This window comes from Dendrobates tinctorius, unplaced genomic scaffold (genome assembly GCF_039654945.1).
Source record: "Dendrobates tinctorius isolate UK_male_01 unplaced genomic scaffold, ASM3965494v1 ptg000020l, whole genome shotgun sequence".
NCBI lineage: Eukaryota > Metazoa > Chordata > Amphibia > Anura > Dendrobatidae > Dendrobates > Dendrobates tinctorius.
In genome coordinates, this window is record NW_027361688.1 from 779,026 (window position 1) to 901,403 (window position 122,378).

Consider the following 122,378-nt stretch of genomic DNA (forward strand, 5'->3'; position numbering starts at 1 on the left):
CAGCTACGTCTGGCTGTAGGACGCTCAGCGTGCGTCAGTGCCTCACACATATTTTTATTTGAGTGCAGCTCATTTTTTCTTCTATTAGTGTGCATCCATCTGTCTCCATCTACGGTGGTTGCAAACACTATATAGGAGTACACAGCGGAGCCTTTCTGCAGCCTGTCAGTGCCAGTGCCCACTTAGCTGCACTGTTGACGGCTGTCTGAGAGGCCTCTGACTGTGTGTGAGTGCAGCTCACGCTGAGTAGAGTGTCCTGCAGCTACGTCTGGTTGTAGGACGCTCAACGTGCGTCACTGCCTCACACATATTTGTCTTTGAGTGCAGCTCATTTTTTCTTCTCCTATTAGTGTGCATCCATCCGTATCCATCAACATTGGTTGGTTGCAAACACTATATAGGAGTAGATAGAGGAGCCTTTTTTTCTGGCTTGTGCCCTGCCGGCGCAGCCAGATTAGTATTACCCAATTTTTTTGGAGCCTCATCTTTTGCATTGTAGGTTACCTGCCTGCATTGTAATAGCTCCAAAAAGTTGGTGATACTATCAGTTTCAATTCTTTGTTCACATACTTTGAGTTTGTTTCCAACAAATAAACCACAAAAAAAGTTCACCAAACACTACATTTTGAACTTGTGTAGGCCACATCAGCTCCTATTAAAGTCTAGTCCACACACACACACTTCATAAAATTAGTGTTTCTTGTACCTGTAACCAGCTGTTCAGGAATAAGCACACTAAGGCCCCCCTTTGTACTTTTTTGCCTATCTTAAGCAGTCTTGCAAGATGAAGAAGGCAGGGAGTAAGGCGCGTGGGCGTGGGCGTGGAGTTTCAGCAGGGAGAGGACGTGGGGATTCTGCAGGGAGAGGACGTGGGGATTCTACAGGTAGAGGACGTGGGGATTCTGGGCCTGCTGCGGGCACCAGTGGATCAGCATCCCCCAGTTTTAGCAGGCAACAGTCCTTTATGCGCAGCTTTGTAGGACCTCAACGTACCCCACTGCTGCGGGAGGAACAAATTGAAGCTGTTGTCGGATGGATGGCAGCTAACGCATCGACTTCAATTACTTCCGCATCCTCTCAGGGTCAGAGCACCGAAGAGCAACCATCTGTCTCTTCACCACCTGCCAAAGTGCCCAGGCAGTCAGAGAGACATGGACAGGAGCCATCACAGTCTCTACTTCTGTTCTCGGAATCTGTTGGCTTGGAAAGAGGGGGCCAGCCAAGCAGCATTCCTGAATGTGAAGAAGAGGGAGTATGCAGTGATGCGCAACTTCTTTGTCCCTCTGAATCTGAAGAGGCGAGTGGGCCAGTGCCTATGGTCAGCACACCTCAGTACGCATCAGATGATGACGAGACTCAGTTGCCACTTTCTGGTGCGTACGGTGCTGGCGAGACAACCCCGGAGAAGCAGCTGTTTGAAGAGGGGAGGGAAGATGATGAGGTCCTTGACCCATCATGGCGTGAGCAACAGGAAGGTGGTGGGAGCAGCTCGGAGGAAGAGATTCCCCTACCGGCCAAAACAGGAGGCAGAGGGAGGGGGAAGACTTGGCTGCCTGTACCCTAAACTTCGGCACCCGTTAGGAGCATTCCTCCTTCCAAAGGCAAACCGGGCGCTCACAAGAGTTGCAGTGCGTGGTCCTTTTTTGACACAGTTGCAGATGACATTTGCTTTGTCAAATGCAAGCTGTGTCATCAGAGAGTCAAAAGAGGGAGAAATGTCAGCAACCTCAATACCACAAATATGTGGAAACATGTGCGCACCAAGCACGAGTTGGAGTTGCAGAGACACCCTGAAGACGTAGGCCAACGTACAGCACCACCTACCACCTCTTCAGTTCGTGTTGGGCCCTCTTCCTCCAGCTCACACACTGCTGGTTCGGCTTCCTCACAGGATCGCCAAGGAAGAACCTCTGCCACTGTTGTCCGGAGAGCCTGTCAGATTACACCCATAGCAGCACGTTCCCATCCATCACAGCCATCGGTAGCACAGGCATGGGATAAAAGGCGCCCTTACTCGGCAAACCATCCCCGAGCACAGTCTCTGAATGCTGGCATTGCCAAACTTCTGGCAGTTGAAATGCTGTCATTCAGGCTGGTGGACACTGACCCCTTCCGGGACTTAATGGCATTGGCAGTCCCCCAATACAACGTGCCCAGCCGCTTTTATTTCAGCAGGCGAGCCGTCCCTGCCCTGCAGAAACATGTTGAGGGCAAAATAAAACATGCGCTACTAAACGCCGTTAGTAGCAAGGTCCACCTGACCACCGATGCGTGGACCAGTAACCATGGACAGGGACGATACCTTTCCCTCACTGCCCACTGGGTCAATGTTGTGGAGCCGGGTACGGATCTGGAGAGTGGCGCTGTACGTGTTCTTCCAATGCCACGGATTGCAGGACTCCAGTCTGTACACATAGACTCCTCCTCCTACTCAAGTTCCTCAGAAACAGCAGAGCAGGAGCCTGTTACGACCGATATGAGCACAGCCGTGGCCAAACGTCAACAGGCTGTACTCAAATTAATTTCTTTGGGGAATCGAAGCCACACAGCGCAGGAGCTCTGGAATGCTATCAAGCTGGAGAGCGATGTGTGGTTTGGGCCAGCGAATCTCCAGCCGCGCTTGGTAGTGTGTGACAATGGCCGAAATCTGGTGGCAGCTCTTGGCCTAGGCAACCTCACACACATCCCATGTCTGGCACATGTTCTTAACTTGGTCGTGCAGAGCTTTCTGAGGGATTATCCGGATCTTGCTGCACTGTTGCACAAGGTCCGCATAGAGTGCGCTCACTTGCGACGTTCCAGCACGGCAAGATCGCGCCTCGCTGCTCTGCAGCGACGATTTGGCCTTCCGGAACATCGCATCATATGTGACCTACCCACCCGGTGGAATTCAACGTTACATATGTTGGAGCGGTTGTGTGAGCAGCAGGCAGCAGTCATGGAGTACCAGCTGCATCAGGCGCAAACAAGTCGCACTGTGCGCCGTTCACACTTCAGCACCATTGAGTGGGCCTCTATGAAGGACATCTGCCTCGTTTTGCGTGCCTTCGATGAATCCACGGGGATGGCGAGTGCAGATGATGCACTAGTCAGCATGACTGTCCCCCTTATCTGCCTGCTTCAACAAACACTGCAAGCACTAAGGGATGAGGTTTCAGAAGAGGTGGAGGATGAGGAGTCCCAAATGCCATCTGCTTCTGGACAGTCTGCGCTACGTGTTTCCTCACAAAGGCCTAGGCAGGGGACACTTTGTGAGGAGGATGAGGAGGAGTCGATGGAGGAGGAAGACATCTCTCCAGAGGAGGGAGGTACACAAACCTCTACTCAGTATGTACAGCGAGGGTGGGGTGATGCAGAGCAGGCCGAGGTCACGCCTCAAACAGGGGACAGCGGTTCTTTGGCAGTTGGGAGTCTGCAGCACATGGTTGATTTCATGCTGCAGTGCCTGAGAAACGACCGCCGCATCGCCCACATTCTCGTCTCGGCTGATTATTGGATGTACACCCTCCTAGATCCTCGCTACCGGGACAGCGTACAAAGGCTCATACCAACGTTGAACCGGGAGCGTAAAATGCGGGAGTACGAAGAGTCACTGGTGCAGTCCATAATGTTTTCCATTCCACCCGACAGCATTGTTGCTAGTGCTTTACAAAGCAGCTCTGTGCGTCGAGGCAGTGGAGGAAACTCTGCACAAAGAGGGAGCAGAGGCAGCGCCGCAGCACAAGGCAAGACCACTATGGCCCAAATGTGGCAAAGTTTTGTGTGTCCACCACAATTGTCTACACCATCAGCGACGCCTCGAGTCAGCAGGAGGCAACGCTTCCGTCAGATGGTGTCAGACTACATGTCTTGCCCTGTCGCTGTACTCCCAGATGGCTCTTCCCCCTTCAAGTTTTGGGTCTCTAAGCTGGATACATGGCCAGAGCTTAGCCAGTATGCATTGGAGGTGCTGGCTTGCCCTGCTGCCAGTGTATTATCGGAACGTGTCTTTAGTGCCGCAGGTGGTGTACTAACAGACCGTCGCACGTGACTATCTTCCGATAATGTTGACCGGCTGACTTTTCTGAAAATGAACAAGGCCTGGATCTCCAAAGACTTTGCCATTCCTCTTACAGACTAAATTAGTGGTTGGCAACTGTATCCAGGTCTGCTGGTGTGTTCATTTTTCTACCACCTGAACTATAATCCCTTTGCTTCAACACAGCCAGTTGTCGCTCAGATGTGTCGTCTGCACAGAGAAACACACTAGCTCCTGTGTTAGTGGGGTTCAGTAATGCCAGCTGATCCCCTGCTGTGTGGACGGCAAAGTCACCAGCTCCATCAACATTCAAACCACTACTGATTTTTAACCGTGCCCAACTTAGGTCTCTGGCTCCACTGTCTCTACTATTTCCCCTGACCTCCAACCCCGCCATCTACATCTCTGAAGTGGCGTCAGCACAATCTACACTTGTTCCTGTGTTCCTGTGGCTCAGTCCCATCAGTTTATCCCCTGATGTGTGTCCGGCAAGGTCTCCTGCTCTGTCCACATTCCCATAACCAGTAGTGGGAATGAGGACAGAGCTGGCGAACTTGCTGGACAAACATCAGGGGATCAACTGACGGGACTGAGCACCAGTAACACAGGAACAAGTGTAGATTGTGCTGACGCCACTTCAGAGATATAGCTGGCGGGGTTGGAGGACAGGGTAAATAGTAGAGACAGTGGAGCCAGAGGCCTAAGTGGAGCATGGTTAGAATCAGTAGTAGTCCACAACCTCCATAAAAACCGCTGCCCATTGGCCTCTGCATGCGGCATGCGTAATCCTGGGCTCCAACAGCGTCAGTTGGTGTTCAGAAGTGTCGTCTCCACAGAGCCAAACACATTCGTTAGAGTGTTAGTGGGGTTCAGCACTGCCAGCTGTTCCCCTGCTGTGGAGATGGCAAGTCTCCTGCTGCCTTCACCTGCCAAAATCCAGTAGGCCCCAGCCTGCTCCTCGCCTAATCCTGGGCTCCAACAGCGTCAGTTGGTGTTCAGAAGTGTCGTCTCCACAGAGCCAAACACATTCGTTAGAGTGTTAGTGGGGTTCAGCACTGCCAGCTGTTCCCCTGCTGTGGAGATGGCAAGTCTCCTGCTGCCTTCACCTGCCAAAATCCAGTAGGCCACAGCCTGCTCCTCGCCTAATCCTGGGCTCCAACAGCGTCAGTTGGTGTTCAGAAGTGTCGTCTCCACAGAGCCAAACACATTCGTTAGAGTGTTAGTGGGGTTCAGCACTGCCAGCTGTTCCCCTGCTGTGGAGATGGCAAGTCTCCTGCTGCCTTCACCTGCCAAAATCCAGTAGGCCACAGCCTGCTCCTCGCCTAATCCTGGGCTCCAACAGCGTCAGTTGGTGTTCAGAAGTGTCGTCTCCACAGAGCCAAACACATTCGTTAGAGTGTTAGTGGGGTTCAGCACTGCCAGCTGTTCCCCTGCTGTGGAGATGGCAAGTCTCCTGCTGCCTTCACCTGCCAAAATCCAGTAGGCCCCAGCCTGCTCCTCGCCTAATCCTGGGCTCCAACAGCGTCAGTTGGTGTTCAGAAGTGTCGTCTCCACAGAGCCAAACACATTCGTTAGAGTGTTAGTGGGGTTCAGCACTGCCAGCTGTTCCCCTGCTGTGGAGATGGCAAGTCTCCTGCTGCCTTCACCTGCCAAAATCCAGTAGGCCCCAGCCTGCTCCTCGCCTAATCCTGGGCTCCAACAGCGTCAGTTGGTGTTCAGAAGTGTCGTCTCCACAGAGCCAAACACATTCGTTAGAGTGTTAGTGGGGTTCCGCACTGCCAGCTGTTCCCCTGCTGTGGAGATGGCAAGTCTCCTGCTGCCTTCACCTGCCAAAATCCAGTAGGCCACAGCCTGCTCCTCGCCTAATCCTGGGCTCCAACAGCGTCAGTTGGTGTTCAGAAGTGTCGTCTCCACAGAGCCAAACACATTCGTTAGAGTGTTAGTGGGGTTCAGCACTGCCAGCTGTTCCCCTGCTGTGGAGATGGCAAGTCTCCTGCTGCCTTCACCTGCCAAAATCCAGTAGGCCCCAGCCTGCTCCTCGCCTAATCCTGGGCTCCAACAGCGTCAGTTGGTGTTCAGAAGTGTCGTCTCCACAGAGCCAAACACATTCGTTAGAGTGTTAGTGGGATTCAGCACTGCCAGCTGTTCCCCTGCTGTGGAGATGGCAAGTCTCCTGCTGCCTTCACCTGCCAAAATCCAGTAGGCCACAGCCTGCTCCTCGCCTAATCCTGGGCTCCAACAGCGTCAGTTGGTGTTCAGAAGTGTCGTCTCCACAGAGCCAAACACATTCGTTCGAGTGTTAGTGGGGTTCAGCACTGCCAGCTGTTCCCCTGCTGTGGAGATGGCAAGTCTCCTGCTGCCTTCACCTGCCAAAATCCAGTAGGCCCCAGCCTGCTCCTCGCCTAATCCTGGGCTCCAACAGCGTCAGGTTGGTGTTCAGAAGTGTCGTCTCCACAGAGCCAAACACATTCGTTCGAGTGTTAGTGGGGTTCAGCACTGCCAGCTGTTCCCCTGCTGTGGAGATGGCAAGTCTCCTGCTGCCTTCACCTGCCAAAATCCAGTAGGCCACAGCCTGCTCCTCGCCTAATCCTGGGCTCCAACAGCGTCAGTTGGTGTTCAGAAGTGTCGTCTCCACAGAGCCAAACACATTCGTTAGAGTGTTAGTGGGGTTCAGCACTGCTAGCTGTTCCCCTGCTGTGGAGATGGCAAGTCTCCTGCTGCCTTCACCTGCCAAAATCCAGTAGGCCCCAGCCTGCTCCTCGCCTAATCCTGGGCTCCAACAGCGTCAGTTGGTGTTCAGAAGTGTCGTCTCCACAGAGCCAAACACATTCGTTAGAGTGTTAGTGGGGTTCAGCACTGCCAGCTGTTCCCCTGCTGTGGAGATGGCAAGTCTCCTGCTGCCTTCACCTGCCAAAATCCAGTAGGACCCAGCCTGCTCCTCGCCTAATCCTGGGCTCCAACAGCGTCAGTTGGTGTTCAGAAGTGTCGTCTCCACAGAGCCAAACACATTCGTTCGAGTGTTAGTGGGGTTCAGCACTGCCAGCTGTTCCCCTGCTGTGGAGATGGCAAGTCTCCTGCTGCCTTCACCTGCCAAAATCCAGTAGGCCCCAGCCTGCTCCTCGCCTAATCCTGGGCTCCAACAGCGTCAGTTGGTGTTCAGAAGTGTCGTCTCCACAGAGCCAAACACATTCGTTAGAGTGTTAGTGGGGTTCAGCACTGCCAGCTGTTCCCCTGCTGTGGAGATGGCAAGTCTCCTGCTGCCTTCACCTGCCAAAATCCAGTAGGCCCCAGCCTGCTCCTCGCCTAATCCTGGGCTCCAACAGCGTCAGTTGGTGTTCAGAAGTGTCGTCTCCACAGAGCCAAACACATTCGTTCGAGTGTTAGTGGGGTTCAGCACTGCCAGCTGTTCCCCTGCTGTGGAGATGGCAAGTCTCCTGCTGCCTTCACCTGCCAAAATCCAGTAGGCCACAGCCTGCTCCTCGCCTAATCCTGGGCTCCAACAGCGTCAGTTGGTGTTCAGAAGTGTCGTCTCCACAGAGCCAAACACATTCGTTAGAGTGTTAGTGGGGTTCAGCACTGCCAGCTGTTCCCCTGCTGTGGAGATGGCAAGTCTCCTGCTGCCTTCACCTGCCAAAATCCAGTAGGCCCCAGCCTGCTCCTCTCCTAATCCTGGGCTCCAACAGCGTCAGTTGGTGTTCAGAAGTGTCGTCTCCACAGAGCCAAACACATTCGTTCGAGTGTTAGTGGGGTTCAGCACTGCCAGCTGTTCCCCTGCTGTGGAGATGGCAAGTCTCCTGCTGCCTTCACCTGCCAAAATCCAGTAGGCCACAGCCTGCTCCTCGCCTAATCCTGGGCTCCAACAGCGTCAGTTGGTGTTCAGAAGTGTCGTCTCCACAGAGCCAAACACATTCGTTCAAGTGTTAGTGGGGTTCATCATTGCCAGCTGATCCCCTGCTGTGGAGATGGCAGTCTCTCCTGCTGTCTCCGCATTACAAAGACAGTAGGCCTCTGCCTACACCCTCCTATTTCCTGGGCTTCAACACAGCCAGTTGTAGTTCGGAAGTGCCGTCCACACGGAAAGAGATACTTGCTCCCGTGTCTCAGTGGGGTTCAGTAACGTCAGCTGATCCCCTGCTGTGTGGATGGCAGTCTCTCCTGCTGTCACCTCATTCAAAATACAGTAGGCCTCTGCCTACACCCTCCTATTTCCTGGGCTTCAACACAGCCAGTTGTAGTTCGGAAGTGCCGTCCACACGGAAAGAGATACTTGCTCCCGTGTCTCAGTGGGGTTCAGTAACGTCAGCTGATCCCCTGCTGTGTGGATGGCAGTCTCTCCTGCTGTCACCTCATTCAAAATACAGTAGGCCTCTGCCTACACCCTCCTATTTCCTGGGCTTCAACACAGCCAGTTGTAGTTCGGAAGTGCCGTCCACACGGAAAGAGATACTTGCTCCCGTGTCTCAGTGGGGTTCAGTAACGTCAGCTGATCCCCTGCTGTGTGGATGGCAGTCTCTCCTGCTGTCACCTCATTCAAAATACAGTAGGCCTCTGCCTACACCCTCCTATTTCCTGGGCTTCAACACAGCCAGTTGTAGTTCGGAAGTGCCGTCCACACGGAAAGAGATACTTGCTCCCGTGTCTCAGTGGGGTTCAGTAACGTCAGCTGATCCTCTGCTGTGTGGATGGCAGTCTCTCCTGCTGTCACCTCATTCAAAATACAGTAGGCCTCTGCCTACACCCTCCTATTTCCTGGGCTTCAACACAGCCAGTTGTAGTTCGGAAGTGCCGTCCACACGGAAAGAGATACTTGCTCCCGTGTCTCAGTGGGGTTCAGTAATGTCAGCTGATCCCCTGCTGTGTGGATGGCAGTCTCTCCTGCTGTCACCTCATTCAAAATACAGTAGGCCTCTGCCTACTCCCTCCTATTTCCTGGGCTTCAACACAGCCAGTTGTAGTTCGGAAGTGCCGTCCACACGGAAAGAGATACTTGCTCCCGTGTCTCAGTGGGGTTCAGTAACGTCAGCTGATCCCCTGCTGTGTGGATGGCAGTCTCTCCTGCTGTCACCTCATTCAAAATACAGTAGGCCTCTGCCTACACCCTCCTATTTCCTGGGCTTCAACACAGCCAGTTGTAGTTCGGAAGTGCCGTCCACACGGAAAGAGATACTTGCTCCCGTGTCTCAGTGGGGTTCAGTAACGTCAGCTGATCCCCTGCTGTGTGGATGGCAGTCTCTCCTGCTGTAACCTCATTCAAAATACAGTAGGCCTCTGCCTACACCCTCCTATTTCCTGGGCTTCAACACAGCCAGTTGTAGTTCGGAAGTGCCGTCCACACGGAAAGAGATACTTGCTCCCGTGTCTCAGTGGGGTTCAGTAACGTCAGCTGATCCCCTGCTGTGTGGATGGCAGTCTCTCCTGCTGTAACCTCATTCAAAATACAGTAGGCCTCTGCCTACACCCTCCTATTTCCTGGGCTTCAACACAGCCAGTTGTAGTTCGGAAGTGCCGTCCACACGGAAAGAGATACTTGCTCCCGTGTCTCAGTGGGGTTCAGTAATGTCAGCTGATCCCCTGCTGTGTGGATGGCAAAGTCTCCTGCTGCCTACACAGTCGTACCACTACTGATTTTTAACCGTGCTCCAATTAGGCCTGTGGCTCCACTGTCTCTCGTATTTCCCCTGTCCTCCAACCCTGCCAGTTACAGCTCCGAAGTGGCGTCTGCATAATCCAAACTTGTTCCGGTGTTACAGGTGTTCAGTCCGGTCAGTTAATCCCCTGATGTGTGTCCGGCAATGTCGCCTGCTCTGTCCACATTCCCATTTGCCGGACACACATCAGGGGATTAACTGACCGGACTGAACACCTGTAACACAGGAACAAGTGTGGATTGTGCAGACGCCACTTCGGAGCTGTAACTGGCGGGGTTGGAGGACAGGGGAAATACGAAAATCAGTGAAGCCACAGGCCTAAGTGGAGCTTGGTTCAAATTAGTAGTCTACAACCGATCTTAAAATTTCTTCAATGCAGCCTCAGCCTGCTCCGTGCTTGTCCCTGGGCTTCAACACAGCCAATTGTTGCTCGGAAGTGCCGTCTTCACAGAGTAAAACACTAGCTCCTGTGTTTGTGGGGTTCAGTAACGTCAGCTGTTCCCCTGCTGTTTTGATGGCAATCTGTCCTGCTGCCTCCCAATTGACAGCACATCAGGCCTCAGCCTGCTAAGTGCTTGTCCTGGGCTCCAACATCGCCAGTTGCTGCTCATAACTGACTTTGGCACGGGTACTCCCTCCTGCCCAGCTTGGTTCCAGCCCTGCCTGCTGTTTCCGGGAAGTGTCAATGTCAGTTTGCCACCCCAAGTTGCCATGTCGTGTTGCGGTTGGGTTAGCCGAGGCTAGGGTGCCAGCAGTTTAGGTGCTTCCTATGTGGACTGCGGGTTCTGGTAAGAAAGGCTTGTTCCATAGTGCCAGTAGGACAAGCACCCCCTGTAGGACTGTGTGATTCGGTAACTGCGGCCAGCTTGCGGCATGCCAACTTTGCTTTTCAGGGGTAACTTCTGATACCCCTCCGGGTTCCAGCACCGTCAGCTGGTTCTCGTCAGAGCCTTTGGCCTAGGTGCCTCCATCTCGGTATCCTAGTTCCGGCAACGTCTGCTGGTCCTTGGTAGTGCTTTGTAGCACAGGTACCTCCTGCTTAGTAACCGGGTTCCAGCACCGTCAGCTGGTCCTCGGTAGTGCCATTGGCTCTTGTTCCTTCTGCTGCCCCTCCGGGAGCCAGTACCGTCAGCTGGTTCAAGAGGACAAAGAACAGGAAGACAACCACCAAGATGCAGAACAACAAGAGAGAGAAGACAAAGAAGCATAAAAAAAACAAAGTAGAAGAACATTAAGCATAAGACTAATACTCTGAGCAAATGATATTATCTTATTTATAAGCAGAAGAAGACTAAGCAGTGTATGGGGGTGAGTCCGTTCCTCCTCGTGGTGCCCCTGGAAAAGGCCTGCTGCTGCAGGCCAAACTGAACGCGGACAAATCTTGTTGTAAATCTTTTGTGACAGGCAGAACGGAAGGTGTAAACTTCTAACTTTTCTAGATAACAACTACAGGAATGCCTGACACAAACAAGAATATGATGAAGAAGAATAGGAAGAAGATGAAGAAGTTGAATATGTAGAATAATAATTGTTGAATAATAATTTGCTGATGACACAAAGCTAGGAGGGATAGCTAATACTAGAGAAGAGAGAGAGAGGATTCAAAAAGATTTAAATAAACTGGAGAAGTGGGCAGTAACTAACAGAATGGTTTTTAACAGGGAGAAATGCAAAGTACTACATCTGGGCAATAAAAATGAAAAAAGCATATATAGAATGGGAGGAATAGGGCTAAGTGACAGCACATGTGAAAAAGACTTGGGTATACTAATAGATCACAGACTGAATATGAGTCAACAGTGTGATGCAGCAGCAAAAAAGGCAAATGCAGTTCTAGGATGTATTAACAGAAGCATACAGTCTAGATCACGTGAAGTCATTATTTCCCTCTACTCCTCTTTGGTCAGACCTCATCTGGAATATTGTGTCCAGTTTTGGGCACCACATTTTAAAAAAGACATCAACAAACTGGAGCAAGTTCAGAAAAGAGCGACCAGAATGGTGACCGGTCTGCAAACCCTGTCTTATGAGGAAAGGTTGCAGGATTTGGGAATGTTTAGTTTGCAAAAGAGAAGACTGAGAGGAGACTTAATTGCTGTCTACAAATATCTAAAGGGCTGTCACATTGTAGAAGGCTCAACTTTATTCTCATTTGCACAAGGAAAGACTAGAAGCAATGGGATGAAACTGAATGGGAGGAGACACAGATTAGATATTAGAAAAAACTTTTTGACAGTTAGAGTGATCAATGAGTGGAACAGGCTGCCACGAGAAGTGGTGAGTTCTCCTTCAATGTAAGTCTTCAAACAGAGGCTGGACAGACATCTGACTGGGATGATTTAGCGAATCCTGCTTTGAGCAGGGGGTTGGACCAGATGGCCCAGGAGGTCCCTTCCAACTCTACGATTCTATGATTCTATGATTCTAAGAAGAATATGAAGAATGTAAGAAAAGGAAGAAGAAGAAGAAGAATGTAAAAAAAGGAAGTAGAAGAATTTAAAAAAGGAAGAAGAAGAAGAATGTAAAAAAAGGAATAAGAAGAAGAATGTAAAAAAAGGAAGAAGAAGAAGAATGTAAAAAAAGGAAGTAGAAGAATGTAAAAAAAGGAAGAAGAAGAAGAAGAATGTAAAAAAAGGAAGAAGAAGAAGAAGGTAAAAAAAGGAAGAAGAATAAGAAAGAAGAAGAAAGAAGAAAGAAGAAGAAGACATACATGTCTGGCAAAATATAAATGAGGCTAACATAGTCAATATCTTTGTAACTCCTAACATCTTTAAAAAAAAAGTTTAATTCCTGCTATTCCATTTGATTGGGCTAAACCTCTATGGCTTTAATGTCTCCTCCACCTCCCACAATACATTCTACATTATTCTTAGTTGTTTTTCTTCATGTAGAATTAACCTACAAGGAAAGAAAGGGGTTTTTTTAATTCCGATATTTTGGCCCCATTGACTTGCATTGGTTCCCGGTATCGGAATCGGCGATACCGATACTTTTTTTTAAGATCGGCCGATCCATTCCGATCCGATATTTTCAAGTATCGGCTGGTATCGCTCAACTCTAGTTACCATCTTTTCAGTTAGCCATTAAAAGGTATCAACTACTGAGGACTCTCAATCCTGAATATTTTTCTATCTACTGGCTAACATGGTACAAAGATATACATCTTCCCTGTATCAACGTTTTTGCAGAACTGTGGTTAGAACAAAACCTGCAACTTTTTGACACCATAAGACTAAAGGAAAAACTCTGATAAATTCTTCCCCATTGTTTGATGGTTATACAACTGAGTGGGATTTTAGATCACCAAAGAAATCAATCTTCATGACACATATCTCCCCTCACATACAGATGCTTACCACAAAATGAAAGTATCATCAAAAAGTGAATTTATTTCAGTTCTTCAATACAAAAAGTGACTCTCCTATCTTCTATAGAGTCATTACACACAGAGTGATCTATTTCACATGTTTATTTCTGGTAATGTTGATGATTATGGCTTACAGCCAATGAAAACACAAAAGTCATTATCTCAGTACATTAGAATAATTAATAATAAACTCCTGTAAAGGCTTCATAAGCGTTTATAAAGGTCTCTTAGTCTGTTTCAGCAGCTCCACAATCATGGGGAAGACTGCTGACCTGACAGATGTCCAGAAGGCAGTCACTGACACACGCCACAAGGAGGGTAAGACACAAAAGGTCATTGGTAAAGAAGCCGGCTGTTCACAGAGTGCTGTATCCAAGAATATTAATGGAAAGTGGAGTGGAAGGAAAAAGTGTGGTAGAAAAAGGTGCACAAGCCACCGGGATAACCGCAGCCATGAAAGGATTGTTAAGAAAAGACCATTCAAAAATGTGGGGGAGAATCACAAGGAGCGGACTGCTGCTGGAGTCATTGCTTCACACCACACACAGACGTATCCAGGACATGGGCTACAAGTGTCACATTCCTTGTGTCAGGCCACTCATGACCAGCAGACAACGCCTCTGTGTGTCCTGCAGTCTGATTGGAGAACACCGGGGACATAAGTTGGAGCCTCTAAGTGAGGCCTCTAAGAAAAAGAAAAATAAACTGAGAAATGTTTTGCAGAAACTGATCTTAAAATGAGAGAAAGCTGAGGAAAGGGCCCAGAGTCTGTGAGAGCACAGGAGGAAAAACTCAAGATATAGCAGCTGGAGAAGCTGAGAAAGTCACTGCCTTGTTTATAGACATCAGGAGATGGGTAGGTGACCTGGAGAAGAGGGTCCAGAGTGACATCTCCAGGCAGGAAGAGAAGATGTCACTGTCTGATGTGATCCTGAAGCTGGAAATAAAGAAGGACGAGCTGTCCAGGAAGATGAGGGACATTGAGGAGCTGTGTAACATGACGGATCCACTGACTGTCCTACAGGAACCAGACATCGGTGACTTGTGTGATCCTGAGGAGGAGGAAGGTGATGAGGACACAGGAGGACATGATGGAGGTGATGAGGACACAGGGGGACATGATGGAGGTGATGAAGATACATTGGGACATGATGGAGGTGATGAGGACACAGGGGGACATGATGGAGGTGATGAGGACACAGGGGGACATGATGGAGGTGATGAAGATACATTGGGACATGATGGAGGTGATGAGGACACAGGAGGACATGATGGAGGTGATGAGGACATAGGAGGACATGATGGAGGTGATCAGGGTGATGAGAAGAAGAGGATTTACATCAGGAGATTAGTGAATTACATTGGTGGAGTGTGGGGATGTGTTACCCCAGTATAGACAGGAGGGGGCATCAGTCACACATTGGAGATAATAACAAGTCCTGTGGATTATACGGGGTGTGTAATTATCAGTGTACAGTGACACATGACAGTAAAGAGATCCCGTTGGCTCACCAGATCTCCAGTGATAGTCAGGATATATCTGGATTATGAGGCCGGACATGTTATGTCCCATGAATGAGACATTTTACAGACTGTCCTGTGCATTTTACATGCTGTATTGCAGTCTCTCATATTGCTTATTGTTGCTATGTGTTCCTGTGTTTTGCATAGCTGAAATCCTCCCTTTCCATGAAGTTTGTCTCTTCTGTCTCCCTGTCTCCCTCTTCTGGGTGTGATGTCACTTCCTTCTTCTTCCTGTGTCTCAGTCTCCTTAGTTACCCTGGAATGCCTCTCTCTAGGTGTTCCTAGTCTCTACTTGTATGACAGACAGCTGTAGCCTGCTTCAGGGACTCCTCTCTGCGTCCCAGCTCTCTATTCAGTTGCTGTTGTGTCCCAAGTCTATGATGGGAGTAAGGCGTTAGTGGCTCACTACTCCTCCGGTGTCTGTTGCCGGACATGAAGATCCAATCAACCTCGGGGACCGGGCCCCGGCCTTTGCGCTCTGGACTGGAAGGGTTCTCTCTCTTTCTCAACCTGCTTCCCACCGTCCTTCTATTCTCCTTCGTTCCGATCTGTTCTATCTCTCTCTTATGGAATCTGTAGTCTCCAGTCTACGTCTCTTTCCTTCTGTTCCTTTCCCGTGCCAGCTGGCTCAGGTCACTGAGGCAGCTGCAGCACTCCTTCCTCCATCCCTCTTCCAGGGATCCCCACTCCTGTCTGAGTGACTTCCTTCTCTGGGACTCACCCCAGACTGATCTGAAATCCTACACTTTCCCTCTCTTTTATATCTAACTCCACCCGCCTCCCCAGCACCTCTCGTGTTACGAAGCAAGGGACCACAAAAGGCACCCTATGACCTTTCCAGCATAAAGCATGGATAGGTCCCTGCTGAACTATCCTGTGTGTGGGGTACAGGTGTTGGAATGTGAAAGGGAGTTCCACCCTACCTGGATGGTGGGGTACCACACCTTAGGAGAAGGTGCAGTACCTCTGTGGCAACTGAAGCCACAGGGGCGCCACATATGCCCACATCATTACTGGGTGAAAGAGAAGATAAGCGACAACAAGTGGAAGAAAGAAACCTCTGACGACACGAACATATTCCTGTCCTGTGATGATGACCTCGGGTCAACAGTGTTCAATTCTACAAGAGAAGACAACCAGCTAGCACCTGCAAGGGAGGACAAAGAATTTATAAAGATTATGGAAAAGGAATTTGCCCAAGACGCTTCAAATAGCTGGGTAGCACCTTTACCTTTTCGTTCTCCAAGAACAAAGCTACCTGATAATCTGCAACAAGCAACGGCAAGGTTTTCATCCCTAAAACGAACCTTAAAGAGGAGGCCAGAGATGGAGAAACATTTTGCCGACTTCATGCAGAATATCTTCGATAGAGGTCACGCGGAACCCGCACCCCCGCTAAAAGAAGGTGGCGAATGCTGGTATCTTCCATCCTTTCGTGTCTACCATCCTCGCAAACCCGAACAAATTAGAGTGGTGCTTGACTTCAGTGCTCAGTACGAAGACATCTCCCTAAATAGCCTGCTCCTCACTGGGCCTAATCTAAGCAACAGCCTTATAGGAGTACTGATTTGCTTCAGACAAGAACCTGTCGCAGTAATGGCCGACATTCAATAAATGTTTCATTGCTTTATCGTGAGAGAAGACAGCAGAAACTACCTCAGATTCCTATGGCACAAAGTCAACGACGTCCGCAACAAGGTCATAGACTACAGGATGAAGGTGCACGTTTTCGGGAACAGCCCCTCGCCTGCAGTCGCCATCTATGGACTAAGACGGACAGCACGGGAAGATGAGAGAGAGTATGGGTCTGATGCTCCTCTATTTGTGGAAAGAAACTTCTACGTAGATGATGGGTTTAAGTCTCTTCCCACAAGTGAAGAGACTATCGATCTGCTCTCTAGGACTCAAGAAATGCTGTCAACAGCAAACCTTAGACTCCACAAAATCATCTCCAACAGTGAAAAGGTAATGAAAGCATTTCAATCGCTGAGGATCACGCTGCTGGTGTAAGGGATCTTGTTCTGGGTTCTGACGTTCCTCCCACGCAACGCAGCCTCGGTCTGCTTTGGGATATTAAGCAACTTTCACACAAGCTTTCCAGTTGTTAGCTTGTGATAAACCTTTCACTAAACAAGGAGTCCTATCTGTTGTGAACAGCATCTATGATCCTCTCGGGTTTATTGCACCCATCACCATTCAAGGCAAGATACTGTTGAGACAGTTGACCGCCGAGAGTACGGATTGTGACACTCCGCTACCATCCCAGAAACAACAAAGGTGGGAGGCATGAAAGAAGTCTCTGAAGGTTTTAGAGCATTTCCAAGTCCCACATTGTTATACCCCAGGCACCCTTTCAGCCACCATCAGACGAGAAGTCCACATTTTCTCCAATGCTTCTACAGAGGCTAAAGCTGCCGTAGCCTACCTGAAGACTTTGGAAGAAGGTAACAAGGTGCATTGTGGATTCATCCTCGGTAAGGCAAAACTAACCCCGAAACCTGCTCACTCTGTTCCAAGATTCGAACTTTGCGCCGCCGTTCTGGCAGTGGAGTTAGCTGAAGTTATAAAAGATGAAATGGACATTGCTATTGATTCATTTACCTTCTACACAGACAGTAAAGTGGTACTTGGTTACATCTATAACCAAACAAAACAATTTTATGTCTACATCAGCAATAGAGTAGAGCGTATCAGAAGCCTTTCTACCCCTGACCAGTGGTACTACGTTCCTACTAACATGAATCCAGCTGACCAAGGGACGAGACTCACTGCCGCGTCTAAACTCAATGACAACACATGGGTGCACCTTCAAGGTTCCTATACATGGATTCCAGCTCAAGGGACTTCAACAACATTTACGAGCAGGTGGAACCAGAGTCTGACAAAGAGATCAGACCAGTCCTTTCTACCCAGTACACTTCTGTGATGCCAAAATTGAAACTGATGTCTCTCCACTTTGAGTGCTTCTCAAGATGGTCAGAAGACATCACATGAAAGTCATTGTTTATGGACACAGCTCACGGCAGGGAGCCTAACGCCATATATTCATCCAGCTGTGTTGGAACATTCTAACATTTGAACTTTCTCCAGCGGATTATTGGGTTGGTGAAAGTGTTTGCATGTTGCGGCTTCCCCAATCTGAAGATGGGTTTACGTTTGGACTCGGACTATTACGCTGTTGAGGACTTCATGCCTCCAACTGAAGATTGGGCCATGCCAATTGGACTACAACTGTTGTTGTTGTTATTACTTGCATGCTTGTTTTCCCTTTGTTTTTCAGGTCTACAGTGACATCTCCAGAGGACATTATAAGAATTATGAAATCTAAAGATTTCAGATGGGGAGTGTTATGCCTCATGAATGAGACATTTTACAGACTGTCCTGTGCATTTTACATGCTGTATTGCATTCTCTCTTTATTGTTTATTGTTGCTATGTGTTCCTGTGTTTTGCATAGCTGAAATCCTCCCTTTCCATGAAGTTGTGAGGAGTCAGCTTTAGCTGAGTCGACTTTTCTTTAGAGTGGACCCCCTGGGTCATGGCACCCACCCACCGAGGGCGAGCTGACCTTGTGAGGAACCACCCCCTATACAGGGAGTGTCAGGGGCAAGACCAAGGGGGTGAGCCACCCCGACTGCTGGAACCAGACGGCCGGCTCAAGGAAGACACAATGTGAGTGACGACCAGGGACGGGCAGGAAACAAGACAAGACGTAAGTTCAAGGTATCTTCATTAAGGAAAACTTCAGAGTAACATCAGGTACAGGACGTGAAAACACAGGGAAAACAGCAAGGTGCGTGCGGGGGCACACCAAGGTCCATGGCATGATACATGCTAGATGGTATGCCTGGGTACAGGCAAAGGCACGATGATGTCGGACTCCAGACAGCAGGCAAGATCGACAGGATCAGGACCCCAGGCCGCGGACATCAGCTCCAGACATCAGGCCGCAGTCATCAGGCTTAGGATCTCTAGCAGCGATCAGCAGGTTCCGGGCATCCAGCAGGCAAACCAAGGTTCAGGCAAGGAGACACGACAAGGTTCAAGACATGATGCGTGTTAAGGAACATGCCAGGGTCCAAGGCAAAGTTCAATGCAGGGTGCGTGTGTAGCGGACACGCCAGGGTTCAAAGCACAAGACAGGGTGTGTGTGTAGGGACACGCCAGTGTTCAAGGTCCAAGGTCCTCGGCGTGATAAGGAAGCCGCCAGGATTCAAGATTCAAGGTCCTGCGCGTGCTAGGGCACGCCAGGGGCACGGTACAAAGAATGGTCCTGGCCGTGCTAGGGGGCACGCCAGGGTACAAGGTTAGCAGCGGGTCCCACACGTGCTAGAGAACACGTTGGGCTTTGAAGGTCAGGACTGGTGTCCTGCGCGTGCAGAGGGGCACGCTAAGGTCAGGGTTCAAGGCAAAGAGCAAAGCACAGAGCAAGGTACTAGCAAGACAAGGATACAAGACAGGTCATAGAACTCAGAACACGACAGAGACAAGGTTCAGGACAGAGCAAGGAAAGCGAAAGACTTGTGCAAGAGTTGCACGAAAATGCACAGTGTGAGAAACAGCGTGAGTACAAGGGAGCACGGAAACCACGACTGGGGCACCGGCAGGCGGTACCGGCTGGAGGCACAGGCAGGCAGGCATGACTAGAGGTGGCACGGCTGAGGCACGGACAGGCGGAAACCACAATAGCACTGAACGGCGAGCACGGCTGAGGCACACAGGCGGGCACGACTAGGGGCGGCACGGCTGAGGCACAACAGGCGGGCACGGAGCGACCAGGCGTATGCAAGAGGGCACGCAGCCACAAGGCAGGGCTAGGCAAAGGTACAGAACAGAGATGCGTGCGAGACAGCACGGCAAAGCCTAGTACGAGAGGTGCAAGAGCGCACGAAAAACGGAGGCAAGACACAGAGTTCAAGACAAGGTCCTGCGCGTGCAGAGGGCACGCCAGGGTCAGGGTTCAGGACAGAGAGCGGAACTAGCAGCGGAGCGTAGGCCGAAGCCCAGAGCCGGGTCAAGGCAGAGCCTTGAGACTAGTCCGGTACAGAGACATAGAACTAGCAGCGGAGCGTAGGCCGAAACCCAGAGCTGGGTCAAGGCGGAGTCTTGAGACTAGTCAGGGAGTGAGCTAGAGAGCACCATAGAACAGAGTCTAGCAGCGGAGCGTAGGCCGGAGCCCAGAGCCGGGTCAAGGCAGAGCCTTGAGACTAGACACGGAACACAGGACAAACAACAAGACAAGGAAGAGCTTAGGTAAGACATAGCGAAACTGGCAAGGCAGAGAACAGAGGAAGTACTACAAGGCAAAGCATAGCAAAAGCAAACACAGCACGAGAGACAACACAAGACATGGTACGAGACAAGAGACAAGTACAAGCACAGGGCGTGTGCAGAGATGCACTACAGGGCAGAGTGCAGGGGCACAGAATACAGGGAGTGACCGAGCAGACCAAGCAGCCATGCAGGGAAGCAACACGATACTCAGGCCCCGACCATAGGAAGGGGCGGTCTGATATAGCACCGTAGCACCTGGTCTTCTGGGTCAGGACCAGGGAAGGACTTCCGTTTCAGAAGTCCTTCCCTGGACTTGCTAGATCAGACTGGCTGGACCATAGAGAAGGTCACATGCTCAGGGGTTCCAGGAATACAGAGGATTGCAGAATCAGACAGTGATGGAACATAGGAAAGGTCACATGATCAGTGACTGCACCAGCAGAATAGTGAGTGCAGCTCTGGGGTATAATACAGGATGTAACTCAGGATCAGTAATGTAATGTATGTACACAGTGACTGCACCAGCAGAATAGTGAGTGCAGCTCTGGGGTATAATAAAGGATGTAATTCAGGATCAGTAATGTAATGTATGTACACAGTGACTGCACCAGCAGAATAGTGAGTGCAGTTCTTGGGTATAATTCAGGATGTAACTCAGGATCAGTAATGTAATGTATGTACACAGTGACTGCACCAGCAGAATAGTGAGTGCAGCTCTGGGGTATAATACAGGATGTAACTCGGGATCAGTAATGTAATGTATGTACACAGTGACTGCACCAGCAGAATAGTGAGTGCAACTCTAGAGTATAATACAGGAGGTAACTCGGGATCAGTAATGTAATGTATGTACACAGTGACTGCACCAGCAGAATAGTGAGCGCAGCTCTGGAGTATAATACAGGATGTAACTCAGGATCAGTAATGTAATGTATGTACACAGTGACTGTGAGTGCAGCTCTGGGGTATAATACAAAATGTACCTCAGGATCAGTACAAGATCAGTAATGTAATGTATGTACACAGTGATTGCACCAGCAGAATAGTGAATGCAGCTCAGGAGGATAATACAGGATGTAACTCAGGATCAGTAATGTAATGTATGTACACAGTGATTGCACCAGCAGAATAATGAGTGCAGCTCTGGAGTATAATGCAGGATCAGTAAAGGATATGTAATGTATGTACAACTTCTTGTGGACATCATTCGCACATATAAATAGTCCAATAGGATACACACAAAAATAAATCAGATTGATGATCAAATACATTTCTAGAATATCACGAAATTGATTTTATTTCCTTACTATAAATGAGAGATTAGAGAAGTTCTGTTACTGAGGTTCAGTACTGGACACAGTATTCCAGATGAGGCCTGACCAAGGAGGAGTAGAGGGAGATAATTATTTTACGTGACCTTGACTCTATGCTTCTCTTAATACATTCTAGAACTGTTTGCCTTATTTGCTGCTCCATCATACTGCTGACTCATGGGCAGTCTGTGATCTATTAGTACACCCAAGTCTTTTTCACACAGGCTGTTGCTTAGTTCTATTCCTCCCATTCTATAGATGTAATTTTCGTTTTTCTTGCCCAGATGTAGAATCTTGCATTTCTCCCTGTTAAATACCATTCTTTTAGTTGCTGCCCTTTGGTCAAGCTTATCTAGATCCTTCTGAATCCTTTCTCTGTTTCCTCTACTGTTAGCTATACCTCCTAGCTTTGCATCGTCTGCAAATTTGATCAGTTTATCTTCAGTTCCCTTATCTAAATCATTTATAAAAATGTTGAACAACACTGGGGCCAGTACAGAGCCTTGTAGTACCCCACTTGGAACACTGGGGCCAGGACAGAGCCTTGTGGTGCTCACTTGGAACACTGGGGCCAGGACAGAGCCTTGTGGTGCTCACTTGGAACACTGAGGCCAGGATAGAGCCTTGTGGTGCTCACTTGGAACACTGGGGCCAGGGCAGAGCCTTGTGGTGCTCACTTGGAACACTGAGGCCAGGATAGAGCCTTGTGGTGCTCACTTGGAACACTGGGGCCAGGACAGAGCCTTGTGGTGCTCACTTGGAACACTGAGGCCAGGATAGAGCCTTGGGGTGCTCACTTGGAACACTGGGGCCAGGACAGAGCCTTGTGGTGCTCACTTGGAACACTGGGGCCAGGACAGAGCCTTGTGGCCCCTACTTGGAACACTGGGGCCAGGAGAGAGCCTTGTGGTACCCCACTTGGAACACTGGGGCCAGGACAGAGCCTTGTGGTACCCCACTTGAATCGCTCTTTCAATTGGGTGTGCAACCAACGGATTGATGGATTGACATGATAGCCAACGTTGCCACAATGTTGGTACTCTGATGAAGGCAATGACAAATCTTTATAGGAGCAGGTAATTTGTCTATTTATTGCTTATAGGGAGCTGGGTCTACATTTTCAGATCGGTAACTGAACTGCATTTTTTGTGAGTTATCGTCTAAATTTAAGTGAATCCAAGTTCATCAAAAATGACATTGATCGGAAAGATTTGGATTTTCCACAACGAGTTGGTTTTATAATCAAATTTGTTCGACCACAACACGAATGACAGCTCCGAAGGTGCGCCGCCGCCGTCTTGTCTCTTTTCTATGTCAAGCCCTTATTACCTTGAGTGTCGTGTACTTTAAGAGGATCGTTGTGCCTCGTGAGCCTGGCTGCCCTTTTCTGACCAATGGAGATTTAACCTAAATTAGGACAATGGAAGTCGATGAACCAGACGGAGCTTAGAGGAACGAACAGAGGAACATTCAGGGGAGGAAAACTAAGAGTTTTCTAGATCTATAGGAATCATCTCCTGACTTGTCTGTATGAAATGAAGAAGTGTTAATGAGGACCTGTCACAAAGTCAGAAGTGGAAAGTTTTTTATCTTATTTAACCCCTTCATGAGCTTGCGATTTTCCATGTACTGTTTTCATATTTTTCCTACCCTTCTTCCCAGAGCCGTAACTTTTTTTTTATTTTTCCCTTTATATGACCGTATGAGGGCTTGATTTTTTTTTTCTTTTGTGGGATGAGTTGTACTTTTGATTGACACCATTGATTTTACCATATAGTGTACTGGAAAGTGGAAAAAAAAATTCCAAGTGCCTTGAAATAGCAAAAAAAAAAGTGGAATTCCACAATTGTTTTTTCGTTTTTATTCTTTCTATTTACCATGTTCAATATTCTATAAAACTGACCCAATTTCATTTTTTATCTTTGGCAGAACCCTACCCGTCATAAAAACCCATCATGTCATGAAGACCTCAGATGTTAGAGGACTAGGATTGGGCAGTTGTATTTCAACATGCCTGATCCCCGTGTTCTGAGAAGTAATAAAGCACTGCCAGCATTGTGCACGTGTATGAGGGTCGCGGAAGAGATCTACTGGCGGAAAGAGCTTTCAGGGGACAGATATCTCATGTTTATGGCTCAAGTACACATTGGAGCGGGAAGTCATGAACGTACCATCAAGTGAAGATGAAACTTTCCGTGAAATGAACCTGAAGTTAAGACTAAATGTCCTTCGCCCGATATTACCGGTAGCAAACTGTGGAGACGTGGGGCAGTTGTCGGAGCTCAGACTGTCCCGTGTTGTCGTTGGATTATCATACATGTAATCGCATTAGCGTCAATCCAGAGCGTCTGAGCAGATTAAATGCTTGCAATCTAATTTGGGTGATGCGCGGCCCTTAATCTGTAATCCCGTATAAACTCGGCCACAAATCGTAGGCTGAGACTAATTTCCTGATGTTTGTTCAGTGATGGGTCAAGTAGCGTCGATGCCAAGGAAGAATGGAGTGGTGGTTTTGGAGCTTCATGCATGGTATAGGTAATTTTTTTTTTCTATCTATATTGCTTAGCTGTAACCACAACCAGACGTCTGTAAAGGGGGAATCTACTCAGACCGGAGAGACATACAGGTGCTTCTCATATAATTAGAATATCCTCAAAAGGTTAATTTATTCAGTTCTTCAATACAAAAAGTGACTCTCAGCTATTCTATAGAGTCATTACACACAGAGTGATCTATTTCACGTGTTTATTTCTGTTAATGTTGATGATTATGGCTTACAGCCAATGAAAACCCAAAAGTCATTATCTTAGTACATTAGAATAGTTAACAATAAACCCCTGTAAAGGCTCCTAAGTGTTTATAAAGGTCCCTTAGTCTGTTTCAGTAGCTCCACAATCATGGGGAAGACTGCTGACCTGACAGATGTCCAGAAGGCAGTCACTGACACACTCCACAAGGAGGGGAAGCCACAAAAGGTCATTGGTAAAGAGTGCTGGATCCAAGCAGACTAATGGAAAGTGGAGTGGAAGGAAAAAGTGTGGTAGAAAAAGGTGCACAAGCAACCGGGATAACTGCAGCCTGGAAAGGATTGTTAAGAAAAGGCCAGTCAAAAATGTGGGGGCGATTCACAAGGAGTGGACTGCTGCTGGAGTCATTGCTTCACACCACACACAGACGTATCCAGGACATGGGCTACAAGTGTCACATTCCTTGTGTCAGCCACTCATGACCAATAGACAACGCCAGAAGCATCTTACCTGGGCCAAGGAGAAGAAGAACCGGACTGTTGTCAGTGGTCCAAGGTGTTGTGTTCAGATGAAAGTAAATTTTGCATTTCATTTGGAAATCGCGGTCCCAGAGTCAGGAAGAAGAGTGGAGAGGCCACAATCCAAGCTGCTGGAGGTCTAATGTGAAGTCTCAACAATCAGTGATGGTTTGGGGAGCCATGTCATCTGCTGGTGTAGGTTGACAGAGTTTTATCAAGACCAAAGTGAGCCTTAACCCCATGGAGAATCTATGGAGTATTGTAAAGAGGAAGATGAGAGACACCAGACCCAATAATGCAGTCGAACTGAAGGCTGTTATCAAAGCAACCTGGGCTTCCATAACCCCTCAGCACTGCCACAGGCTGATCGCCTCCATGCCACGCCGCATTGATGCAGTTATTGATGCAAAGGAGCCCGACCAAGTATTGCGTGCATTTACTGATCATACATTTCTATAGGCCAAAACTTCAGATTTTCCAATCATTTTTCAAGCTGGTGTTATAAAGTATTCTAATTTACTGAGATAATGACTTTTGGGTTTTCATTGGCTGTAAGCAGCAATCAACATTACCAGAAATAAACACGTGAAATAGATCACAGTACCATGCCTCCTGTCCTGTATATATACACTGCATAGTACCACCCCTCCTGTCCTGTATATATACACTGCACAGTACCACTCCTCCTGTCCTGTATATATACACTGCACAGTACCACTCCTCCTGTCCTGTATATATACACTGCATAGTACCACCCCTCCTGTCCTGTATATATACACTGCACAGTACCACTCCTCCTGTCCTGTATATATACACTGCACAGTACCACTCCTCCTGTATATATACACTGCACAGTACCACTCCTCCTGTATATATACACTGCACAGTACCACTCCTCCTGTATATATACACTGCACAGTACCACTCCTCCTGTATATATACACTGCACAGTACCACTCCTCCTGTATATATACACTGCACAGCACCACTCCTCCTGTCCTGTATATATACACTGCACAGTACCACTCCTCCTCTCCTGTATATATACACTGAACAGTACCACTCCTCCTGTATATATACACTGCATAGTACCACTCCTGTATATACACACTGCACAGTACCACTCCTCCTGTATATATACACTGCACAGTACCACTCCTCCTGTATATATACACTGCACAGTACCGCTCCTCCTGTCCTGTATATACACTGCACAGTACCACTCCTCCTGTCCTGTATATATACACTGCACAGTACCACTCCTCCTGTCCTGTATATATACACTGCACAGTACCACTCCTCCTGTCCTGTATATATACACTGCACAGTACAACTCCGCCTGTATATATACACTGCACAGTACCACTCCTCCTGTCCTGTATATATACACTGCACAGTACCACTCCTCCTGTCCTGTATATATACACTGCACAGTACCACTCCTCCTGTCCTGTATATATACACTGCACAGTACAACTCCGCCTGTATATATACACTGCACAGTACCACTCCTCCTGTATATATACACTGCACAGTACCACTCCTCCTGTATATATACACTGCACAGTACCACTCCTCCTGTATATATGCACTGCACAGTACCACTCCTCCCTTATATATACACTGCACAGTACCACTCCTCCTGTATATATACACTGCACAGTACCACTCCTCCTGTCCTGTATATATACACTGCACAGTACCACTCCTCCTGTATATATACACTGCACAGTACCACTCCTCCTGTATATATACACTGCACAGTACCGCTCCTCCTGTATATATACACTGCACAGTACCACTCCTCCTGTATATATACACTGCACAGTACCACTCCTCCTGTATATATACACTGCACAGTACCACTCCTCCTGTATATATACACTGCACAGTACAACTCCGCCTGTATATATACACTGCACAGTACCACTCCTCCTGTCCTGTATATATACACTGCACAGTACCACTCCTCCTGTCCTGTATATATACACTGCACAGTACCACTCCTCCTGTATATATACACTGCACAGTACCACTCCTCCTGTATATATACACTGCACAGTACCGCTCCTCCTGTATATATACACTGCACAGTACCACTCCTCCTGTATATATTCACTGCACAGTACCACTCCTCCTGTATATATACACTGCACAGTACCACTCCTCCTGTATATATACACTGCACAGTACCACTCCTCCCTTATATATACACTGCACAGTACCACTCCTCCTGTATATATACACTGCACAGTACCACTCCTCCTGTATATATACACTGCACAGTACCACTCCTCCCTTATATATACACTGCACAGTACCACTCCTCCCTTATATATACACTGCACAGTACCGCTCCTCCTGTCCTGTATATACACTGCACAGTACCACTCCTCCTGTCCTGTATATATACACTGCACAGTACCACTCCTCCTGTCCTGTATACACTGCACAGTACAACTCCGCCTGTATATATACACTGCACAGTACCACTCCTCCTGTATATATACACTGCACAGTACCACTCCTCCTGTATATATGCACTGCACAGTACCACTCCTCCCTTATATATACACTGCACAGTACCACTCCTCCTGTCCTGTATATATACACTGCACAGTACCACTCCTCCTGTATATATACACTGCACAGTACCACTCCTCCTGTATATATACACTGCACAGTACCGCTCCTCCTGTATATATACACTGCACAGTACCACTCCTCCTGTATATATACACTGCACAGTACCACTCCTCCTGTATATATACACTGCACAGTACCACTCCTCCTGTATATATACACTGCACAGTACAACTCCGCCTGTATATATACACTGCACAGTACCACTCCTCCTGTCCTGTATATATACACTGCACAGTACCACTCCTCCTGTCCTGTATATATACACTGCACAGTACCACTCCTCCTGTCCTGTATATATACACTGCACAGTACAACTCCGCCTGTATATATACACTGCACAGTACCACTCCTCCTGTATATATACACTGCACAGTACCACTCCTCCTGTATATATACACTGCACAGTACCACTCCTCCTGTATATATGCACTGCACAGTACCACTCCTCCCTTATATATACACTGCACAGTACCACTCCTCCTGTATATATACACTGCACAGTACCACTCCTCCTGTCCTGTATATATACACTGCACAGTACCACTCCTCCTGTATATATACACTGCACAGTACCACTCCTCCTGTATATATACACTGCACAGTACCGCTCCTCCTGTATATATACACTGCACAGTACCACTCCTCCTGTATATATTCACTGCACAGTACCACTCCTCCTGTATATATACACTGCACAGTACCACTCCTCCTGTATATATACACTGCACAGTACCACTCCTCCCTTATATATACACTGCACAGTACCACTCCTCCTGTATATATACACTGCACAGTACCACTCCTCCTGTATATATACACTGCACAGTACCACTCCTCCCTTATATATACACTGCACAGTACCGCTCCTCCTGTCCTGTATATACACTGCACAGTACCACTCCTCCTGTCCTGTATATATACACTGCACAGTACCACTCCTCCTGTCCTGTATACACTGCACAGTACAACTCCGCCTGTATATATACACTGCACAGTACCACTCCTCCTGTATATATACACTGCACAGTACCACTCCTCCTGTATATATGCACTGCACAGTACCACTCCTCCCTTATATATACACTGCACAGTACCACTCCTCCTGTATATATACACTGCACAGTACCACTCCTCCTGTCCTGTATATATACACTGCACAGTACCACTCCTCCTGTATATATACACTGCACAGTACCACTCCTCCTGTATATATACACTGCACAGTACCGCTCCTCCTGTATATATACACTGCACAGTACCACTCCTCCTGTATATATTCACTGCACAGTACCACTCCTCCTGTATATATACACTGCACAGTACCGCTCCTCCTGTATATATACACTGCACAGTACCACTCCTCCTGTATATATACACTGCACAGTACCACTCCTCCTGTATATATGCACTGCACAGTACCACTCCTCCCTTATATATACACTGCACAGTACCACTCCTCCTGTATATATACACTGCACAGTACCACTCCTCCTGTCCTGTATATATACACTGCACAGTACCACTCCTCCTGTATATATACACTGCACAGTACCACTCCTCCTGTATATATACACTGCACAGTACCGCTCCTCCTGTATATATACACTGCACAGTACCACTCCTCCTGTATATATTCACTGCACAGTACCACTCCTCCTGTATATATACACTGCACAGTACCGCTCCTCCTGTATATATACACTGCACAGTAACACTCCTCCTGTATATATTCACTGCACAGTACCACTCCTCCTGTATATATACACTGCACAGTACCACTCCTCCTGTATATATACACTGCACAGTACCACTCCTCCTGTATATATACACTGCACAGTACCGCTCCTCCTGTATATATACACTGCACAGTACCACTCCTCCTGTATATATACACTGCACAGTACCACTCCTCCTGTATATATACACTGCACAGTACCACTCCTCCTGTATATGTACACTGCACAGTACCACTCCTCCTGTATATATACACTGCACAGTACCACTCCTCCTGTATATATACACTGCACAGTACCACTCCTCCTGTATATATACACTGCACAGTACCACTCCTCCTGTATATATACACTGCACAGTACCACTCCTCCTGTATATGTACACTGCACAGTACCACTCCTCCTGTATATATACACTGCACAGTACCACTCCTCCATTATATATACACTGCACAGTACCACTCCTCCTGTATATATACACTGCACGGTACCACTCCTCCTGTACATATACACTGCACAGTATCACTCCTCCTGTCCTGTATAATGTGTGTAACTAGAGTTAGGGGTAGGGTTAGATTTTGGGTTACTGTAAGGGTTAGAGCTTAGGTTTCGGGATTTTGTTAGGGTCATGGGCTATAGTCAGGGATAGGGATAGGTTTATGGATACGGGTAGGGATAGGGCTAATGTAATAAAATACATAAATAAAAAAAATAGTATAAAAATGTAAAAGTAAAATAAAAATATCATGTATACATTTTTATTTTAACAATGTTATGTCTGATTTCAGAAAAAAACTAGGGAGAGGTAACAGTTCACGGGTTAGGGGGTGCAAACTACTTTTCTTGCTCTTGGTGCTCGCGGCCCTTGCTATGACGCCACCACCAGTGATGAATAAAATGAATTCTGCCTCTAGCCTTAGAACCTCCGAGACTTTACATTTCTATGTCACTACTGTACAAAGCTAGAAATATTACCATTGTACTCCTCACTAGCATAGACAACCTCCACTATTTTAAGACTCCCCAATACCATAGACCACCAGGGATGTTCCCGACATCCTTCTCTCAACCATGGAGTGAAGCAATAAAACCCTAGCCTTAGCTTCTTCTGAGCTCTTGTTGCCATATGAAGAGAAGGCTGGTAGTGCAATAAGAGACTGCGCTGCTGTGGTAGAATTCAAGGTATCTTTATTGCCAACGCGTTTCCTGAGCCAGAACCAGCTCACTTCATGAGATGCCCTTCATCAGAGCTGACTGGCTCAGGAAACGCGTTGGCAATAAAGATACCTTGAATTCTACCACAGCAGCGCAGTCTCTTATTTCACTACCAGCCTTGTCTTTGTACCAGGTCCTTGGACCTCGTGCAGACTGCTGCAGCTGTTTTATGTGATTATAGGTGTTGTGACTCTCACAACCCTATCAGGTGAGCCTGACACTTGCTGTGCACTCATCTACTTTCCATACAGACTTACGCATTGGAAGCGCCCTGTCTCCCCCTTTTCTTGTTGACATATGGTAAGGAAGTCCCACTTGGAGATAATATGAATTTTCCACTATTTGTTTACAGAAAATTTGTCCAGGAGTGTCCCAGTGGTCTCATCACCCTCCATGAATTTCGCAAGTGTTTCTGTGATTGTACGATGGGAAAGCAATCCTCCGAGTATGCGGAACAGATTTTCCGAGCGTTGGATGACAATGGGGTAAGAGGGATGGAATTGATAAATCTAGTTTTTCATAAAGCGGCCAAGAGAGATTTATGTTGTGCCCAAAGGAAGGGCTTCTGAGTCTACCTCACCATCGGTTCCTACTGAAGGGAAAACCATCCACTTCACTGGTCCATGCAAAGTGTTTGGGCCACTCTTACATTCATAGACAATGCCACAAGTTGCTCACTCTCTTCAGTTGCTTCCTATCTACGGATAGTACCATAAATTCTTCTCTCTAGTGGTGCTCGAGGAGCGGTCTACCTCTGCTGACCCTTGTTCTGACCCGTCTCTGGTTTCAGACTATTAAGTTATGCTAATTTCATTGTCTTGCGTTGAGGAATACTTGGGTCTGGACTACAGTTAAGCAAATATTTTGAAAATCAAATTTGTCAAATTTTCCCAGGAAATACGATTCGCCATGATTCCAATTCTCCTGAAAAGACATATATGTCTCAGAAACTCTCCTATATTCTATTTCCTCACAAAACTATTCTTCACTTCATTGCTCTTGCACACTATCTGTACAGTTTTTTCAATGATTTATGGCTTTCTCTCTCTATCTCTATGGGTAAAGTCATGAGCTGTGACGTCCTTTCACTATCCAGATTCATCACAAAATGACTGCTAGATTTTCTGCTTTGGCAGAATATGAAGGCCTGGATACAAATTATGATAATCCCTCCTGCTTGGCCACGCTATATAATGTGATGTGATAGCTTCAAGGCATTTTAGGGAAGCCCGCCCGCCAGTACTCAAGGTCGTGAAATCTTCTGCAGTGCATGAAATAGTAATAATTTTAGGTGATTTGCCCAAATCATATCACAAATTGTTTGAATTCAGCAAATTCTTGAAAGTTCATCATCAATTTGATGCACATTAAATCGAATCACTCATCTTTAGTCTCAATCTTTGGCTCAACTTTTTTTCCATGAATCAAATCATAGGATCTTCTGATTTTTAAGGGTCAATGTTCTTCTGGTAAAAGCATTTTCATGAGACACTAGAATAATAAATTTCTAAAGGTTTTTCACGTTATTAGTTGGGAGAATAAACAGGATTTGCCTGTTTGATATTTTAAAATTTGGGATTGTGGGAAAGGGGCTTAGATTTATGGTAACTTGGGTGAGGGAAGAACTCGAATACAAGGTTTGAATCCTACCTGTGATACATGAAGTTATTTCTTAAGTCTCCGCACTCCCTTGTTATCTAATATTTAGGTTTCTGCTCTGCGTGTGTTTTCAAGCTAAGATGTTGTACTTTTAGGCAGCCCCTTTCCCCCTTCACAACAAGAAGTCTCAGCACAAGTTAAGATCTTAATTGTATTAAACATTATAACTTAGGGTCCCCATAAACATTCGACATCAGTCGGCAGAACGATCATACAGCCAAATGCCATCACTCCTGATTTCCCGACACATCTGCCCGGCTTGGTGGAGCAGTACTGTGTTTTTTATGAGAGCTGCTGCCAGAGTCCTCAGGTAGTGGCTTCACTGCCGAAGAACAAAATAGGCAACATAGTTGGAGATCCAATAGACCAGACCCTTTTCTCCCCTGACTGATGGTGAGAGTCGGAAGGTACCTTACACATTAGACCATCAGCCAATCGGCAGGTTCTGGTCGGGTTTTGTCAAATATCTATGGGCCCTTGAATATTTTGACTTCCAGGCTAATTGACAATTTACTAGAGGAAATTGATCAGTGAATGAGGGGCGTCATGGCTAAATGTAGAGTTTATAAACTGCTTTGTCTTCACCTTGTTGTGATAAGTAATGTTTTGATTGATCGAGTCACTTTACTGGTTACAGGACGGAATAGTAGACTTCCGAGAATATGCCACGGCCATCAGTATGCTTGCTCATGGGACTTCAGAGGACAAACTCAAGTGGTCTTTTAAGTTATACGACAAGGACAGTGATGGAGCCATCACCCGATTGGAAATGTTGGATATCATGAAGGTTTGTGGAAATCTTTGGTCGAACAAAATTGGACTTAGATGGTTTTGAGCCTGTGACATACTTTTTTCACAGATGTATCTTAGCGCTCTGGGTCCTTATTTAACCTCCACCACCTAATATGTGTCTCCCAATGTGATAGATGGGTCTTTGGACCTTCTCAAATTTCAGAGTTGGATCCTCCAACTACTATAACTCAAGCCAAATCACTCACTGTTTATGGAATGTTTTAGTAAAAAGTTGTGGAACTTAGGTGACGTATCTATAATCTTTAGTGATTCACGAATTTGCAAAAGTTCAAATTTAACAATTTTCTCGAATTCGGACGGGAAATTCTATTGGCATCTACATTTTTCAAAGCCAAGCAAATCTGTTCTATTATGCCAAGTACAAAATTAATGTAGGGTGCAAAAAATTTTGGCAAATTATTATTCCCTTCTCCCCGGCCTTCACTTTGTCCATGAAGTTGAGTTCTTAGTTGTTCCAGGTCAGTCTTCACTCACAGGCTTCCGATGTTCTTCACACCACAGGGCCCATCGAATTTTCAATAAATGGGTGAATATTACTTTTTTTTATCCCCTTTTTGTTCCTTTTGAATCTAGTAAAATGGGGAATATCCTCTATTTTATTGGATTTGCACCGATAAAATGACAACAAATTTTGATCCTGGTGAAATTCAATGTGATTTTGACTCGTTCTGAGTGATTCGTTCATCTCTATTGTGTTACAAGTAATTATCTTTCTTCCACAGACAGTGTATAAAATGAGCGTCGCTGCTTCAATAGCAAAAGTCAATCCACCGACGGCAGAAGAATGCACGAATCGCATTTTTATTCGCCTGGACAAAGACCATAATGGTAAAGCATCATGAAAACACATTCAGTTGTGGAAAAGTTAAAGGCTATGCCCCATTACTGTCCATTTTTGCCCTCGAAATGACACTTTTTCATATACCAAAACTTAAAAATTACATGATAATAAGAATTTTAGGTCTATAATTTAGACTTGATTGATCTCTAATTATGAGTCTGTTTCCTACATCAAATCCCCTGCACTGACTCTAAGAGATATGATACATTTCTGTCTGCCTGTCACCACCGGTGGAATTGAGGAGCTCACCGCGTACTGAGTTATTATTGAGATCAATGGATAAACAGTCTACATTGAGCTCATGAGCTCCACTTAGTGGAGGCTGCGGGCAGTCAGGATTTAATAATACATCTCATCCTGCAAAAAAAATAAAACAAGTCATCGTGCAGCTATGGGGATGGAAAGGTATAAAAGTTATGTGTGTCTTTCAGCCATCATCAGTCTCCAGGAGTTTGTGGACGGCTCTCTGGACGATGAGTGGATTCGTGAGATGTTGGAGTGTGACCTCAGCACCGTGGAGATACAACGACCGCCAAAGTGCATTCGCCTGCATTCCAGGTCCTCTAGACAAAGCATGTTACCTGCCAATCACTAGCCCCGCCTTTGGCCACACCCACATCCTTTTTACAGAAATGCCTCTTTTGTGCATTTTTGCCTATTCCCTGCCCCTTTGTGGAACTCATCTGCATAGATTGGAACTGTCGGCACATTAATATTTACTTTTCCTTGTATTCGTTTTCTTTTTCATTGTTCAAATGCTGCCACTAATACACAAAAAAATCCGCCCTATCCTTTTAAAGGGGCTGTCCAACTTCCTCAAGCATTTTTATAAAAAGTAGTAAGTGTGAATTTTGGTGAAAAATATTCACCTGTGAAAATTTAAAAATTAAAAAAGAAGCTGATACAATCACCAACTGTAACTTCCATCGCTTCCGGGAGGGACCGATTACCATGAGGTCCTATTCTCAGTCACATGACCGCTGAGGTCTGTGATTGGCTAAAGCAGTCAGGTGACAGGAATGGCATGTCTTCACTGTTCCTGTCACATGACAGCTGCGGCCAATCACAAATCTAAGTGAACAGGTGACTGATCTCGCTTCCTATCCGTCCATAGAGACGTAGGATCCTGTTTTATAAATATTTTTCTACCTAATTGTGTTCTCATCATATTTCACGTTCGCTTTTCGTGAATTTGATGAATCCTTTCTCTGGTTCTGTCCTGCAGGCAACATCTCGTCAAGCAGTTGTCGAATCAGCGAGAAATTTGATCATCTAATACTTAAAGGGTTCGTCGAAACCACAGGACCGGCCATGTAAACAAAACCTGCGACTGACCGTGAACCTAAATTGCGTCTCCGTGTGCTGTACTGTTGGATCTACTATTCCCTGTTATCAGCCATTTTGGCATGGGGAGAAGCTGACTGGCAATTTCATATCCATGGCCCAGAAGTCAGGGGACCTCCCTGCCCCCACGGTCTCTTCTCCATGGCAGATATCTCCAGTGCTGGGAACCTGCAGAGACATTCACATCCTGTGTGACCGATGCCATCAGCTTCTGGTATAAAGATGGCTCCAACGGTCTCGCTAGATTTTGCAACAATGTTGATTGCCATAAACTCTCTTCCCTTAAAAATCCCCATCATGATGTATGGTAAAAAAAAAAAAACAACAAAAAAAATTTAGGTTGTGAATTTCTGATCAAATCACCTGAACTTGGCTCATTATATTGTGTAGAATAATTGATTTTCTAATACTCAAAATCCTTTCTATTGTCATGAAGTAAAATAAGTGCTGTGTGACTAAATTCTGTTTGTCTCCAACCACCACTAGGGGGAGCTCCCTGTATACAGAGATACATGATAAGATCCTGTCTGCAGCCACCACTAGGGGGAGCTCCCTGTATACAGAGATACATGATAAGATCCTGTCTGCAGCCACCACTACAGGGAGCTCCCTGTATACAGAGATACATGATAAGATCCTGTCTGCAGTCACCACTAGGGGGAGCTCCCTGTATAGAGATACATGATAAGATCCTGTCTGCAGCCACCACTAGGGGGAACTCCCTGTATACAGAGATACATGATAGGATCCTGTGTGCAGCCACCAGTAGGGGGAGCTCCCTGTATACAGAGATACATAAGATCCTGCCTGCAGCCACCACTACAGGGAGCTCCCTGTATACAGAGATACATGATAAGATCCTGTCTGCGGTCACCACTAGGGGGAGCTCCCTGTATAGAGATACATGATAAGATCCTGTCTGCAGCCACCATTAGGGGGAACTCCCTGTATACAGAGATACATGATAAGATCCTGTCTGCAGCGACCACTAGGGGGAGCTCCCTGTATACAGAGATACATGATAAGATCCTGTCCGCAGCCACCACTTGGGGGAGCTCCCTGTATACAGAGATACATGATAAGATTCTGTCTGCAGCCAACACTAGGGGGAGCTCCTTGTATACAGAGATACATGATAAGATCCTGTGTGCAGCCACCACTAGGGGGAGCTCCCTGTATACTGAGATACATGAAAAGATCCTGTCTGCAGCCACCACTAGGCGGATCTCCCTGTATACAGAGATACATGATAAGATTCTGTCTGCAGTCACCACTAGGGGGAGCTCCCTGTATACTGAGATAAATGAAAAGATCCTGTCTGCAGCCACCACTAGGGGAAGCTCCCTGTATGCAGAGATACATGATAAGATCCTGTCTGCAGTCACCACTAGGGAGAGCTCCCTGTATACAGAGATACATGATAAGATCCTATCTGCAGTCACCACTAGGGGGAGCCCCCTGTATACAGAGATACATGATAAGATCCTGTCTGCAGACACCACTAGGGGGAGCTCCCTGTATACAGAGATACATGATAAGATCCTGTCTGCAGCCACCACTAGGGGGAGCTCCCTGTATACAGAGATACATGATAAGATCCTGCCTGCAGCCACCACTACAGGGAACTCCCTGTATACAGAGATACATGATAAGATCCTGTCTGCAGACACCACTAGGGGGAGCTCCCTGTATACAGAGATACATGATAAGATCCTGTCTGCAGACACCACTAGGGGGAGCTCCCTGTATACAGAGATACATGATAAGATCCTGTCTGCAGACACCACTAGGGGGAGCTCCCTGTATACAGAGATACATGATAAGATCCTGTCTGCAGACACCACTAGGGGGAGCTCCCTGTATACAGAGATACATGATAAGATCCTGTCTGCAGCCACCACTACAGGGAACTCCCTGTATACAGAGATACATGATAAGATCCTGTCCGCAGCCATCACTAGGGGGAGCTCCCTGTATACAGAGATATATGATAAGATTCTGTCTGCAGCCAACACTAGGGGGAGCTCCTTGTATACAGAGATACATGATAGGATCCTGTGTGCAGCCACCACTAGGGGGAGCTTCCTGTATACAGAGATACATGATAAGATCCTGTGTGCAGCCACCACTAGGGGGAGGTCCCTGTATACAGTGATACTTGATAAGATCTTATCTGCAGCCACCACTAGGGGGAGCTCCCTGTATACTGAGATACATGAAAAGATCCTGTCTGCAGTCACCACTAGGGGGAGCTCCGTGTATACTGAGATAAATGAAAAGATCCTGTCTGCAGTCACCACTAGGGGGAGCTCCGTGTATACTGAGATAAATGAAAAGATCCTGTCTGCAGCCACCACTAGGGGGAGCTCTCTGTATACAAACCTGATGAGTTAATTGATTGGCTGTAGAGCTGCAGACAGCAATACACACTGAGAGAAGCGTTCAGTTCGTCCTTCTTCATTTCCAGATTTAGGATCAGAGGAGAGACTGTCTCGGTGTCTCGCTTTGTATCAGAGCGGATCATTTAAAAATCTGATTATATGAGATAGGAAGTCAGAATAGAGAGGAAACGTTATTGAATATTTAATTGAAGTATATTAGAAAAGGAGATTAGATTATTACATTAAATAGAGTTTAAGATGAAATTCACATTTGGTTACAGACCACCCATTTAGGTTTAGCCAACTGGTTCAGCCTTCCACGGTAGTGCAAGTTTCTCATGTGGGAAAATTAATTGCCCACCCCTGGTGTAGCAGATTTCTGCCGCTGTGAGGGTCCCATCACATAAAGGAGACTGTTGTCCTCATACATAAAACAGAGAGGAGGAGTTTATCACCACACAAAAATCAGGCTAAAGGAGAGGAGCTTAGCAGTAGACAAATAGGCCAGATGGGAGGAGCTTATAAGTAGAGAAACAGAGAGAGGATGAGCTCATCACTTCACAAAACAGAGGGAGGAGTTAATCACTATAGAATATCCCAAAGAGGAGGAACTAAATAATAAAGATTGGTACAAAGGGAAGGAGCTTACCACTATAGAACATTCCCATTTTGGAGGAGCTTATCATTATAGAACTTATCAGTGGGGAGGAGCTTATAATTTCAGAACATCCCAGATGGGAGGAGCTTATCACTACAGAAAAACCCAGATGGGAGGAGCATATCATTACAGACCATCCTAGAGGGGAGGAGCATATAACTGCAGAAGAGTGCAGAGGGGAGGAGCTCATCACTGCAGAGTATCCCAGTAGGGAGGAGCGTATCGCTACAGAACATCCTAGAGGGGAGGAGCACAAAACTGCAGAAGAGTGCAGAGGGGAGGAGCTTATCACTACAGAGTATCCCAGTGGGGAGGAGCTTATCACTACAGATCATCCCAGAGGGGAGGAGCTTATCACTGCAGAGCATCCCAGAGGGAAGGAGCTTATCACTACAGAATAATCTAAATGGGAGGAGCATATCACTAAAGAACATACCAGATGGGAGGAGCTTATCACTACAGAACACCCCCGAGGAATGCTGGATATTACTGAGATAATAAGTGAATATTTGCTCCTCAACATTGAAATTCCAATCCTAAGAAGAAGCTGTAAGGTTCTGCAGATTGATGAAATAGCATGTGAATATTTTATTAATCGCTTGTGGCATTTGGGGTGAGGCTTAAAAGCCAGATTGAAAATTTCTTTTAGCAATATGAAAAGTCAAAAATCTGATCATGTCTGTGGGATGATCTTGTGATGTCTCCTGGTTGTCAACGTATCATTTATCACCACTGGTCGCAAATTGAGAGGCACAGAACTCTTACGCTGAGCCACCTTGGTTTATGGCATTTAAGCATTTGTGCGACATTGTGTGTCCCAGAGGTCGGGAGAACATTGATGATCTGGAATGACAAGAAGAGGTGAAGCTCTGGAGAGATGGATCATCAGATTAGAAGAATGGCGCACAGTGATCCATTTTGTGCTGCAAGTAACGTTAGTCACGTACCAAACCTAAGGCGTCTAATAGTTTCTACACAAAGCATAAGAAGTCGTCAGCACGACACTGGGCTCCGAGCCAGACAACCGGTTACTGATGTCCACTGACCACCCAACAAGACGTCGAAGGAGGCTAGAATAGAGGTCTGTCCTCATCAGCGATGAGTTCCAAGATGGCTGGAGATTGGTCTGTAGACCACGTGGGCAACACCATGAAGACACCTTCTCGAGACCAGTACTGTTCTGCCCCTTTTGGTTTAGTCCCAATAAAATTAAGAACGTCAGCAAATAAGCAAGAGCCAATGGAAAAAAGAAAAATTTGTGGGTCTGAAAATCAAAAATTACAAGGTTGATATCCATGCAAAATGGAGATCCACGGAGACTTGTAAGTCTACAGACGAAGATTTTTCTCGCCCCTGTTTCACCCATTCAGGGGTGAAAATCTTCCACTCTTCTGGATCCTTCGAGACAAAATCAGCAGGAGAGGAAAACTGTCCCTCAGTTGTGGTTATTGTAAACAAGATCCGACGTGCCTCTTGTTATTGTTGTGTTTGGCGCTCGGAGACATTTCTGGGGCGTTGACGCCTCGGGTGGGTCAGGATTTTAATATCACATCTTGGTTTCCCATCTGGGATCTTGGTCCTTTCGCTTTTCTGTGGCAACAAACATGTTTTGTTTTTCTCGTCTGTTCTGTGTCTTGGGTCACAAAAACAAAGGACAGAAAGCGCCAATCCCATGTGCTTCTGTCCAAACTGAACAAAATGGACCGAACGAAGCAGAGGAGCAAATTTAAAACAACATTGGGATATACATGTATATTGCACCCAGTGTCAAGCAGCTGCCGCAAAAGCAAATGTAATTTTAGGGATTGTTAGCAAAATATCAATATGAGAAACAGGTCTGGCAGGTTCTAGCAAAGGAACGTTGAAGCTCGTTTACACGGGAGATAATCGAATGAATGAGAGCTTGGAGGATAATGCAAAAATGGAGAAAAAATAATGAAACTTGTTTATCGACTGATCATCACAACTTTCGTGCAGTCTAAGTAAGCAATGTCTGGAAACTATGCAATCTGTATGGAGACCAATCATTATTATACTTGTTCTCTGCAGCTGACACTAGATGGCACCACACTATATAGATTATTGCTTTTATATTCCCTGCAGTGGACCATAGATGGCACTGCACTCAGATTTACCTCTCTGGCCTAGTCGTGGAGGGTCAATCAGCCATGTTCTCCTTCTTCTCATCACACCTCCTAAAGCTCAATGTGGACAAAACAGAAGTCATCTTTCCTCCATCTTGCCTATCTTCCCTTCCTGATCTATGACAATTAATGACACCACTCTTTCTTCCCCTGTACTGGAAGTCCGCTGCCTCGGAGTAACCCTTGACTCTGCCCTGTCCTCCACACCGCAGATCCAAGCTCTCTCCACCTCCTGTCGCCACCAAATCAAAAATATTTCCAGAATCCGTCCTTTCCTCAACCCTCAATCTACTAAATTGTTAGTGCAATCATCATCTCCCGCCTCGACTACTGCAACATCCTCCCCTTGTGGCCTCCCTGCTAAGTCTCTCGCACTTCTCCAGGCCGTCCTTAACTCTGCTGCGTGACTAATCCAACTCTCTCCTTGCTACTCCTCCGTAGATCCCTTCACTGGCTCCCAATTCCCCAACGTATCCAGTTAAAATTATTAACTCTGATGCCACCCGTAATCTGTCTCCCCATATATCTCCAAACTAATCTCAAGGTATCTCCCAGCACGTAATCTCTGGTCCTCCCAAGACCTCCTTCTCTCCTCCACACTTGTACGTTCCTCACCCAATCACCTCCAAGACTTCTGTCGAACACCCCCCACCACCGGAACTGCCACCTCACCACCACCAGAGCTGCCTATACACCAACACCAGAGCTGCCATCTCACCCCATTGGAGCTGCGTCCTCACCAGCATCAGAGCTGCCTCCCCACCACCACTGGAGCTGGCCGCTCATCACCTCTGGAGCTGCCACCTCACCACCACTAGAGCTGCCACCTCACCACCACCTAGCTGCCTCCTCATCACCACCTGTGCTGCCTCCTCACCACCTCTGGAGCTGCCACCTCACCACCATTGGAGCTGCCTCCTCACCACTACTGGAGCTGCCACTTCACCACCTCTGGAGCTGCTTCCTCACCACCTCTGGAGCTGCTTCCTCACCACCTCTGGAGCTGCCTCCTCACCACCTCTGGAACTGCCTCCTCACCACCTCTGGAGCTGCCTCCTCACCACCTCTGGAGCTGCCTCCTCTCCACCTCTGGAGCTGCCTCCTCACCACCACTGGAGCTGCCCCCATACCACCTCTGGAGCTGCCACCTCACCACCACTTGAGCTGCCACCTCACCACCACCGCTGCTGCCTTCTGACCACTATCAGAACCGTTACCTCACCACCACCGCAGCTGCTTCCTGACCACTCTCGAAGCTGTCACTTCACTTCCACCTGAGCTGCCTCCTCACCACCATCACCAGAGCTGCTGCAACCCTCCTCCAACCTACTGTCTCCTTCCCCATTATCCAGTAGACTCTAAGTCAGCAGGGTAGAGTCCTCTCCACTCTGTACCTGTCTGTCACTATTAGTTGGTTCATTGTAATATCTATGTGTGTTTTGTATGTAACCCTCCTCCTGTGCAGAACCATAGAATTAATGGTGAGCTAAAAATAATTATTAATAATAATATATTATTGTAGATTACTATACACTATTCCACTTGTGTTCTGTGCAACTGAGACTAGATGGCAGCGCACTATATAGATTATTCCTCTTGAGTTCCTTGTAACTGCCACCAGATGGCACAGTGCTATACTGAATAAGCCTCTTCTGTTTTCTGCAGCCGCCACCATATGGCACAGCACTATAGTGTAACCGGTTCTTGCATTGTCTGCAGCCGCCACCAGATGGCACCGCACTACATTGAATATTCTGTTTCTTTCCTCTCCTGCAGTTGACTTATTCGCAGGGAGAACATGATCCAGAATGTACAGATTATATACTGTACACATGGTAACAGAACGATTTATCACACAATATCCCAAACCTCCATCCTAAGGCCGAATGCAAAAAAGCAATAAGCACAATATAATCAAGGAAAACCCTGTACAAAAGTATTGCACTTAATATTCAATAATGGTAGAAATTTATAGATCGCCGTCAAAAAAGGGATACTCAGGAAAAATATCAAAAAGCCCCAAATAGACAATGACGAGAGAGGAGGGTAAAATTCGCACATGATGGAGTTCACACACAGAGGCTTCGATAGACACTCACCTAGAAGAGAAAAACCTCTACGCGCGTTTCGCATCTAGCTTCATCAGGGGTGCACGTATAGCTCCACTTATGTAATTACAATCACAAGTACTAGGTAGAAGTAACAGAGCAGAAAGTTTTCCTTTCTGACATTGTATTTTTATTAAACAAGACCATAATATAGTGTCCATAGATGTGTATGGTACCTCATTACTTCAGTAGGTCTCCAACTTCATTTTACTTTCATGCCTCCTCCATTTTATACTAGATACAGTGTAATTCTGACCTTCATCAGTTGTAAGTAGATGGAGAAACCTTATCATATTCTCTAGTGCTGCACCTGTGATCTGGATTGCGCTACTTCACATCATCATGCAGGGAACAATAAACATAATAAGGAGCCAGATGACAGCACTATAGAGTGACATCCATAGCACCTACAGCTGAGCAGTGCTACAGGAATAATGTGCCCTGATTCTCCTGACTCTATGCACACAGCGCTGCTTATTTCGTAATTTTGGACGATTTTCTTATCAGTGATATGACTCTAGATGGCGATTGTTACTCACTAGTCTATTCTCTGAGTGCATGGGATGGGAGAACTGAGCTGTTCTTCTTTGTAATTCACATACCACAGACTCGGTCACCCAGCAATCATCTGTGAAAGTGAACAGAGCACAAGGAATTAGAGCAGTCGCAGGACGGAGAATAGAGACGTTTACAATGTTTCGGTAAATATTGGGACACGTGAAGAGAGACAATAGCTTCGACGGAGCTTGAGAAATTGATTTTGGCTGTTGGTGTGAGGTAGCGCATTCCAGAGAACAGGTGCAGCACGAGAGAAAAGAAAGGAAATTAAGTTGTGATTAGAGAGAGAAAGGAAGATACAAATCATCGGACAATTACATACAAATGACGTGACGAGTGATCCGTCATGCTATCTCGCATGCACGAATCAAGTCAGTGGGAAAACGGAGGTAACAGATTAATTATAGGGCGGGTTACATAAAAATTGCTGTAGCTACTGTCCAATGGAGTCAACTTAAAAAAGGGTCATAAATTCAGGTTCTTGAAGACTAACTCTATCCCTAACATTAGTCCTCTTTCCATAGACCAACTTGATCATAGATGTAACCAACATTTTCCAAGAAGATGCATCCAATAGGCCAGTGGCCATCAATTTTTAATATACCCGTACACGGTCAATGCCCAATCAAACTGTCCCACAACATCATCAGTTGGACGACATACTATAGGACAGAAACAAGAAATTGCACCCCACGGAAATCCGCAGCTTCAGCCAACTTTGCTCTAACGCTTACGAGTACCTTGAGTCTCAATCCATCACTGAGGGAAGATATCTACCATCCCGGAGATCTGTCATCTCCTAGCACCCAAGATGCTGAACAGTGTCATTTGGGTCTTCTAGAAATTCATCGATAAGATTTTCAATTTTTTATTTTCTGTACTAGAAACAGGGGTGAAGTTCTAATGGTGTGTAGTGATACCACCAGGGACCTTGTAAGGGTAGAAATATAGACAAAAGATGGTGGCAAGGAGCTTCAAGTAAAGCCTCTGTTGGAAAAACTACTTACCATTTGCTTTAGGTCCAAGTAGTTGAAGCTTCTAATACATTCATAGAGAAGGACGATCCACCAGTAGAACGTATCTCCTGGCACTCCACCACCATCCACAGATGCTCATCCATTGAGTTAGGTCACCACCACTCATTCACGATCTGTCATGATCTTTAGGTCCAGGTGGCTGAAGATTCTAATACATCCCTAGAGAAGGACCATCCACCAGTAGAATGAATCTCCTAGCACTCCACCACCACCATCATCCACAGATGCTCACCCATTCAGCCAGGTCATCACCACTCATTCATGATCTATCACCAGAAGAAACTTGACTTGTTCTACAACAATTTCTTTTAACCTAAAGTTTGATGAAGTGGAAAAATATGTCGATTTTCATAAAGACATCAGTAAACCGAAGCAGTAAACAAGAAAACATACAATAATTACCTGAGACATCCATGAAGAGGTGGTACGTGTCCCAAAAGAATTACCCTTGCCGATTATTCATCGAAACATGATTTTGAGAATCATGGATCATAGTTTCTTTGACCTAAACTGGGTGGATGTCTTCTCCCAAGTTGTCGTCATTATCATTCTTCTGTATGGAATCACAATCTGTCATGACATGTCCATAGTCGATGACGATCCTCTCTAACTCATTAGTGTCATTCTGCTGACTAGGAGATAGTCCATAAATTTACATTGGTGGAAGCTGAGAAAGGTCTCAATGCCCTAAGGAATGTACCTAGATCTGGTGTCAATTCCACCCAACCGTGGTGGAAGTCAACTTTTGGAGATTAGCGTGCTTTATCTTGACATGAGAACCGATTTCTGTAAAGTCGATGTTCTACTAGACAAAATCAACTTTTTGGCTCGATGGTTGGTAGGAAATGTTCTATGAAAGGTATTGATGGCCAAAGCCTGGTCGATGATGGATTTTCTTCACTTTTTAACTTGCAGGATATGGTTTTCTGTGAACATCTAGTATTAATAGGACCCTTGTCCATCTATGAAAGACTATGAATATTTTTGGAGTTGCTGTCTTCCAAGATGATCAAACTTCCAACTGGTTGACCAATATGATGCGCACAAGATGTGGGATCCATGGTTAGAGATGTCAAAAACATCATGGGAAGAACTGCTTAAATGGCAACCATGAATTGGCTAAATGGATGGCCTATGGGCAGGGTTGTGAGTCCTCCTGATAAATAAGGCTTCTAGAGGTGGGACTTATATCTTGAGGGGACATCATAAATCAAGCTGGAGTAAGGTGAACCTCCTGGACTCCTGCAAGAGTTGGCAAAACTTGTCAAAAGTCCCAATGGGCAGGAAGAATGCTTAGCAAAACCATGCTCAAAAGTAGGAGTGGGAAATTTGGGGACATTCCTGGGTTTTGTAGGGGATGAAATGAGCCCATATTTTAAACACTGAGAAAAATAACAAATCTTCCCATGCAGTAAAGTATGGGCTGGAACTGCTTGTGCCGACAACTACGTCAAGTGCTTGAATGGCAGCCATATTGGTTGTCACTTAGCTTTTTAAGAACTTTGGGGGAGATGGTTCTGATTTTTTGTTGGAACATGTCTTCATAATATTTGAGAATGGAGCTCTGGATTACTCCTCTGATAATTTATTCCACTTCACCGTATATAAAATGCATCACATGTTACAACAGGTCCATCAATCATCGAATATTTCAGAGGATCGCCCCTGATTACAATGTATAAGAATGTGATAGAAAGCGGCAACGATGTTTATATGCTGTATACTGCTACTAGGGGTACATGGCAAGGCAGGACATGGGTATGACACTGTGCTGTGTATCACCGCTGTGTACTACTATCAAGGCAAACTTCACAGTGCCAGCAAATAGATAACAAGCAAAAATGCCAGCAGGGACATTAAGAATGTTAGCAAAGTGTCCAATTAGTGCCTGTTAATTGCCTACATAACAGGTGAAGTAAAGTGAGACATTACATCGATTTCATACAGAAGATTTCTTCACATCTTGCCATCTAAAACACTAGGGGGAGCTCCCTGTATACAGAGATACATGATAAGACCCTGTCTGCAGCCACCACTAGGGGGAGCTCCCTGTATACAGAGATACATGATAAGATCCTGTGTGCAATCACCACTAGGGGGAGCTCCCTGTATACAGAGATACATGATTTGATCCTGTCTGCAGCCACCACTAGGTGGAGCTCCCTGTATACAGAGATGCATGATAAGATCCTGTCTGCAGTCACCACTAGGGGGAGCTCCCTGTATACAGAGATACATGATAAGATCCTGTCTGCAGCCACCACTAGGGGGAGCTCCCTGTATACAGATATACATGATAAGATCCTGTCTGCAGTCACCACTAGGGGAAGCTCCCTGCATACAGAGATAAATGGTAAGATCCCGTCTGCAGCCACCACTAGGGGGAGCTCCCTGTATACAGATGTACATGATAAGATATTGTCTGCAGCCACAACTAGGGGGAGCTCCCTGTATACAGAGACACATGATAAGATTCTGTCTGCAGCCACCACAAGGGGGAGCTCCCTGTATACAGAGATACATGATAAGATGCTGTCTGCAGCCACCACTAGGGGGAGCTCCCTGTATACAGAGATACATGATAAGATCCTATCTGCAGCCACCACTAGGGGGAGCTCCCTGCATACAGAGATACACGATAAGATCCTGTCTGCAGTCACCACTAGGGGAAGCTCTGTGTATACAGAGATACATGATAAGATCCTGTCTGCAGTCACCACTAGGGGGAGCTCTCTGTATACAGAGATACATGATCAGATCCTGTCTGCAGCCACCACTAGAGGGAGCTCCCTGTATACAGAGATACATGATAAGATGCTGTCTGCAGCCACCACTAGGGGGAGCTCCCTGTATACAGAGATACATGATAAGATCCTGTCTGCAGCCACCACTAGGGGGAGCTCCCTGTATACAGAGATACATGATAAGATGCTGTCTGCAGCCACCACTAGGGGGAGCTCCCTGTATACAGAGATACATGATAAGATCCTGTCTGCAGCCACCACAAGGGGGAGCTCCCTGTATACAGAGATACATGATAAGATGCTGTCTGCAGCCACCACTAGGGGGAGCTCCCTGTATACAGAGATACATGATAAGATCCTGTCTGCAGCCACCACTAGGGGGAGCTCCCTGTATACAGAGATACACGATAAGATCCTGTCTGCAGTCACCACTAGGGGAAGCTCTGTGTATACAGAGATACATGATAAGATCCTGTCTGCAGTCACCACTAGGGGGAGCTCTCTGTATACAGAGATACATGATAAGATCCTGTCTGCAGTCACCACTAGGGGGAGCTCTCTGTATACAGAGATACATGATAAGATCTTGTCTGCAGTCCCACTAGGGGGAGCTCCCTGTATACAGAGATACATAAGATCCTGCCTGCAGCCACCACTAGGGGGAGCTCCCTATATGCAGAGATACATGATAAGATCCTGTCTGCAGCCACCACTAGGGGGAGCTCCCTGTATACAGAGATACATGATAAGATCCTGTCTGCAGCCACCACTAGGGGGAGCTCCCTGTGCACAATGAAGTTAATTATTGCAATGTTTATATGTATATCAAGATCCACTAGTGGGGTGCTCTATTATTAGGGGCTTGTAGGTAATTTGTAGGCGTATACTCCCGTGCACATTATTCTTTTATTTCTATGTGCAGATAAAGACCATATTCATTTGTGATGCTTTATTTTGCCTTGTAAAATTATACCGCCACACTGTGCACAGGAGCATGCATTGTGCTGGAGCTGCTCCAAGCCTGTACAATGTGTTATGTGATCCGCACAGCAGAGCCGCACCCCACCCCTCCCTGATCCTGAGGGTCTGTGCACCTCCTGTACAGCCTGCACAGAGCCCAACCCTGAACCTGAGGGACACTAAACCGCCCCTCTGCTATCTGAGGAATCCCAGGCTGGGATACAAGGTGGGAGGTGTCATGTCAGTAACTAAGTGAGGAAGCTGCCTGTGTGGAGGTGGGCACTGGGAGTCTGTACTGGGAGCCTGTACTGGGAGCCTGTACTGGGAGCTGTGTGCTGCACTGGTGTCAGATTCTGGGAAGTAGTGTGCACTGTGCCTTGTGTTCACAGGTGTCCATCGTAGCTTTCCAGAGGAGGGATCCAGAACCTACAGATCCACAATGGCCGTCCTCGCCTCCCCCAGTGCGGACCAGGGGTACATACGAACCGTCCTGAGCAATGAACACTTCATGGACCTGGATACGTCCACCTTGGCTCTACCGTCCGAGGAGAAGCTGTCAATCAGTCGCCAAGACCTGGAGAAAGCCATGAGGATCCAGCACCAGGTCCAGCTCACCATGGCAAGGAAGACCACCAAGAAGAGTCTGGCTAACGGTGAGTTAACCGCCGTCGGCACTATTGCTATTGTTTTTTCCCACCTGTGCCAGGGTAGAGCCACCCATATAAGGTGCGAAAGCTGGAGGAAAAGAGACGGTAACGAAAGGTAATGCAATGAAGTCAGGTGGAGGCAGAGAAAGCCACAGAATTGGCATTGAGTCACTTCCTAAGTTACACCTTATGTGTTTGGCCATTTTAAAGGGGTATTCCAGTGCGTAGGTGATAGCTGTTACATGGGTGTGGACCCCCACTCTTTGCCAGAACAGAGGACTTGTGTCCCAAGTTCACTCTGGTTCTCCCCGGGTTGCAAGATAACAGACACCGCTGTGACCCCCACCAATCAAGAGAAAAACAATGACTTTTGTTGACATTTTTTCATGGTTCTTTTTGGCTAAAAAATTGCGTCCCAACGATTGACTTCACTGAGGACTTGTGTCCGTAGTTCTCCCCCTATCTGCAAGATCGTGGTCACCACTGGGACCACCATCGATTGCCAGAAAGGAGGACTTATGTCACTGTTTTGCTTGGTCCTCCCATGGCTGCAAGACCTCTCTCACCGTAGGGGCCCCCAATGATCTCCAGAATGGAAGACTTGTGTCTTGATTTCTCCCCAGGCTACAAACTCATGGTCAGTAGGAACTGAGTTCAGCATTTTGCTTGGATTTCTTCGGATATCTTCAGTGTTATAGATATGAATAGAGCTCCAGGAGTGTGCACGATCTCTGCTCTATCATAACCTCTTAGCCCTGTTTTGGTGATCAGTGGGGGTCCTAGCGGTGGTCACAGTCTTGTGGCCAGAGAAGAATCGAGAGCAAATTGGAGATGCAAGTCTTCCATTTTTGCAATTAACAGGGGTCATGAATAGAGCATGAGGAGCATGCGCGACCTGCTCAAGTGCTCCGTTTTGTTGATCGGTAGGGGACCTAGATCTTGAAGCCAGGGAGGAATCAGTGGAAAAAGGAAGACGAGTCCTCAAAAACCAGGGGAAATCTGGTGACACAAGTCATTGAGAGCCAGGAAAGAACTACGGACACATGTCCTCGAGAACCAGTGGAGAAATGGGGATGCAAGTCCTTGAGAACCAGGTGAAAATTGGAGACATTTAGTCTTTAACAACCAGGGGAAAACTGAAGACATGATTCCTCTAGAACCAGTGGAGAACTAGGGACACAATTCCGTGAGAATTAACTGGGCACATAAGTCCTCGAGAACCAGGGAAAATTGGGGACATATCCTTGAAAACCAGGGGAAAGCTGGGGACACGAGTCCTTAAGAACCAGTAGAGAACTGATGACACAAGTCCTCGAGGACCAGGGGAGAACTAGGGACACAAGTCCTGAAAAGACAGGAGAGAACAAGGGACAGAAGTTCTCAATAACCAAGGGTAAACTGAAGGCACAAGTCCTTTAGAAGTAATGACTAAAGTCCCCTAGAACCAGGGGAGAACTAAGGACACAAGTCCTCAAAAGCTAGGGGAGAACTAGGGACACAAGTTCTCAATAACCATGAGAGAACTAGGGACACAGGTCGTCGAGAACCAGGGAATAATTAAGGATACAACTCCTGAAAAATCAGGGAAAAGCTGGGGACACAAGTATTGAGAACCAGGAGCAAACTAAGGAGATGTGTCCCTAGTTCTTTCCTGGTTCTCAAGGACTTATGTCCTTGAGAACCACGGAAAACTGGGAACACAAGTCCTCGAGAACCAGGAGGGAACCAGGGAGACAAGTGCTCAAGCACCAGGAAAGTGCCAGAAATAAAAGTCAAGAACCAAGGGAAAACTGGGGATACAAGTCCTTGAGAATCACAGGGGAACTAGGGACACAAGTCCTCAAGAACCAGGGGAAGACAGGGAACATGAGTCCTCGATAACTAAGGGAAAATTGAAGGTACGAGTCCTTAAGAACCTGTTGAGAACTAAGGACACAAGTCCTCTAGAACCAGGGGAGAACTAGGAACAAAAAGTCCTCAAAAGCCAGGGGAGAACTAGTAGTGACACAAGTCCTCCATAACCATGAGAGAACTAGGGGAACAGGTTGTCGAGAACCAGGGCAGAACTAGGGATACAACTCCTGAAAAATCAGGGAAAAGCTGCAGACACAAGTATTGAGAACCAGGAGGGAACTAAAGAGATAAGTCCTTGAGAACAAGGACATAACTAGGGACACAAGTCCTTGAGAACTAGGGGAAAACTAGGGACACAAGTACTCGAAAACCAGGGAGACAAGTGCTCAAGTACCAGGAAAGAGCCAGGGATAAAAGTCCTCAAGAACCAGGGGAAAATTGGGGAAGCAAGTCCTTGAGAACGACAGGGGAACTAGGGACACAAGTCCTCAAGAATCAGGGGAATTGTTGGATATCTAGTGTCTGGGACTATCCCCAATCTAGCAGTTTCCACCTACAACGTAGAGTACTTGTTTAGGCTAGTTTTTCTCTTTAAGTTTGGAAACACAAATGTTGTTTTGCTGCAGTTTTTGGGCCGATGCCAGAATCAGTATAATCCGTCCTAGAACTTCTGTTCCTTTTGAACCAATTTATGGTTTTTATCTAAAAAAAAACAAGCAAAATTTCCATCCTGAATCTGAGTTCGCATAGATTTCGAAGTCTCCAATTTTGGAAGTCTTCAGTGTTTCACCTCAATGCCAGTCTTCTGCTATCATCAGGCGTCACAAAAGTAACATGTTAAGAGGTCCATGACTTATCAGAGCTGGAGTTAAAATACTGTATTTAGCTATGGAGACCTGGCCTATCAAGATCGAAGAAGCCACCAGCTTATCTGGGGTGAAGGATGAAAATGGTTAAAAAAAAGTGAAAAAATATGGTTGCCTGGATCTATAGTCATCAAATGTGAAGTGTGACATCTTTGTCTTTACACATTTTTCTGCTTAATTCTCTGTGGTGTAAAAAAAAAAAATAGTATGGTTGATATCTGGAAACCATCAGCAAGTAGGCTACGCTGCTTTTTATTGAGCTTACCACTGAGTATAAATTCTCGAGAGACTATCGGGCCCAGAAGATATTGACATTAGAAGATCATGGTGCCTTCAAAGTCCAAACTAGGCACGCACAATAAGAATGGCCGATTTGTCTGCAGCAACTTGTTGATGGTTTCCAGTTAGCCATCGGCATATAGATTGTTTCCTGACGTGATGGGCGTTCACACTTTTACTTTAAATCGTAATGTATACATTTTATCAATATCACCCCAAGGTTCCCTGTAGGCTTGGCAACTACTTACTAATTCTTAAAGGGGATGTCCATAATTTGAAAAAAAAAAGTTTGCTGTTCAAAAACAGCGCCACCCCATCCTCAGATTGTGTATGTTATTGCAACTCTGCTGTAATTTAATGGTTTATTCACAGATTGTGGTGTTGTGTGTAGGACCATCTGGCCTGTCATTGCAATGTGACCACTGATATGGTAAATTTTTTGCTTCCTACGGTCACCACTAGGGGGAGCTCGCTACATGTTATGTACCTATGGAACTGATTGGTGTAGGATCCTAAGATCGACCAGGAAAACTAATCGGCTCAGAATGTTAGATGTTCTTAAAGGGAATCTATCACTTGGCATAAATATGTACATTTTTTTACCAGGTTTAAATGCTGCTGTTCTCCTGAATCCGGGTTAGTTTTTCTTTTGTTTCTGCGCCTCTCCATTCCGGAGATATGGCTCATTATTCCCTGAGCATAAATCAAGTCTTTTTACTAAGTGGGAGTGATCCTGAGCACTTTTTTGTGGGCGTGTTTTTAAGAACCACACCCCATTGGCTAGCAAGGCTGTATTTACATCCAGGGGTGAAGAAAGGGCCATATCTCAGGAACGGAATGGCGCAGGAACATGAGAAAAACATCGCCGGATTCAGGAGAACAGCGGCATTCACACCAGGTAAAAAAGAAAATCTTATATTTATGTTAAGTGGCAGGTCCCCTGTTAGACATTTCCTTAAAGCGTTAGCCGTAATTAGCGCTGGGACCTATTTTAGGGATTACCCGTCCATTAGGTGAGTGGTGGGTGTGAGTGACTCCTGTGAATTTCCGCCTCCGTCTCTTTACATCGCGGCATTTATAGCTTCCGGCTCAACGTATAAAATCTAGTAAACGTATAATAATCAGTAACAACCAGTAATAAGCGGCACACAGAATATTAAAGCAGGTGGATCTTGTGGACGCTCGGGGCGTGCAGAAAGCTGGGTGATAATCCTGGTGGCCTCAATTTTTTTTTTTTTAATCCTCTTTGGAAAAAGATAAGGGGGCTTCAGGGGGCTGCACATTCCACAGACCGGTCCTGCATTCTTCCCCATGACCTTTCGGCCCTGCGCCACCATCGCACAGTGCCTAATGCATCATACCGGGGTACATAAGATGTCCTGAGGGGTCTCCACCATAAATAATTCCATCTGGCCACTATGGGGTCCTCGCTCTGGAACAAGGGGCTTTAATGTTCACAGTATGGCAAGTGGGTGGTGTCACTGGTTTCTGTCACATTTTATACTGGGGTGACTGGTCAGGGTATATAGATCATGAGTGAATGGATACACAGCAGCACAGAGTGTTTCAGGGGAGCAGCGATTTCGGGGAAGACAGGGACACAACATATGAGGAGGAAGATGGAGAAGTTCAGGGTTATAGTGTGGTCTACAGCAGCACAGAGGATTTCAGGAGACCGGCGTGCTAGTCTTAGGAGGTCCAGGAATATTATGGAGGACATGGCCTTGTGTGACAAGACGAGAGTAGGGGGATGGAGATCACAACACCAGAAAAATAGGATTTCCAGCAGCACAGAGTATTTCAGGAGCGGAGTAATCTGATGGTAGTGAGGACAGGGGTGCCTGAGACAAGGGCGTATCATGACGTGATGATGTGGGAAGGTGATGCAGACAGAGCACAGTCTACAGCAGCACAGAGGGTTTCAGCAGAGGCTTGTGCTGGTCTTATGGTGGGCAGTGACTCATATTTTGGATTGTGGCCCTCACTGCCAGCACATTCCTATAGAATGAGAGAAATGCTGAAATCGGCAGAGATCCCGCGCCTTCCATCGTCGGACTCCGCAGAATCATCGCCGAGTCCGGGATCACGTCTGGTTCAGGCTGGAAGATTAATCGCTAAAAACAGGTTGTTGTTCCATGTTTTACACTGCAGCTTTGCTTTGTTCAGATTGGGTCACATTATTTATTGTCACTAGCAGTGGTTGCTTTTTTTTTTAGGACCCCATCCTGGGTCGAAAGTGGTGGGCGACCGTAAAGAAGGCTGTCCTTACCCTGCGTGTTTCTCCCTTTGTTCACACCGAATTTAAACAAATAACTAAAATACTAAATAATACCGCCATAGGGTCACCAAATGATACTCCTATACAGCTGCCTAAATAATACTGCCATACAGCGCATCTGCTACCAAAATACTGTGCAGGATATTATTTTTGCATTGTCACACAAAGCCTAAAAAAATAGCAGCAAACAGTGCTGAAATCATACCGCCATACGCTGCAAAAATATTATACAACATGGTGCTTATGTATGAGCGTCTAAAGAAATCCCACCAAACAGTCCTGAAATAATACCGCCATACATTGTAAAAATAATATACTCTACAGTGCCTATATAGCAGTGCCAAACAACGCTTAGTAAATACCATCAAATGGTGCTCAAATAATACCGCCATACAGTGTTTCTGCTATGGCCATACACTGAAAAATATTCTACTGCACAGTGCCTATGTAGCAATGCCAAATAATGCCTAGAAGATACCACCAAACAGTACTCGAATAAATCCGCCATATTGTGCTTCTACTGCCCTCATATCTTGCAAAAACAATATACGGCATAGTGTCTATGTAGAAGTGTCAAATAGTGCTGAAATATCATGACCATACAGCACCTCTACTGCCGCCATGCACGAGACATACCATACAGTGCTTCTACAGCAAGAAAATGTCACCAAACAGTACTCAAATAATACCGCCAAACAGTGATAGAACATCAGCTATACACAGACCGCAGTCTAACAACAGTGGCGCCCTCCTGAGCACAGGTTGGGTAGGACATGACATTAATGTGCCATACATCTTGGTCCCACCCCCTAGGACCACTGTGGTCTCAGCACAGGTGGTCAGAAATGGAGATGTGGCCGTGCTAGCAGCTCTACGATCGTTTGAACGAGAGCCCAAGAAATTGGTCATTTCTGCCAGACAGCGCCCCCTACTTGTCAGACGGTTATGGCATACCCTATAGGTGGGAACACCCCTTTAAGGCTACATTCACACATCAGTTTTTTGCTGTCAGGCAGGATCCGGCTATTTTTAGAAAAAACGGATCCGGCATAAATTTTGGAGAACTGTAGAAACGGATCCGTTTTTTTGCTGGATCCGTCTAGCAGGTTATATCTGTTTCCTGGGGGCTGGCCAATTGGATCTGAGCATGTGCAGACTTAAAAAAACGGATACGGTGGCTGGATCCGTCTTTTTCTGGATCCGGCGCATTCCGGCGCCCATAGACTTTCATTGTAGCAAAAAGCTGGAAGCGCCGGATCCGGCGCTTCCGGCTTTTTCGCCGGAGACAAAAAACGTTACAGTAGCCGTTTTTTCCAGACGCCGGAATGAGACAAGTAGCCGGATCCGGCAAAAAAACGGATGAAACGCAATGCCATCCGGCGCGATCCGGCGCTAATGCAAGTCAATGGGGAAAAACTGGATCCGGCATTGCATTTTGCCGGATCCGGTTTTACAAAAAAAAGCCGGATCGCGCCTGAAGGCAAAAAACTGATGTGTGAAAGAGGCCTAAGACCAACCTTGTAACTCATAACAGCAGAATCAGACCAGACACAGGACTCGCTGATTGTCACTGTGGAGACGCAGGATTCTGCGTAAGAGCTCCGTACCTCAAACGGAAGTCGATTTTATTTTTTTTTAAATCAAAACTTTTTTTTTTAAGTTTCAATCTCATTGGAGCCGTAGAAAAATAGCGCCCGCTTGTGTGCGTCTACACCCATTCTTTTCTCTTTCCTCTTCCCCTTTGTTTGTGCGGTGGTATAGTTACCAGCCTGACCAGACAAGTCCTTCCTTTAGCATCATGGCCCTCAGCAATGTACGATGCAGATTTATTCTCTGAATGATACATTCCTCGACGCGCGCTCATATATTATTACCGTCACATGACTCCTCGGGAATTACACCATGCTTTCAACTCCACGTTCAGCTTCAGTGTAAATGACGGTGACACACCCAGGAGGCGTCCGCGTCCACCAAGCTGAGTAGTCACTGAGTATCTCACACTGATGAGGATGGTATTAGAATTGTATATCTATTTATGTGTAGTCAATATTGAGCGGGGGTCAGCAGAAGAGTCATAATGTATGATGCAACCACCACTAGGGGGAGCCCCCTGTATACAGAGATACATGATAAGATCCTATCTGTAGCCACCACTAGGGGGAGCTCCCTGTATACAGAGATACATGATAAGATCCTGTCTGTGGCCACCACTAGGGGGAGCTCCCTGTATACAGAGATACATGATAAGATCCTGGCTGCGGCCACCACTAGGGGGAGCTCCCTGTATACAGAGATACATGATAAGATCCTATCTGCAGTCACCACTAGGGGGAGCCCCCTGTATACAGAGATACATGATAAGATCCTGTCTGTGGCCACCACTAGGGGGAGCTCCCTGTATACAGAGATACATGATAAGATCCTGGCTGCGGCCACCACTAGGGGGAGCTCCCTGTATACAGAGATACATGATAAGATCCTGGCTGCGGCCACCACTAGGGGGAGCTCCCTGTATACAGTGATACATGATAAGATCCTATCTGCAGTCACCACTAGGGGGAGCTCCCTGTATACAGAGATACATAATAAGTGTCATGATCCCAGTGCAGGTTTTTGAGCTGCACGTCAGGGGTTAATGTCCGGAGCTCAGTGCAGGTTTTGACCTGCACACCTCGGGTTGATGATTGTGGCCTCTTTTTGGTTCTGGGAGAGCTTCTTAAACCACTGGGAAGCTCCAATCCCTGTCAGTTATACTTTTGCCTTTGGCCGAGTGTGGTGACCTCTGTGTACCTGTTCCTTGTTATAGCTTGTTTAAATGGTTCTGACCCAGTTCTGTTCCCCGTTGTGAGTTTGCCTGTTGATTCGGTACTGCGCTACCCTCTCTGTGTATGACTCATTGCCTGTGATCTGACTACTCTCTGCTCGCCCCTCTTGTACCTTGCGGCTATCTTTGTGTATGACTCATTGGCTACGTCCTGACTATCCTCCCTGTCTATGCCCCTTGGTAACTTTGTCTCGCTGTTACCCTGCTAGGAGTTCTCTTGCAGCTCCTAGAACTCTGGAGCTTAGGCCACACCCCCAGCAGTCACGTGCTTCAGGTCCTGCTGTTCTGAAGTACGCATCTACTCGGCTGCTGCCCGCTCCACAGGTATCATTGAGCACAGTTCGCTTTACTAAGGACAAGCGCACTGGCTAAGTGAGCAAGTTCAGTGCGGTGTTCCTGACAATAAGATCCTGTATGCAGTCACCACTAGGGGGAGCTCCCTGTATACAGAGATACATGATAAGACCCTGTCTGCAGTTACCAATAGGGGGAGCTCCCTGTATACAGAGATACATGATAAGATTCTGTCTGCAGTTACCACTAGGGGGAGCTCCCTGTATACAGAGATACATGATAAGATCCTGTCTACAGTTACCACCAGGGGGAGCTCCCTGTTTACAGAGATACATAATAAGATCTTGTCTGTAGCCACCACTAGAGGGAGCTCCCTGCATAGAGTTTAGACATAGAATTCAATGATAACATAGTATGCAGCTCCCTCTGGTGGTGGCCACAGGAAGCTAGCATTTTATCATTTAGAGAGTTGGGGTGGAGGTCAAAATAAACCAAAGGGAAGGAATGTTCTAAAATTAAGACGGCCATATTTCACCCTTGTATCCATTTCCATTATCCTGTTCTCACCGGATTCATTGACGTCCTGTCCATCAGTGGACTGACTACTACAGCCAATCTCTGATCCCAGCTGCATTTGATTGAGGTCAGTGATTCTCTGCAGAGGTCAGGTGATTGATTGGGGTCTGCCTAATTTCCAGTACCACAGTTTCCAGCGGTTCTAGTTACAAGAAGTAACTTATTGCCTAAAGAAATCTTTACTCGGTCGCGAAACGTTTGTGTTGGAACTTGGCACAATGGGTTGGAAATTCACTTCTCAAGAAGGGAGCCTGGGGGATCCCTTACCAGTGACTATAAAGAACAATAAATCTTCTGTTAGTAATAATAAAACATTATAAAAAAAAGAAAATTATAGTTGACGAGAAAAGAATCTGCCGCCTCAGTAAACCCGTTTATAGTAACAATCGTCAAGTTCACTTCTGACACAAAGGAACTTCTGAGGATTCATGTGAGGATGCCGCTGACGTGACCCAGATTTTCCCAGCAAGGGGTCACTGAAACTCCTTGAAGCGTAAGATACAGCAATATTTACGTCTGGTATCTTGGCCACATGCAATGTGAAGGGTTAGGGAGCAAGACATAAACCCATGATGGTGCCGGGATCTGTCCCTCAGGGTGCAGCCCACCCAATGATCAAGAACTTTGGATTGTTTGTTCAGAAGGGTTTGGCCCTGAAGGGATTAGAGGGGGCCTTTGTTATGGAGCACTTCTGTTTTTTGGGACCTTTTCCACTAATTCAGAAGAGAACCTATCTATTAGACTCTACTTATCCAAAGGAGACTAAGACTTTCTTTGTAGACTTTATCTGGCCCTTGATAAGTTCCTGTAGACATATTGTGATCAGAATTATGGGTTTAATGTCCCCTTTCTCTTCTGAAGGCCACCAGGCCAAATGTATGCACTGGTAAATACAAAAAAAGTGGTGTGGAGAAAAGTCTGCATTAGATAGTTGATCGTCTGACATCTATGTATTCGGACAACCCCATGCACAGGAATACTTGACTCCTCTTCTGTGTTCTCGATGATAGCGTTACTGCCAGGTTCCTCTGGTGGTGGGTTATCACCCAGAGAAGAGTACTGTTGGCCATCGGAAATTCCTCATGCCTTACCCTTCTGGTCTGGAGAGTCAGGAGGACCCTATACACATCAAATTTTCAGTAAATTTAGCGGATCTTAAGGTGACCAAAATTACAGATGTTTTTCCCGTTTTATGGACTGACGGCCTGTAGGCAAGACAGCTGATCTGATAATCACAAAAACGGTGGCATGGAAAAAACTTGTAAACTGGTAAATGTCCTGAAGGCTGTAATGAAACTTACAGAGATGTCGTCAAAGTCCTTTTACGAGGGTCAATAATTAGTCAAACTCACTTTCCCATGCATTTGGCTGTGTAAACATGACAACAATCAGACAAAAAGCAAGCAAACCTTGTTCATCAGCTAACCACATGTGGCCCGAAAAATAAGGTTGCTTGTGTAAACGGGTGGTGTGCTGGCAACAGTACATGAACTAACTGGGAATGGACTCATTCGTATAGATTGGATTGAACTATGTAAAATGGCCTCTAAAAGAACGCTGAGGAACATGTAACATCAATCATTTCTATAGGCAGAAATTTTTGCGGGTAAAACAACTCTTACCTTTGACATTTGTAGTACATCAACTGTATTTTATAGCTATCAACTCCCCCCAGAACATCCTGGAGGGTCCCGGAAAAAGGGGAGAATTCCTGAAACAGTTGGCAAGTCTTCTGTGTACTGTTGAATCTTCCGTAGACCTTCAAGAAACTTCTAGAAGGTTTGTTCCTTGGACTGGGAATGAAAGATATTGGAGGGGAATGGGTATGTTGACGGGGAAACTTCAAAAACACGCTTAGTGGTCAGCGTATGCCATAAATGTCTGGTCTGATAGTTGGAGGCTCCATTTGCTTAGCAGTTTATAGCTCCCGCAAAATCTGTAAACGATAAAGTGATGTAAAGTCTAGTACAAAGCCCAAGAAGGTGAGGCTCAGGATTTAAAAAAAACACCAAAGAGGAATCATGCACTGCCCTCACAGAACACAGAATGGTAGTCACACAGTACACCCCATGTTCTGAACCTGCCTATTTCTGTAGGACCGACTGACCTTTTAATATACATAAGGGCTTTATCACTCTCACTCTCAGATCCTGAAAATAAGGATTGGGTATGACGAATTTCAATAAAAATCCATTTTCTTCTCACAGGAGTTAAGCCAACACCACTAACCCCACTCTCCCCATGTATGGAGAGTAAGGAGATTGTGGTCGAAAGCTATCTAAGTTATACAGGCACAAGAGTGTTAAGGCCCTGTTACATTTAGCGATGCACCAGCGATCCCGACGACGATACGACCCGGTCAGGATCGCTGGTGTGTCGCTAAATGGTCGCTAGTGAGCTGCCACACAGGCAGATCTCACCAGCGATGTAACAATGCTCGACGGTCGTACTTACCTTTCAGATGAAGCGATGACCGCCATCTTCCACCCGCGTCCATAGCTCGCTGGTCGGCGCCAGCAGGAAGCCGACGACGAGAAATGGACGTGGACGATCTCGCGCGATCAGCAATAACCTGCAGGGGAGCCGGTCGGAGGTAAGTATCACATGTAGCGATATTGCTAGCGATATCGCTGCTGCGTCACAAAATCGGTGACGCTTTAGCGATATCGCTATGTGTAAAGCCCGCTTTAGCCACAGAGTGTCTCTAAGACAAGTGCATTTTTGGTTTGGACGATGGAGATGAAATTAGGTAGAACTATTTGACCCCTTGGATAAAGTATCTTGACGCTACATCTCCACAAACCTGAGCAGTTTGTGCATTGATTTGGGTATCAAATGTTTTTTGCTGTAAGAAAAACAAGTCACATTGATATCCCCTGGTTCCCATTGTCCTTATTAAATACCCCAAAACAATGTTTATGTGTCACGTAGACCAACTGTAGTTGGAACATTAGGGCAAGCAAACAGACTCACAAGCACAGGATAATATTTACAGACCATGTCATGAATCTCCAGACGATGAGCAAACATAAGATTGGTTGAGATATTGAAGAACTTATTAAAGTAACCCGTGACTGAAGATCTATTAGTAGAACAAGCCTTATCTGGGTGCACACACATACCCATATAAAGCTCTTCATACAGATAATGGGACTATACTTACATCAGCAATGTCCACCGTGACCTTGGTGAGCAATCACAATCAGCTCATTAACATTTCACCATACCCTTTCTCGCATAGCCCAAGGATGTCCCCACCATCCAAAGTTCTCTCCCTGACACCAAGGCTATAGAAATTAAAGAGCATGTCCACTTTTAACCATCTCTGTGATGGAATCTGTTAGCACCACCACAGAAGAAATTAAGCATTACGATGAGTCCTCCAGGGCAAATCCATTCTCTCCAAATCAGAGTGTTTGTACCTTAATGGAATGGCTCTATAACAGGTCGACAAATTATGATTGCTACCAGAGGCTGGACTTGGCCACTGGAGGACAAAGAGAGCCTTCTGTGAGCATATATTCTGGCAATGATTGTAGGACCCATAAAGTAGATCCATAACACAATTTGGTTAGGTGGACACCAAGTGCCCAAGCCCAAAAATAATTATTTATTCTATTATGGCCCATGCAGGCTGAAATGAGAAAATAACTTATTCCAAGGTTTACACAGAAGAACCTGTTCTATCGGAGGCCGTTCCGGGGGGCATGTTCCTTCAATGATATATTTTTCCCCTGTTCATAACTGATCCAATCAATAGTCCACCATGTCTAAAACTATATTCAGCAGTTTGTTCTCCTTGATAAAGCTAATATTGCCCCTAAACGCATCAACTAATGAGACTCAAGGATTCCCTTTCACGTAGCTCAGATAGAAAAGCCCAGTGGTGGTGAACCTCCATGGAAGGTCCAAACATTGTTCGTGAATATTTCCTGATGTGATTTTATTCAAACTCAACGGTGGATAAGAAAATCTAGGGTTTTATTTTATTATTGTGTCTTGAATTAGTCATGATTCTTTGAAACTTGAAAAAAAACTCAACTTCCTTTTATAATTGGGCTCTTTAGGATTTTTTTATGTGTCATGAAATTTACGCGATAGATTTATAGCTCCATTATGTCAGCGAAATAATGATTAATGAAACTGAAAAAAACTGGTTTGTCTGTGAAAATTATTTGTGGTATGAGATCTGGCAAAGTTTATAAAGGCCCACGAGGACTTGTGGTATTATCTGAAGGTAGCAATACTACTTAGATCTCTGTTGGCTTGAAGCCTTATTTGCCCGTAGCTATTCCTCCCTGCCACCCGATACACATAGTCAGCAAAAATTCAAAGCCCTCTTTGATATTCCCACCTACATGGTCTCAAAACATGGATGGCATAGGAAGTAAATCAAAAAGAGTAGGGAATGAATATAACCATAACCCAAACATTTTCATTATCTTGCTTGGTCAGATTGGAGAATGAGGGTCAACCATGATCTATTTTGTAGGGTCGGAGATCTTAAGGACCATGGTTAACTCACTTTTGGATCGACCATTTGGCAATAAAGGAAGGAGAACATGAGACAATTTGAGAAGCTCTGACTTCACCCATTACCCAAATGAACTGTCCCTGATTAGGATCCTGAACTGGAGATCACTTCTATGATGTGAGAATTTTTCAATTGGTTTTAAAGATCTGACAAACCCATTTTCTTTGGGGAAAAAATCTAGCAAATGAGTTACTTATCACTGAATGATTCAGTTTATTGTGATGTCGTTATGGTTGGAAGATCTATAGAAAAACACAGTTACACTGTTTAATAGGCTTGGGCCGCATTTATATTGACCAATAATCCGGAGCAAAAGTTCCTAGGAAAAGTAACAAGAATCGAGTGACAGGTTCTCTTCCAGAAAGCTGCCGAGAACAATGACAGTCTATTCTCACACATCGCTCTGTACCCATAAAAGTGCTGTGTGTTTGGGTCAGTTAGGTCTCTACATCTGCTTCTGAGGCTTTAGGCTGCATTCCAGGATAGCTTTTCTTGTAAAATGTTAGAAATCTCCAACGAAGCTCGTTAAAGTCCGTGAGATCCATTGCCCGTCATTGATTTACAACATGTCAAGTATCCGACACTCCTGTTAATTTTGTTGCTGGGCTCCTTTGATAGAAGAAAGCTATGGATTTAAAAACGCTTATGTGATCAGAACCTAAAGGCCTCCATGGAAGGTCCAAACGTTGTTGGTGAAAATTTCCTGATGTGATTTTATTACAACTCAACGTTGGATAAGAAAATCTCAGGTTTTATTTTATTAGATACTAGCCACAGGAACCTGTTAATTATGGTGGGACTGGTCAACCAACTGGTGTGTAGGGGTTCATCCATGCTCTATGGGTCGCCCTCCCAGGGCTGTGGGGTACTCGGTACTGGGCCAGTGTCAGTGGGATGTGTCACAGCAGCGGTGACCCGGTCCGTGGCCCTGGGCGCCCAATGTAAAAAGGGGAGATTGGAAATGATGGAACGTAAGTGAATAGTTCGTGACGCCACCTGTGGTGTTCGGCAAGTGAGATGTTGAGCCGACTCTGCATGCAGATCCTCTGGGGCTGGTGATGTGTTGCAGCCAAGATGGTGAAGCTCCCCACAGGTGGAGCTGTAGCCCCAGGGCAGTGTAGATGTAGGGGGGAGAGGAGAGGCACAAGCGGTGTAGAAGCTGGTACTCAGATGTAGCGGTGCTGGGTGCGTTGGCGCAAGAATGAATGGAAGACACCAGGGCCTGTAGTTCCAAAGCTTTACTCACAATCTGTAGTACACACAGGTGCCTGCCTCCGTGCTGTGTCCTCCGGGTCAGGGACTCAACCTCCAGGCAAGATGGAATGCTCCCTTCCAACACTCCGCCAACATGTGCCTTTCTGAACGTCTCCTCTATAGCGCCTTTAAGTGTGAGGTACTCCTAGTACTGAGTTACACTGGGGTGCCTCCTGACAGATGTTCCCAAGAACTCTACTTGTACGGCAGACAGCTGTAGCCTGCTTCGGGGACTCTCTACTCCTGAGTCCCGGCTCACTATCAATGTTGCTGTTGTGCCTCCAAGTCTTAGATGGGAGTAGTGCATTTACAGTCCACTACTCCACCGGTGTCTGCTGTAGAACCATTAGTGTCCATACAACCTCGGGGACCGGGCCCCGGCCTTGCGCTTAGAACTTCTAGGCAGGGTTCTTCCTCTAACCCACGTCCTCTGTTCCCTTTTACTCCTACGTTCCATACTAGTCTTTCTTTCTTATGGAAGATCAGGTTTCGGTTCAATGTCTTTCTTCTTCTTTCCTTTCTCGTGCCAGCAGACCCAGGTCACTGAGATCTGCTGCAGCACCTCCTTCCTCCATCGCTCTCTCAGGGATCTTTTCTCCTCACTCCTCTCTGAGTCACTCACTGCCTGACTGACCGACTGACTGACCTCTAATCCTAAACCCCCCCGCTCTTTTGTGTATTCTAACTCCACCCGCCTCCCAGCACATTTCGTGTTCCAAGCAGGGAGCCACCACAGGTGCTCTGCTACACTCCAAGCAGGGAGCTGCAATGTGGCTTTGCTGAACTACCGTGTTGTGTGGGATGCAGGTGTTGGAGCGTGGTCAGGAGCCTCCAACTTACCCGGATGGTGGGGCACCACACCTCAGGAGGAACTGCAGTACCTCTGTGGCGACTGAGCCTCAGGGGTGCCACATCTACTCCAGTGTCAGGGAAGATCAGTGTCTGGTTCCTTTAGTTTTCATGCCAAAGTGATCTGGAAATTGCTGTCTACCTTCAGCCCAACGACATCATATTAACATTCAGCTGAGCTGGGGCAAAAACTTTGATGCAAGCTTTCCCTCATGTTTATGGCAAGCTTAAAAAAAAGGATTTTTTTTTCATCTCCATTTTACTATATTAGGTTCTAATGTAGGAGATGACAGGTAGCTCTCAATCTTTGATCTGATCCAGCATCAGAAAGTGAAGAGTTCCCGTAAACATATGATGAAAATGGGTCTATGAATGGTTGTTGTTCGATGACCCCAAACACATCACAGTCAACAACAGCCAATATTGGATGTTTTTCATCCAATGAAACTGCCGTTACTGATCATCTTCCAAAAAAGAAGCCCAACTGGTGTTTAGAACAATTACGAATGTTCGTTGATTGTTTTGACTCCTTGCCAATCTACCAATCTTTCCACCGAACCTTTTGTCATGGTTGAAACCATGAGTTTTACCTAATATGTATTTGTTCCTTAAGAGAAACCAGACAGGACAGATTGCTTCAGTCTGGGGTTGACAGATATCCTAGAATCTACAATTAAACTGTTAAACTGGCCAAGTGGCAGTACTTAACGACAGTCAACAGTCAACATGGTTGGCCATCGTTTATTAGCCTGGTTACACAGGCAGACCACATTTCAGATGTGTACTGAACGATCAGTAATAGATCATTCAGTGCACATAAGCCGTTAGGATTCAAGACAACATGAATTCTGTTTACACATGGCCTGCCGAGAATGATGATCTTTTCGCCCTTCAAATTGGAGTTTAGCCCATTCGTTGGGTGATCTGCAGTATTTTTACACCTTGAGTTGGTCCGCGGACACTTCTTTACCAGTGGTAGTTGCTTCTTTATAATACTTATTTATTGATATAACGACTCAATTCTATATCACTAAAAGTATAGAACGTTGTCTAGATGTTTTATCCTTTATCATTTTTATGGCTTTTGTTTTTTTGGGGGGAAGGACCTCCACAGAACAATTTTATAAGGAAAGAATAGAAATGCCTTCTGATTTAGTTTTATTTGCTTATCCAAGCCTATTCACATTCTCTTGGTAGAGGATTTATAGCACATAGGTGGAAACTAGAAGATGAGTCATGGGGGTGTCTCATCCCTTTCCTCTCCTCTCCCTTTTGACCATGATTGACAAATTTCTTGTTATTTTTTGGATAAGCACAGACCTGTTGGTAAAGCTGAGAAGAATGTTCATGTATATTGGGGAGAGTCATGAGAGATCTGTGTGGAAGAGAGTTATCTAAAGTCTATGGGCACCAACAGTCAAGAGTCATCTCTGGTCTTTCAACTTCTTGACCCATTACCCAGCATTTCACCATTTTTGAAGTCCAAAAACCCGGTGTAATGTATAGTCTGACTCATCATTCTCCAAGGTTAGGGCTCAAAAGTCCTAGTCCCTCTCTGTCTCTAATCCAACGGCAACACCCATGAAACATGGTCAAGCACTTGGGGAACCAACTCTCCATCCGTTGTACATGTATTATAAAGCCGGCTTCTGAGTCTAACTTCTAGCTCTGATCTCAGGAGTCTAACCTCTTAGATGCTCTTGTCAATCGTGACCGCGGCATTTAGGAAGTTGTAAATTAAAGTTGTCCTTTCCAGTGCTGATTGATCCTCCTTTTCCCCCACAACAGGATAACGGGGAGCTGATGGCATTTCCTTGGCTATTACAGGGCCTACTAAAGGTCTCCATCTCTGTCTGTGTCAGGGCTTCATAAGAGGCAATTTTACAATACAATAAAAAACATGCAAAAAAATTCCCTTTTTTTTACAAAATGTAGATGAAATAAAAAAAATAACACGTTTGGTAAAGTATCGTAAATAATAAAATCTAATATTTATCCCATATGGTGAAAAGCAAAAGGAAAAATTTTTTTAAAAAAGTATAAAATAAGCCCTGACACAGTTCTATCAAAAGAAAAATTAAAAAAGTTCAACCCCTTGGAAAGTATAGAGGGAAAAATCAATGTTGAAGAAGGGCAAAATGGCCGTCTGTCGCTGCATACACCAGAGCCTGTTCTCCCGTCTAGAATAATTAATGTGATGATTTGTTTTATTTCCTGAGAATTTCGATGGAAAAGTAAGAATTCTTTTCCACATTAATTATATTAATTATCTGGAATTCATTATATCACAATAACCTTACATAATGAGCCCGACGGCTAACTGATGAATTGATGACAAAGATTAGATGTGTGGAGGAACCGGCTCCCTGTGATACACGTCTATTATATCTCTGTCTGATAGTAAATCCATCTACAAATATCATATATTGTACTTATATAAACTTCACCCCATCTCTGACTGCAATAATCATGTTTCACTGAATTATACGCCGAACTCTGCTGCATCAGACGACTCAGCTCTGCTGCGGTTAGTGAAAATTTTTTTCTTTGAGGAAATTGTGCGTGGGCGACCGAGACCTGAAAATTATTAAAGGGCAACTGCAGTCAAAGAGAATGTTTAACGGGACTATGCACAATGATATAACTACTATAATCCTGCCCCTATCTACAAGAATATAACTACTATAATACTGCCCCTATGTACAAGAATATAACTACTATAATACTGCCCCCTATGTACAAGAATATAACTACTATAATACTGCCCCTATATACAAGAATATAACTACTATAATACTGCCCCTATGTACAAGAATATAACTACTATAATACTACCCCTATGTACAAGAATATAACTACTATAATACTGCCCCTATGTACAAGAATATAACTACTATAATACTGCTCCCTATGTGCAAGAATATAACTACTATAATACTGCTCCCTATGTGCAAGAATATAACTACTATAATACTGCTCCTATGTACAAGAATATAACTACTATAATACTGCCCCTATGTACAAGAATATAACTACTATAATACTGCTCCTATGTACAAGAATATAACTACTATAATACTGCTCCCTATGTGCAAGAATATAACTACTATAATACTGCTCCCTATGTGCAAGAATATAACTACTATAATACTGCTCCTATGTACAAGAATATAACTACTATAAAACTGCCCCTATGTACAAGAATATAACTACTATAATACTGCCCCTATGTACAAGAATATAACTACTATAATACTGCTCCCTATATACAAGAATATAACTACTATAATACTTCCCCTATGTACAAGAATATAACTACTATAATACTGCTCCCTATATACAAGAATATAACTACTATAATACTGCCCCTATGTACAAGAATATAACTACTATAATACTGCTCCCTATATACAAGAATATAACTACTATAATACTGCTCCCTATATACAAGAATATAACTATTATAATACTGCTCCCTATGTACAAGAATATAACTGCTAATGAAGTCAATGCAAGAAAGCGGACGGCACCGCTGTTACCGTGCTAAGGTCCGTGGCTGGCAGCAGGCGGAGAGCTCACGTCCAGGACTCCCGGGTGCTTGACCTCATAGCAAGACGATTGTAGTTTCCAAGAGAAAAAGGTCGCACTCTGCGGGATAATGATGAATGTTTATTGACACTGAATTACACTGAATTACATGTCACGGACCCGTGGAAGCGCTCGAGTAGCGTGAAACGGCCGTAGTCAGCCATTTGACACACTCTCCTTCACATCTCCGATGTGACATGTAATTCAGTGTCAATAAACATTCATCATTATCCCGCAGAGTGCGACCTTTTTCTCTTGGAAACTACAAGAATATAACTACTATAATACTGCCCCTATGTACAAGAATATAACTACTATAATACTGCCCCCTATGTACAAGAATATAACTACTATAATACTGCCCCTATGTACAAGAATATAACTACTATAATACTGCCTCTATGTACAAGAATATAACTACTATAATACTGCCCCTATGTACTAGAATATAACTACTATAATACTGCCCCTATGTACAAGAAAATAACTACTATAATACTTCCCCCTGTGTACAAGAATATAACTACTATAATACTGCCCCCTATATACAAGAATATAACTGCTATAATACTGTCCCTATGTACAAGAATATAACTACTATAATACTTCCCCTATATACAAGAATATAACTGCTATAATACTGTCCCTATGTACAAGAATATAACTACTACAATACTGCCCCTATGTACAAGAATATAACTACTATAATACTGCCCCTATATACAAGAATGTAACTAGTATAATACTGCTCCTATGTACATGAATATAACTACGATAATACTGCCCCCTATGTACAAACATATAACTATTATAATACTGCTCCTATGTACAAGAATATAACTACGATAATACTGCTCCTATGTACAAGAATATAACTACTATAATACTGCCCCTATGTGCAAGAATATAACTACTATAATACTGTTCCTATGTACAAGAATATATCTACTATAATGCTGCCCCCTATGTACAAGAATATAACTACTATATTACTGCCCCTATGTGCAAGAATATAACTACTATAATACTGTTCCTATGTACAAGAATATATCTACTATAATACTGCCCCTCTGTACAAGAATATGACTACTATAATACTGCCCCTATGTACAAGAATATAACTACTATAATACTGCTCCTATGTACAAGAACATAACTACTATAATACCGCTCCTTTGTACAAGAATATAACTACTATAATACTGCTCCTATGGACCAGAATATAACTACTATAATACTGCTCCTATGTACAAGAACATAACTACTATAATACCGCTCCTTTGTACAAGAATATAACTACTATAATACTGCTCCTATGGACCAGAATATAACTACTATAATACTGCCCCTATGTACAAGAATATAACTATTATAATACTGCCTCTATGTACAAGAATATAACTACTATAATACTGCCCCTATGTACTAGAATATAACTACTATAATACTGCCCCTATGTACAAGAAAATAACTACTATAATACTTCCCCCTGTGTACAAGAATATAACTACTATAATACTGCCCCCTATATACAAGAATATAACTGCTATAATACTGTCCCTATGTACAAGAATATAACTACTATAATACTTCCCCTATATACAAGAATATAACTGCTATAATACTGTCCCTATGTACAAGAATATAACTACTACAATACTGCCCCTATGTACAAGAATATAACTACTATAATACTGCCCCTATATACAAGAATGTAACTAGTATAATACTGCTCCTATGTACATGAATATAACTACGATAATACTGCCCCCTATGTACAAACATATAACTATTATAATACTGCTCCTATGTACAAGAATATAACTACGATAATACTGCTCCTATGTACAAGAATATAACTACTATAATACTGCCCCTATGTGCAAGAATATAACTACTATAATACTGTTCCTATGTACAAGAATATATCTACTATAATGCTGCCCCCTATGTACAAGAATATAACTACTATATTACTGCCCCTATGTGCAAGAATATAACTACTATAATACTGTTCCTATGTACAAGAATATATCTACTATAATACTGCCCCTCTGTACAAGAATATGACTACTATAATACTGCCCCTATGTACAAGAATATAACTACTATAATACTGCTCCTATGTACAAGAACATAACTACTATAATACCGCTCCTTTGTACAAGAATATAACTACTATAATACTGCTCCTATGGACCAGAATATAACTACTATAATACTGCTCCTATGTACAAGAACATAACTACTATAATACCGCTCCTTTGTACAAGAATATAACTACTATAATACTGCTCCTATGGACCAGAATATAACTACTATAATACTGCCCCTATGTACAAGAATATAACTATTATAATACTGCTCCTATGTATAAGAATATAACTACTATAATACTGCTCCTATGTACAAGAATATAACTACTATAATACTGCTCCTATGTATAAGAATATAACTACTATAATACTGCCTCTTATGTACAAAAATATAACTACTATAATACTGCCCCTATGTACAAGAATATAACTACTATAATACTGCCCCTATATATAAGAATATAACTACTATAATACTGCTCCTATGTACAAGAATATAACTACTATAATACTGCTCCTATGTACAGGAATATAACTACTATAATACTGCCCCTTATGTATAAGAATATAACTACTATTATACTGCTCCTATGTACAGGAATATAACTACTATAATACTGCCCCTTATGTATAAGAATATAACTACTATTATACTGCTCCTATGTACAGGAATATAACTACTATAATACTGCCCCTATATGTAAGAATATAACTACTATAATACTGCCCCAATATACAAGAATATAACTACTATAATACTGCTCCTATGTACAGGAATATAACTACTATAATACTGCTCCCTATGTACAAGAATATAACTACTATAATACTGCCCCCTATGTACAAGAATATAACTACTATAATACTGCCCCTATGTACAAGAATATAACTACTATAATACTGCCCCCTATGTACAAGAATATAACTACTATAATACTGCCCCTATGTACAAGAATATAACTACTATAATACTGCTCCTATGTACAGGAATATAACTACTATAATACTGCTCCCTATGTACAAGAATATAACTACTATAATACTGCCCCTGTGTACAAGAATATAACTACTATAATACTGCTCCTATGTACAAGAATATAACTACTATAATACTGCCCCTGTGTACAAGAATATAACTACTATAATACTGCTCCTATGTACAAGAATATAACTACTATAATACTGCTCCTATATACAAGAATATAACTACTATAATACTGCCCACTATGTACAAGAATATAACTACTATAATACTGCTCCTATGTACAACAATATAACTACTATAATACTGCTCCTATGTACAAGAATATAACTACTATAATACTGCCCCCTATGTACAAGAATATAACTACTATAATACTGCTCCTATGTACAACAATATAACTACTATAATACTGCTCCTATGTACAAGAATATAACTACTATAATACTGCTCCTATGTACAAGAATATAACTACTATAATACTGCCCCCTATGTACAAGAATATAACTACTATAATACTGCTCCTATGTACAACAATATAACTACTATAATACTGCTCCTATGTACAAGAATATAACTACTATAATACTGCTCCTATGTACAAGAATATAACTACTATAATACTGCCCCTGTGTACAAGAATATAACTACTATAATACTGCCCCTATGTACAAGAATATAACTACTATAATACTGCCCCTATGTACAAGAATATAAATACTATAATACTGCTCCTATGTACAAGAATATAACTACTATAATACTGCTCCTATGTACAAGAATATAACTACTATAATACTGCTCCTATGTACAAGAATATAACTACTATAATACTGCTCCTATGTACAAGAATATAACTACTATAATACTGCTCCTATGTACAAGAATATAACTACTATAATACTGCCCCCTATGTACAAGAATATAACTACTATAATACTGCTCCTATGTACAAGAATATAACTACTATAATACTGCCCCCTATGTACAAGGATATAACTACTATAATACTGCTCCTATGTACAAGAATATAACTACTATAATACTGCTCCTATGTACAAGAATGTAACTACTATAATACTGCTCCTATGTACAAGAATATAACTACTATAATACTTCTCCTATGTACAAGAATATAACTACTATAATACTGCTCCTATGTACAAGAATATAACTACTATTATACTGCTCCTATGTACAAGAATATAACTACTATAATACTGCTCCTATGTACAAGAATATAACTACTATAATACTGCCCCTGTGTACAAGAATATAACTACTATAATACTGCTCCTATGTACAAGAATATAACTACTATAATACTGCTCCTATGTACAAGAATATAACTACTATAATACTTCTCCTATGTACAAGAATATAACTACTATAATACTGCTCCTATGTACAAGAATATAACTACTATTATACTGCTCCTATGTACAAGAATATAACTACTATAATACTGCTCCTATGTACAAGAATATAACTACTATAATACTGCCCCTGTGAACATCTGACGCGGTATATTGACCTGCTTGCTTTCTGCTGTCTCCGTAGATAGACTTTGTGATCTCAGGAAATATGTTCTCAAGGTTTCATTTAAACATTGCAGATCTCTAAAAATGTGAGTAATGTTGCTGTGCCGGGTTTTTGTGTAAAATGCTGTGTGCACCAGTTCGTTGCTGGAGGTGGCGGTAGCTTTGCTGTCTATGTTGCTGTATATGTGACATTTTGCAGTATATCATATTACTCTGTGCCCTGTGTTACCGCACAGTAAGATTACCTGTGTCTCCGGTGCAAGTCCGGCTCCTCATCCACTAATCTTCTAGGAGGGGGAAGAATTTCAGGATTAAATCATCAAAATAGACAGTAAAAACGATTTGTGTCTCATGGTAACTAAACATTATACTCAGCAGTATGACACAATCTCTCCGAGAGCAGATTTTCTTTTACAAGATGTACTGATACAAATTAATATGATAGAAGTCGGAAAAGTGGGGAAGAAAAAGGAGCTGAGTCTCCGACAAGAGACAAACTACAATTGCTAGATAACAAAGTCACAATATTTTCAAAATGTGTGGTAATACTGGTATACGGCATGTCCTGTGGGGTTTGCCGGTATACGACGGGTATGTCGGGGTGTTCCCAGTCTACGGCGGGTCTTGTGGGATGTTTCTGGTATACAACAGGTCTTCTGGGGTGTTCCCGGTAAACGGCAGGTCTTGTTGGGTGTTTCCAGTGTACGGCAGGTCTTGTAGGGTGTTCCTGGTCTACGGCAGGTCTTCTGGGGTGTTTCCAGTATGCGACGGGTATTGTGGGGTGTTCCTGGTACACGGCAGGCCATATGGGGTGTTCTCGGTATACAGCAGGTCTTGTGGGGTGTTCCCGGTATATGGCAGGTCTTGTGGGGTGTTTCTAGTTTACCACAGATCTTGTGGGATGTTCCCTGTATACGGCGGGTCTTGTGGGATGTTCCTGGGGCGTTTCCGGTATAACACAGATCTTGTGAGGTGTTCCAGGTATACCACAGATATTGTGGGGTGTTCCTGGTATACGGCAGATCTTGCTGGGTGTTCCCAGTGTACGGCAGGTCTTGTTGGGTGTTGCCAGTGTACGGCAGGTCTTGTAGGATGTTCCTGGTCTACGGCAGGTCTTCTGGGGTGTTTCCAGTATGCGACGGGTATTGTGGGGTGTTCCTGGTACACGGCAGGCCATATGGGGTGTTCTCGGTATACAGCAGGTCTTGTGGGGTGTTCCCGGTATATGGCAGGTCTTGTGGGGTGTTTCTAGTTTACCACAGATCTTGTGGGGTGTTCCCTGTATACGGCGGGTCTTGTGGGATGTTCCTGGGGCGTTTCCGGTATAACACAGGTCTTGTGGGGTGTTCCCGGTATATGGCAGGTCTTGTGGGGTGTTTCTAGTTTACCACAGATCTTGTGGGGTGTTCCCAGTGTACGGCAGGTCTTGTGGGGTGTTCCCGGTATACGGCAGGTCTTGTGGGGTGTTCCTGGTCTACGGGAGGTCTTCTGGAGTGTTTCCAGTATACGACCAGTATTGTGGGGTGTTCCCGGTATACCACAGAGCTTGTGTGAGGTTCCCGGTATACGGCAGGACTTGTTGGGTGTTCCCGGTGTACGGAAGGTCTTGTGGTGTGTTTATGGTATACCACAGATCTTGTGGGGTGTTCCCGGTATACGGCAGGTCTTGTGGGGTGTTTCTGGTATACCACAGAGCTTGTGTGAGATTCCTTGTGGGGTGTTTCCGGTATACCACAGTTCTTGTGTGGGGTTCCCAGTATACGGCAGGTCTTGTGGGTTGTTCCTGGTCTACGGGAGGTCTTCTGGGGTGTTTCCAGTATACGACCAGTATTGTGGGGTGTTCCCGGTATACCACAGAGCTTGTGTGAGGTTCCCGGTATACGGCAGGTCTTGTTGGGTGTTTCCGGTGTACGGCAGGTCTTGTGGTGTGTTTATGGTATACCACAGATCTTGTCTTGTGGGGTGTTTCTGGTATACCACAGAGCTTGTGTGAGATTCCTTGTGGGGTGTTTCCGGTATACCACAGTTCTTGTGTGGGGTTCCCGGTATACGGCAGGTCTTGTGGGTTGTTCCCTGTAACAGGTCTTGTAGGGTGTTCCTGATATACGACAGGTCTTATGGGATGTTCCTGGTATACGACAGGTCTTGTGGGGTGTTCCCCATATACAACGGGTCTTGTAGGGATTTTCTCGTATACGGCAGGTTTTGTGGGGTGTCCCCTGTATTCAACAGGTCCTTATGAGGTGTTTCCAGTCTATGGAGAGTCTTGTGTGGTGTTCCCGGTATACAGTGGGTCTTGTAGGCCTTTGATTACTTGTCTACAAGTTACACAGGACTTCTGAAATCTTGTGGACTCTATTCCTTGAGGGGTCAGAGCTATATTGGTTGCACGCGGAGGTCCACCATAATATCATGTATGGACATTCTGTATCAGGAATTGCTGTCAACGCCATTCTTCCATATATCACGGCAGGTTGACTTCTCTCATTCCGGACGCTGGCTATGTACACAGGACGGAGATTCTGCCAGAATGTGTGAAATGTCTCCTGTTTACCTCCTGACTGTATAAATACACGTCGGCACAAACCTTCGGAGATAACAATCACGGTACTACGCCCTCGTGTGACTTTGTTCCATTTCTGTGTGTTTTTTCTATTACAGTCACGTGGCTTCTTCAAGGGACGTGTCCATCAGAACTGACAATTCTGGCACCAAAACTCTTAACATTTTATCATCTCGTTGACGTTGGGAGGAATTCATGGAATAAAATATATCTATTTTTTAATTTTATTTTTCAGGATCAATTTACAGCAACGTCAGCGTCCCAGATCAGGTGTTTTACAGCACGATCCAGAGACCACAGAGGGAGGCCGTGAAATCTCCGACCAAATATGATAGCATGAAGGTAAGGGAACGGCAGAGACGAAGAGCAACGTGGTTCCATGGCTCATCAAATCTTTTCTATCACTTCCGAGACAGGAATTAGAAAAGTCGATTTTTCTCATCTTCCAAAATGTGAAAAGCGTAATTTAATATGTTATTTCTAGGCTGAGGTTAATCACACAAGGTTCCAGGCCTGAAGCCTGAGGCTGCACTACTGAGACAGTCTGTTGTCCTGGAGACAAGAGGATAGAAAACACCAAATACAATAGCACTGCCTCATATATAGATGTAGATATTGATGTAGATGGCGATTAACAATATCCCTCATCTTCCATCTTGGAGAATTCTGTTTTGGAACCTGAATTCGCTAACTGAAACCCAGACAATGTTCTCGCTCTTCGGTCTCTTATTCAGTGACCCCTGAAGAAAGAAAATGATCCTAAAACCAGTGCCCGGGGCCCCACGTCTGAACGCCGAGTCAGGCACACCTATAGTCATTGTAGGTTTCCATAAGAGGAGACATCTCAGCCCGAATCTCCCCAACATCACTCAGGGATGTCACTAAAATACCTACAACAATGTCCATCTGTACCCCGAGTGTCATTATCCTGTACCCCAGTGTCAGTGTCATTATCCTGTACCCCGAGTGTCAGTGTCATTATCCTGTACCCCAGTGTCAGTATTATTATCCTGTACCCCCAGTGTCAGTGTCATTATCCTGTACCCCAAGTGTCAGTGTCATTATCCTGTTCCCCGAGTGTCAGTGTCATTATCCTGTACCCTGAGTGTCAGTGTCATTATCCTGTACCCTGAGTGTCAGTGTCATTATCCAGTACTCCGAGTGTCAGTGTCATTATCCTGTACCCCAGTGTCAGTGTCATTATCCTGTACGCCGAGTGTCAGTGTCATTATCCTGTACCCCGAGTGTCAGTGTCATTATCCTGTACCCCGAGTGTCAGTATTATTATTCTGTACCCCCAGTGTCAGTGTCATTATCCTGTACCCCAGATGTGTGACTGATATCTGCAGCTGAATTTTTGTGTCCTGTTCCTCATAAATATTTTTCCTTCTCTTGACAGAACCATACGTTGTCTCTACATGAGAACGGTTGGGGTGGTAGTCACGCACACTATGGCCAGAGACAAGAAAATGGATGGGCCAGAACATATTCTTCCAACAGTCAATGGGGCATGGAGCAGGACGGTGGGCAGAGAAGGCCCATCGGGAGGAAAGATATGTCTCCACAGAGACAAGAGGCTGCAATGGTGGCCTACGAACAGAGGAAAAACGCCACAATGACCAACCTGAAATTTAAGGAGTCCAGGCCGAACAACATGTCCACCATACAGTACTCTCGATCCGAGTTTGGACAAGGAACTCGACCACGACAAAGCACCGTCAAGAAATCCACACAATCCGATCAAGACTCGGTGTTCATAAATAGCGTTCCCACCAGTCCAGCCCGACCCTACTACCAGTCGAGGAACAGTCAAAGTATGGACAACCTTCTAGAGAAGCGTCACTACCAGACACAGGCTTCAGCAGGTCCCGTCGGCCAAGGGAGGTCCCAAGGGATATCCAACCGAAACGACGCATATCAGACCAACGCGAGGTATATGACCTATCAGAAGGAGTATATCCAGTCACCCTCTGCAGCCAGCGGCATGGACATAGGTGGAAAGAGAGCTATGATGACAGCCGCAATGGCTGCGACGGCATCCGGTGTGAACATGACGCAAAGTGATGGCAGGCATGTGGAAACAGCTGTAGGGTAAGTCAAGGGTGACAAGAACATTTACCTTTCCTGAATTACCAGATGCAGCCCCTGGAAAATTTGGGCCTGTCCCAGATGAAGATGGCCATGGTTTATATAACCCCACCTACAGGTGGCCATGTTAGTGGCATTCCTGGGTGGGACTGAGAGTGGGACTTAAAACCTTTCCCGCCGTGTTACATACTAGTACGTTAGATGTTCGATGCGGGCTCAAGAGCCATATTACAGAGAAGACACCTGTCAGAACTACCTCATCATTGCTGCTTAACCCCTAAAATGCCACTGTCAATCTATGACATTGGCGTTTAACTGGTGGAATACCAGCGGCGCCCTTTACGGGTGCGTATCAGCATATCTGTCACAGGGTACTGATGGCTCATCCCGGCTGCTATTGTGGTACCCATGGGAAGCTCATCGGCAGGATCCACATTTTCACTATATATGGCAGTACTCAAGTACACAGGTCTGAAAAATAATAATAAAAATGTATTAAAAAGTAAAAAAAAAAATATTCCCAATTTAAAATTAAAAAGAGAAAATAAAAATACATGTTTGGCATCGCCGTAAAAATCCAGTCTATCAAAATCTTCCATAAATCATCCCGTAATATTGTAATTACCGTAGAGCAGGAAATAATCAAAACGGCAGAATTGCTGTTTATTGGTCGCAGCATCTCCTTCAATAAATGAATTAAAAATTCAGCAAAATTTGCAAGAAATGGGATCAATCAGAACACAGGTCCATCAAAGGTTTTGGGCCTCGGAAACGGAGACAAAAAGCAAACATTCGGCTATGGCCGCAAAAAAATAAAAAAAGGTTATAGCTCTTTGAAGAAAAAGAAGAAAAAAAAAAGCGTAAAAAGAATAATCACCCAGGAGGGAAGAGGTTAAATGTCCCTTATGAATAAATATGGTGGTCCATTGGCTCCACGTTTGCCCCCGCTACTATTTTAAGGCTTTTGTTAGATTTCCTTCTTCTCTGATTCTCCTTGATTCAACTCCTGAGGTATCATAATAGGGCACATTGAGGGGGGACCCCCTTCTCTGTGAGCCAAAGTTGCCAAGTAAGGCTGATTCCTGGTCTCGTAAGCCCAAGCCATCCCTATATTACAAATGCCGGTCTCGTAGTTCCAGGCTGTCCTTATATTACAAATGCCGGTTTTGTAGGCCGAAGCCGTCCCTATATTACAAATGCCAGTCTCGTAGTTCCAAGCCGTCCTTATATTACAAATGCCGGTCTCGTAGACCAAAGCCGTCCCTATAATACAAATGTCGGTCTCGTAAGCCGAAGCTGTCCCTATACCGCAAATGCCGGTCTCGTAGACCAAAGCCGTCCCTATATTACAAATGCTGGTCTCGTAGTTCCAACGTCGTCCTTATATTACAAATGCCGGTCTTGTAGACCAAAGCCGTCCCTATAATACAAATGTCGGTCTCGTAAGCCGAAGCTGTCCCTATACTGCAAATGCCGGTCTCGTAGGCTGAAGCCGTCCCTATATTACAAATGCCGGTCTCGTAGACCGAAGCCGTCCCTATATTACAAATGCCTGTCTCGTAGGCCGAAGCCGTCCCTATATTACAAATGCCGGTCTCGTAGACCAAAGCCGTCCCTATATTACAAATGCCGGTCTCGTAGACCGAAGCCGTCCCTATATTACAAATGCCTGTCTCGTAGGCCGAAGCCGTCCCTATATTACAAATGCCGGTCTCGTAGACCAAAGCCGTCCCTATATTACAAATAGCGGTCTCGTAGACCAAAGCCGTCCCTATATTACAAATAGCGGTCTCGTAGGCGAAGCCTTCCCTGTATTACAAATGCCAGTCTCGTAGACCGGAGTCGTCCCTATATGACAAGTGTCGGTCTCATAGGCCCAAGCCTTCCCCTGTATTACAAATGCTGGTCTCATAGGCCCAAGCCTTCCCTGTATTACAAATGGCTGTCTGGTAGGCCCAATCCTTCCCTATATTACAAATGGCGGTCTCCCAGACCAAAGCCGTCCCTATATTACAAATGGCGGTCTTGTAGACCAAAGCCGTCCCTATATTAGAAATTCCGGTCTCGTAGGCCGAAGCCGTCCCTATATTACAAATGCCGGTCTCGTAGGCCGAAGCCGTCCCTATATTACAAATGCCGGTCTCGTAGGCCAAAGCCGTCCCTATATTACAAATTCCGGTCTCGTAGGCCGAAGCCGTCCCTGTATTACAAATGCCGGTCTCGTAGGCCGAAGCCGTCCCTATATTACAAATGCCAGTCTCGTAGACCGAAGCCGTCCCTATAATACAAATGCCGGTCTCGTAGGCCCAAGCCGTCCCTATATTACAAATGGCGGTCTTGTAGGCCAAAGCCGTCCCTATATTACAAATTCCGGTCTCGTAGGCCGAAGCCGTCCCTGTATTACAAATGCCGGTCTCGTAGGCCCAAGCCGTCCCTATATTACAAATGGCGGTCTTGTAGGCCAAAGCCGTCCCTATATTACAAATTCCGGTCTCGTAGGCCGAAGCCGTCCCTGTATTACAAATGCCGGTCTCTTAGACTTATTACAAATGGCGCCATATAATTTTACATTGCCAGGCTACTTTACCTCATCTCCGCTGCCAGAAAGGGGCAGTGCGCCGAATCTGTCATGTCTGACAGTCTGGTTACTAGGGAAACTCTACCTAGCAACCACAGTTTTTCTAGTCGGGCCTGTCTCAGAGTACTCAGACATCCCTGGATTTTTGACCTGTAGGTGGTTCACAAGTCCTGAAATGATCCCCTACACTGCGTATCGTATGGTTGGGGGTGACAGCTCAGGACGCGCTAGTGACAGCTTGTTATGTAGACTTCTCTAGTCGGTGTCCCACTTTAGTTATGTTGTCGTCTGTGGTTTCAGCTCGGCCCCGGTGGCGTCGGAGATGCCGATGACTCTCGAGAGAGCTGTCGGACTATTGCAGGCGGACGGCACCTCCGCCAGCTCTCTGACAGCGGCGGCTAGCTACATACAACATGAATGTTTCCAGAAAGCCGAGTCCAGGAAAAAGGTGGGTAACCTAAGATGGCGGGAGGGGGGTCTCCTAAAAAATGGGAAATAGAGGAAGAGATAAGACAAGAAATAGAGATGGCTCAGAGACGAGAGAGAGCGACTGAGAGAGAGAAACATAAAATAGAGAGACGGGATGGAGAGACAAAATAGAGAGACGAGATGGAGAGAAAAATAGAGAGACGAGACGGAATGGAGAGACAAAATAGAGGAGAGATGGAGAGACAAAATAGAGAGACGAGATGGAGATAAAATAGAGAGAAGAGATGGAGAGACATAAAATAGAGAGAAGAGATGGAGAGATAAAATAGAGAGACAAGATGGAGAGACAAAATAGAGGAGAGAGAGATAAAATAGAGCGAAGAGATGGAGAGACAAAATAGAGAGACGGGATGGAGAGACAAAATAGAGGAGAGATAAAATAGAGAGACAGGATGGAGAGATAACATAGAGAGACGAGATGGAGAGACATAAAATAGAGAGACGGGATGGAGAGACAAAATAGAGAGATGGAGTGACATAAAATAGAGAGACAGGATGGAGAGAAAAATAGAGAGAAGAGATGGAGAGACAAAATAGAGGAGAGAGAGATAAAATAGAGCGAAGAGATGGAGAGACAAAATAGAGAGAAGAGAGATAAAATAGAGAGAAGAGATGGAGAGACAAAATAGAGGAGAGATAAAATAGAGAGACGGGATGGAGAGACATAAAATAGAGAGACGAGATGGAGAGACATAAAATAGTGAGATGGGATGGAGGGACATAAAATAGAGAGACAGGATGGAGAGACATAAAATAGTGAGATGGGATGGAGGGACATAAAATAGAGAGACGGGATGGAGAGACATAAAATAGTGAGATGGGATGGAGGGACATAAAATAGAGAGATGAGATGGAGAGACATAAAATAGAGAGATGAGATGGAGAGAAATAAAATAGAGAGACGGGATGGAGAGACATAAAATAGTGAGATGGGATGGAGGGACATAAAATAGAGAGATGAGATGGAGAGACATAAAATAGAGAGATGAGATGGAGCGACATAAAATAGAGAGACGAGATGGAGAGAAAAATAGAGAGAAGAGATGGAGAGAAAAATAGAGAGAAGAGATGGAGAGAAAAATAGAGAGAAGAGATGGAGAGACAAAATAGAGGAGAGATAACATAGAGAGACGAGATGGAGAGACATAAAATAGAGAGACGGGATGGAGAGACAAGATGGAGAGACAAGATGGAGAGACAGAATAGAGAGGCGAGATGGAGAGACATAAAATAGAAGAGATGGAGAGACAGAATAGAGAGACAAGATGGAGAGACATAAAATAGAGAGAAGGAATGGAGAGACAGAAAAGAGAGAAGAGATGGAGAGATAAAATGAAGAAGAGATGGAGAGACATAAAATAAAAAGATGAGATGGAGAGACATAGAATGGGAGGCAAGATGGAGAGACAGAGATATGAGAGGCAGATTTTCGAGAGATGGGATAAAAGGGAGAAAGAAGAGAGACAAGTGAGATTGAAGACAGTAAAGAGATGAGACAGAGAAATGTTACAGAGAGATGAGAGAGAGAGGAGACAGAGAGCGATGAGTTATGGAGACATGAAATAGAAACGACCCATCGGAGCGATGCGAGAGAGGAGATATAACAGAGGTGGGAGAAGTACGAGAAAGGGATAAGATGGAGATATGAGATGTCTAGATGGACGTCCGTCCTCTCCGGCATTTTTGTGTTCCTGGGCTTCATATGAGGCCGGAGATTTTGATAGGACGGCTGGAATTTCACACCAGGGCTCGGTCTGTAGGCGGGGGGCACACGATTATTCGGTCAGAGAGCCGCCTATAATCCCTTCTGGAATTCAGGACATAGTTATAACTCTCAGTACAGGGGAGCGGCTCAGCGGGGGAGTCTACAAGTTGGGAAGGGTCTACATGTGTTTTTCACGGTGGGCACTTTTAGACCTCAGCCTGAGCACGTGTCCCTTATGTCACATGTTGTTAACGGCCTGTGCTTGGGTGACATCTTAAAGAAGAGCTGTCACCGGCTGCGGAAATGTCATATCAGAGCTCAATAACTCCTTTAAAGGAGCTCCCAGGTTTATAATCCTTCTTTTTAGACTTTTAGTGCCCTCATTGAAAGCAAAAAAAAAGCCCTAAGGAGCCTCTCTCTCTCTCTGGAGGACCCAGCGTATTGTGCAGACATCCCATTAATTGTATTGAGAAAGAGTGTAATACTTCATTTGACCTCTGGTTGTGCTGCAGAGAAACTTGCTACCTGATTCCTGGACAGTTTGTAGCCGATCACTAGTGATCATCAAAATGACAACCTCTGCGGTCAGCTTTTTAGACAACCCCTTTGTTATTTGACGTTGTTTTGGATTAAATATCAGCCAGGTAGCTAAGGTCTGTTGTAAGGGGGCAGTTTAATTTAGAATATCTTATATAAAATGGGTTTGGATAGAATTTTCTGATAATTGACCATATAACCCCCTCATTCTCATTATTTGGGTACGCTTTGCTTACACTTTTGTCCACGGCAGGTGTACAGTCTGCAAGCGATTCCCAAGCTGATTAAGCATCTGAACACCAATAATGAGGAAGTTCAGCGATCTGTCTGCGCCGCGCTGCGCAACCTGGTGTACGAGGACAACGACAACAAGCTGGAGGTGTATGAGCAGCGTGCCATGCCCACTCTGCTGAACCTACTGAGGGAGAGCCATGACCTGGAGATAAAGAAGCAGATTACAGGTGAGGAGAGTGGCGGCTCCTGGGGCACAACTTTTGCTAAGGGTCAAGAACAATTGTTGGACATCAAAACCTCCAACCGGTCTGTTCTCATAGAGAGAAAAAAATACACAATAACTCAGAAGTAAGATAAATAATCGCTCTGTGTAATACAAAAGTGACAGTGCTGTGTAATAATTATGATATACTGCCGTATTGTGTACAAATTAGACTGCCATATAGTGCCAAATAATAGAATACAATAGCTATATCTGCAAGTATGCAAGGTGCTCCCCCTAGTGGTGGCTGCACACAGAATCTTATCGTGTATCACAATATACAGAGAGCTCCCCCTAGTGGTGGCTGCAGACAGGATCTTATCGTGTATCTCTGTATACAGGGAGCTCCCCCTAGTGGTGGCTGCAGACAGGATCTTATCATGTATCTCTGTATACAGGGAGCTCCCCCTAGTGGTGGCTGCATACAGGGTCTTATCATGTATCTCTGTATACAGGGAGCCCCCCCTAGTGGTGACTGCAGACAGGATCTTATGTATCTCTGTATACAGGGAGCTCCCCCTAGTGGTGACTGCAGACAGGATTTTATCATGTATCTCTGTATACAGGGAGCTCCTCCTAGTGGTGGCTGCACACAGAATGTTATCATATATCTCAGTATACACAGAGCTCCCCCTTGTGGTGGCTGCAGACAGAATCCTATCATGTATCTCTGTATACAGGGAGCTTCCCCTAGTGGTGGCTGCAGACAGGATCTTATCCTGTATCTCTGTATACAGGGAGCTCCCCCTAGTGGTGACTGCAGACAGGATCTTATTATGTATCTCTGTATGCAGGGAGCTCCCCCTAATGGTGGCTGCAGAAAGGATCTTATGTATCTCTGTATACAGCGAGCTCCCCCTAGTAGTGGCTGCAGACAGAATCTTATCCTATATCTCTGTATACAGGGAGCTCCCCCTAGTGGTGACTGCAGACAGGTTCTTATCATGTATCTCTGTATACAGGGAGCTCCCCCTAGTGGTGGCTGCAGACAGGATCTTATCATGTATCTCTGTATACAGGGAGCTCCCCTAGTGGTGGCTGCAGACAGGATCTTATCATGTATCTCTGTATACAGGGAGCTCTCCCTAGTGGTGACTGCAGACAGGATCTTATCATGTATCTGTGTATACAGGGAGCTCCCCCTAGTGGTGGCTGCAGACAGGATCTTATCATGTAACTCTGTATACAGGGAGTTCCCCCTAGTGGTGACTGCAGGCAGGATCTTATCATGTATCTCTGTATACAGGGAGCTCCCCCTAGTGGTGGCTGCAGACAGGATCTTATAATGTATCTCTGTATACAGGGAGTTCCCCCTAGTGGTGACTGCAGACAGGATCGTATCATGTATCTCTGTATACAGGGAGCTCCCCCTAGTGGTGACAGCAGTAAACCAGCATTTTAAGATGTAACTACTGTGTGTGTGGGGTGACATTATTATTTATTATGCGGTATGCTGCTAGCACTACTTTGAGAAAGATTTAAGGGGAACATCATTGGTACTAAACATGAAGGCATTTGTTTTCCTATGCTCCTCGGGGCATATGCTCATTATCTCTGATACAGAGGAAATCACAATGATACATTTTATATTCTGTGGGTGCATCATCAGTACATGATAGTTCTCACTAATAGCCCGGAGGAAAATGTAGCTTAAATTTCCAAGGACTTGAGATTGTGATGACTCAACGATAAGACCGGTAGAAGCTTTTGATACTATGTTACTGCCACATTTTAAAGTACCAGTAGTTGATTCACAGAAGAAAACCATTTCAGAATATCAGAAGTATTAGAAGTTAATCTTAGACAAATGGCTTTGTGTAAATATCTGCCTTCCTCCATTCTATGCATTGTAGAGTAACATTCATTTTTTTCCGCCTGCAGTCACCACTAGGGGGAGCTCCCTGTATACAGAGATACTTGATAAGATCCTGTCTGCAGTCACCACTAGGGGGAGCTCCCTGTATACAGAGATACATGATAAGATCCTGTCTGCAGCCACCACTAGGGGATCTCCCTGTATACAGAGATACGGGATACGATCCTGTCTGCAGCCACCACTAGGGGGAATCTCCCTGTATACAGAGATACATGATTATATCCTGTCTGCAGCCTCCACTAGCTCCCTGTATACAGAGATACATGATAAGATCCTGTCTGCAGCCACCACTAGGGGGAGCTCTCTGTATACAGAGATACATGATAAGATCCTGTCTGCAGCCACCACTAGGGGGAGCTCCCTGTATACAGAGATACATGATAAGATCCTGTCTGCAGCCACTCACTAGGGGGATCTCCCTGTATACAGAGATACAGGATAAGATCCTGTCTGCAGCCTCCACTAGGGGGAGCTCCCTGTATACAGAGATACATGATAAAATCCTGTCTGCAGCCACCACTCGGGGGAGCTCCCTGTATACAGAGATACATGATAAGATCCTGTCTGCAGACACCACTAGGGGGAGCTCACTATATACAGAGATACATGATAAGATCCTGTCTGCAGCCACCACTAGGGGGATCTCCCTGTATACAGAGATACAGGATAAGATCCTGTCTGCAGCCTCCACTAGGGGGAGCTCCCTATATACAGAGATACATGATAAGATCCTGTCTGCAGCCACCACTAGAGGGAGCTCCCTGTATACAGAGATACATGATAAGATCCTGTCTGCAGCCACCACTAGGGGGAGCTCCCTGTATACAGAGATACATGATAAGATCCTGTCTGCAGCCTCCACTAGAGGGAGCTCCCTGTATAGAGAGATACATGATAAGTCCTGTCTGCAGCCAACACTAGGGGGAGCTCCCTGTATATAGAGATACATGATAAGACCATGTCTGCAGCCACCACTAGGGGGACCTCCCTATATACAGAGATACATGAAAAGATCCTTGCAGCCACCACTAGGGGGAGCTCCCTGTATACAGAGATACATGATAATATTCTGTCTGCAGCCACCACTAGGGGAAGTTCCCTGTATACAGAGATACATGATGAGACTCCCGCTGCAATATTTATCTTTTAATAATGTTTTTTTCAATATTGCAGGATTGATGTGGAATTTGTCCTCCAATGACCAGCTGAAGGTCATGCTGATCCGAGAAGCTCTGCCGACCTTGACCAACAATATCATAATCCCAGGGTCGGGCTGGAGGGATGGAGAGTATTCCAAAAATGCTCTTATGTCTGATGCTGATATATTCTACAATGCAACTGGCTGCCTCAGGTAAGGACTTGATGCATCAAGCCATTGTTACTGCACAAAGGGACCTGGGTGAGTTATAGTGAATTTTTGGGTGGTATACCTACAAATCAGTAGAGTCCTCAGTGATGACCTTGAGTGTAAGTATGGGCAATGGAGTAAAGCTTCTGAGAAAGCCTTGCTAGCCTAATTCCTCAGCTGCACCTCAGGGGTGGTACTATGGGTGGAGCTAAATTATCCATCCTCCTCCAAGGAATCATATCAGCATAGAATAATTGTGGGATGTGTGTTTTCGATTATATAGATGGATTTATTTTACAGCATGAGGTTCATTGCCCTTTTTCAGGACCACGAGCTTTCATGCCTCTTCGTCCTCTTCCTCTTTTCTTCTCAGTCTTGGAAGGAGCTGCAGAAACTTCTCTACAAACAATGAGCTCTGCTTTCTCCGATGATTAATCTCTATCAGTCCTGATGTTGATGGATGTTTTTTTTATTGTTCTGGGGGGTGGGGTGCAGACATTTCTTCTGCTCCAGCAGGTCTCCTGGCATTTCCTGTAAATCAGGATGGCAGATTTGGTGTTTATCTCTCCTCTGGTTACAATCGGCTTTTCAGACGTTAACAATAAAAATAAATCCACCAAGCAGGAGGCCTAAAAGAAGGGAATTTTTACTATGCGACCCAGCGCGCGTCGGGGGAATATCTCACTGCAAACAGAGCTCCTCAGTTCTTCCTGGCAGCGGATGTGTAGAGGGTGTGTAACCTTTGATTATGGCGACATTGTTTAGCATAGGAGCTGTATACATAGAACGACTATATTATATGGATGCAAAAGTATACACACCCAATAAAACCAAAGAGACTATAAAGTCTGCTGCATTAGGCATCTCCATATTTCAGTAAGCAATGGTGGGCCCTCCGGTGCCTCTCGCCTCCGCCTTAGGCTGCAGAGAATTGTATGTTCTTGGTCTTTGAGAGCAACACAATGAAATATTTAATAATTCACAAGATGCAGAGTAGGCAGGTGTCACATCACCCGGGACGGGGCTTGAGTGATATTTGACAAGGGAAGGCCTATATTATGTATCTAAGGTGTAGGAAGGGACTGTGGAGTTAATTATTGGGGTCATTATTAAGTACCATAAGAGCCAAACACTTCCACACATTACATAGAACTGTGTAATGCTTCATTTCTCCTGCGGGGGGAGCTGTAGAAAAACTCACTTGCTGTCAGATTACGTCTGATCACATATTATCAAAATGAGATCGTCCAAACTGCACCACCCCGATAAGACAAGCTCGTAAAGACAAGAAACCCTATAGCTCTCGATGTTGTTCTTGACTCTTCTACCTGAACCTATAAACCGACAATGTTTATTTCCTCCGTAATAAAGAGGCCTCCGCCCGTAACTTAACTCCGTGTTTGAGGCTTTTCTGGGTGCAGTGGAGCGTTACTCCATAATTACCGCATTAGATGTAGGAGAGGAGGATATTTATTATTACGCTTTGATCTGCCAGAGGAATGTCAGCGGAAACCTGTGAGGTCACAGGGCGTCTGAAAACACTTCCCAGACAGGTAAGCGGGTTAATGAGCAAGCAACACCTGCCGCAGAGCTGACATATAAAGTTTGGGACATTCCAGAGTCTATGTACTCCGCTTCTTACAAAGACATGATCCTGATGTCTCATCCTCAGTGATTGATATATCAGGAGCTCCGGGCTCTGGTTGTGTAATCCGGACACACTGTGGAAGCATGACATCATAATATAGAACCGTAATGGATATAGAGTAGAAAATAAAAGTACTATAATACTGCCCCCTATGTACAAAAATATAACTAATATAATTCTGCCCCTATGTACAAGAATATAACTAGTATAATACTGCCCCCTATGTACAAGAATATAACTACTATAATACTGCTCCATGTACAAGAATATAACTACTATAATACTGCCCCTATGTACAAGAATATAACTACTATAATACTGCTCCCTATGTACAAGAATATAACTACTATAATACTGCTCCATGTACAAGAATATAACTACTATAATACTGCCCCTATGTACAAGAATATAACTACTATAATACTGCTCCCTATGTACAAGAATATAACTAATATAATACTGCTCCCTATGTACAAGAATATAACTACTATAATACTGCTCCCTATGTACAAGAATATAACTACTATAATACTGCTCCCTATGTACAAGAATATAACTACTATAATACTGCTCCTGTGTACAAGAATATAACTACTATAATACTGCCCCTATATACAAGAATATAACTACTATAATACTGCCTCCTATGTACAAGAATATAACTACTATAATACTGCCCCTATATACAAGAATATAACTAATATAATACTGCCCCTATGTACAAGAATATAACTACTATAATACTGCCCCTATGTACAAGAATATAACTACTATAATACTGCCCCTATATACAAGAATATAACTACTATAATACTACGCCTATGTACAAGAATATAACTACTATAATACTGCCCCTATATACAAGAATATAACTACTATAATACTGCCCCTATGTACAAGAATATAGCTACTATAATACTGCCCCCTATGTACAAGAATATAACTACTATAATACTGCTCCCTATGTACAAGAATATCACTACTATAATACTGCCCCTATGTATAAGAATATAACTACTATAATACTGCCCCTATGTATAAGAATATAGCTACTATAATACTGCTCCTATGTATAAGAATATAACTACTATAATACTGCTCCTATGTACAAGAATATAACTACTATAATACTGCCCCCTATGTACAAGAATATAACTACTATAATACTGCTCCTATGTACAAGAATATAACTACTATAATACTGCCCCTATGTATAAGAATATAGCTACTATAATACTGTCCCTATATACAAGAATATAACTACTATAATACTGCCCCTATATACAAGAATATAACTACTATAATACTGCCCCATATACAAGAATATAACTACTATAATACTGCCCCCTATGTACAAGAATATAACTACTATAATACTGCCCCTATGTACAAGAATATAACTACTATAATACTGCCCCTATGTACAAGAATATAGCTACTATAATACTGCCCCTATGTACAAGAATATAGCTACTATAATACTGCCCCTATGTACAAGACTATAACTACTATAATACTACTCCTATGTACAAGAATATATCTACTATAATACTGCCCCCTATGTACAAGAATATATCTACTATAATACTGCCCCCTATGTACAAGAATATAACTACTATAATACTGCTCCTATATACAAGAATATAACTACTATAATACTGCCCCAATATACAAGAATATAACTACTATAATACTGCCCCAATATACAAGAATATAACTACTATAATACTGCTCCTATGTACAAGAATATAACTACTATAATTCTGCTCCCTATGTACAAGAATATAACTACTATAATACTGCCCCTATGTACAAGAATATAACTACTATAATACTGCCCCTATGTACAAGAATATAACTACTATAATACTGCCCCCTATGTACAAGAATATAACTACTATAATACTGCCCCCTATGTACAAGAATATAACTACTATAATACTGTCCCCTATGTACAAGAATATAACTACTATAATACTGTCCCCTATGTACAAGAATATAACTACTATAATACTGCCCCTATGTACAAGAATATAACTACTATAATACTGCCCCTATGTACAAGAATATAACTACTATAATACTGCCCCCTATGTACAAGAATATAACTACTATAATACTGCTCCCTATGTACAAGAATATAACTACTATAATACTGCCCCTATGTACAAGAATATAACTACTATAATACTGCCCCTATGTACAAGAATATAACTACTATAATACTGCCCCCTATGTACAAGAATATAACTACTATAATACTGCTCCCTATGTACAAGAATATAACTACTATAATACTGCCCCTATGTATAAGAATATAACTACTATAATACTGCCCCTATGTACAAGAATATAACTACTATAATACTGCTCCCTATGTACAAGAATATAACTACTATAATACTGCCCCCTATGTACAAGAATATAACTACCATAATACTGCCCCTATGTACAAGAATATAACTACTATAATACTGAACCCTATGTACAAGAATATAACTACTATAATACTGCTCCCTATGTACAAGACTATAACTACTATAATACTGCCCCTATGTACAAGAATATAACTACTATAATACTGCCCCTATGTACAAGAATATAACTACTATAATACTGCCCCCTATGTACAAGAATATAACTACTATAATACTGCTCCCTATGTACAAGAATATAACTACTATAATACTGAACCCTATGTACAAGAATATAACTACTATAATACTGCCCCCTATGTACAAGAATATAACTACTATAATACTGCCCCCTATGTATAAGAATATAACTACTATAATACTGCCCCTATGTACAAGAATATAACTACTGTAATACTGCCCCTATGTACAAGAATATAACTACTATAATACTGCCCCTATGTACAAGAATATAACTACTATAATACTGCCCCTATGTACAAGAATATAACTACTATAATACTGCCCCTATGTACAAGAATATAACTACTATAATACTGTCCCCTATGTACAAGAATATAACTACTATAATACTGCCCCTATGTACAAGAATATAACTACTATAATACTGCCCCTATGTACAAGAATATAACTACTATAATACTGCCCCTATGTACAAGAATATAACTACTATAATACTGCTCCCTATGTACAAGAATATAACTACTATAATACTGCCCCCTATGTACAAGAATATAACTACTATAATACTGCCCCCTATGTACAAGAATATAACTACTATAATACTGCCCCTATGTACAAGAATATAACTACTATAATACTGCCCCCTATGTACAAGAATATAACTACTATAATACTGCCCCCTATGTACAAGAATATAACTACTATAATACTGTCCCCTATGTACAAGAATATAACTACTATAATACTGCCCCTATGTACAAGAATATAACTACTATAATACTGCCCCTATGTACAAGAATATAACTACTATAATACTGCCCCCTATGTACAAGAATATAACTACTATAATACTGCTCCCTATGTACAAGAATATAACTACTATAATACTGAACCCTATGTACAAGAATATAACTACTATAATACTGCCCCCTATGTACAAGAATATAACTACTATAATACTGCCCCCTATGTATAAGAATATAACTACTATAGTACTGCCCCCTATGTATAAGAATATAACTACTATAATACTGCCCCTATATACAAGAATATAACTACTATAATACTGCCCCTATATACAAGAATATAACTACTATAATACTGCCCCCTATGTACAAGAATATAACTCCTATAATACTGCCCCCTATGTACATGAACCGGAGTACGCTGTGTTGTCTGCAGCAGGTTTCCTTGTAGAACCTGATCCCTTTCTACCCCTATTATCTTTCTTATCAGTTCAGGAATCCATTAGTCCCTGATCTCCCATAGAGAACATCCTCTAATGGATGGGGATAGATGACCTATAACAAGGTCAGGCAGATTATTTATCTGAATGATTGATAGGAGGATTTGCAAGATGCAGCAAGATAAAACCCAAAGATACAGTATCTACAAGAATGCTTGGGACAGACTAAAGGCCCCTTTACATTTAGCGATGCACCAGTGATTCCAACCACGATACGACCCGATCAGGATCGCTGGTGCATCGCTAAATGGTCGCTAGTGAGCTGCCAAACAGGCAGATCTCACAGCGATGCAGCGACGCAGCAGCGGTCGTTACTTACCTTTCAGACGCGGCGATCCTGACGTCCTCCCTCCCGCGTCCACGCATCGCTCGTCGGCACCAGCAGGAAGCGCCCGACGAGAAATGGAACTGGACAATCTCGCGCGATCAAAAACAGACAGCGGGGGAGCCGGTCGGAGGTAAGTATCACACATGCCAATATCGCTATGTGTAAAGGCCCCTTTAAAGGGATAGTTGTCTTAAAGAAACATTCCTTTCTTTTTGTTGCAGTTGAAAATCATGATTCTGGATCCTTTTACCAATTGATGTGATCACTTCTGTTCTCTTCTTCATGGAGTACATGAAAAGGAAAGGTCCCCAGAATAATACTGTCCCTATGTACAAGAATATAACTACTATAATACTGCCCCTATGTACAAGAATATAACTACTATAATACTGCTCCTATGTACAAGAATATAACTACTATAATACTGCCCCCTATGTACAAGAATATAACTACTATAATACTGCCCCTATGTACAAGAATATAACTACTATAATACTGCACCCTATGTACAAGAATATAACTACTATAATACTGCTCCTATATACAAGAATATAACTACTATAATACTGCCCCTATGTACAAGAATATAACTACTATAATACTGCCCCTATGTACAAGAATATAACTATTATAATACTGCTCCTATGTACAAGAATATAACTACTATAATACTGCCCCCTATGTACAAGAATATAACTACTATAATACTGCCCCTATGTACAAGAATATAACTACTATAATACTGCCCCTATGTACAAGAATATAACTACTATAATACTGCTCCTATATACAAGAATATAACTACTATAATACTGCCCCCTATGTACAAAAATATAACTACTATAATACTGCCCCCTCTTGTACAAGACTATAACTACTATAAAACTGCCCCCTATGTACAAGAATATAACTACTATAATACTGCCCCTATGTACAAGAATATAACTACTATAATACTGCCCCCTATGTACAAGAATATAACTACTATAATACTGCCCCCTATGTACAAGACTATAACTACTATAATACTGCTCCTATGTACAAGAATATAACTACTATAATACTGCCCCTATGTACAAGAATATAACTACTATAATACTGCCCCCTATGTACAAGAATATAACTACTATAATACTGCCCCCTATGTACAAGACTATAACTACTATAATACTGCCCCCTATGTACAAGAATATAACTACTATAATACTGCCCCCTATGTACAAGAATATAACTACTATAATACTGTCCCTATGTACAAGAATATAACTATTATAATACTGCCCCTATGTACAAGAATATAACTACTATAGTACTGCTCCTATGTACAAGAATATAACTACTATAATACTGCCCCCTATGTACAAGAATATAACTACTATAATACTGTCCCTATGTACAAGAATATAACTATTATAATACTGCCCCTATGTACAAGAATATAACTACTATAGTACTGCTCCTATGTACAAGAATATAACTACTATAATACTGCCCCCTATGTACAAGAATATAACTACTATAGTACTGCTCCTATGTACAAGAATATAACTACTATAATACTGTCCCTATGTACAAGAATATAACTATTATAATACTGCCCCTATGTACAAGAATATAACTACTATAATACTGCTCCTATGTACAAGAATATAACTACTATAATACTGTCCCTATGTACAAGAATATAACTACTATAATACTGCCCCATGTACAAGAATATAACTACTATAATACTGCTCCTATGTACAAGAATATAACTACTATAATACTGCCCCATGTACAAGAATATAACTACTATAATACTGCTCCTATGTACAAGAATATAACTATTATAATACTGCCCCTATGTACAAGAATATAACTACTATAGTACTGCTCCTATGTACAAGAATATAACTACTATAATACTGCCCCCTATGTACAAGAATATAACTATTATAATACTGCCCCTATGTACAAGAATATAACTACTATAGTACTGCCCCTATGTACAAGAATATAACTACTATAATACTGCCCCCTATGTACAAGAATATAACTACTATAATACTGCCCCTATGTACAAGAATATAACTACTATAATACTGCTCCTATGTACAAGAATATAACTATTCAACATCACCATTAACAGCCCTACTTCAACATCTGCATCCCAGCTTCTATCACTAACCACTTCTCTAGGCCTCTCACAGCTTTCAACCTCTGAGACACACAAGGACGGTAACACCCTTGATCTGGTCTTCGGCCGGCTCTGTTCAATCTCCCACCTAAATAACTCACCACCTCCACTCTCTGACCACAACATTCTCTCCTTCACGCTCACAAATCCTCGCCCACCCCAGCTCACTCCTACCTACCACACAGTCAGAAATCTACAAGCTATTAACCCTCAGACACTTTTAGATTCCCTACACTCATCTCTGTCCCCAATCTCCTCTCTTTCCTGTCCTAATCTGGCTGTTCATCACTACAATGACACTCTTGGAAGCACCCTTGACCAAGTAGCTCCCCTCACCCTCAGAACCTCCAAACACAGAGTAAAACAGCCCTGGCTCACATTGCAAACTCAACTTCTCCAGCGATGCTCTAGGAGTGCTGAACGCCTATTGAGAAAAACCCGCACACCAGAAGACTTCATCCACTTCAAATTTATGTTAAGAACCTATAACGCCACCCTTCACCTCGCCAAACAGACCTACTTCACCACCCTCATCTCCTCACTAGCCAACAACCCCAAGAAACTTTTTGACACTTTTCACTCCCTCCTCAGGCGAAAAGCACAAGCCCCTATCACAGACATTTGTGCTGATGACCTGGCCTCCCACTTTACAGAAAAAATAGATAATATCCGTCAAGAAATCTGCTCCCAACCACCAAGTGCTGTGACTCCCATCCCTTCCTGCATCTCCCCTGGCTCACTTTCCACATTTGATCCCATCACAGAAGAAGAAGTCTCCAGACTCCTCTCTTCTTCTCTTCCGACTACATGCACTACCGACCCCATGACCTCACATCTCCTCCAGTCTCTCTCTCCAGTCGTCACAACCCACCTAACTACAATCTTTAATCTCTCCCTCTCCTCTGGTATTTTCCCATCCTCCTCCAAACACGCCATTGAGAAGACTGAGAGGAGACTTAATAGCTGTCTACAAATATCTAAAGGGCTGTCACATTGTAGAAGGATCAACTTTATTCTCATTTGCACAAGGAAAGACTAGAAGCAATGGGATGAAACTGAATGGGAGGAGACACAGATTAGATATTAGAAAAAACTTTTTGACAGTTAGAGTGATCAATGAGTGGAACAGGCTGCCACGAGAAGTGGTGAGTTCTCCTTCAATGGAAGTATTCAAACAGAGGCTGGACAGACATCTGACTGGGATGATTTAGCGAATCCTGCTTTGAGCAGGGGGTTGGACCAGATGGCCCAGGAGGTCCCTTCCAACTCTACGATTCTATGATTCTATGATTGTTACTCCATTACTAAAGACACCCGCTCTCGACCCATCCTGCACAAACAAATACAGACCATTCTCCAATCTCCCCTCCATCTCTAACCTTTTGGAACGCCTAGTTTACTCCAGCCTTACCCGTTACCTCTCCACTCACTCCCTTCTAGACCCTTCACAGTCCGGCTTCCGCCCCCTACATTCGACTGAAACTGCACTCATCAAAGTGACCAATGACCTTCTGACAGCAAAACGGAACAGTGACCACTCTCTGCTCATTCTTCTTGACCTATCTGCAGCTTTCGATACTGTTGACCACCATCTCCTACTCTCTAGGCTCCAGTCACTAGGCATTAAGGACACTGCACTCTCCTGGTTCTCTTCCTATCTCTCTGACCGATCCTTCAGTGTTTTGTTCGCTGGCTCCACATCATCTCCTCTTCCTCGCTTTCAGGGTACCTCAGGGCTCAGTCCTTGGCCCCCTTCTTTTCTCTCTCTACACGGCCCCAATTGGACAGACCATCAGCAGATTTGGCTTTCGGTACCATCTTTATGCTGATGACACACAACTATACATGTCTTCCCCCGACCTTACCCCCGCTGTACTACAGAACGCCAATATCATGTCCGCTCTCTATCTGAAACTCAACCTCTCTAAAACTGAATTTCTTCTGCTCCGGCCGTCTACTAACCTCCCTAAATCTGACATTTCCCTCTCCGTGAGTGGCACTATAATAACACCCCGGCAGCAGGTGCGCTGTCTGGGTGTTATGTTTGACACCAATCTCTCCTTCACATCCCATATACAATCTCTTGCCCGCTCTTGTCGCTTACACCTAAAGAACATCTCTAGAATCCGCCCTTTTCTCACTATGGAAACAACAAAAACCTTCACTGTAGCATTGATCCACTCCCGCCTGGATTACTGCAACGCTCTATTAATTGGCCTCCCCGTCGCTCGACTATCCCCTCTCCAGTCCATACTTAATGCAGCGGCCAGGATCGTCCATCTGGCTAATCGGTACTCGGACGCGTCCGCTCTTCGCCAGTCCTTACATTGGCTGCCCATTCATTATAGGATCCAATTCAAAGTACTTGTTCTCACCCACAAAGCTCTCTACAGTGCAGCACCCCCTACATCTCCTCCCTCATTTCTGTCTATCGGCCTAGCCGATCGCTGTGCTCTGCAAACGACTTTCGACTGCACTAATCTGTACCTCCCACTCCAAGACTTCTCCCGTGCTCCTCCTATCCTCTGGAATGCTCTACCCCAAGAAATCAGGACTATCCACAATTTGCATAGTTTTAGGCGCTCCCCCAAAACACACTTGTTCAGAGCGGCCTATCACGGTCGTTCACTAATCAAAGTCATTCTATGTGTAAGTGTGCGTGTGTAGCCCATTCACTGTCTCCATCCATCCCTCACTCCTTCAAGATGGCCGGACCATCATTGTAAATACACCATTGTATATACACACCTGTACTCTGTATCTCCCCCATCTCATTGTAGATTGTACGCTCTCACCAGCAGGTGCGGCTTATTTCGTCTTATCTTGCTTTAATTATTGTATTGTTAACATTGTTCCTTATGACTTGTGTTTTGAAACTGTTAAACTGTAAAGCGTTGCGGAATATGTTGGCGCTATATAAATAAAGATTATTATTATTATTAATAACTATTATAGTACTGCTCCTATATACAAGAATATAACTACTATAATACTGCCCCTATGTACAAGAATATAACTACTATAATTCTGCTCCTATGTACAAGAATATAACTACTATAATACTGCCCCCTATGTACAAGAATATAACTACTATAATACTGCCCCTATGTACAAGAATATAATGCTCCTATGTACAAGAATATAACTACTATAATACTGCCCCCTATGTACAAGAATATAACTACTATAATACTGCCCCCTATGTACAAGAATATAACTACTATAATACTGCCCCCTATGTACAAGAATATAACTACTATAATACTGCCCCTATGTACAAGAATATAACTACTATAATACTGCCCCCTATGTACAAGAATATAACTACTATAATACTGCCCCCTATGTACAAGAATATAACTACTATACTAATGCTCCTATGTACAAGAATATAACTACTATAATACTGCTCCTATGTACAAGAATATAACTACTATAATACTGCCCCCTATGTACAAGAATATAACTACTATAATACTGCCCCTATGTACAAGATTATAACTACTATAATACTGCTCCTATGTACAAGAATATAACTACTATACTAATGCTCCTATGTACAAGAATATAACTACTATAATACTGCTCCTATGTACAAGAATATAACTATTATAATACTGCCCCCTATGTACAAGAATATAACTACTATAATACTGCCCCTATGTACAAGATTATAACTACTATAATACTGCTCCTATGTACAAGAATATAACTACTATAATACTGCCCCCATGTACAAGATTATAACTACTATAATACTGCTCCTATGTACAAGAATATAACTACTATAATACTGCCCCTATGTACAAGAATATAACTACTATACTAATGCTCCTATGTACAAGAATATAACTACTATAATACTGCCCCTATGTACAAGAATATAGCTACTATAATACTCCCCTATGTACAAGAATATAACTACTATAATACTGCCCCCTATGTACAAGAATATAACTACTATAATACTGCTCCCTATGTACAAGAATATAACTACTATAATACTGTCCCTTATGTACAAGAATATAACTACTACAATACTGCTCCTATGTACAAGAATATAACTACTATAATACTGCCTCCTATGTACAAGAATATAACTACTATAATACTGCTCCTATGTACAAGAATATAACTACTATAATACTGCCCCCTATGTACAAGAATATAACTACTATAATACTGCTCCCTATGTACAAGAATATAACTACTATAATTCTGTCCCTTATGTACAAGAATATAACTACTACAATACTGCTCCTATGTACAAGAATATAACTACTATACTAATGCTCCTATGTACAAGAATATAACTACTATAATACTGTCCCTTATGTACAAGAATATAACTACTATAATACTGCCCCTATGTACAAGAATATAACTACTATACTAATGCTCCTATGTACAAGAATATAACTACTATAATACTGCCCCTATGTACAAGAATATAGCTACTATAATACTGTCCCTTATGTACAAGAATATAACTACTACAATACTGCTCCTATGTACAAGAATATAACTACTATAATACTGCCCCCTATGTACAAGAATATAACTACTATAATACTGTCCCTTATGTACAAGAATATAACTACTATAATACTGCCCCTATGTACAAGAATATAACTACTATACTAATGCTCCTATGTACAAGAATATAACTACTATAATACTGCCCCTATGTACAAGAATATAGCTACTATAATACTCCCCTATGTACAAGAATATAACTACTATAATACTGCCCCCTATGTACAAGAATATAACTACTATAATACTGCTCCCTATGTACAAGAATATAACTACTATAATACTGTCCCTTATGTACAAGAATATAACTACTACAATACTGCTCCTATGTACAAGAATATAACTACTATAATACTGCCCCTATGTACAAGAATATAACTACTATAATACTGCCTCCTATGTACAAGAATATAACTACTATAATACTGCTCCTATGTACAAGAATATAACTACTATAATACTGCCCCCTATGTACAAGAATATAACTACTATAATACTGCTCCCTATGTACAAGAATATAACTACTATAATACTGTCCCTTATGTACAAGAATATAACTACTACAATACTGCTCCTATGTACAAGAATATAACTACTATAATACTGCCCCTATGTACAAGAATATAACTACTATAATACTGCTCCTATGTACAAGAATATAACTACTATAATACTGCCCCTATGTACAAGAATATAGCTACTATAATACTGTCCCTTATGTACAAGAATATAACTACTACAATACTGCTCCTATGTACAAGAATATAACTACTATAATACTGCCCCCTATGTACAAGAATATAACTACTATAATACTGTCCCTTATGTACAAGAATATAACTACTATAATACTGCCCCTATGTACAAGAATATAACTACTATACTAATGCTCCTATGTACAAGAATATAACTACTATAATACTGCCCCTATGTACAAGAATATAGCTACTATAATACTCCCCTATGTACAAGAATATAACTACTATAATACTGCCCCCTATGTACAAGAATATAACTACTATAATACTGCTCCCTATGTACAAGAATATAACTACTATAATACTGTCCCTTATGTACAAGAATATAACTACTACAATACTGCTCCTATGTACAAGAATATAACTACTATAATACTGCCCCTATGTACAAGAATATAACTACTATAATACTGCCTCCTATGTACAAGAATATAACTACTATAATACTGCTCCTATGTACAAGAATATAACTACTATAATACTGCCCCCTATGTACAAGAATATAACTACTATAATACTGCTCCCTATGTACAAGAATATAACTACTATAATACTGTCCCTTATGTACAAGAATATAACTACTACAATACTGCTCCTATGTACAAGAATATAACTACTATAATACTGCCCCTATGTACAAGAATATAACTACTATAATACTGCCCCCTATGTACAAGAATATAACTACTATACTAATGCTCCTATGTACAAGAATATAACTACTATAATACTGCTCCTATGTACAAGAATATAACTACTATAATACTGCCCCTATGTACAAGAATATAGCTACTATAATACTGTCCCTTATGTACAAGAATATAACTACTATAATATTGCTCCTATGTACAAGAATATAACTACTATAATACTGCTCCTATGTACAAGAATATAACTACTATAATACTGCTCCTATGTACAAGAATATAACTACTATAATACTGCCCCCTATGTACAGGAATATAACTACTATAATACTGCTCCCTATGTACAAGAATATAACTACTATAATACTGTCCCTTATGTACAAGAATATAACTACTATAATACTGCCCCTATGTACAAGAATATAACTACTATACTAATGCTCCTATGTACAAGAATATAACTACTATAATACTGCCCCTATGTACAAGAATATAGCTACTATAATACTCCCCTATGTACAAGAATATAACTACTATAATACTGCCCCCTATGTACAAGAATATAACTACTATAATACTGCTCCCTATGTACAAGAATATAACTACTATAATACTGTCCCTTATGTACAAGAATATAACTACTACAATACTGCTCCTATGTACAAGAATATAACTACTATAATACTGCCCCTATGTACAAGAATATAACTACTATAATACTGCCTCCTATGTACAAGAATATAACTACTATAATACTGCTCCTATGTACAAGAATATAACTACTATAATACTGCCCCCTATGTACAAGAATATAACTACTATAATACTGCTCCCTATGTACAAGAATATAACTACTATAATACTGTCCCTTATGTACAAGAATATAACTACTACAATACTGCTCCTATGTACAAGAATATAACTACTATAATACTGCCCCTATGTACAAGAATATAACTACTATAATACTGCCCCCTATGTACAAGAATATAACTACTATACTAATGCTCCTATGTACAAGAATATAACTACTATAATACTGCTCCTATGTACAAGAATATAACTACTATAATACTGCCCCTATGTACAAGAATATAGCTACTATAATACTGTCCCTTATGTACAAGAATATAACTACTATAATATTGCTCCTATGTACAAGAATATAACTACTATAATACTGCTCCTATGTACAAGAATATAACTACTATAATACTGCTCCTATGTACAAGAATATAACTACTATAATACTGCCCCCTATGTACAGGAATATAACCGCTATGCTGCTGCCTCTATGTATTTGTGTTATGTCATTCCGTCTCCCCGTTCTTTCTTTGTGATAGGAATATGAGCTCGGCTGGCCCGGAGGGCAGGAAGGCCCTGCGGGATTGTGATGGCCTCATTGATTCGCTAGTGTATTATATCAGTCGGAGTGTTGCGGACTATAAACCTGATGACCGGGTAAGTTAATGGCGTCCATGTTGGTTGTCAGCCAGGCTTTGGAATGGCAGAAACGTTAGTCGTACGGAACATACCGCTATAATGTGATGATTTCCGTTGGTGTCTTCCAGGCCACAGAGAACGCTGTGTGCATATTACACAACCTGTCGTACCAGCTGGAGTCGGAGGTGCCCACCAGGTACAGCCACAACTTCCACTCACTGCACCAGGACTCCACCCAAAGCGACTCCAACATCGGCTGTTTCGGCTCGCGGAGCAGGAAGCTGAAGGAGGTAGGAGGCCGCACTTTACATTTAAAAATCCCCGTTTTGTGTACACAGCTCCCATGCAGATACGTTAATGATGTTAATGACACGTCTGTAGAGAAGACGAGTGTAGGAAAGCATGACTGCGGGATCAGACTACAGGAAGATGGTTTGTAGTCTGTAACTATGGCGATGCATGGTCTGTGGAGGAGCTGTGCGCACAAAACGGGAGGTTTTTTTACTTTACCAATTGGAAGATAAAAATGTTCCTTCTGCCCCCAGGACTGGAGAGATGTCCCTATTGCGGAGGAAACCAGTAACCCCCGGGGGATGGAATGTTTGTGGAGCTCTAAACTGGTGCGGCTCTACCTGTCACTCATCGCAAAAAGCACCCGAAACTACACCCAGGAGGCGTCACTGGGCTCCCTGCAGAACCTGACGGCGGGAAGTGGGCCGGTGAGTGTCTGAGTGGTCAAAAGTGTCTAATCCCGTCCTGTGTGATACTGTCTGCTGAGCCGTGTATCTAATCCCATCCTGAGTGATACTGACTGCTGAGCCGTGTATCTAATCCCATCCTGTGTGATAGTCTGCTGAGCCGTGTATCTAATCCTCTCCTGTGTCATACTGTCTGCTGAGCCGTGTATCTAATCCTCTCCTGTGTGATACTGACTGCTGAGCCGTGTATCTAATCCTCTCCTGTGTGATACTGTCTGCTGAGCCGTGTATCTAATCCCATCCTGAGTGATACTGACTGCTGAGCCGTGTATCTAATCCCATCCTGTGTGATAGTCTGCTGAGCCGTGTATCTAATCCTCTCCTGTGTCATACTGTCTGCTGAGCCGTGTATCTAATCCTCTCCTGTGTGATACTGACTGCTGAGCCGTGTATCTAATCCTCTCCTGTGTGATACTGTCTGCTGAGCCGTGTATCTAATCCCATCCTGAGTGATACTGACTGCTGAGCCGTGTATCTAATCCCATCCTGTGTGATAGTCTGCTGAGCCGTGTATCTAATCCTCTCCTGTGTGATACTGACTGCTGAGCCGTGTATATAATCCTCTCCTGTGTGATACTGTCTGCTGAGCCGTGTATCTAATCCTCTCCTGTGTGATACTGACTGCTGAGCCGTGTATCTAATCCTCTCCTGTGTGATACTGTCTGCTGAGCCGTGTATCTAATCCACTCCTGTGTGATACTGACTGCTGAGCTGCGTATCTAATCCTATCCTGAGTGATACTGACTGCTGAGCCGTGTATCTAATCCTCTCCTGTGTGATACTGACTGCTGAGCCGTGTATCTAATCCTCTCCTGTGTGATACTGTCTGCTGAGCCGTGTATCTAATCCACTCCTGTGTGATACTGACTGCTGAGCTGCGTATCTAATCCTATCCTGAGTGATACTGACTGCTGAGCCGCGTATCTAATCCTCTCCTGTGATACTGTCTGCTGAGCCATGTATCTAATCCACTCCTGTGTGATACTGACTGCTGAGCCGTGTATCTAATCCTCTCCTGTGTGATACTGACTGCTGAGCCGTGTATCTAATCCTCTCCTGTGTGATACTGTCTGCTGAGCCGTGTATCTAATCCACTCCTGTGTGATACTGACTGCTGAGCCGTGTATCTAATCCTCTCCTGTGTGATACTGTCTGCTGAGCCGTGTATCTAATCCTCTCCTGTGTGATACTGACTGCTGAGCCGTGTATCTAATCCTCTCCTGTGTGATACTGTCTGCTGAGCCGTGTATCTAATCCACTCCTGTGTGATACTGACTGCTGAGCCGTGTATCTAATCCTCTCCTGTGTGATACTGACTGCTGAGCCGTGTATCTAATCCTCTCCTGTGTGATACTGACTGCTGAGCCGTGTATCTAATCCACTCCTGTGTGATACTGACTGCTGAGCCGTGTATCTAATCCCATCCTGTGTGATACTGTCTGCTGAGCCGTGTATCTAATCCACTCCTGTGTGATACTGACTGCTGAGCTGCGTATCTAATCCTATCCTGAGTGATACTGACTGCTGAGCCGTGTATCTAATCCTCTCCTGTGTGATACTGTCTGCTGAGCCGTGTATCTAATCCACTCCTGTGTGATACTGACTGCTGAGCCGTGTATCTAATCCTCTCCTGTGTGATACTGACTGCTGAGCCGTGTATCTAATCCTCTCCTGTGTGATACTGACTGCTGAGCCGTGTATCTAATCCACTCCTGTGTGATACTGACTGCTGAGCCGTGTATCTAATCCCATCCTGTGTGATACTGTCTGCTGAGCCGTGTATCTAATCCACTCCTGTGTGATACTGACTGCTGAGCTGCGTATCTAATCCTATCCTGAGTGATACTGACTGCTGAGCCGTGTATCTAATCCTATCCTGTGTGATACTGACTGCTGAGCCGTGTATCTAATCCCATCCTGTGTGATACTGTCTGCTGAGCCGTGTATCTAATCCACTCCTGTGTGATACTGACTGCTGAGCTGCGTATCTAATCCTATCCTGAGTGATACTGACTGCTGAGCCGTGTATCTAATCCTCTCCTGTGTGATACTGACTGCTGAGCCGTGTCTCTAATCCTATCCTGTATGATACTGACTGCTGAGCCGTGTATCTAATCCTCTCCTGTGTGATACTGACTGCTGAGCCGTGTATCTAATCCTCTCCTGTGTGATACTGACTGCTGAGCCGTGTCTCTAATCCTATCCTGTGATACTGACTGCTGAGCCGTATATCTAATCCTCTCCTGTGTGATACTGTCTGCTGAGCCGTGTATCTAATCCTCTCCTGTGTGATACTGACTGCTGAGCCGTGTATCTAATCCTATCCTGTGTGATACTGACTGCTGAGCCGTGTATCTAATCCTATCCTGTGTGACACTGACTGCTGAGCCGTGTGTCTAAATCTCTCCTGTGTGATACTGACTGCTGAGCCGTGTATCTAATCCTATCCTGTGTGATACTGACTGCTGAGCCGTATATCTAATCCTCTCCTGTGTGATACTGACTGCTGAGTCGTGTATCTAATCCTATCCTGTGTGATACTGACTGCTGAGCCGTGTATCTAATCCTATCCTGTGTGATACTGTCTGCTGAGCCGTGTATCTAATCCTCTCCTGTGTGATACTGACTGCTGAGCCGTGTATCTAATCCTATCCTGTGTGATACTGACTGCTGAGCCGTGTATCTAATCCTATCCTGTGTGACACTGACTGCTGAGCCGTGTGTCTAAATCTCTCCTGTGTGATACTGACTGCTGAGCCGTGTATCTAATCCTCTACTGTGTGATACTGACTGATGAGCCATGTATCTAATCCTCTCCTGTGTGATACTGAATGCTGAGCCGTGTATCTAATCCTCTCCTGTGTGATACTGACTGCTGATCTGTGTATCTAATCCTATCCTGTGTGATACTGACTGCTGAGCAGTGTATCTAATCCTCTCCTGTGTGATACTGACTGCTGATCTGTGTATCTAATCCTCTCCTGTGTGATACTGACTGCTGAGCTGTGTATCTAATCCTCTCCTATGTGATACTGACTGCTGAGCAGTGTATCTAATCCTCTCCTGTGTGATACTGACTGCTGAGCTGTGTATCTAATCCTCTCCTATGTGATACTGACTGCTGAGCAGTGTATCTAATCCTCTCCTGTGTGATACTGACTGCTGATCTGTGTATCTAATCCTCTCCTGTGTGATACTGACTGCGGAGCCGTGTATCTAATCCACACCTGATACCGCTGTCCCCGTGTATACTCCTCCCGTAGCTCCTGGCCATGAATCCTCTGCGCTGCTGTTATCGGAGCTTCAAAAAACCATAAAATATGTTTCCTCTGAGAGAAGAAACATAAATCACAGAGAGGAAGGAGAAACTCCGACCATAAACCGTACAGGGTCACCACACGCAGGCGTGCCACATCATACCGCGTGGAAAGCTCATTCACATCCCAACTGCATCATTATCTGCTACGACATAGGCTTCTTCTGTATGTAGTGATGTGGAGCATGCTGGTATAACCTGGACATCTCCTGTATATAATTATATATGTACAGCTGGTATAACCTGGGGATCTCCTTTATATAATTATATACATCTGGTATAACCTGGGCATCTCCTCTATATAATTATATATGTACAGCTGGTATAACCTGGGCATCTTCTGTGTATAATTATATATGTACAGCCGGTATAACCTGGGCATCTCCTCTATATAATTATATATGTACAGCCGTTATAACCTGGGCATCTCCTGTATATAATTATATATGTACAGCCAGTATAACCTGGGCATCTCCTGTATATAATTATATATGTACAGCTGGTATAACCTGGGCATCTCCTATATATAATTATATATGTACAGCTGGTATAACCTGGGCATCTCCTGTATATAATTATATATGTACAGCTGGTATTACCTGGGCATCTCCTGTATATAATAATATATGTACAGCCGGTATAACCTGGCCATCTCCTGTATATAATTATATATGTACAGCCGGTATAACCTGGGCCTCTCCTGTATATAATTATATATGTACAGCTGGTATAACCTGGGCATCTCCTGTATATAATTATATATGTACAGCTGGTATAACCTGGGCATCTCCTATATATAATTATATATGTACAGCTGGTATAACCTGGGCATCTCCTGTATATAATTATATATGTACAGCTGGTATAACCTGGGCATCTCCTGTATATAATTATATATGTACAGCCGGTAAAACCTGGGCCTCTCCTGTATATAATTATATATGTACAGCTGGTATAACCTGGGTATCTCCTGTATATAATTATATATGTACAGCTGGTATAACCTGGGCATCTCCTGTATATAATTATATATGTACAGCCGGTATAACCTGGGCCTCTCCTGTATATAATTATATATGTACAGCTGGTATAACCTGGGCATCTCCTGTATATAATTATATACACTCACTGGCCACTTTATTAGGTACACCTGTCCAACTGTGTGTTAAGACTTAATTTCTAATCAGCCAATCACATGGCGGCAACTCAGTGCATTTAGGCATGTAGACATGGTCAAGACAATCTCCTGCAGTTCAAACCGAGCATCAGTATGGGGAAGAAAGGTGATTTGAGTGCCTTTGAACGTGGCATGATTGTTGGTGCCAGAAGGGCTGGTCTGAGAATTTCAGAAACTGCTGATCTACTGGGATTTTCACGCACAACCATCTCTAGGGTTTACAGAGAATGGTCCGAAAAAGAAAAAAAATCCAGTGAGCGGCAGTTCTGTGGCCGGAAATGCCTTGTTGATGCCAGAGGTCAGAGGAGAATGGGCAGACTGGTTCGAGCTGATAGAAAGGCAACAGTGACTCAAATTGCCACCCGTTACAACCAAGGTAGGCAGAAGAGCATCTCTGAACGCACAGTGCGTCGAACTTTGAGGCAGATGGGCTACAGCAGCAGAAGACCACACTGGGTACCACTCCTCTCAGCTAAGAACAGGAAACTGAGGCTACAATTTGCACAAGCTCATCGAAATTGGACAGTAGAAGATTGGAAAAACGTTGCCTGGTCTGATGAGTCTCGATTTCTGCTGCGACATTCGGATGGTAGGGTCAGAATTTGGCGTAAACCACATGAAAGCATGGATCCATCCTGCCTTGTATCAACGGTTCAGGCTGGTGGTGGTGGTGTCATGGTGTGGGAAATTTTTTCTGGGCACTCTTTGGGCCCCTTGGTACCAATTGAGCATCGTTGCAACGCCACAGCCTACCTGAGTATTGTTGCTGACCATGTCCATCCCTTTATGACCACAATGTACCCAACATCTGATGGCTACTTTCAGCAGGATAATGCGCCATGTCATAAAGCTCGAATCATCTCAGATTGGTTTCTTGAACATGACAATGAGTTCACTGTACTCAAATGGCCTCCTCAGTCACCAGATCTCAATCCAATAGAGCATCTTTGGGATGTGGTGGAACGGGAGATTCGCATCAGGGATGTGCAGCCGACAAATCTGCGCCAACTGTGTGATGCCATCATGTCAATATGGTCCAAAATCTCTGAGGAATGCTTCCAGCACCTTGTTGAATCTCTGCCACGAAGAATTGAGGCAGTTCTGAAGGCAAAAGGGGGTCCAACCCCTTACTAGCATGGTGTACCTAATAAAGTGGCCAGTGAGTGTATGTACAGCTGGTATAACCTGGGCATCTCCTGTATATAATTATATATGTACAGCTGGTATAACCTGGCCATCTCCTGTATATAATTATATATGTACAGCTGGTATGACATGGCCATCTCCTGTATATAATTATATATGTACAGCTGGTATAACCTGGGCATCTCCTGTATATAATTATATATGTACAGCCGGTATAACCTGGGCATCTTCTGTATATAATTATATATGTACAGCCGGTATAACCTGGGCATCTCCTGTATATAATTATATATGTACAGCTGGTATAACCTGGGCATCTCCTGTATATAATTATATATGTACAGCCGGTATAACCTGGGCATCTCCTGTATATAATTATATATGTACAGCTGGTATAACCTGGGCATCTCCGGTATATAATTATATATGTACAGCCGGTATAACCTGGGCATCTCCTATATATAATTATATATGTACAGCTGGTATAACCTGGGCATCTCCTGTATATAATTATATATGTACAACTGGTATAACCTGGACATCTCCTGTATATAATTAGATATGTACAGCTGGTATAACCTGGGTATCTCCTAAATATAATGATATATGTACAGATGGTATAACCTGGGCATCTCCTGTATATAATTATATATGTACAGCTGGTATAACCTGGACATCTCCTGTATATAATTAGATATATACATCTGGTATAACTATTATAAACTGTATGTACACCTGGTGTAAGTTATATACTGTCTTGTATATAGAGAGATCGACCATGCTGCTATAACCTGGGCATGTTCCGCCTGACATTCCTGAGTCTTGCTGTGCGGGTGGGGAATGTTTACCTCCTGTCACTCTGGTTTTGACCTCTGCCCCTGACACTTGGATGTTATCTTATCCTAAATTCCAGGCTGAGGTGCACACAGGGTGGTACTCTCTGGTACAGGGGGGTCCTGCGTTTTGTCAGCAGCTGCATTCCTGCTGTCACAAAGACATTCCTTTTAGATGATACAATTGAGAAAAAGAAAAATAAATATAACAAAACATTTTATTTTCTTCCTTTCACGTTATCAGCACCATGACATGCCTGGGGCTCCCTCCAACAATGATAAGTGCATTCCATTTATCACTAAAAGCAGCAGAGAAAAATACCGTATAACCTTGTTCACATTTTGTCCTCTTTTTTTGGACCCTCCTCCAATTTTCTTTGTCTCTGCCCCTGAATATCTTAGCTCCACCCATGGGGAGCCATCATGACTATGCTACAAATATCACGAGTTTTCTTATTGTGAATGAACGCTCTTCTGTTTAGTTCGGCTTGGAATTTTGAAATAAAGGGGCCAAGGGCTGCTGGGCCAAAAATATACGGCTCCAGGAGGTCATTGATTTTCGGTCGAGCAGATGTATAGTCCACAGTGATTGTGTAGTTTCTCAGCCAAGATGTCTATGGCAAGTCAACCTCCCAATACCCTGAGATGTCATTGTCCTCTTAGACACTGCCCATCCCAGAATGTGAGATCAGAGTTGCCAACCCTTGCCATAAATCTTAGACAAGTGTGTACATAACCCAAAAACATATGTCCTTTTTGTTTTGAGCGTTCTTGACTTGGTTGATTATGATTCTCAACGTGGCATTAATGTTTTGGACAGGTTCCACTCTCTGTGGCTCAGACTATCGTCCAGAGGGAAAATGGCCTCCAACACATCCGGAACACGTTGTTTGCCAATGACCCCGGCGTAAAGAGAACGACTGTTTCACTCCTGCGGAACTTGTCTCGTAATGCCTCCCTACAAAATGAGATTGGTTAGTACCACTGAGAATATCTTTGGCACCAGGAGAAACAAAGGTCCAGACATGGAAGACTTAACTCGGCCCATGCTTGTTTCCATTAATTGCAGACCATGTTTGGCCAAGTCCGTAGACCTTAGGTTATTGGTGGATCCTCCCTATTCTCTAAACTCTATGGCCAGTCTTAGAGTCATTAATTCATCTTCATTCTTTATTTTCCAACAGCCAGAGTATTAATGTCCGACCTGGTGACTACACTACCCGACTGTGTACCAGACTCCAACATTGCAATGGAGACTTCAGCATCGACCTGCTACATCCTGAACAACCTAATTTGCGACAGCTCTAACAACGCCAAGATGCTGCTCTCAAACGGGGGCGTCCGGAAGCTCGTTGATATCAGCAACAGTGACAGGTAAGCCAAGATGGAACCCCGTCAATGGGTTTGGCGCCTACTTCCAAATTGGGGTCAAGAGTAGGTTGGTAGATGTCCTTTCTGGAAGTTTCCGTCATGCTATGGGGGAAACTTGACCCATTTTTCTTTGATATGTAGACCCAAGTGAGGATGAGGGACACTAAAGGTCATTCTTGGCTTTCTAAGGACTAAGGTCATGCTGGTCTAAGGTCTAACTTGGTTAACCACAACCATTCTTTGAGCAAAATTATGGTCCAGTCACAATTCCTCATGTCCAACAGGCGTCTGGTCAAAGAACTGAAAAAAATATACCCTTTCATTTTTTTTTGTCCCCATTACTAGTGGTATGATTACGAAGACTGGGAAAGCGGCTTCCCTCGTGCTCTACAACATGTGGTACCACCAGGATCTTCACAGCGCTTACAAGAAGGTAAGACCAGATTGGGTTAATGCAATTCCAATACTCAGTCGAACCCCTTGGGGTAAGCCCCCCACTATACTCTTTAGCTATGGCCAATATATATATTCAAAAGGTTCTCATAAAACCCAAAAACTTTCATCACGATGGGTCCCTTACCTCTATTCCTCTTGACTGGACCAAGTTCTCCTGACGTTCCCTCAGTTGAGGGCAACTGTGCCAACTAATTTGGCATTGTAAAGATGTAATACTCCAGAGCAGTAATCGCAAACTTGTGCTTCTCTATTGTGGCCATTTCTCCACTTTTAAAGGGATTGTCTTAAACATCTTCTATTTCTAACCCACCAGGCAATGTATAAGAAGACAGATTTTGTCAACCCCAGGACTTCGAAGGCTCACAATTCCCTGTGAGAAGATCAGACCACCCTGGAGGATTATTATTACGCTTACACAGTTTATTTTGTACCCCCATCCCCCGTTAATGGACTAAAACAACAACAAAAAAGAGACACCTTATCCCATTACCCACAGTTCCGCTTACTGCCTTAATGATACCTTTTAACAAACTTTTTTCTTGGGCTATTGCATTGGGAAAGTTTGCTCAACGGACTCATTGGACTGGAAAACTCAGGACTTTATTGGGATTTTCCTATTTCCCCTCCTATTGTTTGTTTTTGAAATTTTACATCAGACCAAGGAAATTTTTTAGCAACCAAATATCGAAACTTTTTAGGTTTTATTGATGATCTCATCTTAGGTTGTGGCCAAAGACCAAAGTCATTAAGTGACTTGGACAAGCATGTTCTGCATTAACCATGGGTGGATATTGGCCACATGGTAAAAAGCGAATGGGTCCAATACTGTCATCCTAACATGTGGTCCTCAACCATGATCTACCCACCTGTGAAGGTCAACACTAATGTGTCCTCTTGGCAAGATAACCTTGGTCTTCGAAACCACCATCAGTTGACCGAGCAAAAACCTATAATTTGGGACCTTATCTTAAGATAACATGTCCTTCTGGAAGCTTCCGCTCCCAAACCAGTGATATCTTTATATGGCCAAGCTGATTTTTTTATTAATCTGTGATGGAAGTTGGTTCCACTATGGTGACCCAAGACTGAACTCCCAAAGTGTCTCTCCCAAAAAGTTTTCGAGCTGATGTCTAAGTATAAAGGATTAGTAAGTGTAAGAAGGACCTGCCATGAGAATGAGAACCCATAGAAACAAAAAAAAAAAAGAACCTCCTGGATTCTGGTACTAACCAGTTGGTGTGAAATCGTGAGAGTCTATGGAGATATGGAGCAGAAAACGGGATATCATGATGGAAATTTCGAGAATTGGATGGTTTCAGAAATAACCCTCAACTTTGGCTTGCCCACATGAACTTTTGTAACCCAAGTAGAAATTGTGTTTAGTTGTTTGTTTGTTTTTTTTTATTAATGCTTAGTAAGTTTTTGAAATTTCACTTTATGTTTGGGTATGACATGTGTACCATAGGGTAGGTAACCCCAAAGCTGCAGTGGGGCCCATAGAGAATGGAGAACAGGTTGTCTTCTACTTCGAAGAACCAGAACTGGAAATGGGATACCAAGCTAAGGGCCACAACATTCTACTCTATGACCAGCTGGTGACCTGACCCTTTAGATGGGAGGGACATTATTGGTTTTGAATTGGTGGTGTAAATGTGGGACGTCCTCCAAATATTAGTCCATAACACCTCTGGAGGGCCCATGGACATTTGACTACCTAAGTCCCGATGCCTCCTTGGCGAGAAGGACATTATAGCTTTTAGTAGTCCTTGTATTGCAGCAGCTACCCCCCGTGGTACATATGCCCTTGGATGGTGGCAATTTAAGGATGGGCATCTATGAATTATTGATCACACGCTTGGGTTGTGGAGCAGCGTTCGGCCTCACCTCCCACCGCTCGTAGGACAGTCACAGCCGGTGCCGGGCGAGCTCCATATAATGTAGGTCTCACGTGTTTTACGCTTATCGTAATTTTTTTTTTTATTTTTGGGCAGTTTTATTGCATTTTTGTAACATTGCTTTATTGACAGCACCTTCTCCATTCAGACGTTTTACCGATATAAAGAGATATAAAACTCAAGGTGTGGCTTTGTGTCCGAAAAGTGAATCATGAGAGGGAGACTTCGAAGTAAACAGCCCCCCAAAATATTCCATGTTGACTACAACTTTGCTCCTCATCCTGTATGACTCCTAGGATCGATCACGTCTTCTACTCCATTCACATCCAGAGCTGCTATTAAAAGTCTTTTGGTTTCCTCTAAAATAAATTGTAAAGTACAACATACCCCCTAAAATTGTTTATAAAATAACCACTGTACTCCCATAATATATAATAACCACTGTGTCCCCCATAATAAAATAAACTAAGTACACTGTACCCCCCAAAACAATGTCACAATGCCACTGAGCCTCCAGACTATTTGAAAACCACTGTGTCCCCAGAATACATAATAAACACTGTGCCCGAGTAAATAACCACTCTTCCCCAGAATGCATTATAATAACCACTGTGCCCCAGAATATTTTATAATAACCACTGTGCCCCAGAATATTTTATAATAACCACTGTGCCCCAAAATAAATGATAACCGCTGTGCCCCAGAATATATTATATAACCACCTAGCCCTGAGTAACTAATAACCACTGTTCCTCCAGAATACATTATAATCAGTGTCCTAGAATACATTATAATAGCCACTGTGCCCCTGAATATATTATAATAACCACTGTGCCCTAAGTAAATAATATCCACTGTGCCCCCTGAATACATTATAATAACCACTGTGCCACCATAATATATTGTAATAACCACTGAGCCTCGTAATATAATAACCACTGTGTCCCCATAGTAAAATAAACTAAGTACACTGTGCCCCCAGAATACATAACTACTGTGCCCCTAGAAGAAATGATGATAAATGCTGTGCCCCGATAATAAAATAAACCTTGGACACTGTACCTCCAAAACAAATGCCACAATGCCAGTGAGCCTCCAGAATATATTAAAACCACTGTGCCCAAATAAATAACCACTGTGCCCCAGAATAAATGATAGCCAGTGTGTCCCCAGAATATATTATATAACCACTGTACCCTGAGTAACTAATAACCACTGTTCTCCCAGAATACATTATAATAACCACTGTGCCCCCAGAATATATTATAATAACCACTGTGCCCTAAGTAAATAATATCCACTGTGCCCCCTGAATATATCTTAATAACCACTGAGCTCTGAGTAAATAATAACCACTATGCCCCTTGAATATATTATAATAACCACTGTGCCCTAAGTAAATAATATCCACTGTGCCCCTTGAATATATTATAATAACCACTGTGCCCCTTGAATATATTATAATAACCACTGTGCCCCTTGAATATATCATAATAACCACTGTGCCCCTTGAATATATCATAATAACCACTGTGCCCTGAGTAAATAATAATCACTGTGTCCCCAGAATATATTATAACCACTGTGCCCTGAGTAAACAATAAGCACTGTGCCCCAGAATACTCTATAACAACCACGCCGGTTCAGCCTCCCCTGGCCAGCCTGGCTCCTTTAGGACGCCAGCGGTGGTACGAGGTCATGGCACCACCGTCTTTTTTTGTTTTGTCGCACAGGAGCCAGGTTGGCCTAGAAGAGGCTGGACCTTATCAAAAGTGAATGCGGGGTGGTGCAGTGAGCAGCGGCGCCCCTTGCATTGTGTCAGGATTAGATACTTTTTTAAGCGGCCTCCCCATCTCCGGTGCCAATCCCAAGCATTCTTCCCACCGGCGTCACCCGCGCCTGCATGGGTCCATGTGCGCCTGCAGGACTGGCTGGCGGGCTCGCACAATCCATCCCGGTGCGCCCTCCGCTCCTGCTACACGAGACGTCGGGGAGAGAAAGTGAACAATAGCGCAGCTGGAAAAAACCGCCAGCAACAAGCAGCGAGACGTTACAGGAATGCGCCAGACAAAAGCTGTTTTCACAAGTGACTCAGTGGTAATTCTCCCTCACAATGAAAGGCATCAGCAAGATCACCGAGCCGTCCCCACACAACAGCGCCCTTAAAGGGACCCCGACATGGCTTATTTACTTTGTACTAAGGGGTAAACATTCAGAGAGTCACTGAACCCGGAAAATAAAAGCCGTAAAATCAACAAAAGTGGCTGAGAAAATCCTTAGCTTCTCGAGATTCAGCGCGGCTTCTACTCCAATCGCATCCAAAGCTGCATTCAACTTTTATGTTGAATTCTGGAAGTTTTTTTTTCTTTTTTTACAACCCACGCCCGGGGCAATTTTTTTACTTTCTCCTTCCGTGGCGGACGGATCGCGTGTCAGAAAGTCTATTTCTAGAACAATTCATCTTTGACAATACAAAAAAAAACCCTGCAAGACACAAACAGCCCTTCATTAGGTCGATGTAAGTCGTAAATCCGCTATAATGACGGCTTAAAAGTGGTAATTAGCGCAAGAAAAAAAAAAAGGCAACGTGACAGCTTAAAGGGGTTCATCACTGTGGGAAAGTTTTATGTTATTAGAGACCGTGGTAATAAGCAAGCGACAGAAAGTTTCACGGAGATCAACAGTGATCGGGTAAATTTAGTAAGGGTTCAATTCTTCTACACTGCCCCCGCAGGAAAATCAATGCATTACAAGGCATCTTAAAATAATATACCGGTTGATTTCTTCAAAATAGGAGTTGCGGTGGGAGTCTCTTTTATTAAGTCACAATGACCTGATAGAAAAATATTTTTAAAAAACCCTAAATCAGATGGCCCCTTTTACCTGGATTTAAAGGGGGTGTCAAGGGTTAGAAAAAAATTATCTTTTTTCAGTGTCTGCACTTCTTTTTTTGATCTGTGTGTGACACTGCAGCTCCATTTAGGATTAGAATGTAGTTGCAGTACCGGAGGCAGCCTGAAGATAATGGAGGGCGCTGTTTCTACAGTAGGGGGAAAACTTTATTTTCTTTTATTCATTTTGATCCAAGTTTGGACAACTGGATATAGGACGTCTCGGAGTGTATATTATTTAGGGGTAAATGGCCTTTAAAATGGAGTATAAAAAAAAAATGTCTGACTGCGGTCTCCCATTGTAGACACTGATGTGACTCTCCGCGTTTTGGAAATTTGAGTACCTGTGAGCAAAAATAAATAGTGTCTAGGCCGGAGAACTGGAGGAACCTGTTCCTGACCACAATAAGAGTCCTATTCCTCTTCAGGCCGTCCGCTAATACCAGATTACTGCCATGGCCAAGATACACAGGACACCCGCCGGGGCTAGGATTACACAGAGACCCTTCCAAAACCCATCAGAATACACTCGGAGAGTTGTAAACAGTCAGCACAATCCTCATTGTGTACTGATCTAGACTTACAATACACTACAAACACACCCAAAGCTACATTCATCCTACTGGATTACAGTTAACTCTCAGGAACTGAGCCAGGTCTCTGCTGCCGCCAACTGGTCCAGGATCTGCGCCGAGCATGGAATGAACTATACAGTGCGCACTTTTCCCATGATGCTTCCCACCGAACTGTACAGCGTGCTCTTTTCCCATGACGCTTCCCACCAGAATACTAAGACTTTCGTGATAGAGCAGGTGGATTCAAAAGGAGCAGCCAGCTGAAGTATGAATGCAGCTCTGCAGGCTGCAAATATGTTATTTAGGGGTAAATGGCCTTTAAAATGGAGTATAAAAAAAAAATGTCTGACTGCGGTCTCCCATTGTAGACACTGATGTGACTCTCCGCGTTTTGGAAATTTGAGTACCTGTGAGCAAAAATAAATAGTGTCTAGGCCGGAGAACTGGAGGAACCTGTTCCTGACCACAATAAGAGTCCTATTCCTCTTCAGGCCGTCCGCTAATACCAGATTACTGCCATGGCCAAGATACACAGGACACCCGCCGGGGCTAGGATTACACAGAGACCCTTCCAAAACCCATCAGAATACACTCGGAGAGTTGTAAACAGTCAGCACAATCCTCATTGTGTACTGATCTAGACTTACAATACACTACAAACACACCCAAAGCTACATTCATCCTACTGGATTACAGTTAACTCTCAGGAACTGAGCCAGGTCTCTGCTGCCGCCAACTGGTCCAGGATCTGCGCCGAGCATGGAATGAACTATACAGTGCGCACTTTTCCCATGATGCTTCCCACCGAACTGTACAGCGTGCTCTTTTCCCATGACGCTTCCCACCAGAATACTAAGACTTTCGTGATAGAGCAGGTGGATTCAAAAGGAGCAGCCAGCTGAAGTATGAATGCAGCTCTGCAGGCTGCAAATATGTTATTTAACCTACTCAAGTCACATCCAAAGCTGCAGATTCCTTCTGGTTTAAGCACATTGCGGGAGCTTTGATGACATCCATACAGTCAAAAGCAGCTTTGAAGGTGACTAGAGTATAAACTTTGAAAAGAAAATCTCTTCCCCTCAGGCAGAAAAAAAAATCATTCATGTTCAGAATTCACACATTTCAGCTGATTGACAGACATAAAGGTCACCATGAAGGATGAAAGTTTTCTTTTTCATTAAGACTCGGCAATGTTCAAGGGTAGAACCATGCAACTCTGGGAGGAGCAAGTGCCCTGAGGGGAGATCTAGATGTAACAGTCATGGTGCAGTTCTGAGAGGCTGTCTGTAATTTGTTACAGCCTTCACTGTTAGTTTTGTTTTTATTTTTTATTAATAAAGTTCATTTGGAGCGTAATCTTCACAAAGTCATATAGGGTTAGTTGTGAACCTATTCTTAAAGTTGGCAAGTAGACGAAAAGAGCACCTCATCGTGAAGATGTGTAGAACAGTGACAGACCTAGTCTTGAAGACGATGTGCAGACCAGTGGGGAACCTAGTTTTGAAGACAACGTGTAGACCAGTGGTGGACCTCTTCTCGAAGATGACATGTAGATTAGTGGTGGACCTCGTCTTGAAGATGTGTAGGTGGACCTTATCTTGAAGATGACTTGTAGACAAGCGGTGGACCTTGTCTTGAATACGTGTAGATCAGTGGTTGCCCTCGTCTTGAAGATGTGTAGACCAGTGGTGGACCTCGTCTTGAAGACGAGGCATAAACCAGTGTAGACCAGTGGTGGACCTCTTCTCGAAGATGACATGTAGATTAGTGGTGGACCTCGTCTTGAAGAGGTGTAGACCAGTGGTGGACCTTATCTTGAAGATGACTTGTAGACAAGTGGTGGACCTTGTCTTGAATACGTGTAGATCAGTGGTTTCCCTCGTCTTGAAGATGTGTAGATGAAAAAGATGTCTTGTCTTCGTGGTAACGTGTAGACAAAAGAGATGCCTTGTCTTGACGATGACGTGTACACTAGTAGTGGACCTTTTGTTGTAGTTAGTATGTAACACAATGTTGACATTATGACGTGGGGGACCTTGTCTGTAAGTTGACATGTAGACCAGATGGACCTTGTCTTGAAGTTGGCATGTAGAGCAGTAGTGCATTGCATTAAAGTTGGTATATTGCTGTGTACGTGGAAATCCTCTTGAATTTGCTATGTAATCCAGTGGCGGACCTTGCTTGATATTTACATTTAAACCAGTGGTAAGCTTCGTCTCGAAGATGGCCCATGGTGGATCTCATTTGATGTTGGTATATAGACAATAGTTAATCTCATTACCAAGCAAGAATACAGAGGAGTTGAACCCCTTATTATCATGTTAAGTGATGTATGCAGTCTGGAAAGAACCACCATCTTTTGAATGCTGGACCTAGTCTTAAAAGCAATACTGGACCTCGTGCTTGTAATTAACGTGAAGACTATGGGTGAGAATGATCTTAAAGCTATTATGCAGAGAAATGTTGGACCACGTCTAGAAGTTAGTGAGAGTGGTGAACCTTGGGTTTGTAGTTGATATGAACACTATAAGTGAAATGGATCTTAAAGATATAAACTAGTGGCATATAAACTAGTGATTTACCTTTCCTTGAATGAGGCCTGAAGACAATGATGGACCTAGTATTAAATATGGCATGTAGATCAGAGCTAGACCTTGTCTTGAGGCAACAATGAAGAGAGTGAGAACCTTATCATGTGGTTGGTATGTAGACTAGTCGTGGTACGTTCCAGTCCAGCTTAGTAGCATCATCGTCTAGGCCTGGGGGCCCATCATGACTCCAGTTGAAGCCTTGGCTACAATCCATTTGATATCAATGAGGACCATCATATTCAGGTTCTTCAAGGGTGAGGGTGTAGACATTGACTCACCTTGTTATATCTCGGGCACACATTCCATCCTCTCTTCACGGTATTATTATATTTCTATCATCTGTACATATATCTCTGGAGGACAAGGAACGTAAACGCCGCCGGTGATTTGTGACTCAGTTTTTCAAAATTACTTGAAGAACAAAAGAAACCTGATAAGACGTTGCAGAAATCGAGCAGGAAGTTGCCTTCAGCAATTGAAGATCCCCTCCCTCCACCTGCAGCCACCAAACCAATTACTCAAAAATGCACCACACCTGCCATCTGTCTCCTTTTTCTTCGATAGTACACAGTCGCTCTCTGTTATCAGCCATTTCAGGCCATTTGTGACTGATCAGATTCTGCTCTTCTAATGCTTCTCTCCTATTAATAGAAGTTGCTGGCCCTTTAACCAGCTATAACATGGTCTCTGGCAGTGACCTTATTGGGTTCTTGTTTGCACAACATGTAGACAACATGTCCTCAGTATAGTTAACTCAGCGTTCCCACTTCCTTTAGGGCATCAATCGTTAGAACAGCCCAGGAAACGTCTGAAGCAACAACTTCCATGATATTCACATTACTGCACAGGAAGCATCCAGGTGACCCAAAGGTGGTAATGGACATGATTGCCATTTCCAATTATAGGAAGGAAGAAGAATCCCAGCACCATAGAGTCTCACTACAGCAAAAACTACCAGATACAGAGCATCAAGTCTCCTGTATCGCTGAAGAGGTATATTATAAAGTTCTGTCTACCTACAGTCACCACTAGGAGGAGCTCCCGGTTTACAGAGATACATGAGAAGATCCTGTCTGCAGTCACCACTAGGGGGAGCTCCCTGTATACAGAGATACATGAGAAGATCCTGTCTGGAGCCACCACTAGGGGGAGTTCCCTGTATACAGAGATACATGACAAGATCCTGTCTGCATCCATCAGTAGGGGGAGCTCCCTGTATTCAGATACACATGATAAGATCCTGTCTGCACCCACCACTAGGGGGAGCTCCCTGTATACAGAGATACATGATAAGATCCTGTCTGCAGCCACCACTAGGGGGAGCTCCCTGTATACAGAGTTACACAATAAGATCCCGGCTGCAGCCACCACTAGGGGGAGCTCCCTGTACAAAGAGATACATGATAAGATCCTGTCTGCAGCCATCACTAGGGGCCTGTATACAGAGATACATGATAAAATCCTGTCTGCAGCCACCACTAGGGGGAGCCCTCTGTATACAGAGATACATGATAAGATCCTGTCTGCAGTCACCACTAGGGGGAGCTCCCTGTATACAGAGATACATGATAAGATCCTGTCTGCAGCCACCACTAAGGGGAGCTCCCTGTATACAGAGATACATGATAAGATCCTGTCTGCAGCCACCACTAGGGGGAGCTCCCTGTATACAGAGATACATGATAAGATCCCGGCTGCAGCCACCACTAGGAGGAGCTCCCTGTATACAGAGATACATGATAAGATCCTGTCTGCAGCCACCACTAGGGGGAGCTCCCTGTATACAGAGATACATGATAAGATCCCAGCTGCAGCCACCACTAGGGGGAGCTCCCTGTATAGAATTGTTACCTGTCCCTCAGCACATGACTTGGAAAACTGTGTTTGTCTACACTGCGTTCCAAATTATTATGCAAATTGGATTTAAGTGTCATAAAGATGTTATTTTTTGTTTTTCAAATAAACTCATATGGTATTGTGTATCAGGGCTCTTTGGTTCACTGAAATCAATCTCAAATTCCTGTGATAATTAGTTTACCAGGTGAGCTCAATTAAAGGAAAACTACTTAAGAATGATGTTCCACATTATTAAGCAGGGCACAGGTTTCAAGGAATTTAGGAAAGAAAAAGGACCTCTCTGCTGCTGAAAAGCATCAAATAGTGCAATGCCTTGGTCAAGAGAAGAAAACATTAGATATTTCCCAAAAACTTAAACGTGACCATCGTACTGTTAAGAGATTTGTGGCCGATTCTGAGCACAGACATGTTTGTGCTGATAAAGGCAGAATGAGGAAGGTTTCTGCCAGGCAAGTTCATCGGATTAAGAGAGTGGCTGCTAAAAAGCCATTACAAACCAGCAAACAGATATTTAAAGCTGCTGGTGCCTCTGGAGTCCCTCGAACCTCAAGGTGTAGGATCCTTCAAAGGCTTGCTGTGGTGCATAAACCTACTATTCGGCCACCCCTAAAAAGTGTTCACAAGCAGAAATTGTAGCAGTGGGTCCAGACATACATGGAGACTATTTTTCATACAGTCTTGTTTACTGATGAGTGTCGAGCAACCCTGGATGGTCCAGATGGATGGTTGGTGGATGGCCACTATATCCCAACAAGGCTGCGACGTCAGCAGGGAGGTGGAGGAGTCATGTTTTGGGCCGGAATCATGGGGAAACAGCTGGTAGGGCTCTTTAAGGTTCCTGAAGGTGTGAAAATGTCCTCTGCAAAGTATATAGAGTTTCTGACTGACAGCTGTCTTCCCTGGTATAAGAAGCAGAAATGTGCCTTCAGGAGCAAAATCCTCTTCATGCATGACAACGCACCATGTCATGCTGCAAAGAAGACCTCTGAGTCATTGACTGCTATGGGCATAAAAGGAGATAAACTCATGGTGTGGCCACCATCTTCCCCTGACCTCAACCCTATAGAGAACCTTTGGAGTATCATCAAGCAAAAGATCTATGAGGGTGGGAGGCAGTTCACATCAAAACAGCAGCTCTGGGAGGCGATTCCGACTTCATGCAAAGAAATCCAAGCAGAAACTCTCCAAAAACTCCCAAGTTCAATGGATGCAAGAATTGTGAAGGTGATGTCACAGAAGGGTTCCTATGTTACCATGTAACTTGGCCTGTTAGGATGTTTTGGAGTTAAATAGCTTTTTTGCTTGGTGAATGTGACCTCCTAATGCTGCAAATTCCACAAATGAGCATTTTCAGTTCTTTAAAACATATCAAATGTTTAGAAATTCTACTGTGCCTAATAATTTGGAACAGTGCAATATGAGCTTTTATTCATTTTGGAGATTATACTGTTATCATTGGGAGGTTTCTTCAATAAAATTTGATGTATACTCTAACAGGTGATGACTTTTATTAGACTGACTGTCATTTGTACCGACTATTTAGGAAAATCAGAGAAAAATATCATTTGCATAACAATTTGGAACACAGTGTAATTCTCTAAGCTTAGAGTCATTTATTTTTTTAAATATATTCATATTCACAGCAATATTGAAATCACATGTAAAGTTGACAGGACAACGCCGCCGCTGTTTTATGTGTATTTGTACAAAAAAGGGGGTAAAGTCTATTTCCGCCATCTAATAATGATTAACAGACAATGACAGCTTTCTTGTCTAGCAAAGTTTATTAGAGGGAAACCTCTTGCAGTGCGAACGCAGCAATATCGGCCGGCAGCAGGTTATAGAGAAGGAGGAGCGGAGAAGATTGATATATCGATTTGTGAGGAAAGATGGAGAACTACTTGTAATTTAATCATTTTAATCTCTCTCTGATTAAGAGTCCAGTGGGCGGCAGTTACTGTGCTCCGCCCACTTTACTCTGAAGAATAGAAACCAGGGGTTAAAGTGAATACATCATGAGCTACAATGAATCATTGTCATCAATCTACTCAGCTCCTCCTGCTCTATAATATGTAACTGTAAATAGGATACGTCTGCTTTCCTGTAATAAAGGGGAGGTGTCAGGACACAGCATTGTATCTATGTTTAGCAAGCTAGAAAGAACAGACTGTTATCTATATGTTGACTTTTGAATTTACGTGTTTTTTTCTGGTTGGTCAAGAAAACACAAGACTTTTGCTTGTGTCAGCCTGTAATATTGACTTGTAAGTTGACACTTGACATAGCATATTGTGCTCTTATTCTTGATTAGTGATGTTTACTGATATGCTAATTATGCATTGTCTAGGCCAGATAGTTTGTTGACTTTGAAAACAGAGGAGGAAAAAAAAACTATGTAAATAGATTAAATAATCAAGTAATACCACTTGATCTCATCTCCATTCTAACCCTTTATGTAAATACTGGATGAAGGGACACTAGTTAATTACAAAAAGAGGTTACATGCCTCTATACAGAGACTGAGACAGCCAGAGATTCTGCCAAGACACCCAAATGACAAGAGACAGGACCGCAGCCAAATACATCATGATTCCATCACGAGGGACACAGATTTATTATGCTACAGGAGCCTAGTTAGGTGACTTCAGCCACCACTGGAAGAATACAGATCTGCTCCATTGATCATCGCTGAACCATGGATACGTTTGTGAAACCCA

At 43.8% G+C, this 122,378-nt stretch overlaps 2 protein-coding genes across 2 annotated transcripts; both read left to right on the forward strand.

Moving 5' to 3' along the window:
• Nucleotides 1-22,933: 22,933 nt before the first annotated feature.
• LOC141083212 (guanylyl cyclase inhibitory protein-like) lies at nucleotides 22,934-35,116 on the forward strand. Its single transcript, XM_073567376.1, has 6 exons — nucleotides 22,934-23,679; nucleotides 30,356-30,488; nucleotides 32,300-32,449; nucleotides 33,198-33,303; nucleotides 33,748-33,874; nucleotides 34,542-35,116. Exons 1-6 carry the CDS (start codon nucleotides 23,612-23,614, stop codon nucleotides 34,582-34,584), a joined length of 627 nt encoding a protein of 208 aa, XP_073423477.1. The 5' UTR covers nucleotides 22,934-23,611; the 3' UTR covers nucleotides 34,585-35,116.
• Nucleotides 35,117-47,510: 12,394 nt separating this feature from the next.
• Nucleotides 47,511-111,929, forward strand: PKP2 (plakophilin 2). Its single transcript, XM_073567377.1, has 13 exons — nucleotides 47,511-47,903; nucleotides 74,511-74,617; nucleotides 75,675-76,366; nucleotides 79,242-79,389; nucleotides 81,926-82,133; nucleotides 85,218-85,395; nucleotides 100,696-100,813; nucleotides 100,924-101,085; nucleotides 101,341-101,514; nucleotides 108,846-108,999; nucleotides 109,210-109,399; nucleotides 109,742-109,829; nucleotides 110,166-111,929. The coding sequence occupies exons 1-13, from the start codon at nucleotides 47,690-47,692 to the stop codon at nucleotides 110,226-110,228; spliced, it is 2,496 nt and encodes an 831-aa protein (XP_073423478.1). The 5' UTR covers nucleotides 47,511-47,689; the 3' UTR covers nucleotides 110,229-111,929.
• Nucleotides 111,930-122,378: the final 10,449 nt, after the last annotated feature.

Excerpts from the sequence above, each read along its gene's own strand:
- LOC141083212 (XM_073567376.1), top strand. The coding sequence starts at position 23,612 with ATGGGTCAAGTAGCGTCGATGCCAAGGAAGAATGGAGTGGTGGTTTTG. Across the intron at positions 23,680-30,355 it reads GAGCTTCATGCATGGTATAG|AAAATTTGTCCAGGAGTGTC; the intron begins GTAATTTTTTTT and ends ATTTGTTTACAG. Across the intron at positions 30,489-32,299 it reads GAGCGTTGGATGACAATGGG|GACGGAATAGTAGACTTCCG; the intron begins GTAAGAGGGATG and ends TACTGGTTACAG.
- PKP2 (XM_073567377.1), top strand. The coding sequence starts at position 47,690 with ATGGCCGTCCTCGCCTCCCCCAGTGCGGACCAGGGGTACATACGAACC. Across the intron at positions 47,904-74,510 it reads CAAGAAGAGTCTGGCTAACG|GATCAATTTACAGCAACGTC; the intron begins GTGAGTTAACCG and ends TTTATTTTTCAG. Across the intron at positions 79,390-81,925 it reads AAGCCGAGTCCAGGAAAAAG|GTGTACAGTCTGCAAGCGAT; the intron begins GTGGGTAACCTA and ends TGTCCACGGCAG.